Source organism: Haliotis asinina, chromosome 9, assembly GCF_037392515.1.
Source record: "Haliotis asinina isolate JCU_RB_2024 chromosome 9, JCU_Hal_asi_v2, whole genome shotgun sequence".
NCBI lineage: Eukaryota > Metazoa > Mollusca > Gastropoda > Lepetellida > Haliotidae > Haliotis > Haliotis asinina.
Window position 1 is genome coordinate 50,006,908 of NC_090288.1, and position 144,179 is coordinate 50,151,086.

Consider the following 144,179-nt stretch of genomic DNA (forward strand, 5'->3'; position numbering starts at 1 on the left):
GCGCTACTATCGGTGTCAGTTTACAGGTTTACAGCATCTAATATTCTTTCAATACTACAACGAGAAGGATACTTAGCTTTAATAACGAGATCCTTGCAGATATAGAATTGTAGATTTAAAAACATCAAGTTTATGTCGTTAACTCTCAATAAATCATTCACTTTAGTGAACTTTCAATATATACTAACCCGCAATGAAAACGCATAACTGATTTTGAAATAAGGTTACATGGGTAATAAGCCATGATTATGGACCATGAGAAAGTTGGGTGTCAGCAAATGCGAGTGGTATAGTTAAAGAAAATTAGGCCATGGGAACGTTCCTCCATTCTTGCTATTAATTCAATCGTGTCATGAAAACATTTGTGTCCATTACCTATGATATTAAAAAGCAGACATCGGATTTATCTGAATCCGTAAACTAAACAACCACACTTTGTCACTGCTAGAGAAATCTGAAAAATTGGGTAAATGGGTATATATAGTTTTTACCTTCAGTACATAGACAATGCTTATAGTGTGTCTTATGCAGCAAAGAAGTTCAACTCGTATCGTCAAAACAATGTTGGCCAGAAAGCTTTTCCAGACAGTTGAAATTGCAATACAGCGATTACCACACCCTTAGTTGTAACTTTTATTTTTACCTTTTAGCACCTATGGTGCTTTTATATGTACTAAAAAGAGAGTTAGTGTCAAAAAGGCCCACGTTGGCCGGGTGATATTTTACATTATATTTTGTACTATACTACATCTTCACTTCTTCTGTAACTCGTGTTTGGTAGTATAAACATACACGTTATTTGTCATCATTTACTTGATGGCCAGTAAGTGAATTAATAACAGGCATAATAAGTGGTAACGCCACTGAGACTACCTGGCAAAGGTTCCCATTTGCCATTTCTCGTGTCTAGGGTAACTGCTCAACATTATAAAATGTAATGAAGGTCTGAGGTTGCAAATGTGTGACACGTTCTGTAATATGCGCATGGAAGTGCAGCAAGAGAGTGAGTGAGTTAATATTTAACGTCACATCGGCAATATCTCAGCCATTTAATACTGAAATGAAATATATGGATGCTATAGAAACTTGTCAACGACGGACAGTAAAACAAGTAGAATATCACAAATGGGATTAAAACTACATGTAGTGTGGAAAGTTAAAACTAATATCACTATTCGGACAATACAACATAAAATCAGGCTATAGGTTGCCAACAACTGAAGGTAGATCACCATACTAGGGACCATGGGGACTTACAGTACCTTTGCTACCTGCATGGACCCTAGTTGGATTTAAATCATCCCCTCAGCAATTTAGTCACATCTAGCCACAAATTAAAAATACATGCAGCAAGAGAAATTATCATCTGAGTTAATTGAACAATCATCGATCAAAGGATTAACCGACAATAGGCTAATTGGTTATTATAACTAATTATTATTCTGACAACTTCACGTATCAGAAAGATATGTCTCTTTCAGTTATCACTATAATAATACTGCCTGACCTCCCCTCGTATCAATATGGCGACTTCCAACATAGTGACAGTCGTGGTTGTCGAGCATATAAACTGGCGGGCAAAAGAAAGTATAGGTACACTTTCACAACCCATAAAACAAAGACAAACGAAAATAGTTCAGTTTATATTATTTTATCGGATTCAGTGATGTTTAATGATAGTCTCAACATAAAACAGAAAACTTTTATGTTTGCATTTATGCCATAATGGCCCAGTAAACACACAAGGGTTGAATTAGCACGTTTTGTAAAAATCTCTCGTTACACCAAATGTCAGTAGCACACTACAATGAAGCATGGTCACTGTCAGTAATGTGTATGACCTCCTGCCACGTCAATACAGGCTCGGATACGTCTCCTCATTGACGTAGACAATCGTCTGATGACGTCATTAGGTATCCGTTGCCATTCTTCTGTAAGTGCGCGTTGCAACTCTTGACGATCATGTGGAACAGGTCTCCGAAGTCTAATTTGTCTGTCCAAGTGGTCCCATAAGGGTTCAATAGGATTCATATCCGGTGGACACTGTCAGGGGTGAGCAATGGAAAGTCCTCGCAATGTGCACGTGTTGCTCCCATCTGTGCCATTCCAACAGCTCGCTCTCTTTCTTCCTGGGTCAAACGTGGCATCCTTTTTGTGTGTTTTCAGTTGCTGTGATTGCAGCATCGGAGAAGTCAATTTATACTGAACTCCTGCACGAGCATTTCATGAAATTGGACTTCTGTACATGTTTTACCATTTTCTTGAATTTTTCCAGAATAACGACCATAAGTTGCGTTTTGGCAATAGAAACCATAAATGGGAACTTAGGCAGTCATTATTATACAAACTGTCATCACATTTTGTCACAAATGTACAAAATGTAATATTATTAAAAACCTATACTTTCTTTTGCCCGCCAGTTTAGATGAGCTACATTTTCTGGCTCGATTTCGCAGTCTGTTATTGGGTCGACCTTGCACTTTTGTCGTTGACCTGAGCGTGGTCGATGGTTACCACTTTGGGTTTGTTGTTCCATATTCAGCCTTTCGTATGCTACAAAATTGTATGTTTGCTTTGTTTTTGTTTATCATCGCACTCGCCGCTAATAAGGCGGCGGCCAGTAAACAGTTGAGTCTGGGCCTTACGATCCAGTGATCAGCATGAGCATTGATCTACACAGCTGGGATACGCTGTCTCTAGACTTTAAGGATCGTTGATTGATCCCGAACCCATTAAGTATTTCACACAACCTTCAGAATCGTGTCACGGTGTGTCATAGCGTTTTATTGATCCCAAGCCGATTCTCACCAGTTGACCGAGTCGATGAACGTACTAGATTTGAAAAAAAAACAATATCTAATTAATGATTATAATTCTAAAATTGACTTATTTCACAAATCAACGCGAACGTTTCACCATGGCAGTAGTGAGTGTGTGAATGAGTTTAGTTTTACGCAGCACTCAGCATTATTCCAGCTATATGGTGGCGGTCTGTAAATAATCCAATCGGGACCAGACAATCCAGTGACCAACAACATGAGCATCGATCTGCGCAATTGGGAACCGATGACATGTGTCAACTAAGTCAGCGAGCCTGACCACCCGATCCCGTTAGTCGCCTCTTTCGACAAGCATAGTCGCCCTTTATGGCAAGCATGGGTTGCTGAAGGCCTATTCTACCCTGGGACCTTCACGGGTCCAGAACGGCAATAGAAATCCAAAGGTGAGTGAGTGAGTTTAGCTTAACGCCTCTTTTAGCAATATTCCTGCAATATCACGGCAGGGATTCGACCCCAGGTCTTTGGCGTGACGAGCAAACGCTTTAACCACTGGGCCACCCCTATGGGGCTCAAAGGCAATGTGATACAACAATGCTTGTTGCATTAAAGACGGCGATCTTAACATTCACCTCTCCGCAACAATAAAGAGCTTGTAACAACGAGCTCGACTCAGAGTATAGGGGTTATCGAGTGCCTAATCTCCGTTTCACTGAAATTGACCGGTTTGCAGTGTGTATTTCCATCTAAAGCTGTGGCCGTAATTTAAACTACAAGTGTTCGATTGTGATGCAAAAGGATTCCGTAATACAGGACCTGTCGTTGAGTGGCAAGACAACAATAACAGATGTTATCCGGTTTCACCAATTCAATCTATAAAACAAAGCTATTTAAAAACCCTATAGATTGAATATTCTCTTTTTAATGAGCTCAGCGTGCGTCGTGACATGTTATATTAGGGATTACAATTTCGCACTAACATACAGATTCTGGAACTTTTGGGATTCGAACCCAAACTCTAGAGTCAGGCATCTAATCGCTACCACAGAAGTGTGCCCGACTCTGACAGTCTGGGTTCGAATTCCAGATGGGACTGAACAGCAGTAAAATATAAAAGAATCTGTGCTATACTGAGACAGTATAATTCCAAACATAACATACCTTAAAGCCTCTATACTTGACCACTTTCTAAACGACATCGTGTATGCCGTATATTTCAGTAAAATCAAGTCAGCTTTTTATGAACGTAAATCCTTCAGCGGTGCTGGTCTCAAACGTTTAAGAAATCCTATAGTTGCTGAAAAATCAAGAAACCTAATCAAAACGAAATCGGATTCAAACCCGGGATGACGTGTTTATGACACTTCCCTAGGTCTTGATATAGAAGCCAGACCCCCAAACTGGCGAAACGCGGCGCAGTTCTGGGGACCGAATGGGACGTGATTTTTCACACTAAGGAATGATTAAGCCTTGATCTTAAAGCCGGTTGTCAGTTACTGGTTTAGATCAGCAACATGTTGTATAATGTGATGGACTGTTGAATGTTGAATGTTTCCTGGACATGTCGTTGCTAACTACCGAGCGAAGTTGATCTGTATCGTATATTGTAACTATGTAATAAGCATGACGAACTGCTCATTTTAATTTGGTGCGATATGAATATGTATGTGCTCAAAATAAAACTCATTTGGAGTGAATTAGTTTCGTTTTATGCCGCACTCAGCAATATTCTAGCTATATGGCGGCGGCCTGTAAATAATCCAGTCTGGACCAGACAGACCAGTGATCAACAGCATGAACATCGATCAGCGCAATTGGGAACCAATGACATGTGTCAACTACGTTTGTGAGCCTGACCACCCAATCCCGTTAGTCGCCTCTTTCGGCAAGCATAATCGTCTGTTATGCCAAATATATATATATATATATTTTATACCGGTGATTCCAACATAAGTTTATATATCCACTTATAGATGAAATACTAGATGAAATACTAGTACTTGAATTACAAAACTATCTTGCTACTGGTCAGTATGGCATCCTCTCTTTGCCAACTTATGTTGGAATCACCGGTAAAATAGTGACCGTTTCTGTTGCTAAGGCTGCTGCACTCGAGAAATCTGGGACACTAAATCTGACACCCCATAAACTTGTTATTAGGACTTGAACATTATCTAATGCGGAAGTGGGACACTCAAGCAGGCATCAATAAATTACATTCAATAGAACCAACTATTGGTTGCACCTGCTTGGGTTGTCAGTCCAGATTTCAAGAGGTCATTTTACGACAATGTCGTATTGGCCATACTAGATATACTCATGAATATTTGCTTGAAGGCGAGAATGCTACTCTTTGCATCCCTTGGGATCAAAGAATCACGGTCAAGCATGTCCTGCATACTGACTTTTCCATCACAAGGGATAAATAATTCCGCGTCAAAACATTTATAGATCCTTTTACCGCATAGTTATCGTTAAATAGATTGATTTTGTAAGAGAAATAGAAGTGTTTGAAAAATATGAATAACATGTTTTTGTAAATATGAATACACAATGCCATTTAGGAAGTTTTAAAATGTAACACATGTTTAGCATTGCACGTTCTTAGTAAAGTACTGATTCTAGTACTCTTGTTTGGTTGAGACCTTTACGGGATTCGAACCCACACCCCCAGAATCAGACAACGCTGTGACTGGGCGAGTTAGTAGCTGACTTTGTGTGCTGTGCAGTAGACATTAAGAACCTAGCAATTGTTTTAGAAAACACATGTAGCCTTAGTTTCAGGCTAACTGTTTGGCGTGAGGAAATCACAGACAACCATGTTTTAACAATGGTAATCATAAATCTAGACCTTGCACATTTCACGTAAAATTAACTGTCTTGCGAAAAAAATAACTGGAAAGTACTAATCTGATTTAGAAAAGCTGGGTTGGTGTTTAATGCATTGCATTAATGCATTTAATGCAACACTCATATATCTGCTATTTGTGAGTATCTGTGTTTATGCGTGTGTATGTAAACACGCATATACATGTGAATTACGTTCTGTGTGGGCATGGGAACACCCAGCCCACAGTCCAGCCTAACACAGAACCACTTACTGACGGGAACAGTGTGAGTGAGTGAGTGAGGTTTTACACCGCACTCAGCAATATTCCAGCCATATGGAGGCGGTCTGTGTCAGCCAAGTCAACGAGCCTGACTACTCAATCCCGTTAGTCGCCTCTTACGAGAAGCATAGTCGCCTTTTATGGCAAGCATGGGTTGCTGAAGGCCTATTCTACCCCGGGACATTCACGGGTCATCAATGTTTTGAGTTTAATACTTTCACGAATATGAAGTCAGTGGAGAGGTTGGAGAACGGGTGATATGTGACTTGACAGTTTGCTTTTTGTTATATAATACGGGCAGCAATGTTCCGAATCTTTCATAACTTGTTCATCAATTCCTTAGAAACTGTTACAATAATCTAGCCGAGAAAGGACTAAAGTTCTCATTAGACACCCGGCAGCATCCTGTATCAACAGATGGCGAATGGATCCAATGTTTCTTAAATGGAAATAGCAACATTTACACAGCTTCCACAGAATGTTTGCAGTTATGTGAAGATGAAACATCCACATGAGACTGACCATTGTGATAGCTGCTCGGTGCCACAATTCTTCAGTCTTGAAGGTGGACCTACAACGAGTGCTTCTGTCTTGTCGTCGTTCAACACCAACGTGTTAGATGACATCCAGTTTTGAATTGTTGGGATGCAACTCTCCTTTCTTCGTTTATGCAAGAATGATCACTAGCTGTGAAACATCAGCATAAAAATTATGGGCAACCTGCTGTTGAGATGACACGCCCAAGGAGTCCCGTATACATTGTAAGTAATATTGGCCCTAAAACCTAGCCCTGTGGCACCCAGCAGGTTGGAGATATATCGTTGGATCGCACGTTGCCAATTAGGGCCCCGTTTCACAACACTCTTGTAAGCCTATGATCTCGTAACTCCGATGTTACAGTATAGGAGTAACGAGTGCTACGAGGAAATTTACGAGATCTTAAGCTAACGAGAGTTTTGTGAAACGGGCCCCTGGACTGCTTGAACTCTGTCAGACAGGTAGGGTTTGAACAATGACAGCGTTGTGCTACTTAAGTCGAACTCCTGGTGTATGCGGCCCAAGTCCTTGATGGTCAAGTGTATCAAATTTACCACAGAGGACCAAACACATCATCATAGCAACTGAACACGAGAAGTGTTTTTTTCACGTTTTTAACAAATGTTCGCATACGAAAAACATTTTTCCAAAATACTTGTTTGATATGCTTTATAAATTATTTGATTTACGTTTATACTGTATATCTTGTTAAAGCTAAGAGATAAGATAATGCTTTATTATCTCCATGGAAAATTGCTTTGCACGGTTAACATTGAAAACACATATAAAACAGCAAACGATACACAAAATACCACAAAAACACTCCTACATATGTCACAGATTACTAAAACAGCTAGCAACAAAGTCCAGTATATGCAGTAAAGATACATGATATCAAGTAAATGATCAAATATTTATGATTTAGAGCTAAAATATATTAATATAGCAGTTTAAAACAACTGATAAAGTATCATGAAATTATTTACAAACATTAAAATAATTTATTTAAAACACTCATGCTTGGATGAAAGAATTTCGACCTTTGTTTGTTCTGAATATGGGCGTGCGCAGTCGTCGGCCAGAAAGAAGTCAAAATTCAGGAAGTAGGACATGAGTGCTGTCGTCTGAAGTTTTCCCTGCTTTCTTTGCAATTTGTTGCTTGTAAATATCTTGCATTTTAAGGCCACACATTTTACTTGCTGTGTTAATAGTTTTAGAAAGTTTACATCGAATTTGATGGATCAATATGGCGGCGGTCTGTAAAAATATATCGCCTGTCAAATGGCAGACGCCCATACCAGCAATGAACATTGAAAATTAAAATACTTTGAATAACAATCACTGGATTGCCCAGACGCAGTTTTGTAATACTACTCAAACAAACATCTACTTATATAGTCACAATTGTAGAACCGACTCCTATGGGTGTACAAGAGGTTTTGTCTCTTGTATTGAATTCGATGACCAAATGAACCAGGCAGATGGGGTTATAGGATTCTATAAATCATTCAGATCCGAGCAGGTATACCCCAATCAAGAATAGATCACACCTTATGGTCCATCCCATAAACAGAAGGACGAAGATATTGAGCTACCCTATCGCTTTATTGATGGAATATTGCTGAGTGCGACGTATAACAGTGTTCTACAGTCATCATAGCTTTCGATCTCTACACAATCTGACCAGTCATCTGTCAGGGACGTGTCACCTGCAGCTTGGGTGACGCCACTAAAATATTGACGTTTTCCCCCCACATCATTCTGTGGATCGTATATTGCTGCAGCAGCATACTTGTCGGCTCTCCTAAAGTCTATAATCGATACAGTCTATAATCGATACAGAGCAAAAATACCAGGCATGTTTCAATCGAGCAAGCAAATGCTTTCTTTATCTTCCCGTTCACCATGGCATCAAACTTCTATGTGTCGCTGAAGGTCGGTGGAGTAGCCTAGTGGTTAAAGCGTTCGCTCGTCACACCGAAGACTCGGGTTCGTCTCCCCACATGAGTGAAGCCCATTTCTGGTGTCACACACCGTGATATTGCTGGGATACTGTTAAAAGCCGTTTGAAACTAATCTGTCTCATCCACTGCATCACACCATGCATATAGTACCGTGGAGGCATTCTTTCATAAACTCGAGCTGTTGATCATTGGATTGTCTTTTATCCTCTCAATAACTCTAGGGCCTGTGACTACAACTTCTAAGATGTCCATTAAACAATTTGCAACAATAATGCAACAATGTTGTTGAATGTTGTTTTTACGACACCCAAGCTGGTGGTTCCTTTCATTTCCAACGCTGGTATGTTCCTAGCAGTGAAGTGCAACTGGAACAATACTTTTTCTGTCCGGCAGTATCTGTTTTTGTCCTTTTTTTCGTTTTTGTTTTGTTTTGTGTTGTTATGCTGCTGCGTGTGATCTGCATTGTCGTGTTCTAATTTGTCAAAATTCACCCAGAATTACAGGGCAAAATATGTCGCCCCATCTATGTGCGTGAAAATGCCATAAAATACGACATAATGAATAAGTCGCGTTGTCACCCTTTTCTATTACCGGTGCTTGACCAAGACATTTGGTGATGGGTCTTTTCAGTTTGGCGGTCCAACTTTGTAGAACAAATTTCTCACCTATCTTTGATCAGTAGAAAACGTTCAGCACAATCATTCAACACACTGCATATGGCAGAGCTCTTGAGCAGTCTTCTTAGGCTGGATATTAGCACTACATAAATATAATATAAATTTAACCTAATGATGCGCATGTGTAGAAAGTCCATTAGTGTACGCATGCGCGAAAATTGTTCCACTCCAGTGGTCTTTTATTATCTCCAATGGTTTTAAAACCACTTAGTTATGGCAATGGGGGCTGATTTTCCTGAAATACAATGAAAATGGTGCATTTAGAAAATTATACGTGTGTTTGTCTCTGAATAACTTCCACGTGACACATTAATTTTATTGTAATAAAGGCACACGGTGGTTCCTTCGTTTTGGCGAGGCAAGTCGTTAATGTGTTACGTCTTTCACTTGCACCAGAAAATTGTAACCATAGGTTCGAATCTGAGGCACCATACACATTCACTTTGGTCATTTCTGCAATAGCAAGCTGACATAAAAACTGAAATATTGTTCAAGGTGGCGTTAAAGCTCAGACATAAACATCGGCATAAACATTAGCGGAGGTCCTCGAATGGCTGACCATTAGGGGTGACTACTGAGTGAAAGAACCATTGCGATTCTCATAGTCTATTGCAGCACCTAACTGCGATGTTGACAGCCTAGTGCAGCATGAGCGTTTTCACCTGCAGCATGACTGTACCAACCCCCAACCAGTATTATACTAACAGTTCCCACCTTGAGAGAGAGAGAGAGAGACAGAGAGAGACAGAGAGAGAGAGAGAGAGAGAGAGATAGATGACCTTTATGATCTTGATTTAGTTAAATGTGTAGTAGGTGGGACTAATGAGGCGTACAGGGTGGATTTTTTATTCTTATTACCGTGTTTCATCCTACACTGGCTAAGTGAATATTAAGAACGTGTTCTGAGACGGAAATACGAACTGTTTTTCCACATGTCTCGATGTGAGGGATATTTCATTTTGGAAAAGAGATTACTGGTTGTCAAAATTTTCTCGCTTTACAAAATCAGTCGGAACAGTTCGCTGTTTAACGTTGTGTCTAGGAAAACTTTTATGATTTATGTAGACATAGCTATCGTACCGTGGTGAACAAATACGCATCAGCAATTCTAATCTCAAGGTTTTTTACACCGTGATTCGTTCCATGAGAGAGCATTAGTCGTAAAAAAGAACTACCAGCCCATTATGCATTTCAAAAAACTAAATTAGATACAGTACAGTAAACATGGTTAATATTAAGGTAATGTGACGCGATGGGAGGTCGTCAAAGATCTTAGCGTTGAGATTGTCTGGGTTAGGTGTGGCCTCCACCAGCACCTATGCCTGCCAAAACAGGAGACTAGAGGTATCTGGCAATGTCGCTCGCTGACTGGGGTGACACACGTCATCGCATCCAAACTGCATACATCGATGCTCATGCTGTTGATCAGTGGGTTGTCTCATCCAGACTCGATTATTTACAGATGGTTTTCATATACGTTGAATGTGCCTAAATGCAACGTTAAGCAACAAACAACCAACCATTGCTTTCGTACAAAGGAAACATCCTGTGTTTCTTCATTGCCGAAGCTATGTATACCAGGGGTATTGTCAGAAATGAACAGCTAGATCCACTTTCTCTGGGAAGAAAAGGTGAAGTAGTTTGGAAGGATGGAGGACAGGAGTGAGTTAATATTAATCGCCACATCGGCAATATTGCAGCCATATCGTGACGAGAACACTTAATAGGTGCATTGTATAGTAAGAAAGTCAAAAACTAAAACCCTGTTGACGAAGAACAGTAAAACCACCAATATATCGCAGATATCCATTTAAAACTAGTACTTAAATCTAAAACATTTCACTATAGAGGACACTACAATACACAAATGGGCTACAGATTGCCAACAACTGAAGGTAGATCACCATACTAGGGACCATGAGGACTTACATTACTTTTACTAGCTGCATGGACCCTAGCTGGATTTACACCATAGCCTCAGTCATTAGTTTTTATGCAGAGAATTAAAATGTACATTAAAATGACAAAATTCTACGATTAAAAAGATGGTAAACTTAAATTTACATCAGATGTTTTTGGGACTGAAGTCGGAAGCTGCTCAGAACCTTTCTATACGCGTTAACCTTTCCGGTCTTTAAACAACATTCGTCGGAAGCATTAATTACAATATTTAAAAAAGTCACATTTAGAATAACATCGCAGACTGATTATCAATATCAAAAGATCAAAAAAGTAATTGACAAAATGTTACTGAAGCCATAATGATACGCTACCAAATAAATACCTATGAAGTAAGTTTCTGACATTTAGTGTCCAATATTGAGCACTCTTTTAAACTAGATTATACTTAGTCTACTATTTATATGTATCCTTCAAGATAGCATTATCTGCTTGAGATGGCATTCGGATCTGATATTTAATCATTTTACAACAATCAAAAGCCTAATTGGTATCGCTTTATGTAAAGTCGCGTTGTAATGTTGGAAATTCCTTGGAATTGTCGGAAATTCTTCTCACACCATGGATGCATTGTACGGCCATCACTGCGATGACGCGATGGTGGCGCAAGTGAGCAGCCCAGTCGTGATTGGTTACCCTTGGACAACCAGGTCTCGCGCGACAATGGGCGGAATTGGTGTCCAGATCCCAAAGGCGACATATGGTGCTCTGGTGAACATTGAAATGGCGGCAATTGCAGACAGTGACTCTCCAGCTTCAACAAGGCCTAAGGCGATTTCCCGATTTTGGCGGCACTCAATCGTGGGATGATTATTTCCCCTTTTCCTGGCAAAAACATACATCAAATTTATACACAGCGTTTGCCTTTTTAAAGAGACTGATGCCGCAAGTTTTTGTGCTTACTTGCACGGACATTTTGTTTTCTTGGTGGAATGTCTTCAAACGCAGTTAAGACAAGGGGAAAAGTTACAATAGCCGCGGTTAGGCGCTGATGCTGTTACAATCACACAAAGATGACGTTTGGGAAGAAATAATATAATATCTATATTGGTTTTTCTTTTGTTTAGTTACTTGATGTTTTTTCTATTCTTTACTTTTTGTTTTTATTTATTTATTTATTTATTTATTTATTTTTTTGGCTTTTGTTTTCTTTTTTGTGTGTTTTGTTTGTTGTTTGTTAGGTTTCTTTTGGGGAATGCCGCAGCTACATGTGTCCAATACTGATAAAATAACTTAAGTGTTTCTTTGGGAAAGACTTTGCAATGACAGTGCATTAAAAAGTGGTACTGCAACCATTCATTGTCCAGACACAACTAATATACCACTGTAAAAGGAATATAATCACTGATAATAATTTTCAAGTAACAGCAACAGCGGTCAAAGATCCATAATGGACAGGGGCTGAGTATCTTCGGAAAACTATCGATCTTCCCAGATTGCTAGTCTTGAAGTAACGAATATGTGATACGGGGGTGGGGGTGATCCCAAGGGGTGACCTGATCCTCCATCCTGCGACCTACCTTGCCGTCTGACCTGATCCTACTACACGGGTCTATTTTGCTGGTAGACAGAGAGTTCTGAAAAGCGGCAGTCCCGATGTCCATGTGTTGGGTGTCATAGCAGTAGCACAGTGTGGTAATTTATACACAAGCGTATACACAAAGACGAAAACATTGTGGGAAAGGGTTGGGATCACTGGGGTTCGAATCTCCGTTTGGACAATATTTTATAAAAAATATAAATCGAGACTTTTGCAATCGTATAATGTGTTTAGATGCTATAATTTACATATATTTCAACTTTGAAAGAAATCAGTGAAGAAATGGATTTTTAAAGGAAATTCTACCGCCACACTCATTACTTTAAATACTGAGATTCGAACAACTGTGGTTGGGACGACGCTATTCGTGTGTATTACCACGTCTCTATGTTGTATTATGGGTGGTCAATTAGATGAGAGAGGGCTTTCCAAAGGTATACTTGAATTCATGCTACAATCCTCTAGTTTGTCACAAAAAGGCACCAAGGAATTAAAAATGCATTCATATTACTGAACATGTTGTCAGACAATCACGCTGCAAAAACTAAACGCTATATCTAATCACAAAAGGAAATTTATGGATAAAATGATATGCTTGGACACGGAGATAATATTCTTGTGCTGTGAATAGTAACATTATGCTGAGAAAATCTGCAGATGACAGACCCGCAGCAAGAATGTATGGAAGGCTTTTAACATTGGAAGTTGGAAGATTTTTTGCTGTTTAACGCAGATCGTCAAAGGTGTTACTATATCCGTTAGTTTGTTTTTTTTAATTTTTAAAGGCGAGTTCGCGGAGTAGATTTATCATTTCCCAAAGTGTTTACAGACACCTTGCGGTGCCTTTGAGAGGAATCCCTTTGTGGGTGTTCAGTGGTGATGGTCTGAGGTTTGTGGAATTCCACGTCAAGGAATTCTTTTAATTGTTGTTCATGGCAATTTAAAAGGTGTGGCCTACCAAGGCCACATGGCAATTCCGTTTCTTCATCGTCATGGTCCACTAATGGCATTGCAACAGGATAACATCCGTCCTCATATAGCTAGGAGTGCTGTGTTTTCTCTTTAACAGCACAATCTTCCAAAACTGCTGTGGCTGCAAACCACAAAATCCCTAGCAGGCAGAGCATGTGTTGGATTAGACGGAACGTCGTCTACGCCGTGTATCAGATCCACCAGATAACGTTCGTGATTTTACAGTCGAGAATTTGGCTAACCATTCCGCAAGACTTCCGTGCCCATTTGACAGACTTCATGAGTCTGAGAAGCCGGGTTGCTCATAGTCGACATACCCGTTATTGAGTTTGTGACACTGTAGCTTGACTTCTGTCAGCATTTACTCTGGAAATGTCAACGTTAGTTGTCAATGACTGCCGCAATATTATCAAAATATCCACCTACGTTTGGCTTTCAAAAAGTCATGAGCCTCACCAAGGTGTTAATACATATGTAGCTGTATACATGTCCTTTTTCTCTTGCTTTTTCTTTTATAAGCCTTACAATTCCCATTTTGTTTGACTTTATATCTTGGTAACCCCAAAATCTGCAATAAATACACCACAGTAGCTTGTTAAACAGGCTCCTCCTTTCATGTTTATTGAAAGAGCTTCTTCCGGGGACACAACCCACCCACCTTTCAGATCACGTAATCATATTGACACGATTTTTGTTTTCATTTATTCGTGATGCCAAGGCTTCGAGCTAAATACTGAATGGTTACACAAGACTCAACTCTCAATATATTGCAAACAGTGTCAGCTTGAACATCTGGACACAATGCTTTTCAAAGACTTACATATGGCTGTCCTTAAAAACAACTAACGACTAAATATAAGTCAAGCAATCCTTTCACTCTTGATTATTTCGGGAAGTAACACAAAACTATTCTGAACATTTTTATGTGATATTATCATTTCATTTACATTTTCTGCAATTACTACACAAATATCATACCCCAATGTGTCGTGATGATTCATATGTCGTTAACCACACAATCCACAAATGTGATTTTTGTTTACGACTTTGCAAATGATTCCTAAGAGGCGAATGTTGTTAGGGGGGTCAAGATCGCTGACTTGGTTGACGCATGTCACCGTATCCCAGTTGCATAGATCGATGCTCATGCTGCTGATCACTGGATTGTCTGGTCCAGACTCGAATATTTATAGACGACCATCATATAGTTAGAATATTGATGAGTGCAGCGTAAAACAAATCTCAATTCTACTACATGTACTTTTTGTTGCTTGTATAGATGGTGTTTGTTTTTCAGGTTATGACACTACGCTTCCATAGAATGGTGACATGCACGCTGGCAAAAATCTACAGATGTTAGACCCAGAAAAGAATGAGATAACAGGTCACATGCCGAATTTCGACCTTAGTTTCTGTCATGGAATTGGTCGGTGTGAACAACCGCAAAAGAAACGCAAAATCTATGACACAGGTCTGTTTTCATATACATGCACTTTTCACATGAATTCATGCGCGAATGTAATGATTTTACACAGATCACAGTTTTAATATCAATTATTGTCATATTTCATTGAGGGCATTATGTTAGCTAATTAGAATAGTGTCACATATCGACAGAAAATGCATTTACTTATTCCAGTCAGTGTATATCAGCAGTAATACTTAATCTGAATGATGTTCTTGAATGTCAATATTTGTTGGAAGAGTATATGGTGTATTATTGCATTTGACCTCCTAAATTCTTTAAATTATCGGACTGTGGTGGCTGAGCAGGTTAGGTGTCTGACTCTGTGGGTGAGGAGGGGTCGAATCCCGAATGGGACTCAATCCTGCAAATTAATAAAATTTGCACTTACCTAGAAAGTGCAACCTCAAAATAGCATATGTTACATTTGATTTCTTTCTAAATGGCACTGAGTATTCAAAGATATTTGCTTAGTAATCCATACATAACGTGCCATCATCAGTCGCCAGTGACATAAAATGTTAAGGTTCTTACTCTATTTCAATATATATGTCACATAAAATAGCCTTGTTCAGTCGACAAGAGATTCAAATAATATTTTCGTAGTTCTCAGAGTAAAATACGTTTGCTTCCCTGTCCTTCTTCTTTCGTTTCCGTCATGTTTGATGTCAGAAAACGCGGAAGCTAGTTTTAGGTTTCAACGAAATCGAGTGCATGTTTTTTTTCAGAAACCAAAACCGGTTTAGCATAATCGAATAGGTGCTTGGTCTAAGTTACGCATTCACATGCCGTACGTGAACCGGTTTCACGGTTCCAACTACTGTGCTTACTCCCTTGTAATACAAACCAGTAACAACGATATGAATGTATGATCGTTTGTTCAACAACTTTTATCCTTGGATTAATAAAACTCTGAGATTTAAATGTGCAACTGGCAAGGTAAAATTATGAGGATTCGCTGGCTTAATTTAGATTCATCTGCTTTACCTTTTCGTTCAAAGTGAAACTCATCACCGGTACGTTGTAGACAGACCATAATGATTCCTGTTTGACTGATCCTTTACCTTTGTCAAACAGGAAACTTTGTGGCTTGCGATTGGTTGGTTGGATTGTTTAAAACTGCAATATTCCAGGTATATGGAAGCAGTCAGTAAATAACCGATTGTGGGTCACATAATCCAGTGATCAACAGCATGAGCGTCAAACTACGCAATTGAGACACAGTTCAGATACGGTGACATGTGTCAATCAAGTCAGTAAGTCTGACAACTGTATCCCTTACAACATGCATGGGGTGCTGAAGACCAGTTCTATAGTGAAATGGGAACAGGTGGTAATTACAGTCACTCACCAACAAGGTGAGTGAGAGAGTTTAGTATTACGCCGCACTCAGCAATAATCTAGCCATATGGCAGCGGTCTGTAAATAATTGAGTCTGGACCAGACAATCCAGTGACCAACAACATGAGCATGGAAACCGATGACATGTTTCAACCAAGTCAGTGAGCCTGACTACCCAATCCTGTTAGCCGCCTCTTACAACAAGAATAGTCTCCTTTCATATTAAGCATGGGTTGCTGAAGTCCTTTTCTACCCCAGACCTTCACAGATCCATGCATGATGAAGTTTACTAAACATCATAATATATTACTCATTCTCAGTTCACACACAACAACTTGCAGACATATCTACCTGTTTACAACACATATTGACATAAATAAAAACAATGCCCCAGTTTCCACAATTATATTTTGTCTTCTTACTTTTATTCATGAAAAGTTCCTTGTCATACAACTGAAAGGAATCCTTAAACAAAATATGATAATGGATGGATAGATTGATGACAATGCATTCATATGGTCCTTATATTCATAATTATAGAAGTTAACCTGGCATTAATGAAACTTCAAGGTACAACATGCCCACAACAAAACACTGTTCTGGATCACACTTCTGTTTCAGTGTTTAACAGTACTCTCATCACGTTGCTACCTAGACAGCAGTCTGTAAATAATCACGTCTGGACCAGACAATACTGTGATTGACACCATGAGCATCAATATGCACTTACTGAGATAAATCAGTCAAGTCTGCTAGTTGCCTCTTACGACAAGCATGGGTTGCTGAAGACCAGTTCTAACCCAGGTCCTCAGGTGTCCTGGGCTACAACTACCTGCTGGTAAAACTGATGACTAGTCAGCACTGTAATGAACAGCTGCACTAAAATATAAATAATAATGATGATAGATAGACATTCATATTCATCCATTGTCTATTTTCAATCCTACATTTTTACACCAAAGAAGAAGAGAATAAAACCCAGTTAGACCGACTTGAGAACTTTTATACATCGTTTCTTACCACCTACGAATGAAAAGTCATGTTATAAGTTGTAAAGAGTTCTCATGGATTCTGATCTAAAGAGACCTGAAAAGCTCATTCAATCATGTAATGATGAGGGGTACTTTGATCATCACAGTGCAATTAATTAAACTGACCAGTCATGCCACTGGTACATTACTGAGAAGGTGGGTGTTGGGAGCTCCACTCACTTGCCACTGTATCATACGTCTAATGTGTCGAAGTACCATGTGATTTCCTGGAGATTAGCAGGGGATCCCATTTTTCACACTCGATGATGTTGAGTGCTGGGAGTTTAGGGTCTTCTATTGAGGCTGATGTTGTGGCTTGCTGTCAGTTCAGAACGCAGAAAAGAGTCTTCTATTTGAATCTGATGTGGGGTGTTATTGGTTCAAGGTCCAGCAAAGAGTCCTCTATTTGAATCTGATGTTGAGAGGTGCTATTAGTTCAAGGTCCAGCAAAGAGTCTTTTATTTGAGTCTGATGTTTTTGCGTGCTATTACTTCAGGATCCTGCCTCAGTTTGCTGTTACAGCCTGACAGAATGGCATGCTATCAGTGCAGAGTCCTGTGAGTTCTCTACTTCAGCCTGATGGCATGAGGTGCTATCAGTTCGGGATCAAGCAACGAGTCCTCTAGGGGAGTGTCCATTGTGTATTCATGGGTCTGATGTTTGTGCTGCAACCCACTCCGCCGGGTACGTTGGGGGATGGGCAGCTCGGAATGATGGGCTGGAAGGGGCTCCGTAAAGAAGTATGGATGCAGGAGTGCCTTGGATGGAAATGGAGAAGACAGGATATGTCAATGCAAAATATGAAATACAGTAATGATAACAACACTTTCAAAAATTCCATGTGTTTGTGTCTGGGGCAACATGATCAAAACCCAAGTTTGCAATTAGATTTCATATCCTTAAATCCCTGTCTCCCTGAGTCCCTGTTCTGTATCAGCAGAATAGATGTTTTGCAGTCCTGTTTTGGATTAACTTAAACATATTGTAATTTGGATTCTTAATTTGCATGTAAATGTGGCACTGACAATATGAAATACTTACAGACAGATCATTTTCTCTCAGATGTACATCTAGCATGAAGCAGAATATATTAAAACATCCCAAATTTCATTTCATTAAAACTATAAGACGGAATATTGTTAAGAATATATGGCGCACAGTAATTACAGGTAATATTTTACAATATTCATGTCTTTGCCAGTATCTCTAGATGTTATTGCATCAAACAGGGACCAACATATCTCCAAATTCTAATCATTACTATATATTCAATATAGAATCGAAGAGTGGTCCGTATATCAAAGTTCAAATAGAAGATTTTGATATTATAGACTAACTAAATATGCAGCCTCCATAAATTCAAATATCGACACATTTTAAAAGTACTGGTCAAGCTGCCAATTGCTTTTTCCTTCGCTACCATCAATTGAATTATCTCATTTGAAGTCATTTCCCAAATGAATATAAAAACAAGTTGTAGTAATTTCTTAATAGTTCAAACGAAACTTGAAAAACCTTGCCAGCTATTCTCAAAACATTCATAGCCCTACAAACCTCGAATCTTAAGCCCATTCTGAACACACTGGCCACGGTCAAAGTTAAGAATTCCTCGGGCTACGAACACTTTGAGAATAAGGGCCCACCTCAGGTAAACAGTTTTTGCTCTGTGCATTTATCAGTGGAAGTCAACTACTAAACTACTGATAGTCAGACATACTATCAACGCATTGATAGTTTTTCATTTCTCCCATCAACTAATTGCAATCGAAGACAAACCATCGATAGTTTGATGCATCATTACATTACTATTAAATAGTAATTTGTGTAAATTGTGGATTTGACACATGAAATATTAAATGTTATGAAAGATTATTTATCACTATACAACAGTGACATCACATCAGGTGACCTTTGCTCTTACTGAAAAAATGTTAGATTATGCAATCTGAATTTTGGCTTGATTTTACGCCACTTTCAGCAATATTCCAGCAATATCACAGCCATATCACAAGTGGGCTGAACACAATGTATGCATGTAGGGAATCGATCTGGTGTTTTATTCATGATGAGGGAACACCTTAACCACTAACCTGCATGACTGCCCCTGTTATGGAGTAAGTGAGTCAGGTTTCACACCAATAATATTCTAATATTCCAGCAATATCAGGGTGGGGAACACCAGAAATGGACTTCACTCATTGTACCCATGTGGGAAATTAAACTTGAGTCTTTGGCGTGACGAGGTAAAGCTTTAACCACTAGACCACCCCACCGCTCATTGTACCCACGTGGGAAATTATACTCAAGTCTTTGGCGTGACAAGGTAAAGCTTTAACCATTAGACCACCCCACCACCCCACCTAAACTGTAAAGGATCCCCAGTGAGATGGGACACTTAGCCTGAGGAAATCAAGACTGAATGTGGTTCTGGAACTGTGAGACAGACTTATCATTTTGTTTCCACACACGTATAAAACTATTGATTTACGGTCTAATTAGTTGCTACTCTTGTAAGTCGTGGTCAAACCCTGTCCTTTATACAGGCTGCCATATGACACACACTCACCTCCTTAGCCGATATCCTTTTCTTGGTGGGGTAAACCAAGAATTTCTTTAGGAGATCCAGGGCAACTGGGGATGCGTCTGGGAGGATCTCCTCAAAGGGGATCGGGGGGTTGTAGGGGAAGGAGATCTTGTGGTAGTCAGGGAGGTCTGTCATCCCCTGGAAAAAGTGTGGTGTTATTGAAAACTGACAGAACAAGCGTTATCTCATACATATATCGTTCAGTATCATATATATTAGATCTTAAATTGTGATGTGATATTTCTGCTTGAAGATACAAATTTATTGAACAAACTTTATGGATAACCACTTCAATATCTGCATCGAAATGTTTCACTCATAAAATAAAATATCTAATTATCCAAAAAGTTTCTTCAATATTGTATTACCCAACTTCTAAAACACAACTTAAATGGAAATGAAAAGCCTGCTTGAACAAATTATGGTCTCATGACATCAAAATTTTGCACTCTCTCAAAATGTATGTCTTAATCAGTAAAAATATATACTACCTCTACTACCTGACGAAGGGGCAAGAGTTAGCCTTGAAACGTCGTGTTAAAAGAATTAAAGAAGTTGTCATCCATAATAGTGTCTTGTATTACCTCTACTGCAAATGAAATTCTTTCCAAATAAGAAGTGTTTCACTGGGGTGAAAGACTATTCTATGAAGTCATGGAATCAAATGAAGGATGTTGGAGCCTAAAGAGTGTATGATGGATGACGTGAGGGCTGGTAAACCTTGTACAGCAGGATGTTTTGGCAATACCTACCGGCCACGTCTCCTTGTTGGGGGTGCCCAGCACTCGAAGGACGTACACCAGCTGCTCTATGTCTGTTTCCCCCTGAAACAGGAAGGCAGGGGTAGGTGAGTGACTAAGTCAGAGGGTGAGTCAGTGGGTGAGTCAGTGGGTTAGTGGGTGAGCGTGTCTGTGGGTGAGTCAGTGGGTTGGAGAGTCACAGGTTGAGTAAGTGAGCCAGTGGGTGAGTTAAATGGTGAGTAGGTGAGCGAGACAGTACATCAGGGGATGACTGTGTCAGTTGGTCAGTGGGTCAGTTGATGAGTCAGTGGGTGAGTGAGTCAGAGAGTGAGTCAGTGAGTCAATTCAATTATTTTATTCAGTCTGTGTGGCCTCCGGCACATAGACAGGTGATACAGCAGCAGTTTCGACTTTGTATGTTACAAACGTGGATGTCCCAAACTTAGTGCGCAGTAAACATGATGTTGCAACGTTTCATAATAACGTTTGTGGTTATAAGTTTATATCATAGGATGTACAGGCAAACAGTATCATTTGAGATCATACACTGGGCATCATAACATGAAGTTCATCTTCAATAATGGCTAGCCTAAACACTTTCCACATCTGTGGTGCCATTATTACATTATAATATCACCCACATACAGATGATACAACCAGCAGGTTGAGATTGCCATGTTACAATATTTGACATCTCAGACGTAGTGCATTTGGAACATGAAGCTGCAGTTTTATAATAATGTTTGTATCACTAGATGCCACTAAGTTAATAAAACCAGACTTTGTATTACATTGTACAAACATTTAGATCTTACGCTTTCATGACCTGGACACACCATAACAAAATGAAATTCATCTTCAATTCTGGCATAGTTACACATTTTACACAGTTGCAGTGTTGTCATTACGTTATGATGTTGCCCAGGTTCAACTTGTAATCTAGCCATGCCAATACGCACTTTCATCAAGTTGCAATGATATAAGGAGCAGTAACCATGAGTTAACTACAAGACTCATATCTGCTACTGCCCTGCAAACTCCATTTCCATTCCAGAGTTAAAATACCAGTAACACATTGCTTGAATTTTGACAACAACCTGAAACACCAACATAACCAAATTTGTAACTAAATAAACTTGCCTAGCCAATGAAATCTGTGTATGGCAATCAACATTATCCAATAAATACAGCATTTCACATGCTTTATGTGGATACCTGTGATTAGGCATACAGGTAACTCTCAGCCAAAATCTGACACATCTCAACAGGTAAGACAAATACACTGAGAATCTGCCACATTTGCCCATAACTAAAACATTTGAAACCCTTGCACTTATGTTAAGAAACCATTTGATTGTTAAATGTTGTATTCTCTCTAAACACTCTAGACGCTGAAAAGCCCACAACTCAGAGCCGTATAATAACATTGGCATGATCTGGGAGTCAAAAATTGTAACGAAAACCTTGTAGGTTAACTGCCCATAGGAATGCATCATTCTTAAAACTTCAAACAAGGCTTTCTTGGCCTTTATAGCAAGGAAACTGCAGCTGTGTGAAATATGTAATTGGCTTGTATTAGAACCAAGCCCAAACAGTTATAATTAGAAATCACATCCACATGTTAGTCAGTGTCAAAAATGTCAAGATCACAGACCACATCCACATGTTGAAGTACACAATAAGTTCAACCTCTTGAAGCCACATCTTCCTGTACAATGACTAAATTTACATGCAGATTTGAAGTTGAAGAAGATCCACAGAAACAATTTAATCTTAACGTAACTGGAAGTTTATCAAAGAGAAACATTTGAGGAAGATCTAATACAACAGAAACGGATTACTTTACATACAAAACTTAAAGGGCCTACTTTTATGGACAACTAAAGATATTCCTGGGTTATATTCATATAAACATCTTGCTTCTACTTTTACAGTCATTAAAAAATATCTGTAGGTCTCATTTTTGGTAATATTTACAGATTCACATAGAAGCGTTATACATCACATGGCCATGACACGATGCACATTAATCTTTGTGATGGCATGCATCAGTCAAGTAAGTGAGAACAACCACCTGATCACATTAGCCCCCTCTTACAACAACACGCTTTGCTGAAGATCAATTTGACCCTGAAGATCAATTTTGACACAACATAAATAATTGCATAGTCAGTGTCATGATATAGATTGTAAACCATTCTGTTATTGCCACAATGTATGTTGCTAATATCAACTGGTCTCTCATATGACCTTGCTGTCCTTGAAGCAGAGGGTTAATGAATAAACAGCAGTTATTGCATCATGGAATTCACTCAAATACATGCATGTGCTGAAGGTAGGGTAAAATCGTTTGATTACAGTTTTATGATGTAACTAACATAAAAGAATCTGGTTTTCTTTACCTTCTTTTTTTTGAACCACATGACATTATTTAGTTATAATACTGATATCATGAAAACAAGAACGGGAAGGTCGGACATGGTAGCCATCTTGTTTTCTATTGATCTTATTAAAATTCATCTCATTTTAGCTTCATTTGCTGAAAAAAAGCCTCTGGAGAATGTCGTAATAAGGTTTTTGCTGTTGTTTTGTCCTTGCTATTTCACCATCAACAGAATGTTTTTTGAAGTATGCAGCTTGCACAAGTATGGTGCCATGTACTCCTGAAGGTTTTTTTCACCTCCAATAGTATAATTCCTAAAGCAATATTTTGAGAAATATTCAAAGACATAGAGTTTTGTTTAGAAACATCCCTCTAAACAATCACCTCAGTTAGGACTGATATTTCTGAGACTGAATTTATATTTTGGCAGCATTATCAACATATACTTACCGGGAATAGAGGCGAGTTGTTGAGCAGCTCTCCAAAAATACAGCCCACAGCCCTGAAATTGATGTAGAGGAGAGGTGACATGGGGTACGATTGACACAGTTGTATAGTGATGTGTATGTGTATGTGTGTGATTGTGGGTATTTGTACATGAGTCAGGGGTGTACTCATGTGCACGAATGGTTGGGGTAGCAACATTTATGAATAGTAAGATATATCATTTAGCTGTTGTAACATGGATGAATATAGTATAATGACTTGGCACATCCTTGTCTTATCCCTTTAATGCAGAAGCAGGTAAGGTGACAACAAGTACCATTTGGTAAAGACTTTTGATATGACTCAGCTGGAGGCTGGTTCCCTGGCCTTCACCTTTAATTGTCATGCTGAAGACCATCTTTGATTCTTTGATAATACAGCTGCTCGTATAAAACCAGTATTTCCTAACTCAGTGATTTTGCAAAAGACAGCATTAAAGGTAACATCATTGTTCTACACCCACCAACAATGTTAACTGTAGACTCATACCTGTGTTTCTGAACAGAATGAGTCATGGCTGTTTTGTGATGCAATATTTAGACACTCTTTGACACTCGTATAAAACCAGTATTTCCTAACTTGGTGATTTTGCAAAAGACAGCATTAAAGATAACTCTCACTCACTCCTAAGATTGGGATGAATTTCAATTTCCTTTGATCCTTTTTTACATCATAGTATCGGCTAATCACATGAAATACTTCTTTGAAACACACACACACAAAAAGAAAAAAACTGCTAAGAAACTGTGGAGATTTCAAGTTCAGTATTACTTCATGAGGATGCAAATAATGCATATTATAAATACTGTAGGACAACTGGGAAATATACTAACTCTATAATAACACAGCATGTTCAAATATATGCAACACAAAAGGGAAATGACGGGTTCCTTTCCCCACATGCCTTCAATGTTGAGGCCAGTTTCCAGTGTCCTTGGGGGTGGTGGGGTAGCATTGTCGTTAAAGTGTTCGCTCGTCACACCGAAGACCCGGGTTCCTTTCCCCACATGCCTTCAATGTTGAGGCCAGTTTCCAGTGTCCTTGGGGGTGGTGGGGTAGCATTGTCGTTAAAGTGTTCGCTCGTCACACCGAAGACCCGGGTTCCTTTCCCCACATGCCTTCAATGTTGAGGCCAGTTTCCAGTGTCCTTGGGGGTGGTGGGGTAGCATTGTCGTTAAAGTGTTCGCTCGTCACACCGAAGACCCGGGTTCCTTTCCCCACATGCCTTCAATGTTGAGGCCAGTTTCCAGTGTCCTTGGGGGTGGTGGGGTAGCATTGTCGTTAAAGTGTTCGCTCGTCACACCGAAGATCCGGGTTCCTTTCCCCACATGCCTTCAATGTTGAGGCCAGTTTCCAGTGTCCTTGGGGGTGGTGGGGTAGCATTGTCGTTAAAGTGTTCGCTCGTCACACCGAAGACCCGGGTTCCTTTCCCCACATGCCTTCAATGTTGAGGCCAGTTTCCAGTGTCCTTGGGGGTGGTGGGGTAGCATTGTCGTTAAAGTGTTCGCTCGTCACACCGAAGACCCGGGTTCCTTTCCCCACGTGCCTTCAATGTTGAGGCCAGTTTCCAGTGTCCTTGGGGGTGGTGGGGTAGCCTAGTGGTTAAAGTGTTCGCTCGTCACACCGAAGACCCGGGTTCCTTTCCTCACATGCCTTCAATGTTGAGGCCAGTTTCCAGTGTCCTTGGGGGTGGTGGGGTAGCATTGTCGTTAAAGTGTTCGCTCGTCACACCGAAGACCCGGGTTCCTTTCCCCACATGCCTTCAATATTGATGCCAGTTTCCAGTGTCCTTGGGGGTGGTGGGGTAGCATTGTCGTTAAAGTGTTCGCTCGTCACACCGAAGACCCGGGGTCCTTTCCCCACATGCCTTCAATGTTGAGGCCAGTTTCCAGTGTCCTTGGGGGTGGTGGGGTAGCATTGTCGTTAAAGTGTTCGCTCGTCACACCGAAGATCCGGGTTCCTTTCCCCACATGCCTTCAATGTTGAGGCCAGTTTCCAGTGTCCTTGGGGGTGGTGGGGTAGCATTGTCGTTAAAGTGTTCGCTCGTCACACCGAAGACCCGGGTTCCTTTCCCCACATGCCTTCAATGTTGAGGCCAGTTTCCAGTGTCCTTGGGGGTGGTGGGGTAGCATTGTCGTTAAAGTGTTCGCTCGTCACACCGAAGACCCGGGTTCCTTTCCCCACATGCCTTCAATGTTGAGGCCAGTTTCCAGTGTCCTTGGGGGTGATGGGGTAGCATTGTCGTTAAAGTGTTCGCTCGTCACACCGAAGACCCGGGTTCCTTTCCCCACATGCCTTCAATGTTGAAGCCAGTTTCCAGTGTCCTTGGGGGTGGTGGGGTAGCCTAGTGGTTAAAGTGTTCGCTCATCACACCGAAGACCTGGGTTCCTTTCCCTACATAGGTGAAATGTGTCTCAAGCCCATATCTGGTGTCCCCTGCCGTGATATTGCTGGAATTATTTTGCTAAAAGTGATGTAAAACTAAACTCACTCCCAACTGGCACATGCTCTGTCCATTAGACAGTCCACAGTCACAGTCCTAAATACATATATCATATATTAGCATAGAAAAGCCCATTTCTGAAGACCAAAATTAGCAGCTTGTAGAATGGGATCAGCTTATCTATGGGTAACACTTTCATCAACCTTCGTGTCTCTTGACCAGTAAGAAAACGACATGGTATCATTTCGCTTGAATAAACTAGAGAAAATGACTTTGTCAGTGAAGACGTCAAATTTGCAATTAAACAGCACAAGACAAAGTTATTTACCTTTTCAGCTCTTATTTGTTTTAGCTAAGCAATGTACTATTTGCAGGGATTAAGATTAACGTGTGTATTTGTCTTGTACACAGAGCTGGAAATAGCAATCAACTGTGCACAGATTTCCCGGCAATCTAGTTAAAACTATTATTTTCCCAAGAGAAATATATCCTAGCATTGTGAAATTTTAACTGCATGTACAGGTTTGGCCTCAATTAGGACCATATCGCGGAGGGTCAGCTTATGTACGGAACATATCATTTTGATACTGATTGTAAGGGTAAAGTTAGGGGTCAGCATATCTATGAGATTGGCTTATCTACAGTAATATATGGCATAGCATACTGTTCTGAGTATGGAAGGCAATGTTGAAGCTTAACTGCTAAGTATATGGCATGACTAAAGTGCCTCATAAATTTCTGATCTGAGCATGTGTTCAGTGGCCTGTGATTCATTCTGAACCATAAGCTGAATCAGTTTTTTTCTGGTTGAACGGTCTATTTCCTTCTAATAAAACTAGGCTGCCAATAGAAAAAAGAAAAAGAAACAGATGTGACATCATTAATAATGCTATTATATTATGTTTCTTTTATGACACTGGGACGACGAGCAGCCACTTTATGTTTGAAAGTAGATTTGGGTTCATTTTCATGAATATCATGACTGCAGTAATAAATAGAATATAATTATATTTGGGCCCATCATACTATCTTAAACATAGTATAAACATAGTATGTCAATTAATGGTACTCATATAATATCCTCATATCCTCTATCTATTGTTGCAAGGTTTAAAGCAACTTAGTTAGATATGCCAAAGGTCTCTGATAATATTGTAATATTTATATAACATATACCTCTTCCCATTGGCAAATTGTTACATGTAAGGGATTGTTTATTGTTCATGTGTGTGCATGTGTAACAGAGACAAGATGATTTTTTTCTGGAGGGCCATTTACAATGTGATTGACACCAACCCCCTCCCAGCCTATCAAGTTCGTTTACAAAGTAAGTGCCCCCCATGTATGCCATGCAATCCTAGTTCCCCTAGTTGTGGAGTGTATTTTTTTCTTATTTATAATCATTATGTTCAAAATTGCTGACACCTTCAACCCCCCCCCCTTAACACACACACACACACACACCAGAACAAAATAGGTTACCCACCTTAATATCATGATGACCTCACCATTCTAACTTCTTGAGTGGCATGTTAGCTGGTGAATCAGATAAGGTTAAACTTTAATCATAAACTATGAAAGGGTAACTTAACTGTCAGTAGGAGAGGTAGTAAATATATTCATTGTGACAGAAGAATGATTGCAGAGCTTGTCAATAGTCAAGTGTTGTTTGCTCTAGTGTGTGATAAGAGTTTTTCTGCACTTGATTGTCTCGTTGTTGCCGTGCACCCCTCCACGCCAACTGCCAGCTATAATGTGTGTAATGGTTTAAACATATTTATTTCCCAAAAGAGGAATCAGATTGGTAAACAAGCAGTATATGTGAATACCGCTCTGGAATACAAATAACTTATAACAGTCGTGAGGAGGAACGCATGCTAATAACAAACAATAAACAATAGCTTCCTGAAAATGTAATAATCAAAACTTGTTAAAATAGCCAACTATAACATTTGAATCACTAGTGTTGGAAGATATTTGATTCTAAGTACAGTTTCGTTTTTACTATTACAACACAAATCTACCTGAGAATACAATGAAAGAATGGATAGATTATAATTCAAGATAATCTTTTGCAGATCCATTAGAGTGGCTGTATAGTATTGATTTGACATCATATCCTTTGCATTTTATGTCTTATGCCAGTGTAATTAATGCACGATACGAGATAGTGAATTGGATCTTTGTAAGAGTAGCCACAAGAACAAGGTGGTTTTGAAGATGAAAATCTTTGATATTTATGTGTGTTTAAATCACAGCAACCGAGTCTGGCGCGCGGTTATAATGATTCTTTGATGAATGACAACTTCTAAAAACTGGAATGGTGTTGTTCATAAACATCTTGTCTCCTAATATTTCTCAACTACCTATCTAAACCGATGTATTTAGCATTTCATTAAGACACTTTTGTGTCAAACAGACTGAAATTTATGACTGTTGAGTGCTTAATGTTGATTGTCACCTAAATCTGGTGTTTTAGTCTTCTATACTGAATATACATTTATCTTTTTGTGATTATTTATTGATCTCACAATTAACTCTTTTTTTGCACTGATTTATGGGTTAACATTTGCATTTCAAGTCAACAGTTTTAGGCATTAAAGAGAGAGATGACCAAGAAATTGCAAGGGTTAAGAAACTGGTACTCAAGTGACGGAAATAGCAAAGAATGTATATTCCATGAGCCAGAGAAGTAATTTACTAGAGAAAAGTGGTTAGAAATTCAATAGTTACAGGACATTTAATTTATGAGGACACATAGCCAGAAACTTTTCAAATGTTGGAAAATGCAGGAAAACATGACATACATGTGCTTGTAGAAGCAAGACTAATTCAGAATTTCTGGCCAAACCACACAATAGTGAACTGTGGGAATGCGACTATCAGAAGCATTATCAGTATCAAGATTTAGCCATAATATCAGAACAACAAAAGCCAACACAAAAGAAGGTTCAAAAAAGGTTTTCAACTCAATGAGGACTGAGCAGGTTGTGTTAACATGTTCTGGAGAAAAACATGAGTGACCGCTGATGTAAGCCTAGTTGGCTTGCAGCTACAAGATAGCAATATCACAGTGGTTCACATATGGGATTTGAACCCTGGTCTTTGGCGTGACAAGCAGACACTTTAAACACTAGGATACCTCACCTCCCCCTCACAACAGACCATAGACCCGGCATTAACCAACACAGAGTGCTGTTACTCTAAGATTGAAGAGACACTTGTGACATAGTTGTGTCACCAGAGCCTGGAAGAAATTCGAGGTCTACCTCTTCGGATCATGGTTTGAACTTATTACTGATCACACACTCTAGAGACATCTGTATTCTAAATCAGTTCACCTACAAGACTTTTACTAAGGTTGACAACCAACAACAGCTGATTTCCAGGTGACATGTCCTACATATGCTACAGACACATTATCTCAACTGACCTAAATAGTGGTAAAAACAATGAATGTGTCTGACAAAAAAGATACGGGTTTTAATCAAAACTTCAGATTTTTCAGAAAGTCTGCAAGAGATCGGAAACTTAGTATCTGAAAAAAAAAAGCATTTATAGAAATAACTACTAAAATTGAAAAGGATCCCCAGTGAGACGGGGTCACATTCAGAACAAGGGGAAACGTAGACTTGCTTGGCATCACAGTCAGAAAGGAAAATGATATGATTCAGAGACTGAAAGACCAATTGCCTCTATCATAATCTTCCAATTTATGATTGCCTTAGCATTAAGATTGACCATATGCCATCCTATGGAACAACATTAATATCCTGATATAAACAGACCAGACTACAAGATTATTAGTAAAGTCCTTGAAGCAATTATCTAACGCTTCAACCCCACCATTACTGCATCTCATTGGTTTATGACCACCTAATCAAAGATGACCACCAGGAATCCACCCATAGCTGCCCTGTCTAACTGGCTTCCAAGCTTCCCTTTGCTGTTCAATTGTTGGATATTTATAGCTTCAAGCAGTTTCCTAATCTTGCAGTCTGCTCAGTTGATTTTCAGGGTACAGACCCCCAACATGAATCATGATAAAGGTTATTTCATCCTCTCAGCATATTACCACCTGATCTATGACAACCGCCAGTAAGATACACATACACCACCCCTCCCCACCCCACATCACACCCCTTTCATTACCTGGTTTCCACGCTTCCCTTTGTGCATTGTAATCACATCTGTGTACTTCAACATACTCACTGATTATCATCTCATTGTACATCAAAACCAGTCACTCTGGACATCAGCCTACTCTGCTCAAATCACTAATCCCATATCAAATGTGCATTTATGTTAATATTATAAATATTGTATATACTCATTATTCTCCAATGTATATTATACATTCTCCACGTTTCAAATTGTTGCATCACTTGCTTCATACTGGTGTTAGCAACTACACCAAAGTATCATACCAACTGCAATAGAGAAGTTGACTATCTACAGAATTTGGTTTTCCTTCATTTTCACAACCTCTAAAAGGCCTCTTGAAGAACAGTGTGGTGACATATTTAAATTATGATGCCAAAGACCCCGGTTCAATTCCCCAGCAAATTTTGCTCAGTTATAATAAAACTGCAATGCTAGTATGTATTTCAGTGCACGCACTAAAGAAATAGATATACAACATATGCCAAGCTACTGTGGGACTCAGTTTCTGGTTTCTTAAACAAGTTAGTTAGATTTGTTTCCATGTGTCACGGCACAACTCACCATCAAAACAAAAGGTAAACTACCAAACTAAACTATCAGCATGAGATTATTTCTCAACGACTGATGTGAGAAGGCCAACTTTAGTGATGGCCATGATTAACACAAGCTCAGCGCTGATATCGGAGAATGGAGGGCTAACAACATCTCGCCTTTCACATCATTATGATCATACTTAACGCAAAACTTTCCAATATTATCAAACCTTGGTAATACCCGATACAAATATAGGCATCTCTACTCATACCTCCACCTATTCAAAACAATATTCTTCTCTCAATACATAACACCATACATCAACTTAGCTGTAGTTTAGAATGTCAGCAATACTTATGAAGCCGATCAATCATGAAAGGTCAGAATGTAGTCCATTTATGTAGTCCATGTTGCTCACTCTGATCATATCCAATCTTTTAATTAACCAGTTTCTCAAAATATTTTCTGAACATAAACATGCTTAACAGATTTTATTATATCTTGAAATTTGCAGTAAAAAATACTGTTTCTGAGAAATGCAGGTCTTTACCCACTGAAGTTGTACTTTATTGCCATGGAGAGCTAACAGAAAGACTTTCACCTGTGATTTCGAGGCTGGTTTGACGTAAATGGCAAAGAACACTTCTCCAGGGGTAGATACATACTGATTAAAAGAACAAGGTCAGAATAAGCGGCTTTAGTATCACCAGGTACACAACTTGCTTCACATTATTTATTCATACTTGGATTAAAGATAAGGGGACCATTGAAGTGAAAGCGAATGTTTCATGGGGTCTGGGTAGAAAGCCTGTCGTCGCCTGAGAACCAGAGTGTTCTATCTCCACTTTTGGTGAAAATTGAGTTAGGATGTCTCGGATAAATATTGGGGCATATTCTATCTCCAAATAAATTTTCATGGCCGTATGTGCCTTAGAAAGTGTTTCTTCAACAAATAACACAGGTTCTATCTCCAGAAATAAAACAGTTATTCAGTTCCAGAGTGTTCTATGTCATTAACTAATTAAAAGGCTCCATTTCATCACGTGACATGGAGATAGGACACTCTGGACCTAAGACCTTTTCTAGACACAATGAAATGGTGAGTAACATTTTGACACTGTTTTCTTAAAACATTAAATATTAAGTAAAGAAAATGCTGCATAAGTGATAATTAACATTAAGGATGCTTTTTAACTTTTCATAATTATTATTATCAAGATAAGATTTTCAGAAATACCCCATTAACTTTTGAAATGGAGATAGAACACTCTGGTTCTAAATAAATGAAGTGCTCTTCTTACTGTGTACCAGGGACATAGAACATTTAAAAAAAATACATTCATATCTTTTGCAGTTCTGTAGTAATGTTGACAAATGCTGACGAAACTATCGGAAGAGATCATTATTCAAATTTGAAGTTTTATTCAAACACAAGATTTACTTTTGAATGTGTGTATGGTGTGCAAATACCTTAAGGAACTAACCAAGAACTCCTCACGGGTTTGGAAAGGTACTGAATTTCATGGTCTCAAAATGACATATACTCAGTTACAAGCTCTCCTTTCAAGGTCACGTTACTTTAGGTTTTTACAAATTCCGTTTACTAAAGTTGACTGCTCAAGATGGTTACCGTCTTGAAAAAGGATTCAAGGCTGGGGTCATTGCTACAGGGCGGGTTCCATGTGCTTCTGGGACCAAACTTGACGTCGAGTGGTGATCTCTGTGTGGTCGGAAGATCATGAAAATAGTGTGCACTTTTCATGTGTCGGAAAAGTGCCATAAGATCCATATATGACTGGCTTCTGTCACAGCTAGCGGGGGTGGGACTGAATGTAAGGCCCTTGTTAAGGATACTTAATAAATTTGCTGCTCACTAAGCTGGTAATCAGATAGATTGACTACAATATTCGGATAAGTTTCCATCAGAGCTTGACTTGAGTCTCTTTGGATTGCGTCATCCTTTTTCGTTCATTCGGCGGCGGGATGGTTGCCAGGGCGTGGTCTGGCGACACTTGTTTTGGCAACGGCAGGGGTTGCTTCGAGATCCTGAGCGGGATCGGCTGCATGACGTGCCTTGGATGAAGTTTTTCATGGCAAAGGCATCCTCTTGGTCACAGATCCGTTTAAGTTCTGTGAGTCGGATGTTGAGGCGAGCATGAGCGCTCATTTCCTCTCGGGTGATAACGGCAGAGATGGCTGACTGGATAATGTGGCGATGGTTCTCACCTAAATCCAACGGGAACTTGTTTTCAAGTTGTTTAATGCTCTCTTCCATAGATACCTGCTGTTGTTGTAACAGTTGGAGGTGGACGTTCATCAAGGTGGTAGAACATTGTTTGACAGCTTGGGCTCTGGCTTGGGCGAGTGTCTCCAGGAAGGTTGCCTGGAGGGATGGAAGTATAACCCGGTATGCCTCGGGTATAAGATTGGCTTGCGCGCAGGTTTCAAGAACCCAACCGGCTCATCCTATCCAGTGCATGACATAGATGTCCCTCGCCTGCCCAACCTAAAGAAGGCTTCTTCCTGGCGGCTGACAGCTTTATCAACTTTGCTACTACTAGGGTAATCCCCCTAGAGAGTGACCCCAAAGATGGTCAAACGGACCCATGTCTCAACAGCAATAACACAGAGAATATCCGGCCGATGTCGCACTGGTCCCAACCACAACACAACCTGCTTTCCCAGGTAACTACATATATCAAGGGACACAAGCCGTATCCCTTCTTATTATATCATGGTAACGTGCCTATCCCTCCACTACCTAATTGGTCGACCAATATCAACCCAACGCTTCTCATTACAGAGTCCGCCCTACTCACGCCACTAATCCGGCCACCCGTCAAATTCTTGACAACATTTTACAAGAATACAGATTGGAGATAGATCCATATGCCAACCATGAAGGCATCCTCTCCACGGCACTATTCATCAGTCTCACCACCCAGGGAGATGGACTGTGAAATTGCTTCGAGTGAGTGTAAACCAACACCATATGTACATGACTGTGGGACATGTCCTCATGCCACTCTAGCATTACGCATTCCCATGTAACCTCATCAGAATACGTCCCATATTCAATTGAATACAATTCTTATATACTACCAAATCTGTGTATGTCTTTTATTAGCACAGCCCCACATTCAAAATATGAATGATGGGGCACCAGGTCAGAATGGACAGCATTCTGTTTGTCAAAGCACAGCTTTTTGAGGTGATGTTCTCACCCTTTGGAAAGCCAGAGTTTGGCTGAGAGAAAAGTGTGTTAGCAAAATACATTGATCCCAGTGTAATACGTAGGATGTGTTTGGTATGCAATATAACCATTTGCTCCTGCCGGAAACCTGACATTGGCTGGGAGAAACATTTGTTTGTCAATCGTTATTATGAAATATTTGAAACAAGTGAAAGACATGGATCAAGGGACTCAAATTGGTGAGGGGCTATTTCCAGAGTGCTTTTGGTTGAGGGCCTTTTGTAGCAAGGGTCTTTGTCCTGTGGAGCTTTTGGCCTTGTTTCATGATATCAAATGATTTGAGAAGCCAATTGTGAGTGTATAAATCAAAATGTTGAGGTCTACCCATTGTACTGGTGACCATTAAGACAACCATTAAAGAATCTTGGTTACACTGGCCTTCAGTAACTCTTGCTAATGCTGAATTCACTAAGGAATTTTGTACATAACACTTACTTTTTACACACATTTTAGGTGTGGGACATCATCACATTCCCTAGCCATCAATCATGAACAGTTCCTTAAAGAATATAACATTATGACAGGACATAAACATTTGTCAGCAGAATACTGAGAAAGTGTGACATGTAACATTTGTCAGTGTGTTCTGGCCAGTGAAATATCCAACAGCCATGTGTGATATGACTGAAACCATGGCAGTTCCGTTCCACTTACATGGACAAGGTCAAGAATTGTCGCCATGCATGCTACTCAATGTTATCATTTGTTAAACAGATGCTGAACCTCAAACTAGTCTGTAAACGTGGCATAATACCATTGGGGTGAAGCTTCCCTCAACTGCTATCTAGTTCATCTTCAGTTGGGATAGTAACGGCCACATCCTTCACAATATGACTTACTTTCTTGTTTAGAGACTAGACAGTTTTAACTGTAGATGTTCAAATTTGCCTTCTCGTGATTGTACAGAATTTTCTTTTGATTGCCGAAGCAGATTTGAAGTATTTTATACAGCAATTTATGTAATGAGAAAATCATGCCAAGATGTCTTTTTGTGACATGCCTGCCCCCAATTCAAGTCTCACTTCACCCCCCAACCCCTCCCCCCACCCAACCACACACAAGCACCCCTCTAAGGACTGGTTTGACAGGACATGCAACTGTCTCACTGTTGTGGAATGACACCCTTTTTTATGAAACATTCTAGACATGCTAGATTTTGAGATCAGATAAAAAAAAGAAAAAAAGAGTTATCTCCCTTCCATCAATTTGCATTTTCAAAACATCGGTAATTTCAATACATCATACATGATCAAATGTTACTTGATATAAAGAATCACTACCATGGGGAACCAAATGAGTTCAGCATTTCCAGCAAGGTGCATAGAAATGTTACTCGCTTGTACATTGAAAACAGTAGGAGAGCGCTAAGCTAATCAGATTATGACATTTAAGTGTAATTGATAAGACTCAGGACCTGTGGTGAGTATCAAGTAACAAAATATGCTATCACACTACTTTTAGTCCATCAGCAATCTCTCTGGAAACTGTCCATACTTTAAATATAATCACACTTGATCCCAGCAAGAGAAATGAAGAAATCTTATGCAACACAGATGAACGTTACTTGAGAATTGATTATGTGTGCTCATAATGAAAGCCTCTGATAATACAACCATTGAATAGGAGCCATTTAAAAGCTTTATATCAAAGTTCATGATTCAGTACTTGCTACAGATAGTCACATTAATGATCATTGGCAGTCATACACAGAAATGTATGTTCCCAGAGGAGACTGGATGATGTACGCAGTCAGTCTGAGGATGTAATTAAAATTACACATGAAAACAGGCAGTCATGACTCTTGCAGTCCTATTAGGAAGATAATGTTCCTGTGTCTATGAATGCACACATTGTCTTGACATTAATCAACCACACATTTCAAAAATGGACTTAATTTTACATTCGATATGGAGCTTGCAAAATGTTCATATATTATGATAATCACACACTGTTCATCTTAAACTATGGAAGCAGTGGGGTAGGCTATTGGTTAAAGCATTCATTTGTCATGACAAACCCATTTCTCATATCCCCTGTTGATGAACTTTCTATTTTTTTCATATTGCTAAAAGCAATGTAACACCACACTCAAACTTTAACACCATGAATCTGCAGTGAGAAGTAATTAATCTTTAATTTAATATTAAAATGTGAGGTAAGACTGGATTATATCATATCAGTATTGTCTTGATCTGAAATTTGACTTATTATATAAATGTATTCCTATATATATGTTTTTCACCATTTTCTGAGAGACACTGTGTACCAATAGCTTTGGTAATGGGAGCTGTGCTTAAGTTTACACGTGTGAGAGGGGTAAACAAAGAACATGATCTAGACTACCAGTTGTCAGACTTCCATTTAGTGTAATATGTGGTGGCAAGGTGGGTTAGACGGCTAACCTGCTGGTGATTGGATGCCACAGTCTGAGAATGTGTGATCAAATCCCGGATGGCACTCAACACTAACAGCAACAGAATCTGTGACAGAGCAATCCGAAATGTAACATGTTGCATCCAAGTTATAGCTGGACACTTGATACCAACTAACCATGTGTTATCTTTGTCTCCCAGCTGTTGTTAGCCTGACACCTATCACATACACGTTTGTCACACTTCGTATTGATCATTTCCTGCTGAACACATCTGTCATCTTGATTGAGTGGCATTTTAGTACAAGTTTTAAGTACAATATTGACAAACATTATAGATGACATCAAATATATTGTTTTTGTATCTTATTTTGCATGCAATTGACAATCTGTTACTGTGTCTATATTTCACTTATTGACCTTCTGCTAAGGTTTCAAAAGCGTTGCATTTTCCTTTCAACTAATCCATTATAACATGAAAGGTATTTGTGATAAAAATATCAACTATGTATGTACACACTTTCCTTTAACATAACACCTACTCTAACAGACACACAATAGTTTGACTATCCACTAAAATTCATCAAAGGGATTTGTAAACACAAAACAGATTTACTTATGGCTGATGTTATACATTATCAAGACAGACAACATGTGACATTTTTTCAGCCATTTAGCCAAAGTAACTATATCTTTTATAGCATTATAATACAACAAATATCTTCATATTAATCTAAATGTACCATGCACACACGTGTTTGTATTTTTCATACAAACAAAAACACATATGAAACTACAAAAATATTAGCATGGCTACTAATACCACTTTTTAGATGGTACACTTTTACAAAATGTTAAAAGCTGCAATATGCTGAAACACGTTAATCACATTGTTGTTTGTTTCATAGGAGACCTGTTATATGAGACACATTTTACAGAGATATATAGGACGTAAATTCCTGCGTCCTATGCGCAAAAAATTGACAACAGACACAACAAATTGGACTCCCACGTCCAGAGGGACGCAGAAAAAGTCCAAATACTTTTTTTTTAATATGCTGACCAAGCAGCAATAAGTTATCACTGAGTCTGCTATTAGCCAAGTTATGATATTATTTACAGTGTAATTACTGTGTAAGGTCACCCAGCCAAAGACTGTCCAAGCTCAACTGTGCTTAACTTCACCTGATTTGTGAACTCTACGCACAGGTCCATCTACCACCACAATATTCCAGCAATATCAATATGCCAGCAATATCAATATGCCAGCAATATCATGGCAGGGGATACCAGGAATGGGCTTCATATGTTGAACCCGTGCAGGAATCAAACCAGGGTCATCAGCATGACGAGCCAACCCTTTAACGACTATAGGCTACCCCATCAGAGTCCCAGGATTTGGGGGAAAAGTATTTTGAGATTTATGTACAGATGAGAAATTACATTGTATCTCTTTAGCAAATTTTTAGAGCAACATATGTGTAATTGTGTGACAAAGTAGGTGAATAAAATTTGAAATTTGAGTTTGACTGGACACAATAGTTTACCATGACCATATAAAGGATGGTAATGTTCTAGTCATTGTTTAATATGCTGATAATTTAATTACCATGTGTATTGTCTCATAAGCAGAGCCAGAAATTACTGCTGAATCAGCTGTACTCGTTTCCTTCTTAGTGGTGCAGTTGAAAGTAACCCATTAAAATAACTTCATGCATTTCACACATGTTGACATGACATTGCATATGACTTTCAAATACTCAAAGTATGGCACTTATGATAAATGCACCCTTTCTATGTCAACTAAAGTTCATTTCAAGGCATCCAGGCATAGCAGGAATGTGACCATGGTTGTGGTAAATAATGCTGAGTTGCTCTACTGCTGACAACTTCACATGATGGTGAGGCACCCTAATCTAAGGTTGTTGGGTAGCCTGTTAAAGCGTCCACTCATCATGCTGACGACCAAGGTTCGATTCTTCAAATGTGTACAATGTATGAAGAACATCTCTGGTGTTCCCGTGATGGTTCTGGAATATTGCTAAAGGTGGTGTAATATCACACTCACAAATGCACGCACGCATGCACTCAACGTAATGTTAACGATATTGGATGAAATTTTGAATGGAATTTTGGAAAGTTCCAAAGCATAAGTCCAGGTATATATTGAACATGTTTAATAACAACATAGTTTAATCACATGATTAAATGTACTTGTTTATATGTGGACATGTTATTTCTTATTTTACAAGCCCATGGATTGGGATAAACAGAACAGAACAATGACTAATGGGTGGGCATGATGCTCATGTTGTTGCTCACTGGATTGTCTGGTCCATACTTTGTTCAAATTATTTAGACAGCCGCCATATAAACATTCTCTCCCCACAGAGGTTACTTGTCATATCTTCCAACGAACCACTGTTCTAATACGGCCAATTTTCCCAGTTCTCATAAAATCGCCTAACACCAAAAAACAACACGAATTATCTCTCTTCTTTCTATCCAGTCAGAACTCATGCTACATCGACTTAGATCCAACTTGACTGATGCAAGTAAATGTGGGGCCACAAATATTCTTCCTCTCCGAGGGACTTTAATGGCTACCTTTTTAAGTTGTCAGCGAGGGTGATAGAGATGTCATTGATCCATTATTACATGACTGAGTTCTGTCTAGAAGAAACATTTACGCATGGCACTGGGGAAGAGGTCCTAGTTTTTCTGAACCATACAGAAATTCACGAAACCTTTCAAATGATCACTTTTGAAACAACGTCGCTGATTGCACAACTATGTCTGATTGCAGCCAATCACGAATCCTGACAACTCACACCATGAACAGGCCGTATTAGAACAGAGATTCATAGGGAGATATTACAAGAGATTGCCATGTAGCTGGAATATTGCTGAGTGTGGAGCAAAACACTAAACTCATCACTCACCAGTACAAACAGCCCCAACACACATGCAAACACAGACACATTGATTGTGATGATAAACCCAAGTTCATTCGTTTTCAACACATTCTCCAAACACTACACATCTATCTGATTTTTGTCTGAAAATTCTATAAATTCCTTTTTGTGGAAAAATTAGTTTTGGAATTTATTGTTACTTTTATTGGTCATAAGAGGTGAGGTAAAAGTTCTGTGTAACCATACATGAGCCATACCTAAATCCTTGATAGCAAGAACAGACGTCGGAGTTCATTTACTTAAGATACCCTTACAATTTGTTGATCTGTAAATTCCTCTGTCACGAGCTGGAATATTAGTGACACAGAAAATGAAAAGCAGTGATTGGGTTGTCACTTTTGAATTGAGTAATCTGTGAGGATTCATTGGATAAAATGAACATGCTCCTAAGATCTACTGTATACTTCAAATACTCAGTTAATGCTGTTGCAATTCTGTCACTGTTATTGTATTGTGTATCATGATCATGATAAGTGGGGCAGCTTGACTCCTGAGAGTTTCTAGGACTTCAGTCAGCTGTTCACCCAGCAGAAAATGGGTACCCGGTAGCAAAAGTTATGTGACAATAACCTTCTAGTACCTAAAAGACGTAACAATGTGCTGTGCTCTGATAGTTAGTACCATGAGCATACCCTGTATAGAGTTTGGCGCTATATGAATGGACACATTATTGTGATTATTAATAATATTGCTAAAAACAGCTTAAAACTAAACTCACTCACTTCTGTAATGCCATTACTAAATGTCATTTGGTCTGATGCTTCCAGTGATTAAAGGGGCAGTGGGGTAAATTTTCGCTTGGCAAGCCAAGATTCGGGTTCGATTCCCGACACAGGTACAGATCATGAAACCTATTCATACTGCATATTGGTATATTGCTAAAGGCCGTGTAAAACTAAACTCACACACACTGGGATGATCCCTCCCTGAGCTGGCCAGGTTATATGGAAGTATTGAAAATAACACTCACCAGAGATCCACACCCTCGTCATACTTCCTGGCTCCGTACAACAACTCCGGCGCTCTGTACCATCTGTAAACAAACAAACAATAAAAATAAGCATGTGCATCCAATCAGCATTGATATAGTCTTGGATATTTTATCTATTTCAATCTGAAAAGAGACTGTAAAGGAGAATTTTTTCAATGTCGACTGAATCAAATCATGCACTGCACCACCCTGTGAAAGGATCCAGTGCATTCAATCCATCAGGTGAACTTCCTAAGTCTATCCTTTTCCACAACATATTTCACAGATTTTAAATTACTATAAAGGCAACAGATCTTACCTGTCAGTATGTCAGCACATTAATTACAAATTTTTCTCATCACAACAATCGGACTGGTATCTGAACAAATCTTCTGTACAAGACAAAATTTTATGGATGTCAACTGCTTCTTCATTGTATATACAATATTTCTAGGATTTTATTTGTTCCTTGGTGAGGTAATTTGATAAAAAAAATCCCAGAAACATGTATACACTAAAAAAGAAGTTGACATCCATGATATTTTGTTCTATACTTGAATATCAACTTCTAAATGCCTCTCAAGAACCTCAAGGCTTCTTTACATTTCATCATGAAATCTTGTTTGTTCATTAAATTGTGATATAAGTGGATGGTTACTGTTCAGAAACACTCTGCAAGTCAGGCATCTAATCGCCATCACACAAAGTCTGCCATCTAACCCACTCAGCCACTGATGCTTCCACTAAATGGTAGTCAGACAACTTGTAGTCTTGATCACCTACTTTGTTTACCCATCTGACAAGAGGAAATTGGCATGGCTCCTATTGTCAAAGCTATGAACTCACAATGCCATGTAGAAAGTGTTCAAACAATACAGTGGAAGCTGTCTTAACTAGCACCCATTGTGACTGAAGAAATAATCCAGTCCAGACAATGTGCCGGATTGTAGAGCTTCTGATAAATGTACAAGCCACGGACAGGACTGAGATTTTACGCCAGTGTTGACTTACTGGATTTGACAGATGCCAGTTCTGACAGCTTCCACTGTATACATTACAGATTTGGTGACATTTTGTCAGTAAAATACACATTCTAATGCATTTTGGATTCAGTTGTATCCAGGATTTAAACCCAAGCTCTAAGAAGTGGGCTGATGAGCTGCAATCTAACTCGAAAATTAATTAACATATCATACTCAACGAAACGCTCATCAAAATCAAAACATCATACCAACTCTGTGAGGTGTTTGCATAACTTTTGTCTTACAAATAAGAAAGTTGTTTAACAAACTATCATTAAAATATTGACACTGTTCACTATTTGTTACGAGAGAGGAGTGCAAAAAAATGGACTGAGCCAGGTGTGCAAGAAAATGGACTGAGCCATGTGTGCAAGAAAGGATTATTGGAAACAGCACAGCACAGGTAAATGATTCTATAACTTTGTCAGCATTTATACATGTGCTTCTAGCCAACCTGGCTGTTCCTTTCTTTCAACAGACTATAATAATTAATGAATGTGTGGGTGAGTGAGTATAGTTTTACGCCACACTCAGCATTGTTCCAGCTATATGGTGGCAGTCTCTAAATAATTGAGTCTGGACCAGACAATCCAGTAATCAACATCATGAGCATCAATCTGTGCAATTCAGAAACGATGACACGTGTCAACCAAGTCAGCAAGCCTGACAACCCAATCCTGTTAGTCACCTCTTACGACAAGCATAGCAGCCTTTCATGGCAAGCATGGGTTGCTGAAGGCCTATTCTACCCCGGGACCTTCACAGGTCTATAATAACTAATAGTCCAAATGAAAATATCTGGAAAAAAAATAAAGAACAGACTAGGGTTCTGGGGATTGTTCACTTATCCAGACTTGCTTCTTTATAGCACAGAATTACCCTAGATCCATGGGCTTATCATTTAGTACAGCCTTGGAGTCAGTGAAGCTGTGAGACAGTGTAATCCTACATGTAACATATTACATATGGGACATGTAGAACCTACGCTAAATGCATCCACGAACACCTCGGTTTGTTTTGTTAAAATGACCAATTTATTTTTCATTTTTTTAAAATACAAAATGCATACATGACCTACTTTCCTCAACAAGTTTGAATTAGGAAAGATAAAAAGGTCTTTGTCAGAAAATATATGAGCTGTAAATCAATTTATGAAGTGAATTTCAAACAGTGTGTCATGGCAGGCAAAACGGGACATATATCATCATTTTGTAGTAAAAACTTGTTTTTCACATTTTCAGATGTGTAGTCAGTTGCAGTGATGTAAATTGAAGCATAAAGACATTTTACTATCAACAAAGGAACAAAGAGTTGCCCCTCTGCAAAGCAATTATTCTATTTGAATAATTGATGATATTATAAGTTATCACATTGTGTCGAGGGAAATACAGGGTTTTATCAGTCCCGAGCAAGGTTGTATTCCCCTAGATGAGGCCATGGAATACTTTTGTGGGTTCTGCAATAGAAGGCAAATGAAAGTTATTATAACTTTCACTAAACTGGTGCATAAATATTCCAGCATCACCAGCACTCTGATAATTCCATATATGTAAAACTGTGAAAGTATATAACAATTTTAGTACATGTTACCTAGTTCCTTTTCTAATCTTCATCGTCTAATCTTTTAAGTAAAAAGTAACATTGTGCAGGGTGGTTATCATGAACACCTGGTGTCGTTACTGATTTTCCAACTACACCAAACTCTACTTCTGTCGATATACAACTGACAGCACAATAAGAAAACACTTTTTAAAGTTAAATTGGATGTTTCATTTTTCATGAATATCAATGAGTCTCCTGAGCTCATCGATAATTGATGAGCCAAAAGAGATCAATTGATTTTTATTACGTAGACAAACAGTGAGTTAGTTGGCTTTCACATTGCTTTTAGCAATATTCCAGCAATATCACAGCAGAGGAAAACCAGAAATGGTTTGCATACATTCTATCCATGTGGGGAATTGAACCCGGGCCTCTGGCTTCATGAGCAAACACTTTAATCCCTAGGCCACCGCACTGCCCCAAATAGACCAAGAAATGACAATGGAAGATCTAACAGTACTTTACAAATTATGTTGCACGGCTTTAGAAAGAAAATGGGAAAAAACATCCTTTTCTATTCATATAATAAATTAGATGCTAGAACCACAATATTCCTTTCAACAGGCCTTATTAGTCTCATCTTCAAAACTCTGGTTTGAGTCTTGTGAAAAAGCAGATGTGTGGGACATTGTGTAATCAACCAACCACCTGAGACCATCAAAACAATATGAGCAGAATTTTATTCTCCTCTGGCACACAACTTATTGAAAGAACTATTTACATCCATCGACACGTATCAACAAAGAGGGATAGGTTTCGATAAGTCTGCTTATATTACATTACAAATTAATATTAGATCATTATGTCTACACAGCTGGACATATTCCCTCGGCGTCTACAGATTTCATTAAAAAACATTTAGTGATGTATGTTCGTGTGCTTCAATTGAGACTCGATCGAAAATACACCGTTTTACAAACATACTGGACAAATATGCCAGTAGAAATCAATCAAGAAATTCTCAGTGAGTGGGTCTACCAGTTATGTCACAGCTACTGGTAAACACATATAAGATGATCCACGACCTGACAAATGACCCCAATTTGCATACTTGGGAATGCCCCACAGAACAATCCACTTCAAACAAGAGGGAGACAGGTTGTCTGATTAATATCGAGAAGTTCATTTTCCCCGTGCGTTTCACGCATGAATTGTTTATAGCACACTCGATCTGGGAACAGGTACAATCCCAACGAATTGAATCAACATAATATACTGAGCAAATATGTTTAGGACCACTGATCCATTTCACGAAGCAAATGACATTTTCCTGGGTTTTTTTTAACAAAATTGTTGAATATCTAAAATGCCTGTCAATGCCCCAATCATCTATTTGTCTTCTTCTTTGTTTACAACATTCCGACCATTCTTTTTGCACCGATTGCAGACATCCTTTCATTTATGGCGACTCTAAAGAACTTTTTGTGAACTGCAAGTTTTGTGAAGCGACATAATTTTTCACCTTTGCCCAAATTAACTCAATCGGGTTTAGTTCTGCGTGGTATGGAGGGAGACGTAGTACATCATGACCATGTTGCTTCAACATCGTGTCTACTCTGTTGACAGGGCCCGACTTGTTGGATTTTGCAAGAAACAATAGTCCGGCTTTAAGCATTTTCTCATCAAATGAGACATTGTGCCTTTGTGCCTTTGTCATCTTTTCTGTTGGCGGTTGTCAGACATTTGTCCACTTGCTTGCTATGATATGGTGCATTATCCATAACGATGACAGAGTGCAGTGGAAGGTTTGGGATCAACTTTTCCTGGAGCCATTTGGAAAAATTATCCAAGTTCATCTCGTCACGATAGTCTGCTGATTTCAGTTTGGAATCAAAAACAAGCAAAGCGTTTGGAACAAAACCGTTGCATGAACCACAATAAGCCGAGGTCCGGTGCCAGACGGAGGTTGAACCCCATTTGTTACGACTTCACCCTCAAGTTGCCAACACTTTGGGACAATGTGGTGTACATGCAACCATGTTTCATCAATAAAGATGAGTGTTCGATTTTCTTCTCAGTATTTCTTTATTGCACGCAAGTATTGCAAACGCTTGGAAACAATGTCTTTACGTTCCATTAAAAGTTTACGGTTTGACTGCGTTTTTCGCCACCTAAACCCCATGTCTTTGAGATTTTTCTGAAAACTTTCCTTAGAACCCTTGTAGTTCAACTGGCACTTTGCCATATCATACATCGTATCCAGAGTGGATAGTTGTTTTTTTACACCATATAAACTTTGTACAAATTGACGGACTGCATACCGGTCGAAATCATCAAGTTTGCAACTGCAAGTTTTGGGTGTGCGCAACTTGGTGGGACTGATAAATGTAGGTCCACTCGCACTCCTACCACCTTCCGCTTTAAAGTTGCCGTTGAGAGTCCAGTAGCAAGGCTACTTTGTAAAAGAGAATCTGCTTTGGTTGCACAATTTTTAGTCCATATACATGATAACATTGTATGCTATCTCCCTTGCCTGAGAATGAACTATTTGCCCATGTTTTCCTAACTTGGACATTTTTTACTACAACTGAAATCTGTTTAACAGTATTGAGACAGGTGTAAAACAGTAGCGAGACAAGTGTTACACAGTAGCGAGACAGGTGTTAATCAGTAGCGGTGTTGATTTCATGTCACAGTTAGCATGTATTGCACATGCATAATCGTCACGCTACCAGTAGCAGCCAAGTGTACTCGCCCAATTCGTTGTACTGCCTCTCTTGTCACAAATGCGTTTAGTGCGCAGGATCATCTAATATGTGTCTAGCAGTAGTTATCTTAATTTGTGCCGAAAGTGCAAAATGATGAAGGCCTAGAAACCGTATCCGGTTTGAATTGGGATTCAAACTCATATATCATAGGATTGTGCTGTGCATAAGGGAGGCAACTCTTCACAGAGAAATGTGGTACCACTGGTGTTTTGCGATAATATGAAGTCAATATTGCACATGAGGTTGTTGAATATCTGTGGATATGTACTTTAGGGAAGGAAGGTACGCAAAGGCAAGACTTGTTTAAGGTGTATGTAAAAGTTAAGGCTGTTTTTACTGAAGCGTGCCTCTGTGGTATAGTGGTTAGAACATCCACCCACACAGTGGAAGGCTATGGGTTTGATCCCTAGCCATGTCATACCAAAAGATGTTAAAAGAGGATACTTGTTGGTCCCTGCTTAGCCCTCTGCATTAATGGGTACTACAAGGACAGGTGACAGCTTGGAGTCAGTATAATGTGTCAGTGTTCATGTTTACCTGCAGCATAGTAACTCAGTGAGATAAGCAGTATAAAACCAGCATAAGTCAGGGCTAGTGCACACAGCCTAGACATACACACGCATGTAGGTCATCATATAAGTGAAATATTATTAAGCATGACGTTAAAACCAATGACTGACTTATTTAGCTTGATTTATGAACCAATTTACTCTGAACAATTTCTATGCTAGAAAATGTATGAAATTCAAAGGCAGTAACTTTTCATACTGCCAACCAAAAATAAGTAAGATGTTTAAAAAAGAATAATTTTTTACATTTGAAGTATTATAATTTAAACCTCAGATGTATTTTGAAATACAACACAAGCCTGGGATTTTTTCAAGCTAAACGTTTAAAAAATATGGGAATGTCGACTTTCACAATTTGATAAGCTGTGTTCTGATTGGTCAGTCTCAAAGGTTACACGACCTCCTACTAGGGTTTGTTAGACTCAGAAGAGGAATGTAACGAAAAATACTGAGATCAAGTTTACTTAGACTGTTTGTTTATGATAATTATCTGTCACTTGCAGGTTGTAAGAAATAATTTGTGAATGAGTTAGGATGAAAGGAGTGCACTGGTTAACTTTAGAAAACAATATTCAGTGCAACAATTTGTCTAATTTGTCAAGAAAACCAAAATGTTCACGTCATTATTGCAACCTGCTGTCACCATTCACAATATTGCACCAACACAAGAGAAAAATCACAGGGAGGCATAAACAGCATCTAGACATTATTCCAGATGACTTAATATTCAATGAATTTAAGATATTAAGATATTCTCAGAAAACAGGAAATATGGCTGCATTAGAACAGGGGTAATATAAGGTAGGAAGATATGACAGGGGTAACCTCTGTGGGGAAGAGAATTGGTTGGAAATGATCTTCAGTAACCCATGCTTTTTGTATGGGTGATCAATGGGATCAGATGGTTAGCAGAGCTGTGGCCTCAGTGGTGAGGCAATTTACCGCAATACCTTTTCTATGAGGCGATATATCTTGAAATAATTGGCTAGCAACCTGCGAGATGATTATCACCAAGGTACAATGGTGGCAATATGACCCATATCCCAGTTTACCATTTCTACAAACAGAACAGATATGATAGATAAAATGACTGAAACATTATTTGCTATACAGCAGAACTTGAGTTACATTCACACATGCTTATAAAGCTGTTGATGTCAGAAAATTTCAAAATTTCATGCTTAAGAAAGTATAGTCAACCATATTCCATATGCCTTGATCTAATATTAACAAATTTGAAACTGAAGCTTTCCTTGGGAAGTTTCTACATCAATGCTTTCAGGTACATTAATGACATCACAATGGTAATGCCTCTGTCGCAATGGTCTTAGACCTTGCTTGACTCGTACAAAATTGATAAGAGTGTCATCATATTGTTGGCTGTTTCTATCAATTTATGTTTCTAGAGTAATGAACAGCTTTGTTATTCTTGAAACGTTCATAGCCCTACGAACATCTTAAGCCCATTCTTAACATATTGGCTACGATCAAACTTAAGAAATCTTAGGGCTACAATCAACTCTACTCCCTGTGTTATCATATCCATACATCCTAAAAGATATTAAATGATGGTACTTATTGTTACCCTGCCTGCTGCTTGGCAATATGGGAATGAAACAGTGCCTGATCAAGGCAGAGAAGTATGTTGCGTTTGACAGCGTTATCCATGGTGACTATGTGGACTAGCACTGTTAAGGAAGCAATCATCTAGGGTGCCATTTAGTAGTGTAATGATGCATCAAAGTGTGCTGGAAACAACCAACTGCTTGCAAGTGGATCACTAACTTTCAGCTGCTTGCAACTGCAGCAGCAATCGCCGGATGAGGTCGCTTCATCCTCAAACCAAAATACCAGCTTGTAGAAATTTGAATTTGACGTCTGAACAAGAATTGTTCAACTGGCTAATTGTCAAAGACAGCTTACATGCTAGCATCCTCAGATTCTTCCACAGTTTCAGTGTAGCTATCAACAATCATGAATTCATCACTTGTCATCGAAACTCTTCTAATATGTTCTGTATTATGGCTAGACGGGCAAAAGGTAATCGCTCCACCATTTTCGGAAGAGAGAGAAACACTTCGAGGTGTTGCAAGCCCAGAATAAGCGATACATTTGCCGACTGTAAGCAATTTACGGCTCGCAATCCACCCAATGATTCGTTGAATGATACAAAATGGTGTGTGTCCTTTAGTAACCAATAAAATACAGAATATACAGAGTTGGGTGTGTCCTGTAATGAACAGGCAGAGGGGAGTTCTTAATCATGTTAATCCTATTTCAGTTGGCATTAATCTTGTTGGTACATTTACTGTATGCTTGGGTTAGATCAAAACAAGCTTAATTTGATGTGTCAATTAAAGGCACTTGGCAGCCGGCCCGCTTACAATAGATGCGCTTACTCTGAGCCTTGTCTTAATGACCCTAATTTGAAGTGTTCGCACAATGATATACTGATGACATATTTACTTCAAAGCAGTTTATCAAACCGTCTAGACTAGCAACATATGTCATATTTGGGATTTCACTTTCTTAGTAAAGTACAAATTCTAGTACTCTTTTGGTTGAGTCCCATCATGGAATTGAACCCGCACCCTCAGAGTCAGGCACCTAATCGCCAGCACACAAAGTCAGCCATCTAGCCCGCTTAGCCACTATGACTTCCAAAAAATGAATGTCGGGCAACTGGTAGTCCATACTGCGTACTTTGTACCCCTCTGATAGGTGTAAATTGGCACGGCTCCCACGGCCGAAAGCTATGATTATATGATGCCATTTGAACTTTACTAAGAAAGTGAAATCCCAAATATGACATATGTTGTATTTCACCACTTTCTAAATGGCATCGTGTAATCACGTCTAGACTAGGTTTTGTCTTACTGACAGGTTTTGTCTAACAGTTGTGTCGTTATTGCCTCAGGCTAGGATTTATGTACAACCTTTTAACCTAGATGTAGTTGTAACATATAACTTTTGAATATGTCTGTGACATGCATTGTTGTTGCTTTAAACTGGGGTCTTTCTCTAAACTATTACTGATCATGATGAAACTAATATTCTGTATTTATACTTGTCTAACATCTGAACCCTAATATATTGCTTGTAGTGGTAGTAATGAATAGTAAATTATGATTCCAGGATAACTCTATCGATGGATTGCAATTGCTGGGTCTCCAATTGCAATTAAGCGACAGTGTTCCCAAATAGTGTCTGACCCTCAGACAAATCCGGCAGATATACTGACTGTCCTGTGGAAATCTGCCAGCAGCCTGCCTCACTGTCCGACTGTATTTTATTTTTTCAATGACTTATGACCAAAGTTCATGACATGTGACACTTGTTTGCTGTCTTTAAATTTTACGCTTGCTAACTGTTTCAATGCCAGTCATAAGAAATGTCAAATTTGAAATGTGTGTCTTACTGCTAAGTTGACCATACTTCCAGCCTTAGGATTATGGGAGCCTTACCACTAAGGTTACTGTAATTTCCAACTTTAACATAAAATAATGATAGTCTTACCACTATGGTGACTGTAACTTCTAACCTTAACAAAGAATTATTATGGTCTTAATGATAATAATAATGATGCATTTATAACATGCCTGCTTTCCGTCTTGCAGCTGCTCAAAAGAGCTGACACAAATCTCAAGCTGGAAGACTCGAGTTGCGAAGATGGACATTAGTGCTAAGGTGACTGTGACTCATAACCTGAGTGTAGAATTATGGTAGTGTTTAACGCTAAGGTGACCATGTTGGTTTCTTGTACACCTCTTAAAGTGAATACTATCAGTTCACATGAGCCATTCTCTCAATATACAGAGAGAACCTTTCAAGTCAACAGTGGGGCCCATTATTTCGCCCCACTCACAGGACAACTAAGAGAATAAAACTCCTGACAATTTTGGCTCCTTCCCATGAAATAATGTCTGCAGGTTTTGATTGGCTTTTGATTTTTAATCTCTTGAGTGATTTTGTTAAGTTAGAGGTAAGAGAAATGTAATAGACTTCACATCTGAAACACAGCTAAGGTGGCATGTAGGGTTTGTTAAAGATGTGCCCAATCTGATATCATTCATTGTTTGTTTTGCAGAAAATCTGCAGAAGTAAATATTGTCATAATGAATGAGTGAGTTAAAGGTTTCAGTCAAATCAGCAATATTCCTGCCATGTTGTGATGACAGAAATTCATAAATAATACTTCCATCTCCGCAGCAATGGTCAGATCAGACATCTCTTGACACTGGATGCTGCGTCTGCCTAGGTGAGAACATTGATTCTCTCACAACTTGACTATTGCAACAGCTTGTTGGTTGCAGCTTCACAAGAGTCCATCCAAAAACTGCAACAAATCCAGAACACAGCTCCCCGCATAGTTTCTCTCTGACCAAAACCCTGCCGCATCATTCCCGTCCTGATGTCTCTTCATTGGTTGCCTACTGCAGCTCGCGCTGACAACAAGATCCTTACACTTACTTATCAGTCCATTCATGGTATTGCACCTGTGTATCTTCGAGAACTCCTCTCCCCTTACATGCCACCAAGAACTCTCCATTCATCCTCAGCTAATCTGCTCTGTGTACCAAAGTGGAGCCTGAAATAATTTGGCTACAAGTCCTACCAGAACATGGCATCTGTCAAATGGAATTTTCTCCCTGAACTAGTAGTAGTAGTAGAAGTAGTAGTAGTAGTTTGGAAGATCTGTACAGGCAAGATGACATCCTCACCATCAGTCATATTCACAGCCTAAGTCATGTTTCCATGGAAACTACACACAAATAAAAATAATATCTTGACTTGTGTACAAAGTTTGGTTAAGCCATTATGAATAGTTTAGGAGATACGCTTCAGACAAAGTATTGCGGACAGATGGAAGGAACTTGTTTCTATATCCCCCAACTTCATTGTTGCAGGGGATAATTAGCTAATCTGTCACTACAAATTCACATCCATATCTGGCGAGGGAAGCCCTAGATTAATGAATTAACAGTTAATGAGTCTACACAGTACAAAAGAATAAAAATGAAACATACAGCTTCATGGATTCCAACTTCTTGTTTATTATGTTGCTCAGCGTAATAAACAAGAAGTTGTAATCCATGAAGCTGTATGTTTCAGTTTTGACTCACCAATTTCTAGAATGCCATTAAACAAGTACACAATATTAGTTGCAGCTAGCTACCATTCAGATATCGCGGGAATCGGATTATGTGAGTCGAGACTAACACAGCCTGACGGTAATCACAAGGGACAAAAAAATGAAGGATCTTCATCTCTCAGGCTGTAGTCATGAGTATACTGTGGAAGCTGTCTAAACTGGCACTTATTGGGACTGAAGAAATAATCCGCTTTAAAAATGTGACGGATTGTAGAGCTGATGACAAATGTACACCAATGTTGACAACTTGCCGGATTGGACAGATGCCAGCTTTGACAGCTTTCACTGTATTTAGAGTGGCCCGTACGACATCATCTTAAAATTACCTCTTCAAATCTGAACTGACAACCCAAGAAGGTGCAACCAAGTTGATTTAAGTTCATGTAATTTATTTATACCTACTTAGGAGTCCCAAGACTTTGCATGAGCTGTAATGACAGGTTTATAATCAGTGTCAGTGAAGTGAGGTGTCACAGATTTGTTGACAGTTACATTTGCCGCTTAAAATAATTAGACTCAATATGTTTAACTAATTGCCTGAAACATTTTGAATGCAGCACAACCTGGTCTTTCTAAAATCACCACCACCAGTGTCTAATGTAATATCGACAGACTAATAATTTCTAATTCAATGCATTGGCAAAGATTGGTACAAAATGTCTTCAGACATATACTCATTACAGTGACAAAAACGTCGTAGCACTAAAATGTGTGGAAATAATTATTTCAAAACTACTAAAAAAACTTCAGTCTACAAGTCCTAAAGTATTAATCTCTAGTTTCTCATGAGTCATTCTACTTGTCTGTTTTTTCCAAAGTTTGTAATAGAATATTTATCCCTCAAGGAGATTCTTTTCGCTGGAAGTAATTATCTTGGTGAAAATATCCAGTGAAAATGTTTTGCATGAATATTATTTCTGGACACTGTTTGTGGAATATATTCTCATGTAAGGCCAGACCAGTTATATTTCTTGTTTTGCAGATTTTTGACAGCAGCAGCTTTAGGCAGCAGGGCAAAAAGAAAAAAAATCCCTGGTCAATGCAATATTCCTTCTAAATCTTAAAAGTAATTTGCTTCTGGCAGTTTGTGAAGAGCATATACACGACAAAAAAAACAACAAAAAAACAATGAAAAACATTTTTTCTTGTAAGTTTACATTTTGGAAAAATAAAAACATACAGATTTATTTTTTCAAGCAGAGAAAATTAATTCATATATATTTTTTTTCTCATTCTTGAAAAAACACTTTCATCAAAAAACTATTTTACTCAGAGAGTTCAGCCCTCAGAAAAGGAAGATTATTCTGAAACCAGCATCAGAAACAACAATGGTCTGGCAATAAGACAGCTTGACCAGACAATCCAGTGTCATGACAGTGTGTTTTATTACTGCTTTAATTTTTACAGGTTACAATAACCTTGCAACATTTACAAATGATCAAAAAGCAATTTCAGATGCTGTCCCAATCAAAACCAGTTTCTAACATTATCAAGAAGAGAAAAACTTCACGTAGTCTTGATTCTTAGGCACTCACGAATATGGCAAATATAAGTATGATAAAAAAATATGAACATTCGTATTAAATTATTTTGTGTGTAAATTGCACCTATTTACCAGACAAATCAACAAATGGATGAATGGATGAATGAATGGATGAATGAATGAACATGAATGAATGAACATGAATGAATGAATGAGCTTGATAATAGTTGCAATAAGGAGGTTGTATATTCAATAAAACTATCTAGTGCATTATATTTCACTCAATATTTAAAAAGTGTAAACTGCATATTGTATTCAGGAATGAAAACAGTTCTTAATTTGTGTGACATGGAAAGTTAAACATTGAAACAGTACAGATGAAATGTTTTTAATATGCCCTGATGGCATGACTAAAATTAGTAAATATAATACTCACCAAATTGACCAACTCATATGATTCAAGCATGTTTTTGCATCCCATTAAACTGTTTACCTGTGGTACTGTAAATCTCACAGCTTAAACATGGGTGTGGCCATTTTGAATGCCAGTGAGGATTACGTTACATTGAACAGGAAATCCTGCTTTGGATGATAACATCAGTTTGTGGGTAAGCTGGTTTCTGGGACAAATGAGGTTGAGCTTTTTTTCATACAAATCATGAAAGTGTTTACTAAACCCAGCTGTCAAGTTTACAGGTTTTATTTCACAATATATTAAAAAACTGAAAAATGTAACCATGTTTTATTGTTAACTTGAATATCAAAATGTATAAGACAATTATTTCATAAAGGCACACCTGAAATATCTGTCTCGGCACCTATAAAAAAATGATTGCATTTCTATCCCTGGTAATGCTCTGATTTAAACCCGTTAACTGTGGCACTTGGAGGGCACGCCCAGTCCTGTCCTTTCAGTCCCAGTCCCAGGCAGGTAGCCACAGCTGTAGCACAAACATGATCGTAACTCACAAACTTTAACATAAACATACGACAGTCATAGTGCTACAATCATATGTATTCTGGCTACATGCTGTAACGCAACTGAAATATTGTTGTAAACAGTGTTACACCATTACACCAAATTAGTCACATTGGGGTAGTCCAGCGGATAAAGTATTGACTCATCACGGTGAAGACCTGGGTTCTATTCCCTACATTCATATCGTAAGAAGTCTGTTTCTAGTGTCCCCGGCCATGATTGCCAAGTTATCTTACTTTGTGATTTTTATATAGCCCAGTACATTACTAGGTTCTGCCTCCAGTCTAAAGTATGTGACAGTCTGTGAGTACCTACTTCATGTAGGTCAATATCTCATAAGACATATCACCCCACAGGTTTCATTTACATGTCCGGAAAATCACATGCAGTTGCTGCAAATATTTGTTTCCCTCTCCGGTCAAAATAATTTTATTTCTTGTTTTATCTATTATTATACACAGAAAACCTAGAGGCAAGAGGGAAAAATTACATTTAAAAATCACCAATCCAAGTAATATTCCTCTTAAATATTAAAAGTATTTTGCTTCTGGCAATTTGTAAATGGGGCAAAATGCACTGACAAAATATTGTTGGGGGGGTAAGTTTACATTTTTGGCCAATAAAAACATTTGGATTTTATTTTCTTAGCAGGGAAAATTATTATTATTTTTTTTTTTGCTTATTCTTGAAAACATATGACCGGCAGATCCGTAAAACAAGAAATAAAATTGTCTTGGCCTCAAATTCATATAAAAGATGCTGGTCTAAAACCCATTAGAGTCCTTACAATCTTGTTCGTCACCTGACACAATTCTTGTTGTCATGATGTTTTTTGGATAAGTTCAGGTTCAGCTTCTGTATGAGTATCCTAAGGACTTAAACGTGACATCTAAAGAATAAATCAGTGTTTTGTGCGTGATGTTCCAAGTCAGGTCATAGACAGCTTGGTATATCAAGCTGAAATCAATTGGCGGAGTGTTTTCTATGATTATCCTGCCACCAGGTGTCACAATGTCTCTTCTATCTTGATTACTTTCTGTCCAGACATCAGCTAAATCATTTTCTGATTTTACCAACGCTTGACTTTTGACTTTAGAATTACTTTGTAGTTGGATGAAGATAAGTGAGCATTTCTTGGTGAAGCCTAACATCAGTGATTAATCTTCACAAGAATCAATACGTCATCATATGATGTGTTCCAACATTGTATTTAATCAGTGTTTTATGTTCAGACCAATCAATAGTTGATCAAATAAAGAGTTATAACGCAATAGTTCACATGTGTTGGTCCAAATATATTAATAAATGACAGTGATTTGCTTTCAGCTGTCTCACCTATAATAATTTTGGTTTCGTTCTCATCTTATTTTGTTAAAAAATGTCTATTTCGAGAATATTATTTAAGAGCTGTGTCACATATGTTGAATAACACGTATATAGTTCACTTTCAATCCGATTTCAATCATTTCTTTTTTTGATGTGATTGAGTTGGGGAACAAATTGCTTAGAAAATATTGTCCTTTTTCGACGTCATATCCATGCAATATAGATTTAAAAAATAACAGTTTTTTTATCATAACATCCATGTTGGTTCAATCAAAGCATAAAGATGCAGTTTCCTGACTTCTAAAACTGCAGTGTAAAAAACATGTTAAAAGGAAATATCCTCGATCACCATGAGTGCTGTTTTAATCAATACCTGTTGTATGAATCAATGCCTGATTTGCATATGGTGGGCAAAAACCAAGACTACTTGTACCCCAGATCCCTGAGGATTTGGGGTAGAAATGATCTCATGCAGCCAATGCTTGTCATCAGAGGCAGCAAACGGGATTGGGTGGTCAGGCTCATTGATGTGGTTGACACAGGTAATTACATACACTGATGCTCATGCCGTTGACTACTGGATTGTCTGATCCAGACTTGATCATTTACAGACCACTGGCATTTGCAGGAACCAACAAACCAACCAACCATGTTAGCACCCCAAATTGTCAGGTGAGGTGAAACTGGGTTTAATTTTGTGCTCAAGATTTAAACCCACGTGCATGGATATTTGTAACATATCTGTAACTGGATTTTATAGTGTTGCCCAAGACATACTGTGTTGCAATCAGACATGAATGACCTACATTAGCAATTCATATTTAATGACCACCCTTCCCCATTTTTGGCAGACACTATCCTGCAGACAACAGAGGGTGTCAGCAATAGTCCTAGGCATTACTGACTGGTTCTAGTACTTTAACAACACCTGCTTGTAGGAAAGAGGTGAGGAACAGAATCACTGGGTTGTTTGGTCCAGACTATTACTGACCATCCCCACATTGCTTGCAACACTGTCTGTGTTCTCAGGGATACAAAAAAACCTTTCCCACTGCAGAACAATGCAGAAAAGCCCAGATTAATCGTGGAAATAGCAATATCAGCGTAATACACAGTGTACATTGCTACTGCAACAGTGGAAACAGTAATTTCAAATCACTATACCTGGATAAAAAAACGAAAAGCCTGCTACTTTGATATTACTATTTTCCAGTTTGAACAGTTACATTCCCTTTCTAAAGTATTTCTGGTTTATTATTTGGCAGTTATCATCATTATATTTGTGTACACACTTGTTTAGTTTAATTTGCAATTGTATGAAATGATTGACAGTATTTTGACATACTCGAAACTACTTGTGGTTACTTGGAAATTTGACAGATGCACAGATCGTAATGCATGAGCAGGAGCTTCATAGTCTTTTGCTACCATTTTGACTCTTTCAGTAGAGAGGTAACATGTTTGTGTAAATATTTCCACAACTAATGTGGTCTTTCCAGTGTTTTTCTATTGAGGGGAGGTTTTCTTTGGTAGGCCGGGTATGTTAAAGAGAACCTATTTTGTCCGTTTGTTGTTTAAAACTGCGCTCAGCAATATTCCCGCTATAAATAATTAAGTCTGGACCAGAAAATCAAGTGATGCAAGAGAATCAATATACACAACTGCAAAGGTTTTCAAAGGCATCAAGTGATCAATGGCACATTGGCACAATAACATTTACCACCTAATTAGAATGTCATGAACACACAATGCAAGATGTAACGTGTACATTTAGGACAACACTTTCTCAGTTAAGTACAGATTCTAGTACTCTTCTTAGTCCAAACCTAAGCGGTCAAAGTCACAGTAGCTTAGTGGGTTTAGGGTAAGTGTAACTTTGTGTGTTGGTGAAGACTAAGAGTATGGGTTTGAATCCCAGATGGGATGCAGCCAAACAAAAGTACTAGAATAGGTACTTTTCTGAGAAAGTGCAATCCAAAATGTAATATATGTTACACCATTAGAAAATACTAAAGTGTGTAAGACCTCCACAACTAGAAGCATGTAAGCCAGGAAATCAAAAGTAAACAAGATGGAGCCAGAAATTGCCCAGGAAGTACCTTCAAGGTCAGGGCATTTGATGTCAAAGTGTCATAATTTCTTGGAGCAAATATTGTTACTGTTCAGCTAGCTTTGTGTAGTTTACAAATGCTTTCCACCACAATGGAACTGTGTTCCTCTTGGGCCTACATTTTATCCATGTGATTAGTTTCCAAATATCAAGGGGAGATAACTTACCTTGTTGCTACCTGGTGGCTGTATTGCCTGTCATGTTTGTTTTCAAACACTCTTGCAAGACCAAAGTCTGCGATCTTCAGATGTCCAGTTGAGCTAATTAGAAGGTTGGCTGGTTTCAAGTCCTGAAGTGAAAGTTAACTATATTTCATTTGTTTGTTGCTAAATGTCACACTCAGCAATAATCCAGCCATATGTCAGTGGTCTGTAAATAATTCAGTGTTGACAACACAATCCAGTGATCAACAGCATACAATGGAATACAATGATATATACCAACCAAGTCAGTGAAACTGATCCTCTTACTTGCCTCTTATGGCAATTCTGATCCTTCTTTATAGGATGCCAGCACATTGAAGCCCACATGTCTATTACAAAAACGCCTCAAAGATAGACATCATGGCACATTATGGATACCACTGAGGGAGGACATTGAGGAAATTGAAAATCAAATTGAAAATTTTGAAAGGAAACTCTATGCTTTTTCAGTGCTTTCTGTTTCAAAACACCTCACCCAAACACACCCTTCAATTGTCACCGCTTAAACTTCCAGTGCAGGCTGCAGTGTCTGGTAATGTGACATCACAGAAATGTCATGTCCTTGCCAACAGCCAAGGTTATCTTCAAGGAAGCAGTTAATCTACATTGAGAGGCAGGTGGGGTGGGAGTTTATCATGTGATATATAAAGTCTTTATACATGCAATCTCTTACACATTTTTCAAATTTATAAACTTATCATATCTCACATTCTGCATATATCTGAGTCGGAGAGTGGGCACAGATATCACAGCGAAAGAATCCTACTGTAAAGATTATCACAAGCTTTGCATGAGAGAGTTTAGTTTTACGCTGTGTTTAGCAATATTCCAACAGTATCATAGTGGGGTACACCAAAAATGGCTTTCACACATTTTGTTCCACCACCCGTATTACACTGCTATCTGAACTAGATCAGTTACCTTAGTAACTATCATATGACTCAGAGTGAGTGAGTTTAGTTTTACGCTGCTTTTAGCAATATTCCACCAATATCACAGCAGGGGACACCAGAAATGGGCTTCACACATTTCATCCATGTGGGGAGAGGAACCCGGGTCTTGGGCGTGACGAGCAACCGCTTTAACCACTAGGCTACCCCACCGCCCCCAAGGACACTGGAAACTGGCTTCACACATTGAAGGCATGTGGGGAAAGGAACCCGGGTCTTCGGCGTGACGAGCGAACGCTTTAACCACTATGCTACCCTACCACCCCAAAGGTCACTGGAAACTGGCTTCACACATTGAAGGCATGTGGGGAAAGGAACCCGGGTTTTTGGTGTGACGAGCGAACACTTTAACCACTAGGCTACCCCACCAGTCCCAAGGACACTGGAAACTGGCTTCACACATTGAAGGCATGTGGGGAAAGGAACGCATCATTTCCCTTTTGTGTTGCATATATTTGAACATGCTGTGTTGTTATATAGTTAATATATTTCCAAGTGGTCCTACAGTATTTATAGTATGCATTATTTGCATCCTCATGAAGTAATACTGAACTTGAAATCTCCACAGTTTCTTTGCAGTTTTTTTTCTTTTTTTTTGTGTGTGTGTTTCAAAGAAGTATTTCAGGTTTGATTAACCCATACTATGATGTAAAAAAGGATCAAAGGAAACTGAAATTCATCCCAATCTTTGGAGTGAGTGAGAGTTATCTTTAATGCTGTCTTTTGCAAAATCACCAAGTTAGGAAATACAGGTTTTATACGAGCAACTGTATTATCAAAGAGTGTCTAAATATTGCATGACAAATGAGCCATGACTCATTCGGTTCAGAAACGCAGGTATGAGTCTACAGTTAACATTGTTGATGCCTGTAGAACAATGATGGCATACCTGAGATGATATATTGATGTCTATCCATATCAGCTTTTTGTACCATATGTCATTTCATTTTTCTAATAAAAGTTTTATTCCAAAAGTGTGCTTCATGCTAAAATGATCATGTCAAAAACATACATTGAATCACAAAGAAAACTAAAGAAAACACATTCAAAGGGAGATAACTATGCTATATGTCTGGGTTTCACCTCACTGTGTGCTTGTCCACTCGAACGACATCGATGGCATGCTCAGTTTAAAACATCAACACTAGGATTAAAAAGTGATATTGTGGCAGTAGTCTCATTAGTTTATTAAAGGAAATAACACTATAACTTGGTTTCCTGTCTATACTGTGGGTTAGAACTGGTGCGTAAAAAAAGTGACTTGTTTGACCATGTGCCATCATGACTAATAACGTATACAGGCTAATGATGCTAATCACAAGATTGTCTCATCCATGGATGGGATTGGGTGGTCAGACTTACTCACACGTGTCATCGCATCCCAATTGCGTAGATTGATGGTCATGCTGTTGATCACTAGACTGTCTGGTCCAGATATGATAAATAATAAGACCTTGCTATACAGCTGGTATATTGCAGTGTGTTGCATGTTGCAATTCACATACAGACACAAATGGACAATAAAACACAACACTGCTACAACATGGTCACACAGCATTATGGAAGTGTGGTTGTTACCCCACTCTCTGGTAGTAGTAGCAGTGTAATGATTGAGAATACAATAACACAAAATTTAAGCTGAGGACACCTTAATACCACGCTTGGCAATAATGTTTCAATATATTTCAAACTGAGGTATTCTTTGTGAAAATATCAAAAGCTATTCATGGTATTTTGGTGAGAGATGATCAGGCTTCCCTCAGGCAGAAATATTGAAGGTTTTCCAAAGCAGTTGCACATAAAGTCTTCAAGTGGAAATTAGAAGTGATAGAAGTGAAGGGGAAAGTCAGGGATGTCAGTTTCCGCAGCATATTTCAGAGTATATTCCTCCTCCATTATCACATATTATGGAAGTTGGCATCCACCAGTTTCCTCCTGTAACTATATACAAGTCTGGACTAGACAAACCAGCATCTGCAGTATGGATTTGGGAAGTCGGTAGGTCAACCTACCCGATGCATGATGTTGTTTTCATGGCAGAAGGCCACCCCTTTCAGCAGCATCAGCATGAAGGACTTGACCTGAGCTTCGGAGAGAGGCTTTTCGGAGTTCCGCACCACCTCCGACAGATCGGACAGCATGTACTCGAACACCAACACAATCACCGTACCGTGGGGAAACACCTCGCGCAGCTTCACTGTCTGGAGGAACAAGGAATCATCATCATCATCATCATCATCATCATCATCATCATCATCATCATCATCCAGAACTGATGGTTACTTGAGTTAAATCTCATGTGAAACATAGGATGGGGCTGGTGAAAAACATTGACAATCAGAAAAAACGAAAAAAAATTTATGATGATTAGCAATGTCAAATTTGTATCAAAATATTGTACATAAATCAGCTTTCATTATTCATTCAATTCACAGATTACTGCCACATAAAAAAATGTTGTGGTTCTGAATCAGATTACACCTGTTTAAAATGTAGGATAGGTAGAATGTTTTCTTTACATCTATATTCGAGAAAAATATGAACTAATAACACATGTATCAATATCTAATTGTTTGTTCAATCAAGCTTGCAACACCAAGTCGACTTTCTCTATCAGAATGATTGATGTCTATCTGTTCTGACCAAAAACAGTCGTGTCTTAAAGCGTACTTTATTCATCAGAGCTCCTGATAATTTTCAAGCAAACTGGGTATTTACTCCCATGTCTGTTTATGTATGCGTTATTTGAATTTTTTAAGGAGTAACTAGTATTTTGTATACTCCCACTAGTTTAAAGAATTGAGTACTTTTACACACAGTTTCTTATGAACTAAAAGTTGTTATTAATATTGCTATATTGCAAAGTAGTTTAGAGTCATTGACAAATACTCAACATGAATGTCATGTGACTGTTAAAGTAAACTCCGGACAGTGGCTATGGTTATAACAGTATATTTTTATAGGCATCGCCCAGCATTTGCTAATGCTGTTGTAGAGTTTGTGTGCGCCATGAAGAATCATACACAAGCCTAGTTAGTGATTTTTCGTACTCCCAGATTTGTAATTAACTGAGTAAATGTGATTTTCATTGAGTAAAATATGCAAATATGTGCCTTATCTGGAGATCTGATTCATACCACTTAATAATAATTCGGCACCAGAGTGCAAGGGTCACTCTGTAAATCAGTCATAGACTTTTTCTTAAGCCTAAGGTCTATATTTGTGCGCTACTTCTAAACTATGTTCAGGATGCTAATCTATGTATAAATGTGTCACATCTCATTAGTGATGTGAAATTTTCTTATTTCTTTCAGAAATCTTCTGCATTTCAGCTCCGAGTTACTTCTGTGGTATTTATCAATAATCAATGCTTAGTTACCTATATCAACAGCAATCTCTAGACATTTGAGCATCCCAATGATTACTTCCATGATGGCCATGAGATTGCTTGAGTCAAAGGCATGCTAATGTGATTTGAAACCTCTGACTGAAAGTCCAGTTTAGTTGTTCCCTATGAGGCAGAGTGTTTGATAACAACTGATGAAGAGATGACTTACATATGGATTATCTTCTATCTCCTGTAAAGCCTTGATTTCTCTGGAACCACAAATCAATAAAGGTAAACATTCAAATAATCTACACCAAACATTGTTAAGCTCCAGCTTTCACAAAAAAATGTTTTGCATTATTGTCAAGTGCTGAGATGCTGTATAAAAAGAATTGTGAGTATGGTTTCACGCCGCTTGTAGCAATGTTCCAGCAGTATCACGGCAAGGGACACCAGAAATGGGTTTCACACATTGTACCCATGTGGGGAATCGAATCCAAATCTTTGGCGTGACAAGCGAACACTTTAACCTTTAGGCTACACCACCACCCCTTGAAAACAATAATGTGTCTGTCAGAAAGGCTTATCTAGTAATTGTCTTGAAAACATTTGGAACCTTTAAAATTTTACTTACATTTAGAATAATGTAAACATATTTTGGTAAAAAAAAACTGTCAGACACAAAAAAATAGCAATGAGTAATTTGTAGTTTACTTGAATATAAATAGTTTTGAATTAAGAAAGAGAACATTAAGCTGACTTTGTATCCAAATGTGTGGCCAAACAGTAGCACAGATCAATTAGTGAGTATGGTTTTACACAGCTTCCTGTAATATCATGAAGGAAAACACCTGAAACAGGGTTTATTGTTACAATGTGGAGAATTAAATCTTGTTCTTTTGTGTAATGTGCAAACACTTTAACCGCCAGGTTACCCTAAAACCCACTAAAGATCAAAAGGCAGTACGGATTATTGACTTTGGAAAGAAACAATTTCAAGTCATCTATACATTTCTTATATCTCTTTCTATGTGTGACACAGACAAAATGATATGAAAAAGAAAACTTACCTCAATGCTGTGTTTGGAATTCCATCATCAAGGTTCCTGAGAGGGACTTTCTTCAAGGCTACCACTTCACCACTCTGTCAAAACAAGATCACAGAGTTACAAAAGTAATATCTAGAAATACAATAACCCTTCACAGACATCTTGTTTGTTGTACATGACAATGTTTCAAGGCTACATCTGGTAACATTATCAGCGGACTACTGAGTGAGTGAGTTTAGTTTTATCATAAGCAATATTCCAGCAATATCGTGACACAGGGCACTAGAAATTGACTTCACACCCTTGTGAACCCATGGGCTTCTACCAGTGTGGGGCATCAAACCCAGGATTTTGCATGACATGAAAACGCACAAGTGTTGACATGACAGTCATATGACAAGAAAAATAGTAATGGATAAGTAAATATAAAAAAATATTTCATAAATCTGTCACAAGGCACACTCTCTGAAACTAACCACATTTTATCACAGCATCATAACAAATCATTTATCTTTGAGTTGAAAGGTATCAACATTGATAAAACGACAAAGCACCAGTGACAGATGAAGTGCCATTATTGAAAACAGTATCACAGCTACAGTTGTCGGTCTATATAAAGGTGTGGATCACCATAGTGCTAAGAATGCTTTGTTCATCGGCACCCTGGGTGATAGTGTTCACAAACAATGTCATTCATGTTTTGTTAGCCACTCTGCACACCTACCTCTGTGTGTTTTGCCTTCAGTACAATGCCATGTGCTCCCTCTCCGATGCGTCCTAGGATTGTGTACTGCTCCATGATATTTTCCAGGCTGCAGCAAGATAGCACACATGTAGTGAGTGAGTTAAAATGTTTAGTCTCATCAGCACATCACTTCAGGTCCATATCTTGACTAGAACAAACTTTACACTCATGAAATAAGCTCAGAACATAAAAACCTGTCAACGAAGGTCAGTAAAGTACAGCTAGAATTGACAGATCTCACAACCAAGTGATTTTTAACAATTTTACTACTGAAGACAACACTAAATATACAGAGACTATGTACACTGTGCAGTACAGATCACCACCAAACATCACCAGTTGAAGGTAGATCACCTGGGTTCATGGGGGCTTACAGTACTTTTGCTACATGCATGTACACTACTGGCGTATTGCAGTAAGTGGATTTACATAGTCACTTCTGGAAGTGGTGATTGTGCTACTGATCTATTGAAATTTGATTATTTGTAGCAAAACAAATTAATACCTATTTCAGTAACAAATTATCTCCCTTGAAAGACGCAGCGATTATGTTTTCATTCGCATTATAAAATTTCAGCAATAATTACATTCAAACTGTCAGGCTTGACAATCAGAAACACTGAACAATCAGTCTGACTCACACAAAGCTTCTGTTACGCAGTTATGTCATCTTCAAGCTCGTCATTGTTTTCATTAGCAACAAGATGCCCTGCATCGACTTGAATTTCCGGGGAAAGAAAGACAACGCTATCTGAGAGTAGCTTCCCTTGAATTGACTTCTGAAATGATTTTATAACGCTTCTACTAATATAGCACACAGACAGTAAGTAGTACAGTAGCGTTACGTGTATGCGATAAATTAAGCCTGTTTCAATGTAACTTGAAAACACATTCACCCGAAATATATATCGCGCAAAACACACCCATAGAAACATAGAGTGAGTGAGTTAGTGAGTGGGTTTAGTTTTACCAGGGAGCCTATATATGTTGTAGATTATCCCTGGTTTTACACAACTTTAAGCAATATTTCGGCAATATCACGGTGGTGATTTGGGCTTCAAATATTATATCAATGTGGGGAATCGAACCGGGGTCTTCGGCGTGACGGGCGAACGCTTAACCACATACTTCGCGGTGCTGTATTCTAGCGGTAGGCCCCTCAAAAGGTTTTATCAATAGCCATTCCAAATAAATGAAGCTCAAATAATCAGCGTTATCTTAGAGCATCGGAGGTTCAATAAGCGCTTAGCGGCCCAATTCGAGATTTAAGCCGTGAATACCGGATTTTCGTTTCCCAATACGGAACTGTACCCGGCCATTATGGCTTTGTCGGGTCTGAACGGCTTGCGCTCGTGAAAAAAATACCTTTTTTAGAAAAGAAAAAGGCCAAACAAAACAAAACGAAACCGGACTGATTTTTTTCTTTTAATTACAATATGATAACTGAAAAAAACACATATTATCATTGTTTATTGGCTAAATACACCGCCTCCTGCTAAGAAATTTGACGAAGAAAAATGACTTCACTCCTGTCCACGATGAATTCTGACGTCATCGCCCATGAGAAACACGTCACAGTCTCGAGTGACGTCACAATCAACTCCGAAAACTTTTACCCTGCATGGGTGGAGGAGGTTGTAATTTTGCCTGAACTAAAAACTTCAGGTTGCTGACAATGTTTCCTCCTTGACCGCTCGTCACACACCAAGAACATGAGGGCAGCATGCCCCACCCCCGTCTCTGTGATGGAGGAGGCCCCGTCCCCTCGGAGCATGGGGACACACCGGACACCAGTGTACGCCAGGACCAGGGTATCCAAGGTATGAAGTAATACTAAGAAAGAAAAATGATTTACCCTAGTTGTTTTCAAAATATTCAAATACGTGGACTAGGCTGGAAGCAATTATCAACACATACGGTAAGAATATACGATATTCCAATTCATTCCCAGATGGTAATGGTCCATTCGTTACCTATACAGCCCGGGATCGATTGCCTATACCGAGAGACCATCGCCCAGATACTCCTGGAATATTGCTAAAGGCGGCGTAAAATCATATCGATTCGCGTACTGCACTACTAAATACACGACTTAGCTCCTGTCATTATATGTTTTGGAACTATGGCGGATACCTGAAGCAACGACAGAAGGATGTGAAAGGTTTGACAGAAACATGCCAAATCGCATTGTAAAATTAGCTCAAATACTAACTGGACCTATTTCTTACTAGCTGTATTTAGAATGCAGTTTTATTGTGTGAAACAATACTTCACTTTAGGTTCTTCTTTGGTCTTTTCCACATATAGACATATATATCAAAACACGTTCAGCTGTTGAACAAAACTTTTTTTTCAGTTTTCAAGTTCACCCACCCGTTTTACCTGACAATTTAAACATGTCAAATGTCATTACCCCATGGGTTTCTAGAATGTTCATACTTAAGCGGATATACACTCACAACCCAGAAAAGATTCGTCCTAGACTACTGAAAGTAATGGAACCTGGCTCTTTTTTATGACCCAAAAGCTTTATCTTTGAAAAAATAAACTCGCCTAAATGAAGCAAATAATTCCACCGAAAAAGACATGACCATATTTTATCTATGCTTCGCTCAAACTGTTTTGATACCTTATGCTGAACACACAATTACTTGTCCATTTTGTTTAGATTCTAGTGAGAGTTTCATATTTCTCTGTGTCCTAAAATCCTCTGTACATATATCAGTGTCGCTAATGTTAAGTACTACCACGACTTCTACTGCTAGTATTCAATACTCTGTAACAACTACTACGCACACCACGACGACAATGTTTTCAACTGCTACCATTTAATACCATGTGACTAGAAATTATAGCATATAGAATATATATGCATATGTGGAGGCATACACAATCACATCTAAACCTTTTCGAAAGGGATTCACGATTCGAAAGCCGAGCCTGTGTTACCCCGGAGGTCGAGAAAAGCCTCTGAGCCTATCTACTAACCTTCAAGGCACCAGCATTCTCCAGAGGAATTGGCGCCCTCAGTGTCTCCTTCAGGAAAGTATCCCTGCGCCAACAGCACGGTTGGAAGAGGTAAATAAAAGCTGAACCGATTTCGTAATAATTGCATTTCACTCCAACAAGCATCGATATCTTTCCATTGATTGGTATAGAGTGAATTCCAGGGCGGATACTGCATATTCAATGGGACATAACTCCATGCATCTGGTGATGCTGAAATCGGTTTTGTGGATATATTTCGGGGCCAAAAAGACAAAATCCTGTACTGCCTTTATCTTGGTTGCCATCCATGAGACGTGGCCAATAAAAGGTGGGGGGTTTGCCATTACTAGTGGGGCCAAGAATATTTCCGATTAAAACAACGTTTCTAATCGATGTATATTTGAGTAGATTTGCTCGTAAAACAGAAGCGTGAATTGTTCATGTAACAAGGCGTAGACAGTGACCACTTACCCACATACGTATATTTCAAAAGAGACTGTAAAACTGAGCCTGTCAAAATATTTCAGCACTTTTTATATGCATATTTAGAATTTTGCAAAACGTGAAGAGAAGACTGGATCATGTTTTATCGATGTTACGATAACGTGGCAATGTGTCACTGGCATTTGTAAATTCTTTCTCACAAAATACTGAGACACCCATATCTCGTGTCATGTTATTGCTGGAATATTGCTACTGATGGCGTGAAATCAAACTCACTCACTCACTCACTCACTCAGTAGTCCGCTGATAATGTCACTCACTCACTAAATACACGCGTTACTGTTCTCAATATTTAAGATGGATTGATGACAATCCTCAGGTCCCGATGACTATATCCCGTGACAATTTTGAGTCCTGTGATTGGGGATCAGTTACTGAAAGTGAGTGGGAGGGGGATGACCCCATGCACTCCCTCAGCGTCACCGGCAGGAACCCAGCCACTAGCGACAGCAATATCACCGGCTGTCATAACGTGAGTAAAACACTTCTCACTGCCTTTGCTTTTGTTAAAACAGCTGCCTGATGGCATTCGTTAAAAATCGAACTTCAAATTTCGAACATGTTATGTTCTGTTATCGACATCACTGGTTTTCTTGCTTCAAGTCATAGTGTCACTGTTCACCTAGAAACCGTGAAGATCTGGATTACAATTGATTTTCAGTGTACCCATCCTTGTCGTAAGAAGCGAGTAACGGAATCGGTCAGGATCGTTGACCTGGTTGACACGTCATCGTATCCAAATTGCGTAGATCGATGCTCACTATGTTGATCACTGGATTGTCTTGTCCAGACTCGAATATTTTACAGACCACCGCCATTTCACTGGGTTCGGCGTTAAACGACAAACAAACACATAACCATCTAGCCAGTTTTGTTTGTGTGCTACAGTCGCCTTTATGACACTTTCCGTCGCAGGTCCGCCTTCCTGAATTGCACCTTCCCTCAAAGACGAGGTCCGCAATGCTGCAGAGCCGTATCAAGAAGACATCCCGGCGCCACAACCACAACCTTACACCCCTGCCAGTCAAGCCTCTGAATGTGGGGGGCTTTGGTCTGCCCTTCCCTACCGAACCTCCCTGCGCAAGTGGCAAGGTAGGGATTGTTGACTTTCTGAAAATTGTATGTACAGTATACCCTGGTTATAATGCCTCTGTTTGTCAATATGAAAATATTGCACTATATCCAGAGTGGCATTATAACCAGGTAGGAGAGTCAGAGGACCAGATTTCGCTTTCCCGGGTCATAACCGTGCAATCAACAAGGTAACTGAGCTGAATTCTCCTCGTAACGAGCCTTGAATGACTGGATAATCCCAGCGTCTGAGGGCTGCAGGTGACTTCTTGTTGAAGATGACAGGAAGTGTATCGTCACATGTGTTATCCTGTCTGCGATTACATGACTACTTAAAACATTGATGAGTTTGGTGAATTAATTTGAGTCATGTCAGTTAAGGTATGTATACATGTGCAACGTACAGCGTGTACAATTGGCGTTATAACCGGTGGGGGGGGGGGGGGATGTTCCAAAAAACATTGACAAGTGGCATTATATCCAGAGTGGCATTTTAACCCGGGGCATTATAGCCACGGTGCATTGCATAGCCAAAGTATTCGGGACGACAATGTGATAATTTAAGCGTTGGACACTTAAGGAGTCGTGGAAGGAACGCACTTGAAGAATGATCTCATCTACAACCAGACTGGAGAGGTTTATTACACGGACGCTGCACTTACAGTGACAATGAACATGATTTGATTTTTCATGTATAAAATATAGCAGTTCAAACATATGTTGTATCATATTATCATACATATAGTATTCATACATTTTCATTTGTGGAACGGTTCAATACAACACTACATTTAAATTCTGTTGTTCTTACTCAGTGCCTGGAAAACCCCAGTTAAAAATCACTGAACTAAACCCATGGCCATTAAAGCCTCACTGTATTCTACCAATATAAATTGAAATATCGCTTTCCCGGGCCATTCCCAATATAATAAACCTGGGTCCCGAGCCACAAAGTGAAATTGGAAAGGCTATGGTAAACTATAGCGTTACGACAGGTGCAATGAATAACAATGACCATGAAAAGCACGTCGGATCTGTTATTCAGGACTACAAACCTGGCCGAGTAGTGCACACGTCTTTCGACTGTTTCCGATGCGAGCACCGGATGTCGGTTCACGACAACCATCAGTGGCTGAAGTCGATACTTATCTCTTCCCGGCTCCGGAAGACAAGGAATGATAATCGATACTCCAAAGGTAACTTCGAGGCCAAAGGACAAGACATTCTAAAGACTCTTTACAGTCTCAAAAAGAGATCAGGGGCCCCTCTCGCGAAGCAGTAAGGTGATCGTAAGTCACTAAGTTAACCTTATTACAATGTTAAAGGATGGGAGTTAAGGTTAACCTTAGTAAAAGTTGCTTCGTGAAAGGAGCCCCTGAGAATATATTCTTTGGAAAGTTTTACTTTCAGATGAATATTCATGAACGTGTTGCTGTAAGCTTGTGGACTGAACATGTATGTTTAGGATTTTAGAAGCTTTGACCAGTATTCGAATACAGTTTACGGTCAAATGTTAGCAGTTATCTCAAACGTTAGCAACAGAAAGTAACAACCCATATTTCAACCCATCTAACTTCTTTTTGTGGACTTTTTCAAGGATGCACATTAAATCCCATCTTTTTCAACAATTCAGTGATTATAAGGGAAGGTAAGGGGATACCCACCAGTTACTGTACAATTAGGCTTCACTTGTGTTTAATGTTCTACAACATAGCTCATGACGAGCGCAAATTATGCTCTGCAATGACTGTGCCGAGTGGATTGAATATGAGGTAATTTGTACCCTTCAATGGACAGAGGCCTTCACGTTGTCTTATCTTTCACCAGGTAACATTTCCTGGGCGTTGTTCCCTCGGTACTGGAGCAACCAGTACCTGGAGCCCGAGCCGGAAGTCCAGGTAAAGACGCCAGACACCCGCCCCATGACCCAGACGCCAGATACCGTGTCCGGGCCATGGAGAGGCGACAACAGCAGGTGCATTTCAATCCTCAATGGTCAGCTGACCAGGGAAGACCTCGAGGGTTTCTGCGGAAAGGAGTCGTGCCAATCTAAGATGGGCGAGAAGGATCAACCAACCCCGTGCAGGGCATATAAATCGGGTAATGGAAAGCAAGATATTGCACTAATTCACAAATCTATATGACTGGATAATTATATTTTCGCTATATCTCTTCATTAAGAATATGATTCCCCAATCATTTGAAGTATATTTTACACAATGGGAACAGCAAAATATTTTCCCCCGTTTTCCATTGTTTCAAAAATGGTGTGTGCTTGTGTAAATATTTTGAATCATGATAATAATCGGACAGAAAATATTTGCCTAATCACATAAATTATGATTATATAATGGGGACATTAGAGTAGAGATTTTTTCACATTTTCCATTTTTTTATGAAAAGGAGTACTCTTGTGTAAAAAAGTTACATATTGGTAATAGTCGGACAGTAAGACTTCTTACATATTAACAGAAACACATCTTGGACCAAACGCCATGGCATACGGTGACGTATGGTGCCACAGTGCTGATGTCAGGGACGAGGTGATGTCAAGGCAGAACAGCCGACTGTCTGAGAGCGGAGTCCGTGAAACCACATCCACGGTATCCCAATGTGACAAGACCTCCAGGCTGTCTGTGTACTCGAGAGAAGGACTGTCCAGAGGAAGATCATCAGCCTTTGAGATCAGGATGAGGATACATTGTGAAACACCAGAGGATGTCTATTTGGAGCTGCATGAGGAGAATAATGACGACGAGGAGAATTATCATGAGGAAACTGATGGGATGCATGCAGTCCATGTGGATTATTCCTTAAAACCCACACAGGAGAAACACTGGAGCCAGAGGCTGGACAAGGAGGAGATGCGTGAGCAGGAGAAAGAGCCTGAGGATTACCTTGAGGACCAGGATCAGAGGTGCTTAGGTCTGGTCAGCATGACGCCTTCTTGGTGCTTCAGTAGATCATCTGTTGTCAGTGAGGAATATGAAAAGGCAACCCCATGCGATCATGATGCTTTTGTAGAATGCTTTGAACCATCTGGAAGTAACTGGAATGTAGGACCTAAACAGGGGACATTTAGCCAGACCGACTGTAACACGTCTGCAGTAGAAAGATGCCCGACTTTACAGGTCAGAAGAAAGAAATCAACACAAGGACAACAGAATCTTTTCGCCAGCCCCATTAACCCCCAGGCAAATTTCGAGGAAGACTGTTTCCTTCCTCATCACCATTGGCAGCATAGTGTGACTGAGATGCACGATACATTTGATGATGAATCGACTGCAGCAGGTGCAAGGTATCTGGATAACACTCGGATGTTGGGGTTATCAGATCTCCATCAAGAGCTACAGCCTGAGCTGTACAATGAAGAGGAAGAGGAAGAAGATGATGATGGGGAAGAGGAAGACGAGGACCCCGATAAGATGTTGCAAAATCCACATTCCCAGTTTCTCCTGAAAATGCGCCAAGAAATGAACAGCAAATATACTGAACAGCCATATCCTGGTATGTATGCTCATGTCTGTTCATGTGCGTATTGTGACAGTTAGTGTCACGAGCAAATTTATAAATAAATTATATAGTTGAACTTCCCAAACTACGTTGTCAGTACTGACAATGTTAAAATGCATTCCAAAACTGTCATGCCTTATGTTTCAGAACTCCCGAAACCACTGGGTAAATACTTCTGCTATGCACCTATCGTGGACAAGCGTTACAACAGATGGAAGAGACGGAAACCAAAGAAACGGAAAAGAGTTGCTGTTAAAGTCCACACCTTCGGCAGCAAGACGTCCACAAGCACCTCAAACGAGAGCACAGCGATTCCAGAGGAAGAGACTAGTGGTAGAGAGTTGAAGAAAGGAAGGCACTACAGAAGGGCCGGAGCTAGATTTCGGCAGAGAAATACTACACAGAAATGCACAGATGACATCCACCCTCAGGAAGTATTGGACACGAAAGTCCAGATCAGGGCTGATCCTGTTGTTGACCAGTCCGACTGGACGTCAGCAGATGAGACTCAGTTTCCGGACAGTACAGAAGCATGTACTGATTCCAGCAAGAGCAGCTTGACCTCTCGGTCCAGTGGATCGCATGGACTCGAACCCCGTTTAAGGGAGAGTTTCATCATCCCCACACCTGTGACCTTTGTGGATGTGGAAGACCTGAGTCTATCTCCCACCAAGGAGCCTAGCAGTCCGGAGACGGAATACAGACGTCCAGAACCTATTATCGAGCAGGCCAGGGCACGAAGCAGGGTAGCGTCCATCCCATCCAAAAACTACCCTCGTACACAGAAGAGTCTGCTGTCCCTGAGTCTCAGAGGACCGACCTTGGAAAAGGGTATGATAATTACATAATAGCTTCGGAATGTAGCCCTACAGTATTCATCTTTGTTTACATACGTCATAAACAGCTCACGTGTACATGTTATTACCCCATTGGTTACGTGCTTCAGGCAACGTAACCTGATGCTGGTAGAATTGGTCTCCAGTAACCAGACATGTCGTAAGAGGCTACTAACGAGATCAGGTGGTCAGGCTTGCTGACTTAGCTGACTCATATCATCGTATCCCAGCTGCGAAGATAGATTCACATTGTATCAATCACTGGCTTGTGTGATCCAGGCTTGGTTATTTACAGACCGCCGTTAAATTGTTGTAAAATTGCAGTGGTGTCGTGCCCCGAAGAATTAATCGTTGCTCATAAATCAATCACTGGGCTGTTTTTACCAGACAAAGCCGACACATGGCTAGAACGTTGCACACTGGGTTGGTGTTTTACTCTCAGCTATTATTTTCGCATTATGTATAAAATTGGACAGCAGTATCGAAAAACGGACGAAGCTGAGTAACATGCGCATATGTTCCGTTTCTGGTTTTATACTTTTCCATGGCACAAACAGCGTGATTGAACGTCTTATACGTATCCAATTAGGGAATGGAATCGTGCATTTTGGCGAAATGCTTTAACCTCTACTATCTAGTACTCGCAAGTAAAACCAATTATTTCTAATAACAAAAGTAACTCAGCGTTGGACAAATGTCCGTTTTGAAAGGATCAACAGCTATATCTCACCTGTCAAGAATACATTGTTTTTCCACCGAGACTGAATGTTGCTTGTTTCCAGAGATGAGCAAGACAGATGTCATTCAGGCTCTGCCCCGCGCAGGAGGTCGACTGCCCCTGCTGAGGACCCACAGAGAGGATTTGGCCCGTAGTGCCGACAGGATGTCACATATCCCTAGCAACACATCTTGTCTCAGCAAGATGCAGCGGCGGCTTGGCTGGATAAAGAGGGGCATACTACAGCAAACCAGGTAGGCTTCTTCTGATTTCAGCGAGCAGTTGCGTCGCCATATGCATGATGTGAAACATTCTTAGATTTTTTAGGCATTTCATGAATAATTAGTGTTTCGGGAGCTGATGGTTGGAACGTTTCATGCATAAAGAAAACGTTTTCACTGGAAACCTAACATTTCAATGTTACTTTCATGAGAGTGAGCCTGTGGATAAGGGGTCAGTATCACGGCAACCAGTAAGAACAGAGTCCTCTATCATCAGCATCCATTCTGGCTGTCGTCCCTCAGGAAAAGCATATTGGATATAGCCCAGTTTCAAAGTTTTAAGCCATCGTGAACCCATGTTTAAGTAAACGAAGCAAGTGTCAAGTGAGTGAGGGCGTTAGGGATGCGTCAGATGCATCAGTCTATGCCGTAAGTCGCAATAATATATTGATAGACAAGTCAATACATGGTTGGTAGAGTAAGCTTGTAGCACTCGGATACTCGTAAACACAGTACAAAACACCCGGTCTTTTTCAGAAGCTCTTACGTAAAGCATGCACGATATATTTGTGGTCTATTACATCTTTTTCCAGAGCTGACTCGCTCATTTTCTTTCCCCAGCAACAAGGATCTGAAACTGTCGGCCGAGAAGTATGTGTTATCCTCACCCAGACAGAGCCCCATCTCCCGTCCACAGGTTACCATGAGCAAACACAAGTCAGCTATCCCCAGGCACACCAAAGCCTCTTGTGGGGAGAAATTCTGCACGGTCGTCCAAGGTCACAAGAAACAAGGATCCACGCACAAGAAATCTGTGGATAGACGTATGTTGTGTAATGGAAGCATCCTAGATTCAGTCAACTTGTCCCTTCATCCAGTAGTGATTTGAAATAACTGTTTCTCTCGCCTTTATTGGCGGCTACAGATGTTGAGATTACTCAATTTTAAAAAATGTTATTTTCATTCTGGAAGGGACCAGCGATATTCTAATGATATGCATCACTTGATCTCCTGATGGTAGTTGTTCCATGCTACAGATTCATCGGGTCACGTGACAGAAAGGGAGAGTGACACAGAGGAGAACCCAACCTTCACCCTGAAGGACCTTCTCGCAACACTCCCAGACAGTGACTCTGACTCCCAGAGGACAGTAAGTCTTGTGAATGTGATGGCTTAATTGGACTATGTGTTTGAACCTTGTGTCTGGCACAAGCTAGCATCACATTTTTCTATTACGTCTGTTTACGTGTCATTGTGTTGGTCAATGATGTCCGTGGCTTTGATGCTTTGATGCACTCCGCAATATTCAATCTGTGCGGTCTGTTAATAATGAAGTCTGGATCAGACCATCCACTGATCAACATCATGAGCATCGATCTACGCAGCTGGAATACGATGACGTGTCAACAAAGTCAGAAGCCTCACCACCCGATCCCGCCTCGTACGACAATTACGGGTTGCTGAAGATTAGTTCTAATCCCGGATCTTCATGGGTGTTTGATGATGCACAGTTCAGGGGCTCTGTAAATAATCGACTTGAATGTTTTTAATACCATGGAATCAGTCAATAAGGATGTCGACCACGTCCATTTAGATGCTCTTTAGAACCACCAAAGGTTGATGGGTACCCAAGATAAATTTCAACGGGTTCCCCGTTGTTCAAGGCACCACAAAGCGTAATGGGTATTGGTCAAAGAGTCGTACCCGGTAATAATAGTGCTGTTCTCGTCACGATATGGCTGAAATATTGCCGATGTGACGTTAAATCCTAATTCACTCACTCACTTATAGTAGTGCAACACTATAATAATGTGCATTCACTAGGACAGATTGAGAATTGTTTAATCAATATTCTTGCCATATCTCGATGGGGGATACCAGAAATGGGCTTCACACAATGTAACCATGTGGGAATTCGAACCCGGGTCTTCATAGTGACCAGCATATGTTTTGGCCATTAGGCTGACCCACCTCCCCGCATTCACTAAGAAAATAGAACCTTGAGCACTATGCATTATACATGGGATGATGATGTTGACGAAGACGACGACAATGATGATTTGTGGTTCTGCTGAACAATATAAACCCACAAAGTAGTATTAATAATACAACTGTCTCAGTCATCTGTCAGTCATCTGTCTCAACATCTATGTTTGTTTTGAAACATCCCAGATGGTAAAAGGTTGTTTTTCATATTATTTCTTCAGCATCGGAAGAAGTCAACATCTCACCGAGCTCATCAAATGACCAACTTCTTCGCCAGCAACTTCGTCACTGGGAGTTTTCTGCACAAGCGGAAGCTAAACCGTCCCCAAGTGGACCGTAGCATCTCGTCGCTGTCCTTCACCCCGGCCTTCACCTTCTCTGTCTACACATTGCCGCACACCTACAGGTCGCGCAACAATCACATGGGCGGGACTACAACCTAGCTTTGCCAGTGGTTGTTGATGTTTTTTCCCCCTTTTTGGATAATGGGGAATTCCGAAGTCATGATTGTATTTTTAGGTTTGTTCAATACATAATTAATCATGTCTACAAACAATAATCTAATTGAATGTATTGGATATAATTTTAATACTTTTGAATTATTTTGGGTGTGAAGGTTTTGTAAAAGATTTTTGTATGTTCAAACACGTGTTTCATTTCTCAGAGAAATGGGTGGCAAGTTGTTCAAGATGTGATAAATGCGATTCCTATTGCATGAAATATTTGTAATGGCAGGATAGAATTATTGAAGAACATGTAAGTAAGTCAAATATGGAAATGAAATACACAGTTTCTTAATCATAATATTATAACTGGATTTGACATACTTTTAGTGGACAAATTATATTCCTAGGTGTGAAAGGGCATTGATACTGTCTGAAATATTTGTATACTGGATTCCTACTTGGGACACCATGACACCTCGTACTGCAGGTACACTGGGTTTAGTGAGTTTACTGCGGGTTCACAATACAACACTGATAACATGGAATAAAATGGATCCAAATAAATGATAAAAAATGTGTCATTTTCTATTTGATATCAACTACACCTTCAAGAATTGAAAGAAACAATTTTGTTAGTCTGTCTCATGGTGGTACATGAAGCATGTTTTCAGCCCCGCCTTTATTGGAATGACAGAGATGAAGAAAGATTTATCCCAGATTCATACTGTGACTCATTTTCAGTTGGACTAGTGTGTTATCATCAGAAATATTTGTTTTGTGAGACTAGAATTAGTCTACAAACTTGCTTCCTGGATATGATCTATAAATTTATGCATGTTTGTGCATGTGTTTTGTGTGTCTATGTGTTTATGTTTGGGTGAGTGTGCTGCTTGTTATGTGTGATTCCATGGATATGTGTGTTTTTTTGTCTCTCTGAGTGAGTGAGTGAGTAAGTTTAGGTTTATGCGACACACAGCAATATTCCAGCCACTTCAATATCCTTGCCCAAATCCAAACTCAAGTCCCTTGTGGTGTGTGCTCCTGAAGTTGAAGGTAAGCAAGGTCAAGTGCAGGGAGTCTTTGGCCGCTTGCCATGTTTGGCAGCTTGACTCCTAAGCGTTTCCAGGACTTCTGTCCTGACTCAAAACGAAACACATGTGATACATGTGCTCTCACTTTAGGCAAATGAGTTTGCTCAAAACTGCCCCTGTTCACCCAGCAGAAATAGGGTACCCAGTGGGATAAGTCATGTCACTAGCACCTTCTAGCACCTAACTTGCAGCTTGGTTAATGCAGGGTAATAATGTTGTGCTGTTTTTGAGCACACTTTGAGCATGCCACTTTGTGGTGAGGAGTGCAGTGCGATATAGGTATCCTCCTTCCTATCTAGTTCTCAGCCAAATACCGGTAGTCCTTAGGGTGTGTAGTCTGTCCGTGTTTGTTGTTTAATGCCATGGGTTACTGATGTCCAATTCTAGACCAGATCTTCACTAGTAACATCTGGCAAGCGAACAGCATGTACTGTCGTTTGGCACCACACCAAGGAAACCTTCCACTCTGTTGTCAGAAGCTCTGCCGCCAGGGGTTTCACATAACACTACACGGTAAACCACAGTTACAACAGACTCGAAGCTACCACCAGATTTAGTTCAACAAATGTTCTTTTACACAGTTCAAATAAAGTAAACAGCAAGTGGTCTGGACCCCCAAAACCTAGTGTATTATATGTATCATTTTGCTTAAGAATTAGTTATAAACGTTTACTGAGTGTAAGTTGTCCTGTTAAAGGGACAAATTTCCATCTTCATTTCTGTATTAAGATCGGAATTATTACTATTCTGCCTCCATTCCAACTGTCAGAATTATATGGCACCAAGAGCCAACCATCTCCTTGTACATCTAGAAACTTGAAACCAGTCAGCAACACACTTCCAGGTGAGTGATTTCTTATGTACCGGACTGCAGACATCTTAAAGTTACCATTTAGATGGTTGATATATAGAATTTTAGTAATTCGTAAGTAAGAAAGTTATCAACATTTAATATGTTTTAATACCTGACAAAAGTAATTGCCATGGCTTTGGATGGTACCGCATCCTAACCTAAAATGCCAGACAAAAGAAAGTATTCTGTTTCCAGTATGTAGTATCAGCCCATAGATATCTTAACTTTGTAGTGTTAACAACACGTTTTTTGTTTAACACCGCAAACAGCATTATTCAAGCTGTATGACGTCACTCGGTGGATAATAGCGCGTTTGACTATTAATTCTGTTTGTCACTTCTTGGAACAACATTCTCTCAGGGGAATCAGTTTGTGTGATCATCAGTCTAAGTAAACTTAGACGTAGTGTTATTCGTTACACAACTACACTGGGTCTAAGAAAACCTAGTAGGAGGTCATGCAGGTAACCTTTGAACGACCTATGACCATCCAGTCAAATGCGAGATGGCTAAATGGATTTAACCAATCAGACAACTGTTTAAGTTTTGGTGGGACTTTCAAAATACCGCAGTCAATGACAATGGTCTCTCAACAAACGAAAAACCGTATAAAACACTGATATTTTACCTGCAGTATATGCGCTTGTTGGTTTCTGTTGACATGATTACCATTAGCTAATATTTTCGCAAGCTGACATCCTTAAATATTGAGAAAAATGCTGTTTTCAGTGACTGTTTATTCACGTTATGGCGTGCTCCATGTGCATCACTTGGAAGCGATCGTTGGGGAAATAGCATTCTTTATCATTTGGCTGCAAACGTTTGCGTGGGTAAAAGTTCAAAAGGTATGTATGAATGTCCACTTTCACGATTTGGTAAGCTGTGCTCTGATTGGTCAATCTCAAAGGTTACCTGATGGGACCTCCGACTAGGTTTTGTTAAACCCGGTGTACAAGAGTAACAAATTACACTGGGGCTAACTTTACATAGACTGTGTGATCTTACAGCTGGCATATCAGTGATATTAACATTGTTGTTATAGCTGTGAGAAAGGCTGTATTCCCATCAGGTTCACACCGTTCTTCATCACTTGGTGTGCAGCCCTCATCAGGTGAAGCCGTGCGTACATCAGCGGCAGTAGGTGTGGCCTGCCATCCTGGGAACGCAATCAGAAAGTGGTCAAGGTAATCAGGAGGTACAACATGTATAATGACTGGATCATGCACCTCGTAATGACTGTTTGAATAGTTAGTGAACTTCTCAGTGTCGGTGATACCAGATTTTACACTCTGACGCAATCCCTTGGTGCATAAAAATTTGAGATCACCTCGATGGTGGATTTGGGGAGATGCCACTTTGTCAATATTGTTGACCTGATTAAAATGGGGACCATTAAGTGATTGGGTTCGATCACAAAATTTTGATCTTAGCAAATGAAAACTGGGGATGGGTATACCGAAACTCTACAGACAGAAAAGTTCAATAGAAACAGACAACTTTTGATGCAGGGTATTTGGAAATCGCAATGGAGGTTCTGGAAAGGATGAAGGAAGGTCCTGACAATGTTCTCAAGGACAATGGATTTCTAGTGGAGGTTGTAGGGGAAGGGTGGAGTAAACTTCTATTATTGGTATTGGGAAATCGTAATGGACGCTTTGGGAAGGATACAGGAAGATTGTGACAATTTTTTTTTTTCATGATCACAAAGATTTCTTAAGGAGGTTGTAGGGGAAGGATGTGAAAAACATCTGATGTGAGACTTTGGGAAGTCATAAAAGAGGTTCTGGGAAACACAAAGGAATATTTTGACAATATTTTCATTTACATTGGATTTGGCAGTTCTGGGGAGCATACAGGGATACACTTTCTGATTCCCTTAGTAGGGCATACAAACATTCAGTATGGGTTCTGGGTTTTAATGTCGAGAATACTGAACTTTCAATGTGGATTCTGGGGTAGGGCATACAAAAAGTTCTGATATGGTTCTTGGGCAGGGCATCAAGAAATTTCTGATGGGGTTCTGATAGAGGTTCTGGGGTACTGTAAACAGAATTTCTGATAGGGTTCTTTGGTAGGGCTTAGGGAGGTACTGGTGGAAGTTAGAGGGTACAGAATCTCTGAAGGGTTCTAGAGCAGGTTTTCGGTTTCTGGTGATGACAACTCACCCCGAGGATGTGCACTCTGCTGTAGTAGGAGCTCAAGCACCTGCTGAAGTTGATGAGGAAGTTGCTGATCTGCAACAATATCCAAACTAATTTTGTGAGGAGAGATATCACCTCAAAGATTCTGACGTCCTGTCAGTTGAAGCATGATATCAAAATGAGAACTAAAAACTACCATCTGAGAATTTCTCTCTCCGCCAATCCAACTGACACAACTTGTTCTTCCATGATTGAAGGAAAAGTAAAGAATGCCAATATTCACTCAAACATTCTATGCTGACATTGTGAACATTCTGACATTTCAGTGAAGAATTGCCCTGTAAATGTGCAAAGGTTCATGTCGTAATGATAAAAGGTTGCCTTTAGCAACAGAGAAACAAACCCAACTCTTCCGTAAAAACAATTCAATGCTAAAAAATATTACATGACCACTAAAAAATATCATATGCCATTTTTAAAAAAAATAACGGACATCAGTTCAGCACTTTAACAACACGCATACAACATATTTGGTTACAATACCAAAATGAAGCAGGTTGATATCTGCGGCCAAATCCCAACCCAAATCTGGTTCTAAGCTAAACGTTGCAGATGGTGGTCCTTAAGGTGTGTAGCATGTCTCTTGTTTCTTGCTTAATGCTTCACTAAGCAACATTAAGCTATGCAACAGCAATCTGGAAATAATAGAGTCTGCACCAAATCATCCAGTGATCAACAGCATGAGCATTGATCTACACAACTGGGATACAGTGACATGTGTCAACCAAGTTAGTGAGCCTGACCACCCAATTTGGTTAGTCACTTTTTACAACAATATAGCAGCGTAGGTTGCTGAAGACCAATTCTAATCCGGATATTCATGGATGTAAGGAGTAGAGTAGAATATTTAATTCCACATGATCAGACAAGGTGAGTGAGTGAGTTTAGTTTTACGCCGCTCTCAGCAATATTCCAGCTATATGGCGGCGGTCTGTAAATAATCAAGTCTGGACCAGACAATCCAGTGATCAACAGCATGAGCAGCGCTCTGCGCAAGTGGGAACTGATGACATGTGTCAACCAAATCAGCGAGCCTGACCACCCAATCCCGTTAGTCACCTCTTACGACAAGCTGAGTCGCCTTTTATGGCAAGCATGGGTTGCTGAAGGCCTATTCTACCCCGGGACCTTCAAGGGTCTCAGACAAGGTAAATGTACCATGCTTATGTAGTGAACATGTCTTATTCTATGTTGTCTCAGGTTGTTGTACAAGGAAGTCGTGTACCTTGTGTGTATGTATGCGAGCCTGTATGTCTCCAGTAGAGGGCACCAGTTTCTCCACACACTGTTCCACGACATCTGGATACGGGTAGATGTAGTTAAACAACAGCTCCCATTCCTCCTGGAGAAAACATAGTCATGTACACACTGTTATACAAGCCAATGGTTCAGTGGTAATAACAGGGAAAATGCATGAATCTCATATCGTTGGTTAATTAATTCCATTGAATGAATACATGTTAAAACTATGAGTGGAAGAAACATGAATTTGGATCACTCAATCACATAAAAAAATGACATGTTCAAAGCCACAGGTAAAACTGCAAGACAACATGCTCAAAAAAGTTAACAATAGGTACAAGATCAGATTTCTTACACTGCACGTACATTAGATACTGAAACAAATCAAGGAATATTTTCTACATTTGGTATGTACTTTTGTTACTGTTTCCATTAAATGTAATTGATTTCAAAACTAATCCATTTTAATTGGGTGTTAGAGCAATGAAAATAAAATGTGATTCAGCTGTGTTATTCCAGATTAGCCAAGCAGTGACACATGACTGAGCAATGATACCTGTATTGTTTTTATGTTGTTGACTTACCTGTATAGAGTGAATCGTATATCTATATTATCGTATGTTTTTATTCTTGCAACATGAAGTCTGATGCAAATGTTTGCGAAAATTATTTCTAATCAGCATTCTCTGCTTAACTTTACATTTATATTTATGTAATACTAGCCTTTTAATAAGGTGTCGTCAGCTACATTTGGTATACAAGAAGCTTCTGGAGGCTTCTGGAGGCGATAACACAATTACTGTGATACTGTGATTACAGTTAATACAACATACAAGTCATAGGGACACATTATATACTTGAAGGGGGAATTGTAAACCTTCTTGCCAGGTGTCAAACTTAAATGAGCACTGTCCTGACAAAATGTGATATTTCTGCAAAGCTCTCCATCATAAAAGGCTCCTGAGAAACTATTATATGAAGCTGAAAAGCAAAAAAAACCCAAGCAACAAATGGCCCTCTGCAATGTCTCTGAAAAGAAATGGTGGCCAGGAGAGGACTTCATTTATTCATCTATTTGTGCATGTTCAAGTAACTACATCAGTGATATGAAAGTCTGGTTTCTTGGTGATATCCAAGGACACTGTTTCAGATGACTCACCTCTTCTTTCAGATGCTCAAAATTGACATCTTCAATGGACGGGAGTGGGGGGTAGACTCCTGAAGAAGCAGGGTTTTCAACATATGCAATGCAGGACAAGTGAAAACATAACTGGCATTGTGAACCGAGAAAAGAAGTATCTTTAAACGCTCTATATCACACCACACTTCCCTAAAAATAAATAATGCATTTCTCTCAATAATACTATAACTATCAGTGAAACTACCATATAAGTTACTCCTAAAAGAATCACTTATTTAACATATTAGATTAAAATGTTCAAATTAAATCTTCTACTATTTTCAATGTACCCACTTACAAGTGAGTAACATTACCTGCCGAAAATGCCTTTGTTCCTTTCCTGCTGTTTGTTGCTCTCTTCAACTAACTAAAAAATGCAGAAGACCTATGATATATTTAGCAAATCCTATAATAGAGATAAGTTAATTCAAAACTATTGTGTTTCAAAATATCTGAACCTTTCTTCACAGCCTCCTCAAAATGAGTAAAGAGGGTAGACAGTCTGGCACAGTTGTACATGACAAATGCTCCCGCTCGGTTCTCTGCACCCATACGGTCCTCATCGGACAGATCCAGCTTCACCTGCACAGACAATATACCACAATATACCAATAGGAACGTGAGATTCTGTTGATCATCTGTAGACAATTTTAACTAAAACATAAACAGTTAAAACAGTTAAAAATATAAATACTACACCTAAAATTCCTAGGAACTAATGTAGTCACTGCATAATCACATTCCAGTATTCTAAAACAGTGTTACATGTAGATTTATACATGAAATGATGATATTTTTAAACAGTCTGGCATACAGTTGGACGAGGAAATGTGCAAACAGTGACAGATATTATAACCAGTGTTCCGTGAGTTAGGTGCCATGACATACAGTCAAATCATCCCGTTCCAGGACCTCATCATCACCAAAAGCATGGACTACCATGGCTATTTGGTTAACTGTTCTTCGGTTAAATTCCGATGAAGAAACACTGCACTGTACATGTAGTTAAACAAGGAGGACAAAACTGAGTGCTGCGCTATAAACACCACCAGTTACTTACACTGTTTCGGCTAGCTGTAGTCAACATCTCAAAAGCAATACTGGCTGAAGACATTCCCGACAGAGTTGTCTCCCATCCCTCTCCTGCACAAAAAGTTTGGTTGAACAAAAAAATTGGAGGTGCCTGATGGCTGATATATAACAGTGCACAGAGTTCAAGGACAAACCATGCTCATATTAAGGACATGTCATGGACATACAAAGGAGCTTGCTTAAATAATATTTGAAGATATTGGTTGGCAAGTTCTACAAAACTGATGGAAATCTATCCTCAGCAAACTATTTAGTGAAATGTTTAACAAACAAATCAAATGAGTTGATTATGTAAATAGGTCTTACCTTGAACTTCATCTCCATATTTCATGATGGATGCCTCTCTCATCTGGTCCAGCCTCAACCTAAAAATGTAAAGTTCATACTGTAATATTGCTTGAAAACATACAGCTGAGAATGAAGAAAATAATCTGATGTGAGACAGGCATTAAGAAAAACTGGAAGACCATGCAGGACTGAAGACACTGAAAATGTCCTATATACATTACTTACAACTGATGACCTAGTCCTAGGTCCTAGTCCATTGTCAATATGAAAAACTGAACCGCTGTTATCCATTCACACAAAGTATTCTTATACTTACTTATCCCTTAAGTGATGAAACTGACGATGAAAATGACACAATGCAAATATTATACTGAGAGCAACAAATAAAGGAACACAGTAAATTTGAATTCCTTTAATGTTTTTCTGTTTTTTATCACCAGCTTTGAATAGCGCTGTGGAAGGAAATATGAAAATAAATAAATGAACACTTTCAAGAAGTGATGTTCCCTTATTTGTTTCTTTCAGTATATATATCAATGACAAGGTTCATTTATAAGGCCAGACCGATTTTATTTCTTGCTAGTTCAATAGGGTTTGAATGTTTCAAAATGTCCCTTCATGGGACCAAATATTTTCCAGTCAACTTTCCTCATCACCAAACTCACTGAATAAATTGCTGAGCTGTTTTACTGCATGGCTGGCCAGACCTTCCTGTAACTGACCCCAGAACAAAATGGGTCTGTCCCACCAACCCGTCCACCCCTGCAATCCTCCACAATAGATCAGTCTGTTGTTGGGTGAAGGCTCGACTCTCAGTGACAAGGTGTATTATCTGCACAGCAGACTTCATCTGGAGCAGCACAATGTCAGTGTCATTCGTGGAAATACTCTTGTCTTGAGTTATCTGACAATTCTAGAAGTTATGTTTAATCATCTACGCACAGAATATCACAATTTGTGTGGAATATCATGGTTTGTTTAGAATGTCAGGTATGGTTTAGATTATCAAGTGTGGCTCAGCTGTAATAGGTGATGCAATTTTCAGTTCAAGAAACATATTTGTGGGTTTGAATTCCATTCCTGCCTCTAATTCTGTCAGCAGCATTCCTGTGCACACTGTTAATCTAAAGAGATGACATCTAACCTTTATATCTTTCCAGGCTTTTCTCATTCATCAGTCCGAGACGCTATCATATTATGACACATTGAAATTTGACTTAAATTACATGTTGCCGATGTAACAAAATTTGCGGCCATATAACCACCAGTATACGTCCATAATTCATCAAACACAGTACAGTTATCCCCCAATTGACAGTGCAGCTATAAACTCAACTCCCCATAGGGTTTGAGGAATGTTATCACTGTAAGAATGGCAACTATAGCTTGACACAGTTGCTAAATGGTATGAAATTAGCAAGGAGTGAGAGAGATTTATCACAGTTGTGACCTGTATTCTAGTTGTACAGCTATATAGCAGCATGTCAATTTACTGTTGCAGGAAAGCCTAACAAGAAACAAGCCATAGTTGTTCATCCTGTTGGATAAAATGGGAATGGGTATTGTGTTGGCGAACTGGGAACCAAAACTGGGGCATCCCAAAATTCTAACCAATTAGAATAGTTTTTTGGCATGCCCAAGAAAGACAGCTTGACGAGAGGCCTTATATGATAGAGTCAACTTGGATGAACTTCAGAATCAAAATAATATAGAATCTGTATCTGCATCTCTTGTTGAGCAGAGTGCCTAATGCTTCAAATATGGAATTTCATAAAACTTCCACCACCTTTACCTTTTGAGATAAATAATCCTGAAGCCTAGAGATGTGCAGGACGTTGTCAGTAGGACCATCTTCATGACACACTGCAGGAGAAGTAGTGAGTGAGTGAGTGAGTGAGTGAGTGTAGTTTTATGCCACTGTAAGCAATATTCCAGCAATATTGCTGGAATCGCTTGTATTAAGATATGAGATATGGGCTTGACAAATAGTACCCACGTAATGAATCAAACCCAGATCTTTGTAACAATAGTGAACAAACTCAACCAAGTTCTCCCATTTTACCATGTTTTCTTGTCTGAGTGAATGAGTGAGTTTAGTTTTACGCCGCACTCAGCAATATTCCAGCTATATGGCAAAGGTCTGTAAATAATCGAGTGGGACGAGGCAATCCCGTGATCAACAACATGAGAATCGATCTGCGTAATCGGGAACTGATGAAATGTGTCAACCAAGTCAGCGAGCCTGACCACTCGATCCCGTTAGTCACCTGTTACGACAAGCATAGTCGCCTTTCATGGCAAGCGTGGGTTGCTGAAGGCCTATTCTACCCCGGAACCTTCACAGGTCTTTCTTGTCTGAACATTTACTTAATATCTATTATTTTCATTAATTTTATGATTAATGAAAGTATGTGCTGGTGTCAGCTTCATGAATGTTGCTGATTACTACTACATTGGGGTGTTCTTTTACAAAACTGGAGTCAAGGCTAAAGTCACAGGCTGAATGATTGAGTATGAGTACAGTTTGCTTATGAAACATCAGTAATATTGCAGCTATTCACAGCTAGAAAGTAAGTGACTGAATATTGCTTAACACTGCAACAGCAATGTTGGCAGCAAGAACATACAACATAAGAGATGGCAAAGATCACTAAAGCTACGGTAAACTTACACAAACCTGACACTAAAAACTTCAAATTTACATATTATCAAACACTTTAATTTCCTACAAAAATGATAAAACTATTGGGTTAGAAATGCTATTGAGAAATAGTTAGAAACAAAAATAATGGTGAAGAAGTGTAAAATCTAAACAAATGTGCACTGCAGTCATAGGACTTTTGCAAGGAATACATTGGAGGGGATTGTCTCCATTCATTTAAAAATGAGTGAGTTGAGTTTTACACTGTGTTTAGTAATATTCCAGCAATATCCCAGTCAGGACACCATAAATGGATTTCACACATTGTACCAATATAGAGACTCAAAAACTGTTAGATCATTGTCAACCTCACAACTTTAGATCATGTAAAAACCTGTATGGCATGCACCATATTGGTAACATGTTTATTTTATCTTTGGTGCCACATATTCTGATGCACTGCCAAACAGCAAGTTTAAGGTAAAAGAAAGTACTGGGAAAGTACTGCTCAGTCACTATGCAAAATAGTATCCAAATTTCATAAGCCAGTCGGGGCAGCCATGCCTAACAGTTACTAGGCTGAAACTAGTAACATGTAGACATGGGTTTTGTCTTTAAGCTACTCAGATGATGAACATTTCATCACACCAATTTCTTGCATTATATTAAAGTGTATTACAACTTAACAGGTTGAAGAAAGTTGGGCCAGCAACTGTGGAGATTTACTGGCCCAACTGGATATTTACTACCCACGGGAAAGCAGGCCAGTGGTCATTTCCCACAATGTGGTTCATTCAGACTTCTCTAAAGCAGATTCAGGTGCAGAATCAGCCTTAGAATATCTTATGGAGTGACTCAGTTTCAGATGAAAGGACCATTATCTGCCATCTACAGTAAAGGGAGATAACTCTTTACAGCCATTTTGGTGGATGCCATTATCTAAAACATTTGAAAACAATTTGGTTGGTTTGTTGTTTAATGCTGCACTCAGCTATGTTGCAGCGGTGTGGTGGCCATCTGTAAATAACTGAGTCAGGACCAGGCAATATCCACAGATCAATGGCACAAGCATCAATCTGTTCAATTAGGATACAATGACATGTATCAATCAAATCAGCGAGCCAAACCACCTGATCCTGCTTGTCACATTTTACGGGTTGCTGAGGACCATTTCTAACCTAGATCTTCAAGTTCACACAAAGAGTTGATATGCCATTTACCATGATATGGGAAAGGTGAAGACTGAGCATTTCTAAAATACATATCATATTGATAATCAGACACAATGTGCTATTATGACAAATATGGTTAAACACTGTGAAATATACCATGGTAACAGACTCACCATCAACAAGAGACAGATTCTTATCATACCCAGTCTTGCCAGCCTCTATATTGTTTTCCTCCATGAAATGTCTTAAGTTAATGACCACTGCATGTTGTCCATCGCTTAATACACCAATATCTTCACTACTCCCTTTCTGTTTAGTTAATGAACTCAATTGTTCCCTGTGCTGACACTCTCTCAGTCTGGACAAGATGTCATGGCAATGATTCTCATCTTCTGACCCTTCTGTTACTGACTCACAGGAATCAAGTCCAAGAGAAGCTGAAATGTCGCACAGTTTGGATGACCTTGCAACTGGAACTTGGTGTGTCAGGTACCTGTGAACACGGAATTAAGGGCTGTGAACACTGGGCTTGAACATGGCAAAAAACATTCCCGTGAAGACTTGGATACAATTGGTCTTCACCAACCATGTTTGTCTCAAGAGGCGACTAACGGGATCAGGTGGTCAGGCTCGCTGACTTGGTTGACATGTCATTCTAATTGCAAAGATTGATGCTCATGTCATTGATCATTGTATTGTCTGGGACACACTCATTTTCAAACAGCCGCTATATATCTGGGACATTGCTCTGTGCAGTAAACAAACAAACAAATACCAAACAATGCTAAGGGTTCTTTATCATGTGAGATCCATGTAGATTTGGGTTTGAATGTATCTTCAGTAACCCATGCTTGTCTTAAGAGGTGACTAACATGATTGGACCGGTCAGGCTCACTGACTTGGTTGACAAGTTTTTGACCAGTGCAATCTAGTATTAGGCAGATCCCTCTCCATCTAATTAATATCAGAACTATCAGTCCTGTGAAATACCTCACTACATGAACATGTGACGGCATTTCCAAGAATGAAACCCCTTAACAACCAATCATCTGTGGGAGAGAGCAAAGTGAGAAAAATCTCTACTCTCTGCATCATACAATCATAGAGACCTTTTCAAATGTATGCAATGGCAGCTACATGGATATTTTATACATGCCCTCATTGCTGAGCTCCATATCAGATAGTGGCATGTTCAGACAAATGATATCAGTGACATGTGGGTTTTCTTTCAGATAAAAAATTCAAACTGCCACATTATGATCGAAGACAAAGACAAAACATCTTTGGTTAATTGAAAGTAGCTTTGGTTCCAAGTGACAACCACTCATATAAGTGTCCTCCGATCTTATCTCACAGTTGTATTATATGAAAAAAAAAAATCATTTTTGATTTTTAGTGTTATAGAGATTCCAGAACCACTGGAAGTGTAATTTACTGCAACCACTGGCAGAGAAGGCATACCCATGTGGCTAGGTTCAGTCATCACATTAAAGGCACAGGATGGATTCCGCACATTTATTTAATATGCAATGCCCATTTCTGATACCCCTAGTCATGATGTTCTCCTGCTGAGAACAGTTCATCCTGAAAAGTGGTATAACATAACACACTAGTGATATAAGTTTTTACAACTTCTTACCCATTTGCAGAAAGTAGGTGTTTGACATGATTGAGCACTATGAGGTATCGGACATGTGCTGGTGTGGCTATGAAGTCATCATCATTAACACATAGAAGATCTGAGGGGTTGAGCACCACAGGATTGGAAGGTCTGTGCGAACAATTGCCATAGCGGTCTCCCCTTTTTCCAACCTGCCTGATGATGTTTGAAAAACTCTTTGGTCTATCAACATGCAACCTTGCATGATTGAATTTGTCCGAGTCTACATAAGTAACAGGTAGATCCACAGAACTGAGGCAGAGCAGCTGAGACTGAAGATACTGCAGGAGAATGGAGGGTGCCTGGAACAAAAAGCAAATCCTTCAGAAACAAACAAAGCATTCATTGGTTTCACATTAATGTCAGATTCGCTGTGTGCATGAGCAGAGTGAGTAAAAATATTTACTGGTCAAATTCCGGTTTGGTCGTATGCTTATCTATAGTGTAAATGCACTCAAAACAAAATGATTAGATAATAATTATTTACGAGTGACAACAGTTCATAGCTGACTAAATATATCGATTTACATATGCTTTTCAGGTATTGATGTCTTATTTTGGTTGCAGCTGAATCAGAAATGTGTGTTTTGATAGTAGTGAGAAGGGGTTGTGCGGGAAGAACGGTGGTGGTGAGATGTGTTTATACAAGAACTTATTGACATAAATCAAGCTATTTATTTCACTACTCCCGGTCTTTTGTACATACAGGTATAAAAATAAGTTCTAATAGACATACAACTATGCATTTGGTTTGATATTTCGTTTTCTTTAGAGTGTGTTTATACTATCGGTAAATGTAAGTGGAAAGCGGAACTTGACCAATAGATATTTTTACACGCTCTGCGCATGCGCACAGCGAGTCTGAAATTAATGTGAAACCAACGAATGGTGATATAATCTCCAAGTCCTGTGATGGGAGTGCATTCACTGAGCCCCGGGCCATATACATTTAGCAAAGAGGGCACCCCTTCCCTTGTTACTCTACCTTATCCCAACACCTGTTACTTTAATTCCTGACATCAGATTTGTAATGTAAGAAATGGCAACATATTCTTCAATTCACATGGTAATATCTCAAAAATTTTAATGTCTTAGCAATGTATTATATTTAAACGATGTCACTGTAAATTATGTCTAAATCATAAAAAGACAATACAACCCTTTAATCAAAAAGAATAACATATTACATTGTTTAATCTTTTAGTCACTTGATCATAGCAGGTCAGAGTACATGGCTCCAACTCATTACCCACTGTATATACAAAGCTTGTATCCATACTCAGTCAAGTGAGTGAGTGAGTGAGTTTAGTTTAACACCGCTCTCAGCAATATTCCAGCTGTGTGGCAACAGTCTATAAATAATCGAGTCTGGACCAGACAGTCCAGTGGTCATCAGCACGAACATTGATCTGCGCAATTGGGAACCAGTGACGTGTCAACCAAGTCAGCGAGCCTGACTGATCCCTGAGCCTGATATGTCGCCTCTTATGACAAGTGTAATCACCTTTTATGGCAAACATGGGTTGCTGAAGTCCTATTCTAACCCGGACCATCACGGGTTATACTCAATTCAAGGTGAAACTAATGGACCTAAACTTAAATGTATTACATGTTACATGCATGCATGCTTCTGCATTCTTTCACAAATTTTCAAAGAATGGTAGGAAAATTATTATCACATTCAAACAGCAGTCAATATATATCTTCCAAGTGGGACTTAAACATCCAGTCTTTAAGACAAATCTAATGTGCAGCTACACTTTAAATGTTAAACATATGAATACAAATGTATTCAAATAAGAAAAGTTTTTTTTTCTAAACAGAAAGCCTTGCGAATAAGCAAGATGAATCACTTTCGTTCATTTGTGAGTGAATGTGTTAAAAGACAACACTTTCGTTCATTTGTGAGTGAATGTGTTAAAAGGCAACAGAATTTCTAAGTGACACATAATTAGAGGCCTGTCCCACTGCCGCTGTTGTTTGTATCCCCTACACTTGAAACTGAACTTGGCAGAAGTCTTGAGAAGACACACCTCTTCGACAGCTATGGGAGTGCTTCCTTTGGGGATCGCAAACTCTCCATCTATCAGATCACGTGATCTTTTGCATATACTAATTTTGTTCCATTCTAGACCCTTGCTTGTGGAAAACTGACAACAAATTTCCTTCAAAACATGAATAATTCTCGACGTCGACTGGTCATGTTGGACAGACTGCGCCATGCTTGTTTACACCGGAAGCATATCAAAGGGAAATAATTCTCAATTTCCACAGTACCTGCTACCCGCATAGGAAATATATAATTTTATTTTGCCCGATTCTCTTTGGATAGTGTGGTGAATGATTTAAAATTGTATCGGAAAAGGGTGTAGAAATCGATGTCGTAGCTGAAGAGGTATAAATAAATCGACAATGCCGGTCATTTAAGCCAAAATGTTAAATTCATTATTGAATGTGCTCTTTTTTAATTAAAAAAAAATGAAAAATAATAATTTATAATGTTGATACATAATACTACCTAGTTGTTGTAGTCGCATGGCCATGGAAAAAGTAAAGTTGTCGAAGAATGAAAGCGAAGTTCGTTCAAGACTGTAAGCCACGACTTTTCAACCACATTTTTCTGCAGAGAACACATGAGTCCATTCTCAGACACTAAGTCACGTGAGTGCAGACTTACAAATGCATGACAGAAATATTGCCCTCTGTACTTTTAGCACTTCTTCATGGGTGAGTGAGTGAGTTGGTTTTGACGCCGCTATAACGAACATTCTTGACATATCGCTGCATGTCAGGTTATGTGCATGGAGAGTCTCAAGTAATGGGGCCTTCAGGCGACTATGCTTGTCGTGAGAGGCGACCAACGGGATAGGGTGGTCAGGCTTGCGGACTTGGTTGACACATGTCATCGGTTCCGATTTGCGCAGATCGATGCTCATGTTGTTGATCACTGGATTGTCTGGTCCAGACTCGATTTTTTATAGGCTGTTGCCATATGGCTGGAATATTGCTGAGTGTGGCGTAAAACTAAACTCACTCACTCACTCTAGTAATGCAGACTCATGAACATGCACCAGTGTTAGAAGCTCGACGTAACATGTCTTCTTTATATTTTGTTCCGGGGCACGGGCGCGCAACACAGTGCCGTCACTGGGCCTGTATCGGGCTGAAAAAGTTTGTCTCACAGTCTATGAACATATGTTCCGCTTCAACCCAGTCGTACAACAGTAATTGAACAGCTGTAGATGGAGCAAGTCTAGAATTTTCTCGCTTTCTAATTCTCTCATTTTCCAATTTGAATGGCGTAATCTGATTTTGATCATATATGCTTTCAGAAACGTACCATCAATCTAAGGTGTAATGTATGCTTGATGCACATGTGCAAACTTAAGGGAGACAATACAACGACGCTAAGTGTTCTCGCATTTGAACGCATAGGTAAGAGTATTACAGATTATATAAAAAATGAATATCAGAAAAGACACTTTAGGAGCTGTGGTTCCATGAATAATATCAACAGCCCAGAACACTCGGACCCCCGGTGTTTTCGTAAATGGACTGTTTCTGATTATTTCAGAACTTAGATACCGGGTGTTCGACCTCGATGAGCATAATAGCCAGAGGCGAATCCAAAATATTTAGAAAGTGGGTGGGGCTTGTTTTGACGATGGTTAGATTGTATCAAGGACACACCTGATGCTTTCGCTATATAAAGTATGAAAAGAGAATAAGTATTCAATCGTGTGTGGCTTGATTATTTAAGCAGTACCACAGAGAGAAAAACAGAGAAATACGAGGCATGGGGTTTAACTAGTTTTATTCAAGCAATATACAAACGCAAGACATAGAACCAATGATTCCATTTTACAGGCAAACGCATTGTATATACTCGCCCTCAACGAAATACAACATACAAAACAAACACCTAAACATCAATCAAAACAGGGCCCCGTTCCTCGAGGCGATCGCAGCACTACGACAGTCGTACGTCAATGTTAAAGTATGGAAGTTAAGATTGCCGTAGCACTACGATAGCCGTATGTCAATGTTAAAGTATGGGAGTTACGACTGCCGTAGCACTACGCTAGTCGTACGTCAATGTTAAAGTATGGGAGTTACGGCTGCTGTAGCGCTACGATTGTCGTATGTCAATGTTAAAGTATGGGAGTTACGATTGCCGTAGCACTACGATAGCCGTACGTCAATGTTAAAGTATGGGAGTTACGATTGCCGTAACACTAAGATAGCCGTATGTCAATGTTAAAGTATGGGAGTTACGACTGCCGTAGCACTACGATAATCGTACGTCAGTGTTAAAGTATGGGAGTTACGGCTGCTGTAGCGCTACGATTGTCGTACGTCAATGTTAAAGTACGGGAGTTACGACTGTCGTAACGCTACGATCGCCTTGAGGAACGCGGCCTATAGGACGAAAATCATCAGCTACCAAGTAACAAAGATAAAACGTGTGATATAAAAAGTATGTATAGTTGTGATATTAATTTGGACATATTTTACAGTGTAAACAAATGATCATGAAGAGTACCGTAACGAGCGAGACTCTCAGAAACGTTGGCAGGAGGTAAATAGTTTGTTCATTACGCCAAAGACTCGGGGTCGATTCCCCACTTTTGTTACAATGTGTGAAGACCATAGCTATTGTCCCCCTTCCGTGATATTACTAATAAATGACTAGAGCGGCATTAAACCATACTCATCCATACACACATAAAACCATACCGCATCACGGATGTGCAGAAATATAATATCATGGGTTCGAATCTTGTTGTCAGGTGTGTCAACACCCTGCCTGTGTCTCACTAAAGCGGTATGGTCTGCATCCGTTGTAGATTTTCGTTTATTAAACCGACGGGAAATTATACAAAATACGGATGTCACGATGCACCGATACACCGTTGGCAAGTTTTGCACGATTCGATACAAGATTCATGTGATTTTATATCGCTTTTTATATGTTTTTTTTGTGCATAATATCGATTACTATTTTGACCCTTAACACATTTGTTTCTTGTATTTTTTACACAAAACAGCAAAGCTGACTTGTTCAGAGTGAGTGATGGGTACTCGGTTGATGGGTAGTTGTCCTTCCTCTAATAATCTCTTCCAATAACAGAAATAAAGTGGATTAGTTGTTTACAAGTTTTCACTGAACTATGGTTTCAACATCAGACAACTTATCATCAAGGTAATACATGCCACGAAAATGCCATATCGTATGGTGAGACACCTGTATCGTGACACCCCTAATACAAATGTATGAAATACTGTTTAAACTGGGCGTAAACCTCACTCACTCACTCACTCTCACTCATTCACTCACTCACTCACTCACTCAGCGGTTATGACTTGTGGATAGAACTTCATTACTTAATAAATGTCATAAAAGTCAACAAAAGATAGCAGATCCTAAAACACACTCACTCACCTACTCACGGGAGAGAAATGGGCTGATTCCTCTATTTCCATATCAGGGGTGTGGAGTTGCTGTGTGATGAGGGACTGGTGATTATGCTGGGTGGTGATGGGGATAGGGGCGTAGGTGTTGTTCTTGGTCAGGGTGGTCTTTGGACTACATCAAGCCACCCCCACAAACTCCACGCACCCCCGCACCACCCTGTTAGATATTTCATGTTATTTATCGTGGTGACAGACCCATTCTGGCTAGATGACCCACTGAGAATGTGTAGTGTAGTTACGCGCAGTTACGTCCCTTGTTTTGACTTGATACCTTCCATGGATACAGCCATTATTGAAGGGTCACGCTGTTTCACCGCTCAAGTCCAGTTACATGTGAGAATAAAACTTTTATATAATGCACATTGACTGTTACCTGACGTGTAGCATGTTTTGCACATGAACGTGTTTAACCACTGGTTGCGTTCATGCGTGTGTTTTAGTAAGTAATACTCATCCCCTGAAATTTAGCGACAGCATAAATTATTTTTCATTGATTTTCCATTGCGTTGTCCTTATTTTCACTTGCATAAAATGTTCGTTTGACATTAGTATAAACACATGTTTTTTCACTGTTAGTCACATTGTCAATTTGCTCAGGCCTATCGAAACCCTTGAAGATCCGACTAAGAGGTAGGTGGTCTCCAGGAAGCCATGCTTGTGTAATAGACTACAAACAGAGTCGGTAATCGGGCTCGCTGACTTGCCTGACACATGTAATTGTATCCCAGTTTTGTAGATCGATGCTTATGCTGTTGATCACTGGATTGTCAGGCACACACCACCGCCATACAGCTGGAACGTTCCTGAGTGCTTTGTTAAACAATAACCAAACCGAGTGAAATTACATCGATTATTTAGAGAATATTTATATTTATGTTTATATATAACATGGATATTGCTGAATGAGGCTTTAAACAACAAGCAACTGGGCCAGTCGACGCGCTCGCATCGTTCATAATTGATTTCCCACACAGCAAGGTGATCCTTCATTAATGCCGCTGAGTATATATTCCTGCGTTGAAACTCAAGGTTGCCGATAAGGATAATTTAGTTCAGTATGGGTAAACTTGTACATGTAAGTAGTGAAAATTGTCACCCATGGGGGATACTAAATATGTGAACATGAGTTGAAAGAGTTATTGTCTTTTGATGTGTCCAGTAACTGAGAGAACCACGCGATACAACAATGCATATGAGAGTGACAAAATAGGATCACTTCTAGTAACCGTGTGAGCTGTACAATACAGCATTCTGTGTAGAAAGGATTATTTCTTCAGTCCCGACGAGTGCCGGTTTAAACAGGTTCAAGTGTATAAAGAGCGAATGAATGGAAATACAAGGCCAGGATATCAGCGACTGATATGCTTGTATATAGGTGTCTGTGATAGCAGCCATCGGTCCAGATTGCTGTCACGGTTCGTTGTTGTAGTAGATTTGTGATAACTTAGAAAGAGGCTAAGTAGGCTTGGTTAAGACAGGCTCGTAAGTAAGCCTTAAACATTTTGATAAACACCTAGATTTCGAGTTACTTTTGGATGAAAAAATCCTTAGTGTAAAAATTGCAGTCGAGGTATTGGCCTCTCTACACGCCACTATTAAATGCACTTTAATGTCGAACAATTATTTTACTTTTTGAATCTGAGAGTAACATTAACTGCTATTGTTCTAAATAATTAGTATATTAAAAAAATGAATGTACCTCGTGCATGTACAAGACAGTTATCATACATTTGGAAATGTACTAGTTGACAAATATTTATTTGACAGCTTAGCATAAACTTTAACGAACAAACTGTTAACCGATATCGTGACGGCATTGTTATATGTCAAATAGTGTGTATGTGTCTGTGTAAAGTTACATAGTTGATGCTATAATGAAGTTGCATTGTTTGACAAAAGTGAAATACGAACCTCGACTTCAATATGATAATTACTCGGATAAGTTAACGGCACTTTGATCAGTATTGGGTCATATCTCACTGTGCCTTTATAGCACATGAAACGCCAAGTCAAGCTGTTCGAGGAAATATGATATATTTCTTAACCACGAGAAAGTATCTGGAGCCAACAAACCACAACCTGAGTGAATCTGTTATTTGAACTCGTAATTAGATAGTTCAGGCGCGAATCTGTTATTTGAACTCGTAATTAGATAGTTCAGGCGCAGGTCCTTAATTGAGCGTATCTTCAACATTTCAACAACCCACAAGTGCGATCACGACACATCAGTCAGTGTAACCGATAGTGGGTCTCTGTGAGGGTCCCGGCGCTGCAGTCGCGTGATAACGCCACGCTCATGATAAGAAGTCAAATTCCAATCTCATTATTCAACTCAAACATTGAATTTGCCCTTATCAAGATCACTCTTTATTGTTTATGAATATCATATCAATAATAATTGAAAATAAAATCAACATACCTGTATTTCTGTACTAAACTTAAAAGAAACGTCCAAATGTTTGTTGTCCAGCTCTCTGGTATAATAATGTTTCAATCCGCTGTCAAAATGCCATCTTTGGTTTCTTCAGCGTAATAATACAGATACAATAATACAGATACAATAATACAATAATACAGATACAATAATACAATAATATAGATATAATAATACAGATACAATAATACAGATACAAAATTATTTTACCTTGTAGTTTGTTCTGTCCCTAATATTAAAACACACATGACGACCTTTTGCGGTGGAAGTGCTTGAAATGCTGTGACCTTTTTTGTATGAAAAGTATGCGCTCAACTTTGAAACTTTGAAAAAAACAACAACCGATAAGAATGCTGAAATAATATAATCAGTTTATCTCTACAGCCGCATTATCTTTGGCATACATTTTATTGACACATGTGCCTCACGTATACTTTAGCTTTGTACGTCTGCAGTTACTAATACACTGACACTTATCACCCTGCACATAACGAAAACCCAGGAATGCGGACAGATTGTTATCGATGATAGCTTCGTGATTATAGAATTTCAAAGTCACTCATGATTAAGCTAAAACACCGCTTTCATTATACATCTTGTAGTACTCGTCGGAAGTTCGGGGTTTCAGGTTTACCAAGGCAAACTTTATAAATAACAGTTTAGTGTTCCTGCAACTTATGCACATTGCTGGTTCTGGAAATCGACTGCATATAATGTGGAACATATTATCAGAACTTGTTTTTAGTTTTTGGTGTCACAGTTCTTCGGAATACGTCCTCCAGGCGTACCAGGATCCAGTAGTTGCGAATCAAGGATTCATCCTGAATATTCATCCTCCCCATCACCGCCTCTCTCACATTCTCTCTTACTCTCTGTATCTTCATATCTCTCTCTCTCTCTCTCTCTCTCTCTCTCTCTCTCTCACACACACACACACACACACACACACACACACACACACACTTCGGTATTGAAGCAATAACTCTTTACGGCCAGGTCACGTCAACTCTCCCTGACATGTCACCATTTCACCTCACCTTACTTCAATATTCGAGTCGTATCTCTACGGGTGGTTTAACAGCGCTCTGCATACTTTATACCCACAAGTAAAATCGAACACAGATATTAAGCTAGGCGAGTGAATACCTAACCACAACACTCTCCCACCATCCCGATTCATTCAGACTTTAATTTTGATAAAGCTGATATGGCCAAGTGCCAAGTGGTCCGGCAGTTATCAGTTTGGCATGATTGACAAGCGATTGTCCATCCCAGTATCACATCCCAGTCCCGTCACAGCGTTGCTTTACGTCCGGCAAGATACCTCACGAGTTCTACACAAGTCAAAACATGTTTTTGTCGATCTTGCTAATCAACCAATACAGAAGTGTGCCAGCATTTCACAAGATCTGTTACCAACACGAGGCTAAGTTCAAACCATTGAATACTTCAAGAGCATATGACTGTGACGTCACAAGGCCACGCTATTCCTACACGCGGCCCCGCTGTGAACGGCTGTTATTATTGGTGTAATCAGATATGACAATGGGTTCAGCTACATGATACCGATGTTTACTATTTAACACTAGATGCATTCAGAAAGTAGGTAACTAAGTGCTTAAGATATATTTAGCCATTAGCTACAACTGATACACATGAGTAACATATTGCATTCCATAGAATTAACGCTCCGTAGAAGAGAGTTTAAAGTCCACACTTTCTGACATCATTTTTTCATTGTTGATTATGAATAGTTCACAGCAAGTTATTATAAAACAATAATTTATCAAAAAATGATAAAACATACAACTATACTATTTTTTGTTCTGTTGCTTTTTGTTATCCGTAAACACGGCCGCTTTTATATTTCCACTCTAGACCGCCAACCCAGCAATATATATATATGAGTTCATTTTTACAGGGGTTCGTAAAGAAGGCGAACGGTGTGTAACGATGGGATTGTTTATATTGCCTAGGCTGTATTTATATACACTCACACTTAGTCGCTGTTCTATACCTCTCTGAGAAACAAATAACTTCACAACAATTCAAAAGTAGTCATTGAAAAGGAAGGGGGATTCTGAACCCCAGAAATAAACATTGACTTGGTTCACTTGGGATCAAATAATATGGTTCAAGATTCGAGGGCGCCGATGAACGGCCTGGTACCAGTATAGCCTTAGACATGGGGTGCGATAATTAACGGCACATGTGGAAATTAGGCAATGTTATTCTTACACACGATATTTAAATGTGAGACAGGAGATCAATAAGGATAGTGTTTTCTTTTCTTTTTTTCTATTTACAAAACATTCTTTGCCATGCGTGTGCAGTGTTGACTTGTCATTGAAGATTTCGAAATCAAACCCTCGATTCTTGTTGCCTTGCAGCATATCCTGTTGTCTTACAGCATATCTTGTTGTCTTGCAGCATGCCCTTTTGTCTTGCAGCATATCAGATTGTCCTACAGCATACACTAATGTCCCACTACGTACCCTATTGTCTTGCACCATAAAGTATTGTATTGTCTTGTCCCCACACTGCCTGTTGTCTTACAGCATAGTCTATTGTCATACAGCATACCTTATTGTCCTACAACACAGCCTATTGTCTTATATCATACCTTATTGTCTGGCACTGTACGCCATTGTCTTGCAGTTTAATCTATTGTCATGCAGCACTACGTATTGTCATTTGGAGTCACGTTTTCCCTTGCACTATTTCCTATTGTCCTGCAATATAACACATTGTCTTGCCAAGGAACCTATTGTCTTGCTGTGTGCCCTATAACGGCAGCAAAACATAAGGTATAAATTTTGAACTATATCAGAACAACGCGGTTTCACATTGGGAGGAAAAAAATATTAAGCATTGTTGTTTTTTTCCAGGCGAGCATAAAAATACTGATACAAAAATATCACTGAACTGCCTAGATTTAATTGACATGGTGTAAAATACAGGAAATTAACGCCAGCCTGTGAGATTAATGTTTCTCGTGGTAGGTCGACTCGGTGACCTTACAGGCTGGCAAACTTCAGCAAACCAGTATGACATCAGCAAGTTGATACAAAGACGTATTCGCTAACAGTCACATCAGCAAGTTGATACAAAGACGTATTCGCTAACAGTCACATCAGCAAGTTGATACAAAGACGTATTCGCTAACAGTCACATCAGCAAGTTGATACAAAGACGTATTCGCTAACAGTCACATCAGCAAGTTGATGCAAAAACTTATTCGCTAACAGTCACATCAGCAAGTTGATGCAAAAACTTATTCGCTAACAGTCACAGTAAGTGTGGTAACAACCTTCACCATCATGAGATCAAGGGGCGTTGGCGTGACTTAGTTGGTAAAGTTTTCACTCCTGATACTGAAGACCCGGGTTCAACTGCCCACATGTGCACAATGTGCAAGTCCATTTCTGTTGTCCCCCTCCGTGATATTGATGGAATTTTTGTAAAGGTCGCGTAATACCTTAAGCACGTGCTCATGAAATCAAAGTGATTTGTCAGTGGTCACTGCAACCCTACCGTCAATAATTTAAAATATATCATGAGCATTCCAAAGTCTTTGTCGTTTTCGAATTTGTCCGCAGTACAGTTTCTTAAACAAATACGTGAACAATAAACTACGTTTTAAACGAACGCGCTCAACACACATTGACGGATGTAACGAAGTGTTGTGTGGTCCGGACCACTTATAATTTAATCGAAATGCACATAAAAAAACTACGGCTCTACCAAATTAGAATTTGTGATCCCTTTGAGTTCGTTTCAACAGCAGTTAGCTGTATGTCAAAAAGGTCCCACGTACGTCTCGATGACTACAATTTCAGCTGTATATATAGTTCAAAGTGCATTAAACGAACCGCGGCTCTGATGAATTTAAATTTGTGATGCCCTTGATTTCGTTTTAAGAGCAGTTTCAGAAAATGTTACAGTTTCAGAAAATGTTACAGTTTCAGAAAATGAAAAAAAGGCTATACTATACACGTTGCTGTCAGAGACCTGATGTTGCTGTGTGATGGTCCACGTATGGATGTTTGTTCATGTGGACTATCTCGGTTCTCCTGATTTGTGTGTAACGTGACCCGGACACGCATGACTATGTTGATATATGACCTGGAACATTATCAGACCCATTAGGGAAAACTGGTCGATACGGTTGATAGTATCATGGACAATACCGTCAGTCGTAATGAGCAGCCATGCCGTAATTACTACATGTATGCACGTTGTACAGCTGAGATGACGTGAAATGGGAGAGAGGGAGGAGGGAAGATAGATAGAGAGAGAGAGAGAGAAAGAGAGAACGAGGGAGAAAGAGATATAGAGTGATAGACGGTTAGGGAGAGAGTAAGAGAGAGAAAGAGTGGGAGAGAGAAAAGAGAGGGAGAGAGTAAGAGTGCAAGAGTGAGAGAAAGAGAGAGGAAAGAGTGAGAGAGCGAGAGCAAGAGGGAGGGAAAGTGGGGGAGAGAAAGAATGGGGAGAGAGCAAGAGGGAGCAAGAGGGACACAGAGATTTCTCAGAATGTTCCCCTCCTCGATGACAGGCATTGTCATATCTTCTCAGTATTGAGCCATAACCACATTTTAACGTCTTTTGAAGGTCGCGGTCCAGGAATCGAACCCTCGACCTTTCAGAAAGACTCGCCATGCTGCAGACCACTAGACACTGAATATCGAATATATCTACTAGCCCTCGGTGCATCAGATATACACGTGTCTGCCATCTAAAACAACATTCAGCACTATATATATAAGTATAAATATGTAAGCTATGCCTGTCGTACGAGACGACTAACCAGATCGGTACTTGGTTTACAAATGTCATCAGTTCACACTTGCGCAGAGCGCTGCTCGTGCTGTTGATCATTGGATTGTCTGGTCCAGACTCGATTATTTACAGATCGCCGCCATATAGCTGGAATATTGCTGAGTATGGCGTAAACCTAACGTCACTCACTCATTCACATGGTAGGGGGAGGGGCGGTGGGGGTGGTTATTTAGACGACAGGGTTTAGCAGACAGTGTCAGTCTTTCCAAGTCATGAACATGCTGTCACGACGTGTATTGATAACCAGCAACTACCTGTCCTTGTATTTGTCATACATCATGGTTTGCACCAGTTTGACTGGTCACTTTAATCTGCATTGATTGAGTTGTACTTTGATCCAGTTTGATGATCAGTTTGATTCAGTTTGAGGTTCATTTTGATTCAGTTTGTAATGCATTTTGATATACTTTGATGTAGTTCAGTTTACATTTTGATCCACTTTGATCTATCTGGATATACATTTTGATTCGTTTTGATCCAACTTTGTGAACGTTTTGATTCACTTTAATTCGATTTAATGCATGGTGTTTTCTGGAATCCAGTACATATATTTCATTTCAGTGTCAGACATCTCGTCACGATATGACTTAATTATTGCCGATGTGACGTCAACCATTAACTCACTCACTCACTCACTCACTCACTTGAATCCAGTATGATTACCATACACCCACTTTGCATAATGACAGATGACTCAACCCGCGCAGTCAAACTTGGAACAGTTTCTGTTGATTGGGTGAAAATCAAGAGATACGGCCTATATCCCATGCTGGATATAAGACAAGACATGGATTCCAAGCTTTCAAACAAATTCACATCTCCATTTCGTTTAGTTGTTTTGAAAATTTGTCTTTGTCTACATGTTAGATATTTTTTTTGCATGTTGATCTTTGCTCATGATATATCTCATCTGATCTAAACTCGAATATATAGGGCGCCATGTTAACGATGGCACATTGCTATCTTGATCATTTCATGATTCGGATACATCTAGTACACGTGAAATAATAGATACTTTTTACATAGTCGTGAAACGTATTGTTTATCTGTTTCCGTGTGTAATTAACGTCGTTTGAAAACATTTTGCTTTTGATTGAATCGAACAAGTGAAATATTGGAGTACTTAACGTTATCAGACAAAGGCTTTTCGCTTTCCCTGAGAGCCCTGAGAGCCCTGAGAGCACACCTTGGTCTAATGAAGGCCAAGTAAAATTCCTTAGTTTGTATGTCGGTGATGTGGTAACTTTCGGGTTATCGATAGCTGTATATGTCCCTACCACGGCGGTGTTCAGACGTGGAACCCGCCGCACCGAAATCGTGAGGTCACCCACCATCCCAGTGATAACTCACGCACGTACACGCATACTGGATATTGCAAAATACAAGTGATGAAGCAAAATTGTAGACTTCAGAAGCCTTGAAACCATTCAGTGCACGAAATCAAAATGCATAAAGCAAATCTTGAGCCACTGTCTTCAGCAGTCACTATATGTAGTAAATGCGTTTAATACTGTATTATTTACTCACTCAATTGCTCCCTCACTCCCCTCCCCCTCCACCTCACTCCCTCACTTATCTATTGATTTATTCATCATACAATTTATTTATTCATGTATTGTTATTAGTGGAGTGGGGGTAACGCTCAACTCAGTTTTAATCGTGTATACATTTGCGTGTATATAATCTAGTCTTGACAGGACGAGTGACTGACATCATGAGCACCCACCGACTCGGCTCTTATTAGGCGCCATACATACTCATCAGGATACTGGTTATGTGACGACTATCTGTTGATAATCGAGTGATTGTGCCGTAACGATCTGGGCTAAAATTAGATCTTTATACTCATGATGTCAATATCATGATTAATTAGTCTACATTTTATAAAATACAGACTGCTGTCATATAGCTGTAGCATTGCGTGTGGTGTTAAACATCAAACAAAATTAAGGGGACCATAAACTATAACGTCAAAGCCGGATTACAATTTTCCATAACGCGTCTCACAGCAATTGTCACGGAGTATGTTCTCGTTCCCACCTTCATCTTAAACGCGTCTTGATTTATCAACATCGTGGAAATACATACTTCGTTATAACGCCACTACTAACACTGATCTTGTTAAAGTATTCTCATAAGCACTAGTGTTGGGAAATCTCGTTATTGGTGATTGCTTCATTACCAACGAACAATCATCCCCAAAACTTGGTTAGCGTTATTTTTCAGATTTCCCTATCCAGGTTGATACTGCAGATCTGTATATCATGATGCAGCTTGTTGCTGTATAGTGATGACTGATATATCATGAATATACTCTTCCTGGAGTCTTCAAGAAATATTCAGTCATGACGTTTTGAACACTTAGTAAAGTGCGTTTTCAAAGAATTAAAGACGTTTTCAGGCCCTGACAACTATGTTCCATCGTCAAATGTTTCAAAGACTACAACAATAGTTCCAAAATCGTTTGTGTTCGATCATGAGAAAATGCGATCGATCGTTTGGTCGTTTGGTTTGCTGCAACCCATCTTCGATTATTTCAATTAACTGTAACCACTAACATACAGACTGCGGAGTGCAAGACAATGGAAACGTATCTGTCTGTCGCTTAAGAAAAGAAATAATAAAACATATAAGTGCTATTCATGTACTTAATCACAGACAACTCTAGTGGGCACGTGTCGTATCAGTAGATACTGTAGATAGCGGGCGATTAGCTCGGTGGAGTAGGGCCGCGTCGATTTCCATCCTCGACAGGTACATAAGGGTTCGTCCACTCACAATCAGTTCACCAGTTCTAGAACGCACATCTTGTGAATAACAAGTACGCACGGCGCCTATCTTAGACAATCTTACAAGTGCACTACTAAATCAGGACAGATTAAATATCGAGATATTAGTAATTGAACTACGATCTGAGACTATTGTAGTTTTCGTTGTCAATGCGATAGTGATGACAATAACGGTAGTTATGCTTCATCAACAGTTGAATTGATATTAATAAGGAACAAATACGGGTAGATGATCTATCAAGGATCTAAGTACAAGATAGCAGCTGTTCAGGGTGTGTCTTACTAACCCATTTCAGGGCACACGAGATACAAAAGCCTGCTCTTTCTACGAAAATTGCAAAAGTCACATGCTACTAAGTTGTTCAAGGTTACAAAATGAGGACGTTACTTACTTTACAATCCGTTTTATACGGATATGATGGGCATTTGCAAATTGGACGCATCAGTGACCAACATTATGTGCGATGCAATTCATTGATTGATTTTTATAGTGAAACAATTGACTGCCGTGTCCGTGCATGTGTTTGTGACAGATATCATTGATGGACAGGATGCCCTCAGTTTTGGCCTACATCTGCAGGCCTACCATACAAACTGTGAACAAATCATCAAAACTAAATTCATATACACCAAAACAGAACATAAATCACCAAAACTGCAACAATATCCTCTAAAGCTGAGACTAAAGCTCTGTGATGGAAAACTAATCGTCGCTGAGCGTACAAAACGGCAGTCATAGCCCCTCCAAAAACGGCAGCCAAAGCATCCTGAAACGTCAAAGATGGCACCGAGGGCAGACAAACAGGCTTTGGCCAATAAGGTTTTTTGTCTCTATGAGAATACGTCACTATGAGAATACGTCACTATGAGAATACGTCACTACGAGAGTACGTCACTACAAAAATACGTCACTATGAGAATACGTCACTACGAGAGTACGTCACTATGAGAATACGTCACTGCGAGAATACGTCACTATGAGAATACGTCACTATGAGAATACGTCACTACAAAAATACGTCACTATGAGAATACGTCACTACAAAAATACGTCACTATGAGAATACGTCACTGCGAGAATACGTCACTATGAGAATACGTCACTATGAGAATAATCTTGAAAATTAAAATATCGGCATGTAGCGCATCAACCTCCTATTGTAGTAAGCTACAAATATATATGTTCTTACTTCTCAGTGTCAGGCTTACGGTATGAGCACAATGTGGTCCCTCGTTCGACCGAATAGCGTTTGTTGTCAACATGTCGTGCTTGTGTTTCTTATCAGCATTCATATCAACACATTCAACTCTAATATGTTTTAGTGATTTGAAAAGTTGGCCAAAACTTTGTTTGTTCTCCCTGAATTGGACATGTTGCATCCCACTCTCTCTAAATGTCATTGTGTATTTATTTAATTTGTTGCTGTTCCGGAATGTACGGTGTACACACGCATGACAAGGTGGCTTTTCTTTACCGGGTATTGTAACAGTAAATGCTAGGTATGACGTCATGGTCCTTTTGAAGCATCTGCAAAATACAACGGAATCGTTTATCTGTATTGGATGTGCTGACACTTCAAAATAATGTATTTTCGCAGTCTCGCAGTCTAGACTACCAGTTGTCCGACTTTTTTTAGTAGAAGTTATGGTGGCCGAGAAGGTTAGGCGGCTGACTTTGTGTGCTGGCCCCTAACTCTGAGGGTACGTGTGAGGGTTCTAATCCCTGAACTTAAAAAAAGGTAGTAGAAAGTATAACATGTGTTACATTCAACTGAGATATTTTGTTCTATTACCTAGCGATCTGAATCCGTGAAGATCTTCAGATTCGTACTTTTATCACTAGTGAAAGGTAATATTGTATATTTTCATAAATTCAGTATGAAAATTTTGATGGGATACAATCTACTTAGCTTTTCATATATACACGGTCACGTTGATTGTGCACGATGAATTTATCTGAGACAGAATATTGAAATTAATATTCCCTAAGATCACCTCCGACATGTTTCATTACGTCATCAAATTCCGATGTTACATTATACTACTAATCACCCGTCTAGAAAGGCAATACTGACATGAATCACTCGCGACAAAGCCTTAAACCTGATCGTACTAGTGTCTCAAGTTCAATGAGAGGAGCTGCTTGACAAGAGTCGAGCCACACCTGGTAACTTGTATATGCGAAATATGTAATTAATATGGAGTTAAGGGTGTACATTCCGATGATACATACATTTGACTTACATATTACCAACCTTTCCTTCTTGGAATATCTTCAACACTGCTAGCTAAGATGCTTCCATTTGTCCTGTAACCTTCGTCCTTTTTGCATAAAAAAGGACGAAAGAGATTATTGAGCATGATAAATTATGTACCCATATTTGATGTTTGCAAAACAATGCACTGAAACTAGAAATTGTTGCTTGATGTGAATTTGGATATACGATATCAAATTGTGTTTCTAAAAATATGAATTTGCAGTGGTACGACCAAAAGGTTAGTAATTTTTGGATACTTATTGTAAAATTTTGGTTAAAACCAGTTTTCGAGTGAAAAAAATTGTTTTGACTTGTGATGAACAAAGGAGAAAGTTCTGTGGATTCCACTATGACAGTGTTATGAATATGAGCGACGTGTGAATATCACCACCAAAACCCAACCGTCGCTCGTAACAAGTTATAGAAACCTCCCCGTTGTACATTCCTTTAGGCCGCTGTTTGTGTATTTTAATCAGAACTTTTGAGAATAAATGGGCATGTCGATGCTCATGATGTTGATCACTGGATTGTCTGGTCCAGACTCGATTAGTTACAGACCACTGCCAAGTGTCGGGAATAGTGCTAAGTGCGCCGTTAAACCACATTAAAAAACCAAAATACCTACGTAACATCTGCGAATAATATGTGGATCGTGCTATTAATTAACTGTTAGCGTTACCTAAGATAATTAGAGGAATTAATTGAAAAGGCTCTTCAAAGATACCGGTTGGTGTGTTTGATGAATTATAACAAAACGTATTTTGAAATAATTAAGTATGCTGTTAAATGTCGTACAGACGCTCTTGAGCATTTAAAATAAAAGGACTGGATTTAATTAAGGTCTAAGCCTTTTGATCTTACAAACATGTGGATGTGCTGCGGTTTTTGCAATGTCCTGTTTTTTGTTCATGTCTTGAAACATCTAAGCTTAAACTGTAACCAAACGGGCGACCGTGTGCGCCTGCAGCTTGCACCGGATTGAGTGTAACGTGCGTCCAACCAGTGCAACCGGCTTCGTGTCTTACACCAGTGCCGACAAACTGTGTCATTAGGTTGATCCTGGAAGGCCAGGAACATGACTTGCCCTCTTGCTCTCATCGTTGATATATCCCAATACTTATCATAATATTTATTTAATGATGTAATAGCTCAGGAACATGACTTGCCCTCTTGCTCTCATCGTTGATATATCCCAATACTTATCATAATATTTATTTAATGATGTAATAGCTCAGGAACATGACTTGCCCTCTTGCTCTCATCGTTGATATATCCCAATACTCATCATAATATTTATTTAATGATGTAATAGCTCAGGAACATGACTTGCCCTCTTGCTCTCATCGTTGATATATCCCAATACTTATCATAATATTTATTTAATGATGTAATAGCTCAGGAACATGACTTGCCCTCTTGCTCTCATCGTTGATATATCCCAATACTTATCATAATATTTATTTGATGATGTAAAAGCTCATAGAAACGTTTATATGCTAAAGCTGCATAAAAAAATAAATGTTTCTCGGGCACATCATTTTCAAAAGTGACGAGGGCGGTAGGACTTTTTAAAATATATTTTTGACAGAAAATAGTGACGAGGGAGGAACACATATTGTAATTACTTTTCTCTCAGGAATACATCTTGGGAAGTCTAGCGGTTGTAAATGAGTTGTAGATTCAGTCACACCCGTTTAACAGACACTCATTCTTACAGTGGACTGTAGGATGATCGGGAAGCGACTAAGTCAAAATTATTTTTTTAAATGGCACTTTTTTCATTTAGCCTAAGACATACACAATTATGATTGTAGTAGGTATCATATACGAAACATGATAAAAATATCATGTATGAAGTCGTACTAAGCACATGTGATCCCACCTTAGGTAAGTGAGGTTGAGGTTCGGTCACTGAAGCAGAAAATGGGTATCCGGTGCAACAAGCTGTGTGACTATTAACCTTCTGACGCCTCACAAGCAGCTTGGCTTACCCGGAATAATAATAATCCGAATATGAAAAGGGCGCTTAGAGAATACTAATGCATGGATATATGCGAGATGCAAATATGCTAAATGCTAAATATGATATTATTTTTGGAACATAGATCGCACGTATATAAAATACGAGCTTGTGTTAATATGGAGGACTGTTTCACCATCTCTTGATGTATCTGTGATTGAGCTGGGTTTGAATCCCCATTTAGCAGTAGATCAGGATTTCAGCCTGTGGGCGGTATGAGCCTGGGAAACACATGTATCCGGCATACACAAAAGTGGTAACAAGCAGATTTGAATGCATAAAAGTCTGGAAGTGCTTCCAAGTCCGTGGAGATTGGAATGTGTCAAAGTGCGTGGAGATTGGAGTTTGTCAAAGTCCGTGGCGTTTGGTGGGGAGCGTGTCGAAGTCCGTGGAAATCGGTGAGGACCATGTCCAAGCCCGTGGAGATTGGAGTTTGTCAATGTCCGTGGAGATTGGTGAGGAGCATGTCAAAGTCCGTGGAGATTGGTGAGGAGTTTGTCAAATTCCGTGAAGATTGGGGCATGTAAAAACCCGTGGAGATTGGAGTTTGTCAATGTCCGTGGAGATTGGTGAGAAGTGTGTCAAAGTCCGTGGAAATCAGTGAGGAGCATGTCAAAATCCGTGGAGACTGGAGTTTGTCAAAACCCGTGGAGACTGGTGAGGAGTATGTCAAAGTCAGTGGAGATTGGTGAGGAGCGTGTCAAATTCCGTGGAGATTGGAGCATGTCAAAGTCCGGAGATTGCCATTGTCAATGGAGATTGAAGTTTGTCAAAGTCCGTGGAGATTGGTGAGGGGTGTGTCAAAGTCCGTGGAGACTGGACTGTGTCAAAGTCCGTGGAGACTGGAGTATGTCAAAGTCTGTGGAGATTGACGGGGACTGTGCCAAAGTCCTTGGAGACTGGTATGTGTCAAAGTCCGTGGGAGTCTATGGCGAAGTCGGATGGGGAAATTAAGCGGATGTTACAGAAAGTACGTTTTAATCATCGATTACTTTATGAAAAGTATTAAAGCTTAAAAGTCACTTAAAAGCTTTACCTTAACATATATATGCACACATCAAGTTAAATATCAGGAGTGTTATCTGTCAATCAGCAAAGGAACATCAACTCTACAACAAACTCTACACCATAACAGTACTTGTGTGTCTCGTCGACAACAGCGGTCAAGCCCTGACTCTGTTACAGGAACCAGTGACCTTGCAAATCTCTCTGTAGTTCTACGTCAGGGGCCAAATGTTGCCAATTACATCCTTGTTTCCTTTGTATGCAGGCAGGGGGTCGGCGTAGGAGCTGTTTGATCAGACATAGCTGCACATATACAGTCAGTGTCGCGTATTGCGAGCCACGCTATTCACAACTATTCGTGAGTAATCGCCCTATTAACACGTTTATACAAAACGTCAACGCCAGTGTGAGTGAGTGAGTCTGTTTTTTCGCCGTCCTGGGGAATATTCCAGTAATATGAAGGCTGGGGTTTCACATATTGTACCCATGTGGGGTGTCAAAACCGGGTCTTCGGTGTGACGAACCAACGTTTTAACCACAAGGCTACCCACGCCAGACACTAACCTGCTTCGACTGTTAACCAAAACACATTCCATTAGTCCGACAAGGCAGTAAATCGGTGTGAATAATTCGAACGGACTATTGATGACACCAAGTGTTCGCAAGTGTCAGCAGTGTTAACCTAGTGGTTAAAGCGCTAGCCCGTCACGCCAAATACTCGGGTTCGATTCCCCATACGGGTACAATATATGAAGACCATTTCGGTGACATTGCTGGCACATTGCTAAAACTGGCGTAAAACCATACTCACTAACATTATTTGCGTAAATCGACGCTCATGATGTTGATCATTGGATTGTAAGGTCGCTTAGTTAGAGATCCCTGCCATATAGGTGACATATTGCCGGGAGCGGCATTAAACAGCAAACAAAACCACAACTACCTCACTCACTAATTTAGTCTACTGGCACCGAGCACGACTGCCGTTGTACACGTGCACAGTGCGTGTGACACTCTCTCAGCTAAATACTATATAATCTCATGGTCAGCCAGTTGTGAATGAATACTGAAACAGGAAGGAGGTAAGTGTCACTCTGGCGAGGTCCTCCGAGAAATCTCGAGAAGTGCCAATCGCATGCAGTACCACATCTCGTTTTATGCACGTGGTTCAAGTGCTTGACGCAAGGGGTGATTAGCAGGGTTTCCCCCGAAAGTCGAACGCGCGATTACCCCCCTCCAAATTTGTACAAGTGGCGCCAAGTGAAGTGGTGGGGTTTATACTCCAAGTTTCCTCTGACAATACAACGTACCCCGGCCAAACTGAACATTGAGGGGATACGCTTCCGGACATCTCATGAAACAACCTCAGTCATTAGGGGGCGACATCTGATGGTGCGGAAAGTGGTTAAGCTGGCGAGGGCACAAACAATCACAACTTAGGATCACTCCACGTTACAAGTGCATGCACTCCACTGGGATAAGCAGAATTAGTTAGCCTATGATTCTTTGTAGAAATGGCCAAAGGATTAATTAAATCAAACGAGTGAGTGTGTGTGAGTTAAGTTGTACGCCGCACTCAGCAATATTCCAGCTATTTGGTGGCGGTCTGTAAATAATAGAGTCGGGACCAGACAATCCAGTAATCAACAACATGTACATCGATCTGCGAAACTGGGAACCGATGACGTGTCCACCAAGTCAGCGAGCCTGACCATCCGATCCCGTTGGTCGCCTCTTCCGACAAGCATAGTCCCCTTATATGGCAAGCTTGGGTTGCTGAAGGCCTATTCTACCCCGGGTCCTGAAAACGTAAGAGTTACATGAACGCACAATGTTATTTCAAGAAAATATTAAAATATCTTAAAAAATCATTCGTGAGTAAAGTATTACATGCCACAGTCAACGAATCATACATCTAGCCAAGTCATTGCAACATCGGAAGTTTATCGTTTATGTATGTGGTTATATCTGGGGATATATCCAGTACACAGAGAGTTGAAAACATATGTTTACGGCAACATGGCATGCACCAGACTGTACCTCTGTGTCCCTAAGAGCTAGCCTAGTGGCTCAACTGTTGACTCGCCACGTGGAAGTCCCAGGTTCGATTCCCCACATGGTATGATGGGTACAATGTGTGAAGCCCATTACGGGAGGTCCCCTGCGTGATAATCCTGGAATAATACAAAGAGAGTAATAACCCTATTCACTCCCCCTTGTACTAGAAGTACATTCTACATTTTTCATGAATTTGGTAGTCATGGTGAATGAGTGTGTGAGTATGGTTTTACACCGCTTTTAGCAATATTCAGCAATGGCAAGACGGGGATACCAGAAATCTCATTCACATATTGTACACATGGGCCTTCGGTGCAACGAGCGAACGCTTTAACCACTAGGCTACCCCACCATCCCGGTAGGATGCTGCATATCCATGTGTTGTGCTTACTTGCTGGACATCAAAGGACCGTCTGGCCGCGCATCGGTGTTTCAGTCAATATGTAGAGTCTATATTCACCTCACAATTAGCTGGCTTCGTTCCTACAATGTCAGTGGATCCCAGATGTGGGGTTAATTTTCATGATGTCGATCACTGGATCGTTTGATCCAGACGGAAGTCCTCATACATCAGGGATATTGCTGAATGTGACGTAAACAAAGAAATACATAACAAGTTATTAATACACATTTAGTATGTATTGCTGAATAAAATCCTTAAGCATTCCTTTCACAGAGCAAAATGTGCTACTACTTTAACTACATAATAATGATTTCTATGTTAAATGAATTTAAAAATGCAGTTTTAGAATTAAAACTCGTCACGTTACAAATATTATTACGTGTACGCGATTTTCGGTCGCACTTACGCGCGGTATGATTTGCCCCTTCATTTATGGAGGCTCGCTACTGAAACACCTGTCTGCTTTTTGATAATATTCATATATATTCCCACGCATAGTCAATTAAGCGATGCTGCGAAAAAGTCATTCGATGTACACAGATGTTCACTAGGAATACATGCTGTGTTTAGATGTGGTGACGCCGGAGTGCTATTTTCACCGGTCTCGCTGGAGGTGAAAACGTAGATGACATCTAAAGGAAAAGGTATTCGTCTGAAAGATGGAATATGTTGACACAACGACCTGACAGGCTGCGGAGGAGGGACAGATGAAGATGACCACGCGAGTCTGTTTGATTTCGGCTATTTCCGAGCCAGTGTCAACCTGTTCCCGTGAGTTGACGCGGAATCCCGTCGCTGAGACCAAATTCATTCATCTCGCTATTTCAGAGGGAACCCGTCGGAAAATACCTGATGTCCAGTCACGGATGCGGCAGTGAGAAGGGACGTGGCCCCCCATCTTAGTCCCGGAATTTGTCTAATCCTTAAGAACTGCTCTGTTTACAGGGAACACATTTAACACAGCATTAATGGGACTTAAACTTGTTGGAGATATGACAATAGAATTTTAAGCGGCATTTCATGGAAGCGGTTTGGGGACACTGCGCTCTGTGACAAGGTGTCAACAAGCAATAGCCTTAGTTCATTCATATCCCCTACCGGCACAACGACACACACTCCACCGTGGTGGTCAGTACCACAACCCTGCAGTGTCACAGCCTGGCATTTAGAACTGCACCAGGCAAAACGGATATGCAACAAGTAGTTGGTGTGAAGTTTCGCACTACGGGGACGCATACCACGAACGGCTGGATCTGCGCAGAGGCAAGATAGGATCAAGACTTTAATAGTGAGTTTCTTGTACGTCGAGTGAGCGTAAAAGCCTGTCATCGGTTACACGGACCCACTGCAAGCTCCATGACTTGCAGTGAATGTCACGTCGGGGACATTTGCATAAAATGTAAGGGACGTTGATGTTGCTGTTGGATTCAGTTGACCACATGTGATGGGGTCACGTACATAGGAAAGCTACAGCTATTAAGTGAGGGAGAGGCGAGCGGTGACAAAGTACCCCCGCTATCGGCTTGACAGCCACCAGGAAGGATAACGGTACATTGTGTACAGAGTAGGTCTTGTGTAACGGCCCCAGTTGACGGCTGTGTGTTGATGTGTTCACGAGAGTGAAAGCGTGGAGAGTACGAGCGCAGAGGATTGTCACAACATGCTTGGACTTGGGAAATACGAAGGGATTGTATGCAAATGATTCGGTGTAAAATTACACTTAAAGAGGGCGAAAATTCTCAGTCTTAATCACATGTTCCCGTCGTTGCGATTTGCTGCTAGCCAATCGCTGCCCACTGTGCACGGCGAGAAGGAGAATATATGAGCTATATATAGACGAGGGCCTCATTCTCCGGGGTATCCCTCTGTCGCTCAACAGGCCAGAGATAACGCTGTCAGTCATAGGTTCATCACCATCTCTAGAGTGGACACACCGCGAGCATCACCCTGGCCGACTCGTGGATAGAGAACCTCTTTGAGGGGGTGAGGATGGAGGATTTCTTACCCCTCGTCTCCAGTCTTGAACGCGAGCAGTTCACCCTTCAGCGACTCAATTCAGCCGGGGAGGAAAGTGACGCCAGCAGCCTTGACGACTTAAGGAGTCACAGTCCATCGTCGTCGGTGTGGAGTTTGGAGAGCCTTGACGATGACGTGTATTTGGACTATCTGTTCAGTCAGGGTCTTGTGGACGCTGTGGAAAAAAATGGGGTAAGCACCCCAAAGCCATCACCGGAGTCTCAAGCACCACCTGTAATTCATCAACCTATAACGCCGGTCCCCGTTGTCTGTGATTCTTCTGTGAACAGTGTAAATTATTGTACTCAAAAACCAATAGCACCACCACCCAGAGAAGCTGAGCCGGCAGAGGAAACGTTCGCGGTGCCAACAGGTAGCAATGACTTTGTGGTGCTTGGTGTTGGCTTGCAAAACCTCATGCATAACTATGCAAGCAAGGCAGCGTTTGCAGAAACCCACCGTCAGCCTGCCTTACCCCAGCAACATACCCTCCATCACCCCCATCCATCCCTGCTGCAGCGACAGGTGAACTACGGTGCTCTTGCCCAGGTTAACCAGACCGGTCACTACAGACTTCCAACCAACGGTGCCAAGTCATTGCTGACTCAAACAAGTATTCTAGAGGACGTTAAGATCAGAACGCTGAAGTCGCCGTCCCCCAAACCCCCAAATCACGTAAAGGGGGATCGTTTAGAGGACAAAATTTACCACTGCACATATGCTGGGTGTAACAAGGTGTATAGCAAGTCGTCGCATCTAAAAGCCCATCTTCGTCGTCACACAGGTGAAAAACCATTCGAGTGCACGTGGCCAGGATGTGGATGGAGGTTTTCGAGATCCGATGAACTTGCCCGTCATAAACGCTCTCATTCCGGGATTAAACCATATCAGTGTAAAATCTGTGAGAAGAGATTTTCACGTTCAGACCATCTCTCGAAACATTTGAAAGTTCATAGGAAACGTTAGTTCGGTAATAGTGTGGAAGTATGTTCATCCGGAGTCTGTGACGTCAGCCGTAACCATGGAAGCATGAAGCGCAACCGGAGAAAGTATCACGTTAATGGACATTTTAAAGGAGACGAAAGAATTGTGTTGTTTATGTAGAATGTCATGTCGGGTGACAAGTCCCGTAAACTGCAACCGCCTGGAACGATATAGCACTTTAGCTGTGTGTCGAGCTGAGCGAGGGTTTGTGACTGTGGGGACGGCATGCCCGAGGGCTGAACGGTAATGGCGACCAGCGTTAAGGACGTGGGTCTAAGTCAGTTTGTGAGAGACTTAAAAACTCTTATTCACATATCAAATCATTGTTCAATGCTTTCATGTATTTGCCCTTTATATGTAATGTTGTGGCGTGTTCTACAAAGTGTGATTAAGAACCGATTAACTGTTGATTTTGTGAGAAAAGTGACGTTATTTTGAACGCCACACTGGACGTGTCCCAAGTGTCTTTGGGAGATGTGGCAACGATAATACTGCGATGCACGGCACGTAGACTAGATTGAGTTTATCAACCTGAAGTCGGCTGAGGTCACCTAATGATGCAGGTATCTGCAGATCAAAGGTATACAGGTGAGCGCTGATCATGGCGCCACCTAGCGGGCAGGGACAAAGTGTAATTGATCGACAAAAGGACCCTTATGGACATTTTATATTCATATATATCCCACATTGTGTCACATAAACTCGGGTTATTTTTGTGTGAAGGTTTCTAATGCGTTTCTTTGATATGTTGTGAGGACATCGTCTCGACTTCTAATACGTGGGTGCAGGAGAATTTCAGCCTGCTTCATGCCCCGTGACCTCTAACCTCGCACGCGCCGCGACATCCGTGCCACGAGGACGAGTGTAGGTTTGGTCTGGGTGCAAGGCGAGTAGCAACCGGGGACTGCCACGTTCTCCCAGCTCAAACTTTGACGTGTTTACAAATATTTACTAGACGAACATTGTCTCTCCTGCTCCGTGCGACGTACACTCACGGGACAGTTCACGTTTAACTTAAAGATATTCATCAACGCCATCGATCACCAGAGAATGCTGAGCAGCCTTTATTTTCTTTAAACTTTATCGAATTATATATTTAGTAGACGTTTTAGTGAACTATTTTTAACATTCCTGGCACTTGTTCAATGAAATGTTATTTTTAAATGAAAACTGTGTCCTGTTTTCTATAATGGAACATGAAGTTCAGATAGAGTGAAATCAGGGAGGTCACATGATCAATTACCAACACAGTAATACTAATTAGTAATAGCTGCAAAGCTGACGATGCGGCGTTAAGCATTATCTACTCACTCCCTCCCTCACTTGTCTACATATTCCATGTGACATTACTCTTTAAACATTTATATAATCTAAACTTGACCCTTGTAATATGCTCTGTCAAATACTTCATACACTAAATTTACATCAAGGAACTGTCAAGTTATAATGCCCAATATATCCTTTGTACAATGTCGATGACGTGCGTGTAGTTACTGGTACAGTGTTCTCTCATTCGCTGTCGGCCAGAGTTAATTCAAAAGATTGGTAAACTGTTAAATGCCAAACTCGGCTGTCATGTAGTTGAATATTTCTCGAATATAAACAAAGGCGAACGATAACACTGTAATGTATGTACTGAACACGGAAGTCACCGTAGTTCAAAGTTTGATACAGATAATAGTTCTTGTATTGTTTATATGCTGATCGTTTCTGAGCGGAACGTGTATGTATTTTCTATAACAACAAACCGCGGGGACGAGACTGCGGGTTTGTTAGTTCAGGATATTAGTTACATGGTCCTCTAGTCTGGACGATGGTCGACGTATACCATCAGTCACACACCTTCAAGCCAGAATGTGTCTCCATCGGGCAGATAGTGTCACGTCTCGCGACTTCCACCTTAATCTTGGAGCTTCAAGAACTGGCAAATGTTACCTTTGATCGCATTAGAGAGATTCCATCTTGTGGGACACGAGGTGTGTGCTTTATGTCATACCGAGGGACTCGCTCATTTCAAGCCGGCAGCGGTATGTAGTGACGTGCAGAGTGAATGAGTGAGTTAAGTATGACGCTGCATTCAGCACAATTTCAGCTACATGGCGGCGATCTGTTAATAATCCAATTTGGACCAGACAGTCCTGTGATCAACGGCATGAGCATCGATCTACGCACTTGCGGTACGATGACGTGTCAAACAAGTCAGCGAGCTTGACCACCCGATCCGGTTTTTAGCCTTTCACGAAAGTCATGGGTTACTGAAGACCAATTTTAACCCGGATCTTCACGGACTAGTGTCATACTGCCAAACAGAAGGTAGTACACGCCATGTTTGATGTTAGGTTAAAATGAAAATATGAAAATGGTTATTAGATGATGTTTCAAAGGGATACAGTTTAAGCGTGTGGTTTAAGCATACCCTTCAGATCAATGTACCGTTGGTCTCTTTGAAATGTCTGTTTGAGACCAATATTTGTGTCCACAGGGAACACGATCGCATAGTGACCTGAAGGATGGAAAGATGTACGTGAAGATTATGGGACTGTCACGAAGGACAGACATTAGTGTATGTCAGATATATCGTTGCCATTGTTATTGACAGACGTACACCAACAACAGTATATCTGTCAGTCTCTATTGTATCCGCTTATGGAACAAAGTTGCTGATAGACCACCTCTGTGTTTAAGGTGTGACCTGTTGTTGGTTCTGTTTGTCATGTTTCTGATACTATAGCGGTAAACGTTGTTAGGATTGTCCCATGTTTTCATATGTAAGTCACCAACCAAGTAACATGTAGGAGTTCCTGAATCCCACACCGTATGGGATCAAAGACGGTGTTAGACTGCAAGACGGTGTTAGATGCTTACGTGGATTTAATATTGTTAAAGACTAAACATTAACGTAAAATGCCAAAAACTTCAAAATCATGAAACAGGTTTTCAGTACAATTAAGTATTGCGAAGTTATTTATACAATTCGTCTGACAATTTGCATTGACAGTGGTAAATACCGAACTGTTATTGCATCTGACTACCATACTTCCGTACACCTTATTACAATATTCGTATGTGTGTGTGTGTGTGTGTTCGCTCGCGAGCTCGAGCGTCTGTGTGTGTGTCTCTGTGTGTGTGTGTCTGTGTGTGTGTAAGTGTTGAAAGTAACGGACGCGACACGACATCACATCTTAACTAATTTAGTATATTGAATGTTTTGTCATACAAAATGCTGTCGTCACTGTGGGATAAATGTGATTCTGATGTAACGTAGATATGATCCTGATGTGAAATAGATATGATCCTGAGGCTAGATAGATATGATTCTGATGTGAGGTAATTATGATCCTGATGTGACATAGATGTGATCCTGATGTGAGGTAAATATGGTCCTGATGGGACATAGATGTGACTATGGTGTGATGTTTATATGATCCTGGTCGGTTATAGGTATGATCCTGATGTGACGTAGATGTGATCCTGATGTGACGTAGATGTGATCCTGATGTGACGTTGATATAAGCCCTTATCTCACATAGATATAATCTGTGTGATGTGCTTGCGTGAGGGGCAAATGATGTGTTATGAAGTATTGTATGCATGCGATGTGTATTTGGTGCTTGTGTATGTAGTCTGATGCACGTGATGTGTGGTGTATTAGTGTGTTGTGTGTATGTGTATCTCCCTTTATGGCAAAGACTTTGGTTTGATTGCGGATCGCGAATGTTTGTTTGGCATCGGATTTTCCTATCTTCATCTCTCAAAACAGAACGTTTACTTTTCTCTGTTATTGTTAACAGAGTCAGTAAGATGTCAATACCTACGTTTCCGATAAACTGTGGTAAAATATTATTAATAATATTATTTCATTTCCATATAGTCATTTCCATTAATGAATTGCATATATTTGTACACATGCGTTTTATTTGCACACGTCATAGCAAGTAATAGTATCTATCACTTGATATATACGTATGTTTACTAGTGCGGGTGAATGAGCAAGCCTGCGACATTCCAGATGTCATTGGGTATGCATGTGTGCGTGCGTGCGTGCGTGCGTGTTCAGACGACCATCATAATTACGTTGCCTTGGCTGTTTCACATAAAAATGCTCCCCTGTTGAAACATGAAAGGGAACAACACGTCACTGCAGTGTTCCTTTCTTCATTCTCCGCTTTTCACCCAAGGTGAGATGCATAGAAACCTGAAAAAGAATATGGAACACTGCTTTGTGTACACCTATTAGTTTCCCTTGTATATTCCATATGATGCTCCGATAAACACTGAAACAAGGACACGTGTTGTCTACGTCGACCGTATTGAATTAGGCATTTCCAGCGTGAGCAATGTCAATCATACACCATGAAATGTACACATCAGTTTGAAACAATTCTGGGTGAATTCCGGTGGTATATGAGAGCTTCCCGATGCAAAGTAGAGTCCTCTTGTCTGCGTGAATCACCGTTGTTTTGCTGGTGTTATTCAAGAAGCCATTTGGCTGATTGTATATTATAATTGACGACGCATTGCATTTGGTTCAAGCTGTGATTGCATTTTGGTATAGCACAGGGCGGACAGTTCATAAACACGAACGCGATATATGCAGGCAGAAAATAACAGCCTGCAGCTTAACACGTATACGCACATCCCCACGCACGTACCCACGCACGTACCCACGCACATGCGCGCTGTCGACCTGTTTGCGAAGAAGAATTTGTCCTCCACAGCTTCACGTGAAACATAATAACGGGATCGAACATATGCGCTACATGTTTTACAGGTGTCTGCAGTATTTGGCAGTATTAACGTACTGGTGGTGTCTAGGGCATTCCGGATTGGTGACGGAAAAAGGCCCGCGTTCGTTCTTTTGTTTGCTGTGTGGCACTGAAGGCAGACATTTTACACGTATGATAATACCAGACAGGTTACTCCGAGAATGTTCCATGTCCTAAATGGGTATGACAGGTGGCCAGACCAGCTGATGCCCAGGTTGTAAAGAGACACGGTCGAGGCGCTGTGACGTTTTCTGACCTGGATCGACAGAAGGACGTTCCTTGACGGCGTTTTGATGATGATGATGATGGTGATGATGACGATGTCATATCCATCTAGCGGCCATAGAATTACCTCTATACTATACACACATATTCTCTGATTAGGTGCAATGACGTACCACATTCACTATACACTATTCATATATTTCTGGTATAAACTTATAATGTTATCCTGTTGGTGGATTATATCTCTGTACTGTACACACATATCTATCGCTGTTACAGTGATGTGTCCTGGTGGTGGATTATACCTCTGTACAATACACACATATATTTATCTGTAGTATACTGACATATCATATTGGTGGATTATACCTGAGTACTATAGACACATATATTTGGCTGTAGTATATTGACATATCATATTGGTGGATTATACCTCTGTACTACGCATACATGTTTTGGCTGTAATATACTGACATATATTGGTTGATTATACCTCTGTTCTACACACACATGTGTTTGGGTGTAGTATATTGTCATATCATATTGGTGGATTATACCTCTGTTCTATGGACACATATATTTGGCTGTAGTATATTGACATATCATATTGGTGGATTATACCTGAGTACTATACACACATATATTTGGCTGTAGTATATTGGCATATCATATTGGAGGATTATAGTTCTGTACTGTAGACACATATGTTTGGCTGTAGTATCTTGACATATCATATTGGAGGATTGTACCTCTGTACTATAGACACATATGTTTGGCTGTAGTATATTGACATATCATATTGGGGGATTGTACCTCTGTACTATACACACATATGTTTGGCTGTATTATATTGACATATCATATTGGAGGATTGTACCTATGTACTATAGACACATATATTTGGCTGTTGTATCTTGACATATCATATTGGAGGATTGTACCTCTGTACTATAGACACATATGTTTGGCTGTAGTATATTGACATATCATATTGGGGGATTGTACCTCTGTACTATAGACACATATGTTTGGCTGTAGTATATTGACATATCATATTGGAGGATTGTACCTCTGTACTATAGACACATATGTTTGGCTGTAGTATATTGACATATCATATTGGAGGATTGTACCTCTGTACTATAGACACATATGTTTGGCTGTAGTATATTGACATATCATATTGGAGGATTGTACCTCTGTACTATAGACACATATGTTTGGCTGTAGTATATTGACATATCATATTGGGGGATTGTACCTCTGTACTATAGCCACATGTACTTGATTGTAGTATATTGACATATATCGGTTGCTTATACCTCTGTACTATACATACATATGTTTGGCTGTCGTATATTGATATATGTGGGTGGATCATACCTCTGTACTACATACGCATATATCTGGTTGTAGCATATGGACGTATCATATCTGTGGACTATAATCATGTACTATACACACATATTTGGCTGTAGAATATCGACATATCTCACATATAAAATCACATATCCTCTACTCTAGCGCTTGACATACACGATCCATGGTCTCTTTCATGCCTGACAAAATACTTTCATCGCGTTTTGTATGCCTGTCTGAAGCGTTCCCTAGCCATATCCCTGGCACAAACGTTCCTTCGTCTCTCATACCTGACTGAGAGATCCACGCTCTCTTTTATGCACGATCTGCATATGCCGAATAAGAAGATCCTCCCCATTGTTCATGGGTCGAGATATCCGTTGCAAACTCAGTACCCGACACAAGGGAATCCTGGACTTCAGAGCCCAAGTTAACTCATCGTTTCATCCTGGATGCCTAAAACAAGAGATAATCTGTTTCTTCCCAGCCTGCCACCAGACGTTCTTTGTTCTTTCCTTTGATCACCCCTCACATGGCACATCTGCACGAAATGTCACCTAGCAACAAGACCTTCCATAACAAAAATAAAATGATGCCCTATATGCATCACCGGGTTGATGATACACAGGAAGCTACCAAAATCCCGGAGTCAGTTGTTAATGGAAGTTATCAGGTCAGAATGACATCAGTTCCCCTTACTTATACAATGGGCATCTAATTGTGTCACTGAAGTGAACTTTAACTGCCGCACCCTTCGGACTCGCTGAAGTGGATAAATAAGCCAAAATCCTTCACACTGTCACACACTGCTGTCACCCTTCTGAGGACACATAACTGCAAGTAACAATGACGCTAGGCGGTTCACGGAATGAAGTCGTGGGGAAGTTGGTGGTTGATGGTTAATTAAATAGGGCGATACAGCAAACCACGCCATATCGTATTTTAGTTTTTCAGTCATAACATAAAAAACTTCTAAAAGGGTCATCTATGAACTCAAGTATTGCTACATGAACGTCCACCTGGTGTGTGGAAGAAAAGCCGAAACATATGACATATGCTAACACATTTATGATCCTTACTGGTTCGGGAGTACACACACTTTTGTTATTAATTATATTTGCCAACTGAAAATTGCTGGAATGTTTACAATCATACCTCTGAAACGGAGTTACGTTGTGCCAAAACAATTGATTTGTGTCCAGATGCAACGTAGGTTATATATGACACCACACTTCGAGAGAAAATTTTAGCTTCTGGTGGAGTCCGATCCCGGATTCGAATCCGAAATGCATGTGATCGCCCGCACACTGAGTCATCGACCTGTCCCACTCGGCCAGTGAGGCTTGAACAAGAGTAAAGTCAGAAAACTAGATCACGCATTAGATCCGGATCATCTACTTTGTGTTTTCCTCTTGTGAGTCAAAAGATCGATGTGATTTATTATTTATATATTTCATTAATATGTTATTGGTTTTTCACGTTAATAAAACAACCTTACACAGAATCTGTGTTACGCCTCTTTTAGCAATAGTTTTATAAAGGCGGCGGACAGCTAAAATAATCTTTACAGGGTGAACCCAAGTGGAGAATCGAACATGGACTTTCGTCTTGACGAGTAACTTCTTTAATCACCAAAGCTACTCCCTTGTATCTTGCAAACAGGCAGTCCAGCTTAACCATGTATCTCTAACACATCGCACAACACCAGTGCTCTCCAGACCCTTGGCCATACAACAGGAAGGGAACCCTTCAGTATGACAAGACAGTTCCCTCTTACTAAACCAGTTCAGAGTTTCCACCATTCCTGTACGCCCGCCAAGTACAATCTCATCAGCAGCCACAGCCTCTTCATCTTTAACCTTATCCTTAGTTGCGTCACTATCACAGTCATCTGCCTCGCCATCTTGAACGACAATGGTGGCAGGACATGCTGGTCACGTCACTTCCGACTTCACATCTATACCGGATGTGCAGACTCGAATAACGGAAGCGCAACACTCACTTGAATAAGAGGCCTTTAGTCAGCCCTTGCCATTCAAGAGATTAAATACTGTATGTCAGCCCAATTAGAGACGAGATCAGCTTAACTAATGACCTTCTTCGGACCGGATGTATCATGCGATTAGGTCTGCACAAATGCATCTATAGGTCATGGGAGTTTCAAGAACATACACAACAAATGTTTAGGTTCAACTGGCTCGCTGATGAAATGGAACTGCATATGGCAATGTATATATAGAATATGTAACAATCAAATGTAGTCAAGTGTTCGTCGACGGGATAGAGAAGCTGTCTAATTAATAGTCAGAGTGTTCCCATTGAACCTTTCTGTATCAGTCAGTATTAATAGTGATATGATTATACGTTAGTGAAGTATTAATAGTGATATACTAGTAATGAAATGTCCGATCAGAGTATTCACATTGAACCTTTCTGTATCAGTCGGTATTAATAGTGATGTGATTATACGTTAGTGAAGTTTTAATAGTGATATACTAGTAATGAAATGTCCGATCAGAGTATTCACACTGAACCTTTCTGTATCAGTCGGTATTAATAGTGATATGATTATACGTTAGTGAAGTTTTAATAGTGATATACTAGTAATGAAATGTCCGATCAGAGTATTCACATTGAACCTTTCTGTATCAGTCGGTATTAATAGTGATATGATTATACGTTAGTGAAGTTTTAATAGTGATATACTAGTAATGAAATGTCCGATCAGAGTATTCACATTGAACCTTTCTGTATCAGTCGGTATTAATAGTGATATGATTATACGTTAGTGAAGTTTTAATAGTGATATACTAGTAATGAAATGTCCGATCAGAGTATTCACACTGAACCTTTCTGTATCAGTCGGTATTAATAGTGATATGATTATACGTTAGTGAAGTTTTAATAGTGATATACTAGTAATGAAATGTCCGATCAGAGTATTCACATTGAACCTTTCTGTATCAGTCGGTATTAATAGTGATATGATTATACGTTAGTGAAGTTTTAATAGTGATATACTAGTAATGAAATGTCCGATCAGAGTATTCACATTGAACCTTTCTGTATCAGTCGGTATTAATAGTGATATGATTATACGTTAGTGAAGTTTTAATAGTGATATACTAGTAATGAAATGTCCGATCAGAGTATTCACATTGAACTTTTCTGTATCAGTCGGTATTAATAGTGATATGATTATACGTTAGTGAAGTTTTAATAGTGATATACTAGTAATGAAATGTCCGATCAGAGTATTCACATTGAACCTTTCTGTATCAGTCGGTATTAATAGTGATATGATTATACGTTAGTGAAGTTTTAATAGTGATATACTAGTAATGAAATGTCCGATCAGAGTATTCACACTGAACCTTTCTGTATCAGTCGGTATTAATAGTGATATGATTATACGTTAGTGAAGTTTTAACAGTGATATACTAGTAATGAAATGCCCGTGCTTTCTACTCTTTTATATGGAGAGGAAGGTGGCTTATTGGTTAAATCGTTCGCTTATCACGCCAAAGATCCTGATTCGATTCCCCATAAGGGTACTATATGTGAAGACCATATCTGAAATATTGCTAAAAGCGGCGTAAAACCATACTCACTCACTATTCGTTTATTGTACAACATCAGTGAAATTTGACGCGATATTTTCATTTAGTAAATATTACGTTCTTCCGATCATTTTCATGTCAACACACCACGTCATGCATTGTCTGATGTCCTCACTGAATAATTATTGTCCAATACTGTCAATATTTATGCTGCAATACAGGTTTCTTTGATTATTAAGGTTCATATATTTTGTATAAATGCAAGATTATTTTGATACTACATAGGTACAGTTACTTTCTATTAAACGACCTGATGATATTCATCGAGAGAAATTAAAAAAAATGGAACCCAAAACTACAAGGAGGAAAAGAGAATGAGGCTTGCTGGCATTAATTAGTGTCTTTCACAGGAATAAGAGAATGATGCTGACAAAACTTCTTATACCAATCCACTTTGCCATGAAATAAACGCAACACATGTCACTGTTTTGTTAAACTTGAGTGCTGATTCTGAACCATCTCCCTCCCCCAACCCTCATTAGCCCCCTTCCACACACAGACAGACAGACAGACAGAGAGACACACATACACACACACACACACACATACAACCCCTACCCAACAAAAGTCCAAAACACCGAATACGCAAGGGCCTCGGTATTGTAAAGTGCATTGTTTACATGTTGATACCTGTGGTTATGTTCTTCGTTAATTCCTATGTTACCTACGTTGAATATTCAGACAATGTAATGTATGTTGACGCCGTGAAACTAATGGCTTGTTTATTGCGACTTTGTCATTGTTGTGATCTTGTCAGGTCAGAGGTCACGTGAAGACTAGGATCGTACAGATGCGCGTGAAAACGCGGCCCTGCCCTTGAATATTCCGTCCATTACACTCACAACTCGAGACGGCACCGACATGAACGTGATACCACTGTTTCATCTCCAAGATACATGTGCAGGTTCAGATGTACTTCAGTGACCTACAGCGCGTTGTTGTTTGGGGTTAGCGAGGCATCAACACCAGAGCCTAATAAACACAGTGCAGCTGAAGTGCTGAAAGATGATGAAGTTGGTTTTAGTCCTCTGCATTAATTACTTATTAATCCCCAGCATTCAAAATGGTCTTTTAAGAATAGCTTCAAGAAAATGATTGCCGTTGTTTAGAATATTTTTGTAGGAAATTGTAGTGCCTGTTTTTAGTGCCCGTTGAGATTTACACCCAATCATTTCATGGTCCGCAGTTTCTGTTACATGTGGTTTGTTTTGTTTGTTTGTTGTCTGGAAATAATTGAATTTTGGACTAGAGAATCCAGTGATCAAAAGCATGATAGAATACGATGACATGTGTCAACTATGTCAGCGAGTCTGACCATCGGATCTCGACAAGCATGGATTGCTGAAGACCAAAAAGAATGAAATTGCATTTTATTCTCTATACAATGCAGATATTTGTTCCGTTGTTGTTTAACTCAACACAAGAGTCAGGACCAGACAATCCAGTGACTAGCACCATGTGCATCCGACAACGCGCCTGCTCTACGATGATATGCACTATCCACCTTTGCGAGATTGAATAGTCGATCCCGTTTACAGCCTCTAACGACAATCATAGGTGGTTGACGACCAGTTGAAACCAGCAAAGAGAAGGTGTTGTTGTTGTTGTTGTTGTTTGGTATAAGTGTCCTCACTATCCCCAAAGCATAAATGAAATCATGTATTAAGGTTACCGTAGTAATATCACAACGTGCACTGTCCCGTGGTGACATATCGGGAATAACGCTATCAGCAGTTTACAATAAAACTCATCAACCTTGGCATTTTGAGCTCGTCGCATCTCATGAAACGTTTTCACCAACTTTCAGCAACCCTGAGCGCAATGCAGTCGCGACTATACTCAAAGTCAAACACATCCATTTAATAATAGCCGCTGAAACGTAAATAAGCCGTTTAATACTGACTGTCTACCACCAGTGCAGATCGATATGCAGATTAGTTTAAGTTTTTATGGAATGCGGTTCAAATTAGTTGTTGAAATTGTTTTATTCATATTTATATACACTGTTTCTGTTTCTATAATTTCTAATATGAATTTGAAGTTAGCATAAAATGTCACCATAACCTGTTAAAAAGTTGTTTAGTTTTAAAATTGTAATTTAACTTGAATGTTTTTATATTTTAATTTTTCTTTCAAACCTTCAGAGAAACACAGAAATAATGGAAAATGTGAAATATCGTAAACAAGTATGCGGCTGTTATTTATATAGCTTTGCACTTTAACGGGCCAATGTTTTCACGGTAAAGGCTATTGTGGCGACATATGGCGCCTGCAGATAGTGAAATGGCACATGTAATGGAACGAGCTGCTATCTGTTTTGGCCAGAATGGTACACTTCTACTACAGATACGGTGATATGGGTATTCATTTCACGTATCTTTTGTGTCAAGGCAGGTTGAAGGTCGGGACAACAGTGTCCGCGTTAAGAGCAGGACTTGTACTGGAGGGAACGGACATTTTTATAGATATAGATAAATATCTTAAGATAACGCGTACGATTTGATAACTGACAATTCATGTCATGTTATAAAACGCCATTATCTCTCGTTGTATGTCATTAAATGGTTAAACTGCATCCGTTATCTGTCTGTTTTGCTCTGCTCTACAGCGGAAGATCGACGGTTCGATACCCAGCCGTTTCATTGTAATGGACGATGATGGAGTAGCCCAGTGGTTAAAGTGTTTGCTCGTCACTCTAAAGAACAATGTGCGATTCTCTTCTTGGGTACACTCTGAAATGGCCAACTGCAATGGGCCCACCGTGATAGATTAATGCTGAAAACTATAGTCACTCACTCACTCTGTGGCAGTGCATGTAAACTGGCTAGTGCTAAAACAGCATTAGTTCCAAATCCAAGTGAACACTACGCATATAAGGACGCACGTACTCAGGCGCGCAAGTGCAATAAATCTTGAACGCTGCGTTAAAGCCCTTTCAGGATCTCAATGAAACAGATTAGCCTTGAATGGCACATGTTGAAGCGCAACTTCGTTGTTCATTGACGTGATAGTTGTGATGTTTGATATACAATATGTCACTGTCACCCTAATTGCATTTGCTGATTTACTTACTGGCAAACAAGGATAGGTTTAGCACCAACTTGACAAAGCACTGGCGCTTGTTGTTGTGAGCGAAGGGCCCTAGCTTGCCCGCGATCAAGTGTAGTTCGATGGGTGAATCAATTTCATCGTCATGTACTGCACGTACACTAGTTTACATCTGCTCTACCTTTCACAAACTAAATGCATTTCCTTATTGCCGTGCACCGCCATCATCAGGTAAGAACTTTCTCTGTTCCGGTCCGACTTGTCCTTGTTTGCCTTAAGCATGTTTTTCATATACAACACAACGGAGAAGAAGAAAAATGTGCTAAATGAAGCATGCCATTGTACCCACATATAGACATGGTCCTGATAGGAAGAACCTGGGCAGTCGTGCAATGCATGAATCCCATTTCCGGTGTCCCACCCCCATGACATTGTTGGAATATTGCTCAATGCGGCCTAAAACTAAATTCACTCACTTACATACAATGAACTAAATCATAATTGATTATGCATAAGTTTAGGGGAAATGTGTAAGTGAAGCCTGAGGACACAGTTTCAACAAAAGATAAAAAAACCGTCCCTCCTAGCATTTATCTCTTTAAACCGTTTATCATGTTTAGTTTTTTTTCAGTATGCACAACTGTGACTTTGTGAAAATCACCCATTTGAAGCTTACCACTTATTTCATTACCAATTTGCTGAACACACTTGGTTATGATATTTGGTTAGCTTGATATCTGAGGTGTCCAGAAATGGTTGATGGACCTTCAGATCACTTTGCCAAATGCCATTTTGGTGACCATATCTAAATACGACCGCCAGTTTTCTCTTCAAATATAGGGGATTAGGGAATCCACGTCGTTGTGATGAAAGCTGTCCATGCGTGGCAAATGGATTCCGTTGCACTCCAGCATGCAAATTGATAAACTGTGTCAACATGGAAGAAGAGAATGGGGACCAGTCGGACAGTCAGTCTATGGATGACAGCGACAGTGTTGAAGAATATTGAATATGAGTGTAAAGGGAATTTGTAATGCACTAATAGGAGCCACAATGTAACCCTGTTGCATGATACTGGTTTAAAGTGTTAATACATTGTTGATCAGTCAGTCGCGAACTGTGTGTCAACTATAAGTAAAAACCAAAAATAGTAAAACTGAATTCTGAACGACTAAAAATGTGGCCCGCTCCAGCAAAACCAGGCACAAGTAGCGTCAGTGACAAGGGTCTTGATCCCCTGATTTATACGTACGGTAACCTTTGTTGCGTCCGTGGAGTGCAACGGTGTCTATTATCAGCTATTCATAAGAAAGGTAATTAAAATAATTTTTGCAACTTGTGGCTGGTTTTGCTGGAGGAAGTCACAATGAGTTGAATTTCGGTTTTAGAATCTTCATTTCCTGTTATTTTCAGTGTATTCAGAGTGTATTTGCGCACTTGACTTGTAACGGTATTGCAAAATATAGCATCATTTTCCAAATGTGCTGAAAAAGGCTTATGTTTGAAAAACGGATTATTGGATCAAATAAATGTGAATTACAGTCAATGTAACAGTTGTTGTGGATGCCCAAGACACCCCTCTAACCTACCCAAGTCATATTTTGCCCATCCTGGATCCTTTTATGCCTTTGGGATTGAACATATGAAGGAAAATCGTGAACAATGCAAAAAATTATCACCTTTTCAAAGTATTTTGCAAATATATAGCAGGTAATTTTAATTAAACAACACAAATCATGTATCAGGAGATGCGGAGTTTTATTAGGAACATTTTGAGCCCATTTGGACATCAATTGGTCAATCGTGTGTAGAGTTATGGCGGATTCCCTAACCCCCTGTATTTGAAGAGAAAACTGTCGGCCGTATTTAAATATGGCCACCAAAATGGCATTTGGCAAAGTGATCTGAAGGTCCATCAACCATTTCTGGACACCTCAGATATCAAGCTAACCAGATATCATAACCAAATCTGTTCAGCAAATTGGTAATGAGACCTCCAATTTTGACATCTGGCACATGGTCTATTACACGTATGCAATCAGTACGGGTCAGGTGACTCAAAGACAAAATATGTTCTTTCCCTAGTGCTACAGATTTTCCTCTCCGGTAGAAAATCCGACACCGCTCGTTGTATACACTCATTATCCGTTGACAGAGAACATATAGTTTGACAACTCAAATAAAGATACGTTATAAAAAATTTTGGTCAGTCACGCTTTACCCAACGTACCCATTCTAATAAACTTTCCGCATTTAACTCACGTGCCATGCATTGGAAAAACATTAACATATATTTATGTGTTTAAGATAAGCTGAAACGTCACGAAGTCTACTACAGATCCCAACAAAACCTACCCTCCTGCCCTCGATAATCGCTCCTTGAACAAGAAGACGCTGCCTTTTCGTGTAAGATGACCACAAGTCCGAGAAATGGGCGCTGAAAAATGGCGTGAATGTGGACTTGTAATAAAACAGAAGCAGCAGTAGTGAAGTGGTAGATTGCAGTTAGATATAAATCCACGTTGAAGCAAGTAAAAGAGTATGTGTGTGTGTGAGTGAGTGAGTTTAGTTTCACGCCGCACTCAGCATTATTCCAGCAATAAGGCGGCAGTCTGTAAATAATCGAGTCTGGATCAGACAATCCAGTTATTAACAACATGAGCATCGATGTACGCAATTGGGATACGATGACATCTTTCAGCCTGACCATCCGATCCCGTCAGTCGTTAGTCTTACAAGCATGGGTGATTGAAGATCAGTTCTACCCCGGATCTTCTCAGGTCTATACGTGCATGAAAGCCGTGGAGGTTTTTTTCATTTCTCAAAGTACACTAAAAAACCTTGCACCAACGAAAGAACAAATTGTAACAGTGGTCATTTATTGACAAGTTACACACTTATGTGTGTCCGGTGTTCGCCGTTATTTACAGTTCGTGAGTGGAATATATTTAACCTCGTTTACTGGGGTGCACAATAGACGGGTAGACGTTAGGGGTCGCGGAAATGGGGTATAAAGGGCCGGGGAAGGGAAGGGAGATGACGGTCATTGTGTTAGCAAGACAATTGGTCATTCCCATGGTATTTACCAGTTCAACTTACAATATTACCTGTTCGTGCTTAGGTATTGTAAACTGCATGTTGTAGACGTGGCATATGTGTGCGCCACCAATACACGAACCTCGCACATGGTTTAAGGCAACATGAAGTCCATTGTCACAATCCATCGGGGGGGACCTACAACATATGGGGTGGCAACCGGGTGTAGCAGGGTCCGAGTGGTTTTGTCGTGGCTAGTGGTAGTGGCTAGTGGTAGCGTGGATCTTTGTTAAAAAATAATTCTGATTTATCATAGTGAGTATTCGGACAACCCTTAAGGGTTATTTGACTTTACTATATTGCCAGTAAAGTTAACGTTACCCCGTGAATATACCGTTAGTCTGTCATACAGACCCTGAAGAGAATGTAAGAAAAGCCCAAGTCCAGAAAATTTGGCAAGTTTAGATTTCTACAGCTTTAGGATAGAGAAACTCCCAGGGCTCCTTTTAATCATTTTTTAAAAATATTAACCATTTTTTCTGTAAAACATGTGAGTTCGTTTCAGAGACTAGTTGTTAGTCCAATATGTCGTCAAATATACACAGATGTATATATCATCTCTGTGTTGGCCCTATTTGAGCCTCCTATACATGTCTGAGACAGCAGCCATGACAGTGACATACGTTAGTGTTTACAAAGGTCACCACAGTCGGGTCAAGGGTTAATCAGCCCGTGACCTTCAGACATGTGACGCTGCCAGTCCGTGAATTACATGGAGGCGAGTGCATAAAGAATGCATCTGTGTCATCTTGAAATGCTTCCACGTCACCGACTCAAGAATGACGGGGTCATTAAATACGTTATCGGTTAACGTCATAAATTTGCAGACGTTATGTTACGTCACATGACAGAAATAGGTACCATTTTCCTTACAACTAGTTACTTGTCAGTGTACTTTGTTGCATCTAGTCGAAATCCTTGCTTCGATTCAAACCGAATATGCCCGAATGCTTGACCATGGACAAGTTTGGACAATGGAATATAGCGTCAGGTTCTCTATTATGTAACCACGTGTCGGTTCACCGACAAAAGCAATAAAAAAATCGGGGCTTTGCACGTTGTATCCATGTGGGGAAACGAACCCCGGTCCTCGGTGTGAAAAGCCAAGAGCTATAACCACTAGTCTAACCCACCGCACTTTTCTTCATGAGAAACACGTGTAATTAGACATATGGAGGTTCCACGTTTGATCCAATTAACAATCAACACGAGCTTATTGTTACTTAAAATCGTACGGGTGGACGAATCTAAGAAAAATATGGATTAGTGTCGAACGCAGCACTTCAAGGATAAAGTTAAATACGAATCGAACGAACGTGTGACTGAGTTAAACGCTGCTTTCAATAGTGAGCGATTGAATGAGCGACTTTAGTTTCACGCCCCTTATGGCACTATCCCGTCAACATCACGTCGGGGGACGCCAGAAAGGTACGTCACACATTGTAATAATGTGGAGGTTCGAACCTGGGTCTTCGACGAGGGAACGCTTGAACGTCTGGGCCGTCTACCGCCCTTGCTTTCAACAGTATTTGATATGTTTCACACCATGCTGTCTTGAAGTGGTGGGTTGAATGAATAACATAATAAAGCAAATAATGTACATGGCATCATATTGACAAGAACAACACAGTGGATCGACGCGTTTACAGGCGAATTTGGGGGTTGTACTTTAGAATTGTACTGGTTTTGAATTGAAACGTGGGGTCAAAGGCAGAAATGCGTTATGGCTCAACCAAACACATAAGGTCTTGTACACATGGTGACATTTCCTGAAATCAGTCTGTCAGGCAAATGTATCAGATTAGCTGGTTAGTGAGTATTAGTGGATACGGCGGGCGGGCTGTTCAACCTGTGGATTATTTAATATACATGTCAGAGGTTTACAGTGCTATATGAATAAATCAACTAACTGGGCTTAGCCGAGATAACTGGTGCTTAGTTACAACAGAGCTACCCAATGTACGCGCTCGGGATTACCAATGCTTCAATGGATGGTGGCCAGTGGATATAGCAGTTGCGCACATCGCATAGAGATCAGTTCGATTCATTAATAGGAACATGTTGTTTGGTCTTGTGATTATCATTTCCATTGTAAATTCTCTATAAAATATAAATGAGGACCAAAATGAAAGGGATAAAATTAAATTTTTCAAGATGACCAGAAACGACAATCCCATTAACACAATATTAATGGTTCCATGTGTAATGTTGCCATCCTGTAGCCCCGAAAAAACCGATAGCTGGTCACCTCATATGCTGGTTTCGAATCCCCATGTGGGTGCAATGTGTGAAGAGAATTCTTGGTGTTCCCCGCAAAGAAACTCCTGGAATAGTGCTAAAAGCGACCAAAACTCATTCCACTACCAAACCTACAGTGAAGTCCTTGCGTCCCCAGCAAAGTAGCATGTAAGTATTCACTTCATAAGCTCTGGGCATGTTCAACATGTAATAATTGTTTACTACTACCTCGCACCAAATCTCCTACAGGGCTGGCCTTAGGGTGCCACATTTCACGTTCTGTGTTAGCTCCCCTAACTGCTGGCTACCGATCCTGACCTCATACTGAGATAAATCTAATTAAAAGTGAAAAATAGGTGTGGGTATGAGGGTAGGGTGTGTCGAGATTACCCTTACCAGTGTATCAAATTTTGACATCCCATGTAAATAGTTCACTATAGCATGCATGAATAGTTTATGTGAAGAAGTTGTATAATATATATTACATGGTCATGCTAGATAACGGGGTGAAACCCTCATCGTCGCTCTCACTACAATGAAAAGGTTACTCATCGTTATCTTGTTATCCTTCTTTACGCTATTTTTATACCGCGAAAACGGGTTGCAACAAAGTCAGTGTAAGTGTATATGACGTTACGAGTCCAAGCACTACGTCATTGCTATCTCCAAGTATCTCTTCAGTCCCTCTACAAACTCACAGTGACAAAAGGTTACTCATCGTTATCTTGTTATCCTTCTTTACGCTATTTTTATACCGCGAAAACGGGTTGCAACAAAGTCAGTGTAAGTGTATATGACGTTACGAGTCCAAGCACTACGTCATTGCTATCTCCAAGTATCCCTTCAGTCCCTCTACAAACTCACAGTGACAAAACTCGGACGATGACGACGGTGGTGATAAATCCTTATCAAATAGTCATGACACGTGTTCGCGACAAGGAGAGCTTACTGGTGATAAATCACTATCAAATAGTGATCACAAATGTGTTCGCGACAAGGAGAGCTTACTGGTGATAAATCACTATCAAATAGTGATCACAAATGTGTTCGCGACAAGGAGAGCTTACTGGTGATAAATCACTATCAAATAGTGATCACAAATGTGTTCGCGACAAGGAGAGCTTACTGGTGATAAATCACTATCAAATAGTGATCACAAATGTGTTCGCGAAAAGGGGAGTGTATTGGTGATAAATCACTATCAAATAGTGATCACAAATGTGTTCGCGACAAGGAGAGCTTACTGGTGATAAATCACTATCAAATAGTGATCACAAATGTGTTCGCGACAAGGAGAGCTTACTGGTGATAAATCACTATCAAATAGTGATCACAAATGTGTTCGCGACAAGGAGAGCTTACTGGTGATAAATCACTATCAAATAGTGATCACAAATGTGTTCGCGAAAAGGGGAGTGTATTGGTGATAAATCACTATCAAATAGTGATCACAAATGTGTTCGCGACAAGGAGAGCTTACTGGTGATAAATCACTATCAAATAGTGATCACAAATGTGTTCGCGAAAAGGGGAGTGTATTGGTGATAAATCACTATCAAATAGTGATCACAAATGTGTTCGCGACAAGGAGAGCTTACTGGTGATAAATCACTATCAAATAGTGATCACAAATGTGTTCGCGACAAGGAGAGCTTACTGGTGATAAATCACTATCAAATAGTGATCACAAATGTGTTCGCGAAAAGGGGAGTGTATTGGTGATAAATCACTATCAAATAGTGATCACAAATGTGTTCGCGACAAGGAGAGCTTACTGGTGATAAATCACTATCAAATAGTGATCACAAATGTGTTCGCGAAAAGGGGAGTGTATTGGTGATAAATCACTATCAAATAGTGATCACAAATGTGTTCGCGAAAAGGGGAGTGTATTGGTGATAAATCATTATCAAATACTCATGACACATGTGTTCGCGCATCGGTGACAAATCACTATCAAGTCGATCATTACAGACCGCCCTCATATAGCTGGACTATTGATGGCTAAACTAAATTCACTCACTCAGTATCTCTACCATTTTGGAAAGCTTTAATAAGGCCTTTTCAAGTGTATGTTGCAATATGAGTGAGTTGAGTTTTACGCCGCACTTAGCACTATTCCAGCTATATGGCAGCTGTTTGTAAATAATCAAGTCTGGACCAGACAATCCCGTGATCAGCAGCATGAGCATCGATCTGCACAATTGGGAGCCGATGACATGTGTAAACCAAGCCAGCAAGCCTGACCACCCGATAAGCGTAGTCGCCTTTTTTTGCAAGCTTGGGTTGCTGAAGACCTATTCTACCCCGGATCTCCACGGGTCTGTTGCAATATGAAACGTAAAGAAAGGGATCGAAAGGATTTATGATCCCGTGTAACATGTTGATCATGATCATGAGTATACACAAGGAAGAGGATGCATGTATTTAGCACACTGATAGCAGAGTCATCTGAGATTTGCCTCGACCTTTGAACGCGACACTCTGACAGTATTGTAATTCGCTTCACAAACAACGCTCTTGACTGACTAACTTCCATCTGCTCCGCTAATGACAAACCTGATCATATTACACGTGCGCGGTGTTGTGCATACTCCAAACATAACTTACATATACGTAGCAATGCTTCACACCGATACTTTTGACCGTGTTGGGAGTTCAGTGTTGACCTCTCACCTCCATCTCCTCACGTCATGGGATCGCGATATGGCGTCGTATTTGAACGTTGTAATTAACTTCATAAAGCGCTGAGACGGCGCTAGCTGTTACGGGCACGTGGGGCACGGATTGAATTTCCTTTATGAGCGCAGTGTTGTCTGCAATTAATTTGGGGAACGGTATTACTTACTCTCGAACAAGGCAGTTCAAGCCACCAATTGTACATACTGTCATATAATGTGTACGTAATGTAGCAACTATATGAAACTTTGCAACGTGATACGGCTTATTACGGTGAGACTAAGACAAGACACGCTTACAATGCTAACGTGTTTCTTTAATGTCTTGTTTCATGGAGATAAGGTCGCATATAAATATATTCTTGTTTCTCACTGCTACCCGACTCTACACTAGAGAAAATGCAACTTTGACTTTCAAAATTTGCATGAATGTTTTACACTTTTAAGTTCTGATTTTCTATCAGAGACAATGTGAAAATTTCCACATAAATCAAAGGGGTTGAGCATAAAATAAGATGTAAAAATAAAATCCGCCAGCCCGAGCCACATGTTTTTACAAAGTGATGAGAAACAAGAATATTTTTTTGTGTAGCCTAATCTGCTGAAGTGTGCCGATAACAATGGAGAGTACAGAGAGTACAGATTAGATGACAGTGTCTATCTGTGGACAGCAGCGTCATCAGATAGCCAGCTGCACAATGGCGGTTATCAGTATCTTTCCTTTATTAAGAATTGATTTCTTGGTAATTTTGCGACCCCTGATCGAAGATCCCGGTTAGAACTGATCTTCGCGAACCGACGCTTAACACGACTAACAGGATGGAAGAATCAGGTTCGCTGACTTGGTTGACACATGTTATATTATGTAGATGAATGCTCATGCTGGTGATTACTGGATTGACTGAGTGCTAGCGTGTTGCGTGCCAGCGTTAAACAACAAGCAAAACTGTAGTTTTTCTCTAAGGATGATCATCGTGTTTGATGAGCGATTGTTGTTTTAGACCGAAAGTGGTTGATAGCATGGGCTTCAAACTACCCGGCAATGACACTGTTACAAAATCAGTCAGGAGAGACATTGTGACCTTTCGATGCTCATTTTAAGTCAGACCCTGTGATGATCTGGGATAGAGCTTCCCCAACCCATGCTTGCAGAAGGAGGTAGCAAAGGGATAGTCAGGTCCCCTGACTTGGTTGACGCATTTCACCGAATTAGTAGTTCTGAAGCCAATAACTAGATTTTCTGCTGTTGACCGCTGTCACACTGCAGAGTACGACTTAAAACTACGAACACATTTTGTCAGGTTATGAAACAATTGTTTTGGGGATTGATTGATTGAGTGAGTGAGTTTACTTTTACGCCGTTTTACCAATATTTACTGAACATTTCTAGAATTATACGTACTTCCCGAAATGCAATGAAAGTTATGCATAAATTCGGAGAATATTAGGAGTAAGAAATAACGAACATGAGTGCAGTCAGTTTGCACAGCACGCATATATTTCACAGGGAAAGACCGCCTAAATGTATGAATGCATTATATTTTAACTTTCATTTTTAAATTTAGAATTTCACGAATATATATATGTTATTATTACTTACCGCGACTGACAAGTAGTATCACATAAATTGGTTTATTACAAGCGACAAACGGAACTTGATGGTCATCTCATCCGAATCACAGAATCTCACATGCTTAATCTGTCTGAATATTGAAGCTGTATTGACATTTATTAAACATTAGCTTTCAGAAAAGTCAAATCACAAACATCCCTTATCGAACACACTTCAATCTCTTCTGGATAGTGAAGGTTTCTTGACGTTTATTAAACAATAAGTTTCATTAGCGTCAAATCATAAACTTTAAAATTCTGAACAACTATGACTGGATTTTCATTGTAATTGATTTTGAACTTAAAGACTGAACTGACTCATTTGAATTAATATTCATTGTTTAACAATTCATAATTATGCCCGAGAGACATTCTAAAACGCATACCTGAATATTAAAGTGTCATATGCATATACATGTTTGTCATAACACCGCCACAACACCCGACTCCTATTTCCTGACAATTAATGGAATCTACCTATCTGCTTAAAGACACTTCCTCTTCGACCTTCATGACGTAATACTTACAAACACTTAAACGCCAGCGTGTTCATGGCAGATGAGCGTAAGAATCTGGGTTGCCATGGTGAAAGTTTCGTCAGATTAATCCCAGTTTGAGGTGTGCGGATCCGACATCGTTACTGCTGAAAGGTTGACATATCTTGCAGTGGGATATGCCTTCAGTATGATCATAATGGCTTTCCTTGTCATATCCAAGCAAGCGTATAAACACTGACTGAAAGATACATGCGATATAAGCTAGTCATGACATAAAATATGATTTATTGCAAGATGTTGGTTCTTTGAGGCGTATATAACATATGTTTTGAAATTAATTACCCGGTTGTTATGTAACTTATCATACAAACTGTGGCACGAACCGCACTTGATTGTAAGTCTACATGAAGTTATAAAAAACTTAAGTTCAGGCAATGCTGCTCTGTTGCACATGAGGCAGTTTTGCATTATAGGTTAACATCAGTTATATGGTGAAAATGCATTAAAACGACCCGTTAAATTATGAAGTAATGCAATAGATGAATGTGTCAGATATATCGGGATGCAGTGTAGGATCTGTCAGATATATTGGGATACAATGCACGATCTGTCAGGTTTATCAGGATGCGGTATACCACCTGTCAGATGTATCAACATGCAGTATAGATCCTGTCAGATATGTCGGGATGCAGTATACGATGTGTCAGATATATCGGGATGCAGTATACGATGTGTCAGATATATCGGGATGCAGTATACGATGTGTCAGATGCAGCAAATTATGTGTCAGACGTGGAGATGTAGTACTGGACCTAACAGATACATAGAGATGCAGTATTGGACTTGTCTGATACTTCGAGATGCGTTGTAATGCTCCTTTAATGTACAGTGATGTCGTGGGTTCTGCCAAATATATCGATATGCTTAGATAAGATCATTCGATCAATGACGTTATGAGAGAAAACCCGAGTGAAGTGCACTAACGAAAAAAGCACGTTATTAATTCCATGTTATAGCATTTAAGGATACATTCACAACAGTGACGTTCATTCATAGTGTGACATGTTAGGGTTGCCCGTTCGGGCGGACGTGCTGCCTTTCAACAAATTCATTTCCAGGGAAGATATACAAGTGAGTTGGTTGTTTAGTCTTATGACATGGTAGACTTAAATGATAATTAACGCACGCAACGTCAGCGATAAAGAATACCTAGTTTTGGGGTAACCCCCGAAATATATTCATTTTAGAGTAAAAGGGAAATCTGATTGCTGAATACGTGAAGGATGACACCGGGTATTAGCGAAAAGGGTGAGCATGTGATGTCCAACCAGAAACACAAGTCATGCATTTCAACATTTACTCCGTAACATGTAAGTAATAATAGAATATTGCCGTAGACGATGAAATGGCTTTCACTCTTGCGATGAATATGGAGACTCGTTTAGACGCTTACCACGTCTCTTCATGTGACTTTTCATCTCTTTACAATTCCTCAAACTTCAGAGTTCGTGATTGCACTCCATCTGCAGAAGGTACGGTAAAAGAGTCGATCTCTCCGCAGAGTTTAAAACATTACTTGCCATATAGGCGTTGCTCAGGCAATCTAACAATAGGTGAACTTATATAGTCGCCGTTTAAAATTAAAGGGTTTCCAGGGCACGTGCGAGGCATTTAGTAAACACAAAGACTTGAGAATAATTGCCAAATTCCTTTCCGATCTACCCTGCCATTTACCATGTTGATAGGTTTTTTAATGGGTGTGTACAATATCGAAAAACTATGGAACCCCAAGGAGGATATTTCGCAAGGTTTGGAATTGTCAACAACTACGAACAGGTATGAGTGTGTTTATTTTGTTGGTTTGAACTTTTACATCTGAGAACTGTTCTAGTCAGAGTCTAAACGAAAAAAGGAAAAGAAATACATTACAAATTTTCACGAACAAATACAGTCAACTCTCGTCTATCCCACACTCAATAATCCAACATTCACGTTAATCCGACCCAAAATTAGGGAACCATTTAAAACAGTGATAATTACTCCTGTTAATCCGACATCCTCGCATTCCGACTCCGACATACCAATCCAGCAAGTGATTGTTGTAAATACATTGTAAAAACATTCGGTAATCCGACAATCAACACTCTTCTTAATCCGACATATTCCTCTGCAACCACATGTGTCGGATAAACGCAAAGTCAATTTACAGAAGAGCATTATCAGAATGAATCCTAGATTCGAACCTACAATCAGCGGATCCTACAGCAAGTGACAAGTCGCTGATCTTTAGACTTATGTGTCATCCATGTCTTCTGCACATGTGTATGATCTTATAGTGGAAAACTGAAACCCAATCCAGGTGGATCCCATACCAAACCAAACCGGACTGTAAGACTCATGTCTGATGTCCTCCGCCGTGATATTGCTGGAATATTGCTAAAGGCCGCAAAGCCATACTCATATATAGCTAAGTTTCAAAATATCATGTCAAACCACTGATTACAGAACAGTACTAACATATCGTGTTTACTGGGTTCCGTCCTATTGTGCAACCAGAATTTTTAGACTAAGTCACTCAAGTGGCATCCTCGATATCTCCTGGGTATACGTTCCGATAAGTCTCTACTATACCCTAGACGCATCTGCGGGTCGGCCGATAATTTTATTACCACCCTTTGCTGGCTCCGCATTCTCACAGTAGCCAATCAGCAAGGCCGCCGTTATAACCGAACTTGCCAGTGTCAACAAAGGTCGTAGCAGTTGCAACTGCGACGGTTTACTTGCCGTGCGACTCACAATTTGGGGAAATCATACAGGCAAATTCATAGGTCCGAAACCTTTTCAAAAACATATGCAGGAAATCCATCTACCTCTTTCAGAGAACCTCTGTATGGTTTGTTTGCCAAGTTTAATCGATTAGAAAATTTAAAAAGCGAAAGTGAGTTGCGTAGACACCTGACTGGATAAAAAGCCAGCCAAGGGAAGTAATAAATTTATCGGGCTGAGCCGTAGATGCATCCAGGATATAGTGCAGACTTTTCGGAACGTATACCCTGGAGATATCGAGGATGCTTAAGTGGATGCATAAATATTAATCAGTATGATTTGATATGTCTAAGCAATTGTATATTGCAACACTACGCCCCTTCTAATCCTTGCAAACACGTCGTACAGCGAGCTGTAAACGGAAACCCGGAAATCTCAAAACGAGGCTCAGCCGCTAGGAAAGTTTGGCGGTTTGGTACGGAACTGATATCACATCAGTCTCATTGTGCCTTACAGAACTATGCTGAATAAGCACAAAACACACACAACATGTTTAACCAGTGAACCAGATGCATTGTGAATCATTTTAAGACTTCATCAAACAGGTGGAGTCTATGGTCCATAATTCAGGTATGCTGCCTGAACCTCGACATAAAGTATAGAAATACGGCGTTATTAATGTTTAAAATTAAAATCCGTTTGTAAATACCATTTTCACATGAAACAAGGAATTGGAATTCAGTTTAACCAGAGTTGTTTGTGGTTTCTATTTTCACTTTGACTCGAGAAAAATTGGATCGGCTGAAATGTAGGTCATTGTTTGAATTGGTTAATGAGACTCATGTTTCGGTTTGTGCGAAGTATACTCACTAGTTATACTCAGATGATATAGCTGTGGAACAAATGACTAATTTAGTGGCTCCATCTTGTTGATATTTTGTTACAGAGAAACATACGATCTCTAGTTTGTCTAAATATCCAAACAACGTCCATATTTCAAGGCTGGAGGTTTCACAAGTTTAATTACCTATTTATGCCGGGGGGTTCGGAGTGCAGCTGGGGAATAAAACCAGACCACAACATGACACACTCATAGTTGAAGTGACAAAAATGACAGCCCACGCTGGAGGTATCTACTCTACATGACAGCAGGACCTTCGTCACTTGACGGAATGCATATTCATAAGGTCATACATGTGTTGGAGCTTCAACGTTGGTTATAATGGATTAAGTTTTTAAATATCCTAATTTTGTTTGCACAATTTATCATTACGTTCACTGCTTGGATAATGCATTTCCTTGACGTTTAGGGTGTCGGGCAGTGACATCGACCTTCCTGCTGAACACTTCCGGTAGGGAAGACATGCACATCCGGTTCACGTCTACCAGGTATATGGTGGCATCCTGATGCCTTCTCCTCGGCATAATTCTGGACATTCTTCACACTAAACTGAGACGTAGTTATTTACTTTCATCCAAATTCAATTGTCTAAGGATGTGTACGAGGGTGCCTTTGATACACAGGATGCCAAACCCTCTGAAGTGGTATCCGGATGCCTTAATACACAGGAACCGTAGAATGTGAATATGGAACGCGGATGCCGAAGTTTCGGTGTTGCAATATATTATTCGTCCTTTGGTGTCTTGGAACGAGTGAAAATTCAATAACATATTTTGTTTGAAGCTTATGGGTACCATATGGCCATGGATTCTAAGTGAGAAAGTGCAACTTTTTTGGTGGCGTTTGGAAGGTAGTAGGATGAAGAGGAACTATTTTCATGGATAGACAACTTCTTTAGTGCAACAGAAGCGAAGGTTTATCATTTGTTTGAAACGTTGATAACGGTGTTGGCTCTTGCACCAAAATGTCACATCTATTGCAATACATTCGTTGAAGAAGAAGTTGACATCCATAAAAACTATCTTCCTTAGCAAAAGAGCTGTTTTTCCACACAAAATGTTCCTCTGTAAAATTCCAGTCACATATGCTTGTGACAGCTGGGCACATGGTAATGACGATCACATCCGTAAATGTATGTCAAGACCAAACACCGGGTGTCTAAGGTATGGTGGGGATGCCACTCTCAAGTATTACAACGGATGCAAATCCGGAATTCACCGAATGCTATGTCCCTCTAAGGCTTCCATAGAATATGTGTATTATATCTACATGACCTTGTACTGGTCAGTGAGAGATACACATATCGACTTGAAGATATCTTGATGTTTTGTAGTGAAATCTTAGCAGTGTAGAAGAATATTATTGTTAGCATAACGATCTACCCTGAAATCACAACAAAGGAGCAGAGGGTAATATTAGCGGTATTCAGTGGAAGGAAAGTAAAGAACGCGATCTACATATGACTATGGATTACCAGTTGAAAACTGAGCATCAGAGACTGTACTTTGTTACACATGTGTTACAGTTTTAAAGTCGCATTACAGTATCTTCTGTCGGAAACAATAGTCATTTAAGTTACAACCGCAGCTCATCACGTCTTCTCAGTTTACAAGTACAGTGTATATTTAGCATGCAGTAGTGCAGTTAGGTAAATATTAAACGTAAGTAAAATCAATTGTGATGCCTTCACCCGCTAAATGGGGTTATTGGTCCACCTTCCCCACCAACCCCACCAACCCCCCCCCCCCCCCCCGCCAGCCCTATTTCCCCCCACCCCCTATCCACATAGAATTCATTGATTGTATTATTTTTTTGAAGTCTAGAGACGTCTAGAGTCACTAACACATTTTAGAATTTCATCCACAAAACATATATGATGACAAGTGAAA

The 144,179-nt window shown here is 39.8% G+C and overlaps 4 protein-coding genes across 5 annotated transcripts; 2 read left to right on the forward strand and 2 right to left on the reverse strand.

The window, feature by feature from the left end:
• Positions 1-16,728: 16,728 nt before the first annotated feature.
• LOC137295619 (cyclin-dependent kinase 20-like) lies at positions 16,729-64,251 on the reverse strand. Of its 2 annotated transcripts, none has more exons than XM_067827065.1 (11): positions 64,144-64,251; positions 63,482-63,569; positions 62,779-62,852; positions 61,938-61,977; positions 60,393-60,581; positions 57,395-57,516; positions 40,277-40,339; positions 23,531-23,582; positions 20,710-20,781; positions 19,940-20,095; positions 16,729-18,131 (listed from the first exon to the last, which is right to left on the reverse strand). In XM_067827065.1, exons 2-11 carry the CDS (start codon positions 63,554-63,556, stop codon positions 17,940-17,942), a joined length of 1,035 nt encoding a protein of 344 aa, XP_067683166.1. In that variant the 5' UTR covers positions 63,557-63,569; positions 64,144-64,251; the 3' UTR covers positions 16,729-17,939. The 2 variants fall into 2 exon arrangements, with proteins under 2 accessions (XP_067683166.1, XP_067683167.1); XM_067827066.1 differs by having other exon boundaries at positions 16,737-18,131; positions 64,090-64,244.
• A 974-nt stretch (positions 64,252-65,225) lies between these two features.
• On the forward strand, positions 65,226-76,359 carry LOC137297306 (uncharacterized). Its single transcript, XM_067829317.1, has 12 exons — positions 65,226-65,322; positions 66,498-66,580; positions 67,314-67,466; positions 67,964-68,086; positions 69,111-69,261; positions 69,893-70,165; positions 70,538-71,572; positions 71,726-72,409; positions 73,197-73,386; positions 73,975-74,195; positions 74,391-74,503; positions 75,561-76,359. Exons 1-12 carry the CDS (start codon positions 65,226-65,228, stop codon positions 75,780-75,782), a joined length of 3,345 nt encoding a protein of 1,114 aa, XP_067685418.1. The 3' UTR covers positions 75,783-76,359.
• On the reverse strand, positions 76,284-91,467 carry LOC137295615 (DALR anticodon-binding domain-containing protein 3-like). Its single transcript, XM_067827056.1, has 12 exons — positions 91,238-91,467; positions 89,184-89,506; positions 87,718-88,037; positions 85,524-85,594; positions 84,397-84,581; positions 83,750-83,808; positions 83,412-83,494; positions 82,810-82,933; positions 82,331-82,389; positions 81,155-81,271; positions 79,894-79,962; positions 76,284-78,884 (listed from the first exon to the last, which is right to left on the reverse strand). Exons 1-12 carry the CDS (start codon positions 91,424-91,426, stop codon positions 78,765-78,767), a joined length of 1,719 nt encoding a protein of 572 aa, XP_067683157.1. The 5' UTR covers positions 91,427-91,467; the 3' UTR covers positions 76,284-78,764.
• Positions 91,468-113,299: 21,832 nt separating this feature from the next.
• LOC137295620 (Krueppel-like factor 5) lies at positions 113,300-116,655 on the forward strand. The gene has a single exon (XM_067827067.1). It carries the CDS (start codon positions 114,475-114,477, stop codon positions 115,465-115,467), a length of 993 nt encoding a protein of 330 aa, XP_067683168.1. The 5' UTR covers positions 113,300-114,474; the 3' UTR covers positions 115,468-116,655.
• The last annotated feature ends 27,524 nt before the right edge of the window (positions 116,656-144,179 follow it).

Excerpts from the sequence above, each read along its gene's own strand:
- LOC137295619 (XM_067827065.1), bottom strand. The coding sequence starts at position 63,556 with ATGGAGCAGTACACAATCCTAGGACGCATCGGAGAGGGAGCACATGGC. Across the intron at positions 40,340-57,394 it reads AGCCACCAGGTAGCAACAAG|ATGGTACAGAGCGCCGGAGT; the intron begins GTAAGTTATCTC and ends GTTTGTTTACAG. Across the intron at positions 20,782-23,530 it reads ACAACTCGCCTCTATTCCCG|GGGGAAACAGACATAGAGCA; the intron begins GTAAGTATATGT and ends TTCCTGTTTCAG.
- LOC137297306 (XM_067829317.1), top strand. The coding sequence starts at position 65,226 with ATGCCCCACCCCCGTCTCTGTGATGGAGGAGGCCCCGTCCCCTCGGAG. Across the intron at positions 68,087-69,110 it reads CTCCCTGCGCAAGTGGCAAG|GACTACAAACCTGGCCGAGT; the intron begins GTAGGGATTGTT and ends TCTGTTATTCAG. Across the intron at positions 72,410-73,196 it reads AGGACCGACCTTGGAAAAGG|AGATGAGCAAGACAGATGTC; the intron begins GTATGATAATTA and ends GCTTGTTTCCAG.
- LOC137295615 (XM_067827056.1), bottom strand. The coding sequence starts at position 91,426 with ATGGCGCAGTCTGTCCAACATGACCAGTCGACGTCGAGAATTATTCAT. Across the intron at positions 84,582-85,523 it reads AGGATTATTTATCTCAAAAG|ATGAAGTCTGCTGTGCAGAT; the intron begins GTAAAGGTGGTG and ends GTGCTGCTCCAG. Across the intron at positions 82,934-83,411 it reads CTACAGCTAGCCGAAACAGT|GTGAAGCTGGATCTGTCCGA; the intron begins GTAAGTAACTGG and ends TTGTCTGTGCAG.
- LOC137295620 (XM_067827067.1), top strand. The coding sequence starts at position 114,475 with ATGGAGGATTTCTTACCCCTCGTCTCCAGTCTTGAACGCGAGCAGTTC.